Source organism: Sciurus carolinensis, chromosome 1 (assembly GCF_902686445.1).
Source record: "Sciurus carolinensis chromosome 1, mSciCar1.2, whole genome shotgun sequence".
NCBI lineage: Eukaryota > Metazoa > Chordata > Mammalia > Rodentia > Sciuridae > Sciurus > Sciurus carolinensis.
Window position 1 is genome coordinate 30,741,475 of NC_062213.1, and position 144,179 is coordinate 30,885,653.

At 36.5% G+C, this 144,179-nt stretch overlaps 1 protein-coding gene across 1 annotated transcript; it reads right to left on the bottom strand.

The window, feature by feature from the left end:
- Positions 1–6,577: 6,577 nt before the first annotated feature.
- Positions 6,578–41,298, bottom strand: Trhr (thyrotropin releasing hormone receptor). The gene is made up of 3 exons (XM_047526513.1): positions 41,252–41,298; positions 39,882–40,753; positions 6,578–6,985 (listed from the first exon to the last, which is right to left on the bottom strand). Exons 2-3 carry the CDS (start codon positions 40,668–40,670, stop codon positions 6,578–6,580), a joined length of 1,197 nt encoding a protein of 398 aa, XP_047382469.1. The 5' UTR covers positions 40,671–40,753; positions 41,252–41,298.
- Positions 41,299–144,179: the final 102,881 nt, after the last annotated feature.

Below are 144,179 nucleotides of genomic sequence, written 5' to 3' on the forward strand. Positions count from 1 at the left end.
CACAACTTTCTGAAACTGGTAGAAGGAAGTCAAGATATTCAGAGGCATATCATAAGCAACATGCAGGTCAATGTTGTCATAGTAATCTGAAGCTAACACTATATATATTTTTCAGTTTCATGTTTATTGTTGAAGTTTGGATTCACAAAGGACCTAGGTCCCTGAGCTAGCTCTGATCTCTATATTTGGCATAATTGGATAATTTCAGAGTTGCCAAGGACCTCTGAACAATATACACATATGTAAATATTTTTCAATATATGATAACAATATACTATAGAAAAAGATATATATGCATTTTTACACTTGGAAAACTAGAACTATAAGAATATTTTAGAATTTAACACTTATAAGACAAATAGCATACTATCTTTTCTATAGATAATAAATGAAATTCACAAAGTTCAGGACATCAACATAGCTTACTTATATACATTTCTACTTTCTACTCTTGGGCATGGGTGACTATTTTCTCACCAAATACAAGTACGGTAGTTCCTTTCCTTCTTTTACTTTTCCTTTCAACTAATTGCCTGCCTTAGTCCATCCCTGCTGAATTGAACTTGCATTGAACATGATTTATTTGTGTCTCCCTGCCCTCATTAGTCTTATTTCTCTTACATGGATTGTCTTTTCTTTATCTAAATCAATTTATCTTTTAAGAAGACCCTAGTTTCTCTACAAGTTTCCTTAGCTACTCCAGCTGCCCCCAGAAGCCTCCTTCCCTCTGAAGAATTCTGTTGTTTGTAGTCTGAAATCACAGAGTTTGTCTTCCAATATTCGGATTCTTTGTATTCTATTTTATTGTATGACTCTGTGTCAGTATTGCTCTCCCTAAATACTGATCTTGAAGAGGCAAAGTTTTACTCTCCTTTATTTCTCATTATTAAATTAGGTTATGGAAATGAGAGTGCTGTTGATATTGTCTCACATGATATACATAAGGGATTATTCTGACCATCATCTGGCATGCAAGGCAGTGCATTTCACTGAGACAGTAGAACTATTTAAAGAAATAAAAACAAATCAAACAAGTTATTTTGACATGAGGATAAATCTATGGGCAAACTGGGCATTTCTTTGTAATTCGTTGATTATCTATTCATTTAACAGAATCTTAGGGACATAATCCAACTTTAGATGATTTGTAGAATTCAAGATGAAACAGACTTGCCCTCATGGAGTTTTCTTATAAATTTTGGGATGACTAAGAGCCTTGGAAGTTCCACATGGGGGCCCAGAAACCAGAGGTTTTTGGAGTGTGCTCAGAGTACGATAGGCCTCAAAATCACTGAGTAAGTGAAACTCTAGTGGCAGGGAGGAAAATAGGAACGTTTTAAGATGTCCTCCCAGCTAATTCTGTATATCAAAGCAGGAGTGGTTTATGATTTCTGGCTAGGGAGTAAATACTCCATTTTCTTACTAGGGCATCTTTGGGCTGTTTCAGGAGTATGGAGTATTTTTAGACTTCCACATATAGATGTTTAGTCAGGTGGAGTCTTACTTTACTGTCATATTGCATCTATTTTTTTTTTTTCTTCCTGAAAAGGGTACTTCTCTGTCAATATCAGCTCTTTTTCAGGGAGTTCATGCTCTTTTTTTGGCAGAGAGTAGCTACATGCACAAGAATTAAGGCCATTCTTCTTTGAAGAATGAAATAATCACTCATAGGATTGTAGGAGCTCTAGCTGATTCTATTGTTTATCTCATCCTTTTAACTTTTATAATTTTCAAAGTGCTTGCATTTTCATTATTCCAGTTGAGAGTCTGTAGTGTGGGTTTGACCCAGATGTTCCTCCGTGAGGACTTGTAGGCAGTCATTATGTAGATTTGCTGCTTATTGGCCATTAAAATGCTCCTGTTTTCTTTCTATATTCAGCTTTGAAGGTTCTGGACAATGTGCTATCTTTACTGTACTACTTCATCCAACCTTTTAAAATGTTTTTCAAGATATAATTTCCAAAATGTGAATTAATCAACTTCTTTGGATGTACCATAAATGTGCTTGGCGTGGAAGAATATCAACAGGTCTGACAATATTGTGTAAAAACATTCATGATCACTTTTGTCAAAAGAGATTATTTGATTATTAAAATCAGAATCATTTAGATTTAGTGTATATCAGCAAAGTCCTTTTGGTGCTGATAATGTCGGTAGTCTGAGTTATTTTGTCATCTCAGTGACAGAACTTTTCCCCAAAATACAACTCTTATAATGAGACCAGGTCCTGAGTAATTTGAGATCATAACTTATAGGCCAAACATACAAGGAAAATATATAGGCTCTTATTAGAGTGGTCAGTGAAGTTAAAAATTAAAATGGCTGATTTTCCTAATTCTGGCTTATAAAATAGAATCAGAATGTGTAAATAATCTTTATATAATGTCATCTTAAGACATTGCCAAATACACTACTAATAATTGCTTCTTTAAAATGTATCCCCAGGGGTGGGGAGATAGCTCAGTTGGTAGAGTGCTTGCCTTGCAAGCACAAGGCCCTGGGTTCAATCCCCAGCACTGCAAAAAAAAAAAAAAAAAAAAGTGTATTTCTGGTATTTCCAACTCATATTCTAACTAGAAGTAACAGTTACATCTTGAGGTGGTGTCACATGGGTCTTGTTTCTCTTGTTGGATTGTGAGCTCCGTAAGGAAGGGAAGAACCTTTTGTTTTCTTCAGTAGATTCCTTCCCCAGTTTCGCATCTATTGAGTGTTCTGTTGCTGGTTTCTGACTGAAACCTCTAAAATGCAAAATCTATACATAGTTTGTGATTAAAAAAAGTCATATTAAGCAGCTCAACTCTACCTATGAGTCCTACCATGTAAGTGAGGACATAGTTAAATAGAACTTTTAGAAGTATCAGTTTTTTCCATAATTTAAAAGTGATTTAGGAAAATTAACTTTCATAGAACAACATTTCCTCATGTATAAATATATCTGAAGAACACTTAGAGTTTTACTTAAGATATTTCATGTCCAGTTTTAGTCTTGAATGAAGTTGGATGAATCTTCCTGCTCTGAGGAAAGTGATGCTCATGGAGGGAGAAGAGTTTGATGGGGAGGGGAAGAAGAGAAAAAAAATAGCCATCGCTACAGAGCTCTGTAAGATTTCCTCTGGTGTATTAGCCTGACAACAAATTTGCTCAGTCATGTCGTGGTTTTGATGGTTATTTAGTGTAGATAACTAGAGAAATAGAAAATAAATTGCTGAAGATTTTCATGATGGTACCCTTTCTCACAAGGGAACAAATGATTCCAAACATTTTACAACAATTTTATTTGAACTTGGAACTGACTCCTTGATCCTGATTGCTCAGTTATTCATGTCTAGTTTACTTATTTCATACACAAATATTCCAATCCCTTTGTTAGCTGCAGTCGAGAGGCAAAAATAATGTTGAATATATTTATAAAATTTGTAGCATCATGGGTTACCTATTTAAAATCTTTTCCTCTAAAAAGTTAATGTTTTTCTCTTCTATCATGTTTACGGATTTAACAAACTTTAGAATGACATAACTCTTTCATTTTTTAAGAGCAGACCCAGCCTGTGTAAGCCCACATTTACCAAAACATGGTCCTTATTATTCCAACATAGTCTGAAAATCTTACAATTCCAGACTTAGACTTAAGACCGTTACACTATACTAGGCTTTTATAACTACTGTTTCTTGTGACTTCACTAGTTGTTTGGACTTTTTCTATTTATCCTTGACTTTGAGAACTATTTGGGTTGCATGTTAAACTTCAGAAATATACTCAAAATACTGATGAAGAAGTTCTAAGAGGGAATTTCACTTGCCCTTTTCATGACCTGTGTCCATATTCATGAACTTCAGGTGGAAGATCTAACGAAAGTTACTCAATGATTAATTAATAAAGTTGGAAGGAATTATATTAAGGGAGTCTCTTAATAACATTACTTCATTTCACCAACAGTTTTTAATTTACCACTTTCTTTTTCATGTGACAGTATATTAAGTTTTGATTATTTATGGAAACATTTTGTGATTTAGTTTAGTATGATACAGAATAACTTAGAAAGTTATATCTCTTCTGTGTAAATCCAATGCTATTAAATGCAGGAACATTTACTGTTATAATGGCATTTGCTTTAGAGATCAAACAACATGAACTTTGTTCTCTTAAACTTCCCTTGTAATATTAAACTAATAGATTGTGAATAACTTTTTAAAAATTAAAATGGAAAATATGAGCCCATATATTAAATTTCCAAAGATCAGAGGAGTATATTATGTTCGTTATATCATGTAAAACTAGTCATATCTTTTCCAACATCTGATATTATCTTTCTTCAAAGATATTCTCTCTCTCTCTCTCTTTCTATAATATATATGTATATGTGTATGTGTAATTAGGCCATCAGGTCATAAGAATTTAATTATTATGTCAGCTATAAAAAGAAAAAATATTTTCTCCATTGTCTTCCTTAGTAGCTATACAATTTAGGAAAAGCAACTTGGATGCCTGATTCCTGGTCTTATCATTGGAGAAATCACAGTTATAGTGATACTGTGATGAAGATAATATTGATTAAGTACCTACCAGCATGCTTAAGACATAGATGTTCAATGATGTTGGTTCTTTTCCCTAATGAAAAAATCTACTCTATTCCAATCCCCTTTGTTAAAAAATTTATGCACACACATGTATGTATTTATATGTAGTTGCATATGTACTTGTATGATTTGGGATTGGGTTAGTGTTCTATTTATATGATTTCAAGATTAATATTTAATCCAGGATGAAAATTCAGTTAAAGTAGATTGTTCAGTGTCATGCAGACAGATTTTAGGGCACTTTCTATAAATCTTTGTTTGCATTTGTTTACTGATACAGTGATAGGATAAGACTGTCTTCCTGAAGTAGATGAGGCCAAGTTTCAGAAGCATATTCTGGAATGAGGTTCTGGACGACAGACTCTCCATGAAGCAGTAGTTTAACACAGAAGGCGGAGACAGATAGTCATCATTAGCAATTAGGTTCCAGAAAACATTCCATGACATAGAGTATAGGCTAGAGAGTGAAGATGTTAATCTATGGGGTGCTTAAAAGTACTTTTGATCCATTTATTAAAAAATCAGTGATTACTGAACCATCACCACAGGTAGTTTATACAGTTGGAGATGCTGATTGACCAAATCTCAGTAAGCCAGTCATTTAAAAGGGATTAAAGCAAGGCTGACAAATGTCCTGGGAAGATTCACATACACTCCTAATAAACCCTGGAATGTCTAAGTCAAAATTATAAAGATACTGATAATAGGATGATATCAGTTTTAACACAATTAAAAATAAAGCCAACAGACTTTCACATTGCTTTGATTTAGAATCTATAAACAGAATGTCACTAGAATTTAAAAAAAATTAAAAGAACCTATGAATGACAAGCAAACAGGAAGGAAAGACAATTTCAGACAAGTTAAAATCCATAGACTACAATGCTCAGTGGGAGTCCTTGTCTTGAAGTGTAATAGCCAGATTTTGGCTGACTTGGAATAACAACTATGCCTTTGAGAATGTTTTAGACTTTTAAGCTTGATTCAGTTAGAAGAATTCACTTGACATGCCCCAGCAGTTTATACACAAGAATGTCCACGAAGGATTTTCTTCCTTAAAAGTTTCAGGGAAAAAGTTAAAACCTTATTTTATTTTTATAGTACTGGGTATTGAACCCAGGCCTTATGCTTGCAAGGCAAGCACTCTACCAACTGAGCTGTATCCCCAGCCTGGGAAACCTTACTTTAAATACTTGGTCTTGTGTTGGCTGTTATGTGTCAGTATTAATTATATGTTAGTTTGTATTTTCACAGCTATTTAATGTGGATATTGCTCCTGCCCCATACATCATTTAGGAGCATTAAAGAGTTGATAAGAACTGGATTCATCTCCAAATCAAATCCATAAATCTTCTCAATTTATAATTTTAGGTTCTTCGAGGCTTAATTTACATTCAAGTTAAACGATTATCTTATTCTGTAAGATATAAAAATTATTTCCAAATTTTATAATTGTGACAATATTTTTAATATAGTCAACATGTTGGTTCAAAATATCAGTTTTATTCAATAAATAAATGTTTTTCCCTGTTTTACCCTATTGTTTCAGATATTCATGAAATAGCACTGTCCTTTGTTAAAATGAAATGCCTAATGAAAATATTTAAAAATCTGTGTGTTGTCAAATTACCAAGTGTATAAATAATTTGGAGGGCTCACATTTGGTAACATAATTATGTATAATTTAAAGGGATGTCTGGATTTTATTGAAACTTTATAACTCCTCAAAATTGAATTTCCAAATTAAATGTAAGGGGCTATACTCTCAGTTTTCCCCATTTAGCTATTTCACACATCTGCCCCATTTTGGTGGGATACTAGTTTTGTAAGAAGAAAAATCTGAATCATTCTCAAGGGTTAAAGTGTCTAGGGACAGGACTTGAGAGAGCAGTGGAAAGGCTATCTGCTCTCTCTTCATATCTGAGCACAGGCTGTTTCCTCTCTTTTGTGTGCACAGATTTTCATTTACTTTGTGATCTATTTTCTTCTAATTCATCAATCAACTTTGGCTAAATGTTACCTCCGAAGCCAAGCAGGTGTCATCAAAAGACACTTTTGTAGCAGATAAGTAAGTGTCAGTGACAGTGATGTCATCAAGCTCTGTGCTGAAGTGATCTGACTCCTTGATGACACTGTAATTTAGGGCCACACTGTAGTTAGCAGGCTTTTCTATTGACTTCTGCTTGCAGTTGCAGAGCTTTCTGAAGGCTGCACGAAATTTCTGGGACATGAGGTTGTAAATCACTGGGTTGATGGCACTGTTGAGATAAATGCAAATTCTGCAAAAGAGCAAGAACCAATTTTCTTGGAAAGGACTGGAGAGAAATGAGTTGACAACCACGAGAGTCCTGTAGGGCATCCATAAAAGGGCAAACAGAATTACAACCACTGCCAGCATCTTGGTAACCTGTGGAGAAAAAGAGAAAATGCAGCACAAACACCAATGAAAGCAAAGCAGAATTGCTCTCTCTCCCTACCCAAGCCTTTGTTCCCCAAGATGAAGCCTGAGGTGAGGACTTAGGTATAGGTCATTTATTCAGGAGGTGAATCCAGAAAGCAGGGTTGAGGATGTAGGAAAAATGTGACAGAGAAGGAAAAGCAAAAATAGGGAATGCTATTGAGATGGCTTACTCTGGTGGAACCTGCAGCCCATGTAACTCAGTGCATTTCAGAGTGGATCCTGTGTCTGAAAGAAGAGAGTCTCGGGCATGTATCCACTGTCAGTCTGCTCCCATTTCTTGAAAGGTACCCACAAGGATTTGAAACTCTCCTTACTTCCGTGACTCTCCTGCTTGGGAACTCTTGGGGACTTGAGAGAGAAACTTGAGGCAGAAAAGAGGAGAGACATGGAATAGGGGATGCCTGAAGTGGGATGTTGTCTGCATACAGGACCATCCACTATAGCACTGGCTGGAATTAGAGTCAGGCTAAGAGGACATTAGCGCAGGGCACTGAAAGTGTCAGTGACAAGCCTTAGGAGACAGAGGTTCCAATGCTTCTTTTCTTGCCTTATGTGTGGTCCTAAGAAATTATCTTTCTTATAGCTCATCTGCAAAATGTAGTTAATATTTCCTTCCTAAGTCAAATGAGGTTACATAATAGTGTGAAAAAAATAAGGCAAAAATGCAATGGTCATTAAATGTCTACTATGTGCCAAACACTGTGCTAGACGTTTTATATTTGTTATCACATTTGGAAAGCTTAATTACCCTCCACAGTAATTGTGGCCACCATTTTTTATGATACAAAACAGTCTAATAACTTCCTTGGTGAAAGCTGTGGAGTCATAGAACTGGAGCTGGGATCCACATCAGCCTGAATCCCAAGCTTTTGCTCCCATTGTTGCTCAGATTTCTTTCAGGTTATAGAGAGGTGAAGGACAGAGGGAGACTCTGGAATTGTATCTATAGCTGACCCCCTGTCCCCTACACTACCACCACCAAGTACAAGCAAAGTATAAGAGGTGGGATGATAGTTAGAAGGAGGTTAATATCCAAGGTCACCAGGGACAAGATTATCAAAAGACAAAATTTAGCAGATTCTTCTCTTACCTCAGTTCTCAGTAAGATGTTGGGGATTAGCTTGTACTTAGAGTTAGATTATCTGGATTTGACTCTACAAGTGGTTTTAATACCCTAAGTCATTAATCTGTGTATTAATTTGTATATTGGCATATATGCCTAATCATATGGTTTCATTTACTTCAGAAGGCTTTTGAGGAATATAATGAAATAATGAATGTGATGGGACTTTGAAACTATAAAGCACAATGAAAATGTTACACTTTAATAAATGAAAATATAAAGAGATCATAATATTTCATCTACATGAGATGCATGAAAATTATGCTACTAATCATCTTTGGTTGCTTTTCCTTAAAAGCAACAATTTATACATCTAAAAATAATTTTTCAATTACTTTCAATCTCTCACAGAGTTTGAAAGATTTCACTTTCCTCAGGCCCAATTTCCTGGATGTTCTGAATTCGAAAACTATCAAAATAGAATGAATTGACTTTTCCTCCCTCTTTGCTTTTAACATCTCAGCTACTGCAACAAAGTCCCTACCTACTTGCTCTGGCATTGAGGGGGATTATTCTGCCCTTATGGATTTTAAAATTTCTTAGTGTAGAAATAAACATTTTGCATCTAGACATCTACTCTGCCATTAATATCTCCTCGCTTCCCACCCTCATATGTAAACCTGGTAATAGAACCACGGTTCCCTGTGCTAGGTGCTTGACTTGCTCCCCCAGCATTCTGAGTCATCTGTTCCTGGGCTCTGTCAGGCACATGACCATTCCTCTTGCACCCCAGCTAGGAAATCCTTTTGAGTTTTGCATTGTGGAACAATGCTACCCTCTGACTGCTCTTCTTCCTTGATCTATAGTAATAGCTTTTTTCCTTCCTCAGTTCTCCAAATGGAATTTGCTTTCAGACTTCTCATCTATGGACACACAGCCTTCATCTCTTTTTGCACCACTCTTTCTCCTACTACTACTTCCCTGCAATGATACTGGTGAGCTATCCATCTACTCTCAAGTTACAGTGTCTGCTCTGCTTACAAGGTCACTTTCTCATTGTCTTCAAACTCTTTCTGCTTTCCAAGAATGTATCCCAGGCCATCCCATTCCATCCCACTCACTGTCTACATTTTACAACAGGGATAAAAAAAGCCTTCACTGGGAAGATGTGATTTTTAAATCGATTCACTTAACACCAGGTTCAACATTCCAGAGATTGTGAGTTCTTTTTGAGTTTGGAAGTGTCCACTCAGGTTGAAGGCTAACTGGAACCTGACTTTTCCTAAGCAGACTTTTAAGATTGGTGTGAGTATTTTAGTTGGTCCTAGGAAATCCAAGACTCCATTCAGTGACAAACATTCTGAACTTTGGAGGTGATGGTAACCATCACCTCCTTGTCATCATCACCACAATCCTAGCATCACCCACAGTCCTGTCTTTATCACCTGTCTAGTACTCCAGGTTCTCCGTCATGGGGTCATTACTTTGCTCCCTGCCAGGAACCAGGGAGCCTACATTGGAATCCCTACTTTGATTTACAATTAGACTGCTATTGTCCCATTTGAATGCTTTATGGATGACCCAGGAATCTGATAAGGACTATATGAATAGCATTTATTCAATGTTTATAATAACTTTCTGGGTAAATTAATATTAGCTTAATTTTGCGTATGAAGAAGTTTAGACAGTTGAAGTTTAGAGAGTTTATGTGCACGTGTGCAGTAGTGACAGGACAGTTATTCAAACCCAAGTCTATCAAAGTGAAAGGTCATGCTCCTTTTCTTCATACTTCACCCTCCCCATAACAGTTTTTGCATTTCAACAATGCAATTTCTACCATGTTGTTCCTATTAGGGTTATCAAAACATTTAACTTCTAAGCATAAACCCAACACATTTATTGCTGCCAAATTTCGGAAGAAGGTTGAACTTCATCTGCTTTACATTTTTCCTTACAACTGTCTGGTGACACATCGAATCCATATGTAACACCTGCCTGCTTTTGTTCAGTTAATGTCAACACAGGGAGCAACTTTCATTGTGTTATAGAAGCACAGACTGTCTCAAGTAGTCTGTCTCCCATGTGCTTCTGTAGCCTCCCATGCATACTTTGACATCACTACAACACATTTCATCGCAATGATCTGTATTTGTTCAATTCTCCAACAAATGATGAGTTTCTTCAGGGCAGAGGTAAACATTAATTTCTCTGCTCTCAGGGATTTAAGTACAACGTGTGACATGAAACAGACCTCAAAAATGTTAAATAAATTCAGGCATGGAAGGCATTATTTCAAACCATGTAACCGTGATCATTTTCTAGGTTTTACTACCCCAATGTACTGTTAGAAGAATCTGGAAAATGTTTTATTTTTCAATATTAAAAATCCCTCTATAATGAAGGTTAGGTAATTAATAAAATAAAGCCTTAATAGTTTTCAGCTTTTAGTTTGAAAGAGAAGAATTTTAAGGAGGTTTAAAGTGAAGCAGATATAATGATGCATCTAAGACTAAGAGGAAACTTTGTCTCCAGTGAGATGATAGTGAATATATTCACACCCACCCCTAATCTTTCTTAGTTTATTTCAAATATCTTTGATTGGGTTTAATCACTTTCTAAAATGTTCACAAGTTTTAATAGATCTACTACTTAGATTTTAACAGCCCTTTCTCAGTATAAGAACAAATACCTAGAAAGGAAATATTCTGACGATGGTTTTTCATGCTTGATTAATTTCACTGTGGTTTATTTCTGCTGTTATTCTTATCCCAAATAAAGTGATAAAAATGTAGATTTGAAATTGGGCAATTATTTTTTCATCCTCTGCCCTAAGACTTATAAGTCTTTAGAAACATCATGACAAAATTGTGGAGCGGAGGGGAGGAAATGATCTTACAGATTTTATTTTATTCAAGTTTTTGGTACCAGGGATTGTACCAGGGGCACTTAACCACTGAGCTACAAACCCAGCCCTTTTAAAATATTTTATTTAGAGAAAGGGTCTCACTAAGTTGCTCAGTGCCTTCCCTAAGTTGCTGAGGTTAGCACTGGACTCAAGATCCTCCTGCCTCAGCCTCCTGAGCTGCCAGGATTTTAGGCATGTGCACAATTTCATTTTGCACTGTTTCATTTTAGTTTGATTTGTGTTTTTGAGATGCGGTCTCTCTATTGCTGCCTGGGTTGGTCTCAAACTCCTTCCATAGACTCCTGGATAGCTGACTACAGGCATGCCACCAAGCCTGGCAAAGCCTTTTCTGGGGGTGGGGTACTGGGGTTGGAACCCAGGGTGTTACACATGCTCAGCAAGTGCTCTGCCACTGAGCTACATGCCCAGACCTTTGATTGAGAAGGAATTTATCCATTTGTTTTAAGTTATTCACTTGCATCTCTACTGTGTGTACCAATGTGTTGGCTCTTGACTCGGCAGTGATCTAGAGGGACATTGCAAATGCCTTCATGCACCTTAAATTTAGTGGGCGGTTACAATACAGTGTGACAAATGCCAAGACAGCAGGAAGTTTTGGTGTTATGAGAGCTCCTGATCTGGATTTGGACTTGTACGGTTAGCAAGGGCTTTCTGGCCCTTGTCAAAATCTTAAGATACAGAGAGGCAGAAAGGGCCCTGGTGAGATTTGGTGTGTGTGACTATTAGTGGGGCATATCATGGGGCTGTGAAATAACTTAGCATGCAAGTTCCAAATGCAGAACATGTAAAGAAGTGGAGCTGTATCCCTAGGAAGCTCTGAAAACCACGACAAAAGACGTTATTTGTATACGATGAGGTGACGTGGAGTATCTGGTCCCCAGTATGAGGACAGAAGGAGAGACATTGCTGCCAAATGAACTGCAGCTGCAGGGTGGAGTGCTGAGTCCTGAAAACGCTAGCTCCGTGGAGCCATTGTAGTCAATGTGGAAGCAGGCAGCCATTTGTTCAGAGTACACTGTCAGCAAGCAAAGGAGACTGTAAAAAATCAACTGATGCAAAAGTGACATTTAAAGAGAGAGATTGCCAGCAGAGATGACTGAGAGGAGCAGAGTGGGCCCAGGTGGATCTTAGCAGGATGGCCTCTGTCCTTGACCACTGTGGCTAAGGGTCATCTTCTTTGTGAGGATCATCTGGCAATTTTGATGTCAAGCACTGCTATGTATCTTTTATTCTTTACTGTATTTAAACAATGAAATAAATGACAGGCAGTTCTCATAAGAGAATTTTGGTTAAGTCCTTCTTCAGCATCTAGATAAAGTTTCTAAGATTTCATTGTTTTAAAATGTGAATTTAATAGATTTCTATCTTATTGTTAAAGTTAAGATTATAGTTCAAGTGGTCACAAGTACCACTCTTTATGTGTGTGCTCCGTGGAAAAAACAATTTGTGTCCTTTATTCTAGCCAGAGGAGGAATCTTGTATTACTACTATCACCATTCATAGTACTATGATTCTTACTACAAGTTCTGAAACTATTAACCAACTTTGGTGTTTTGCCTTTTTTAGAATAGTGTTAGGTTTATTCAAATGTTGTAAAGATAATGTGAAGAGTTTTTATATGCCCCACACTGAAGCCCTTCTATTATTAATCTCTTCCTTAGATTGGCATGTTTGTACCAATTAATGAACCTGTTGATAGTTTTATATGAAGTTAACTCAATACCTTATTGAGCTTTCATTAATTTTTTCCCCTAATTTTTTTTTCTATTCCAAGGTTCCTAAAGATGCCACATTGTATTTAATTATCATTTCTACTTAGGTTCCTCTGGCCTGGGACAGTATAGCTTTTCTTGTTTTGATTGCCTTGATAATTTTGAGGTGTGTTTTAGTTATTTTATAGAAAGTACCTCAACTTGAATAACTGATGTTTTCCTGCTGGTTAGATTGGGGGGCTGTGGAAATTTGGAGGATGTCCACAGGAGTGAGGTGCCATTCTCAACCCAGCGTAACAAGGATACACGCTTCGGGCTTGCCTTACGACTGGTTATATTATCGTATATTGCTTTACTGAGATGTAATTAATAAATAATTAGATTCACCTACTTATAAAGCATAATTCAAGAAGTTTTAGTATATTCAGAGTTAAGAAATCATCATCACAATCAAATTTTAGAGCATTTTCATTACTTGAAAAAGAAACTCAGTACCTATTAGTACTTCCCCACCTCCCCCAGGTCTAGGCAACTATAAATCTATGTCACATCCATAAATTTGCCTATTCTGAACATTTTCTATGAATGTAATCATGCAGTCTTTTACATCTACCTGACTTCTTTCACTTTGCATAATATTTATAAGGTGAAGCACATTGCAGCACACATTGGTACTTATTTATTTTTATAGCTGAATAATATACCATAGTGTTTATATTCACATTTATTTATGCATTTATTTCTACTTTTTGCTCATAATGAACAATACTGCTATGAATATCTGTGTGCAAGTTTTCTGTGAATGTATGTATTTATATTGTTTTTATTTCTCCTTGTTTTACTTCATAGGAGTATAGTTTGTATATTCCTTTTTTTTTTTTTTTTTTTTTTTTTTGGGTGCTGGGAATCGAACCCAGGGCCTTGTGCTTACAAGGCAAGCACTCTATCGACTGAGCTACCTCCCCAGCCCCTGTATATTCCCTTTTAAGAAAGAAAGTATCAAAGCATATTAAATACTCCTTTAATCTTGGAAGAAATTTTGAGAGAAAATTATTACTAAAATACCTAGTAAAAAGTACTAACTGATTTTACAGTGATATGAGGGCTCAGGAAAGGTACAGTATAAAACAAAACAAAACAAAACAAAACAAAAAAACAGTTGGAATACATTCTTACACTTTTCTTTAAAACTGGAAATTATAAGACAGAAAACATGAATAAGAGGAAATGGGAATTTTGGGATGAAATTATTATTTCTTTATAAGAATAAAAACTTTATTTGTCAAGCAAACCTTTTTGGAATGTGTTAAGGAAAGAATGAGAGAAGTGAAGATGGTCATTATAAACATCTTTTGAAAATTTTGTTGGTAAGGGGAGCAAAGAAATGGAGGACTTGCCAGAGGGGAACAAAGTGTATTGGTTAAATTTATGTTTTCAAAGATGGAAAATAGTACAACTTCTTTGTTTGCATAGGGAACACTTATAGAGGCAGACATTTATGATCCTGGAGAAAGAGAAAGAAGACAATTGAAAGAACTGTTTTCTGGAATAGGGAAGAGTATCCAGGGCACAAATAGTGGGATCTGCATCTCCTTAGGTGTAGACAGGGAATTCATTTTTCAGTATATTCCCTTTCTTTCTTTGCCACATTTATGAGATCAAGACAATGCAAGACAAAATGCCACCTTTCTCATAATCCCTCCAGTCCCTAATGGGGTTTGGACAGCAGGTAATTGTTGAGTTCTTTTGGAATTAACAGAGAAAGTACTTCACGTCATTGAACTGTTTTGTGCTCATGTCCCACTGAGATCTGTCGGACAAATCTTATCATTTCTATTCCATTGGTAAGGAAATGGATGCTGAACTCAGAGAAGCATAGAAATAGACCTTACAGATCATAATGAGCAGCAAAACTAGTTATGGAATAAGGACTTTTGACTCTAGGTCTTGTTTGTTTACCGATAATTATAGATACCAACATATTTATAAGTTGAAGACTTCCACTTGCTGTGAATATCATTTATAAACTATTTGGAAGGGACAATATTGTTGCCAAGAATTATTGGTAAACTTGGAATCCCTTGTGTGTTTCCTGCTTCAAATTGGAGTACTACATTTAGAGAGTACTGATTAGGGGGAAGAAAAGTTGTCATAACAGGGCAGTTAGGAGTCCTTCACACCTTATTTCCTGGGGAAATAAACAAACAAGAAAATTGAAATTGCAAAAAGAATCCAATGAAATAATGGAAAGTTCTATTTCTTGGACTATAGTCCAATTAATAGCAAGTCATTTTATTAGGTTCTGGTTACAAGGAAACTGGGGACATTTTAATTAATTCCCAGAGGTCAGCTTATTAGTCTGTCCAGGAAATCATAAGGTTTTGATTCATGCCTTAGTTCCCTAGGTGATTTAGTTGGAATTCTTGTGCTGATTGAGAAGAACCTCTGAATTTTGATTCTGTATATGATTCAGAAAATTCTGTGTGTGATACGTGCTCTTGCTGTTTCTCTTCATGTGGAGATAAGACTGTGGTAGAGTACTTCTACCACGATGAGTGAAAAAGCTTAGTAGGCACAGAAGAGAGAGTTGGAATTTGCATCCAGCACCTCGGTTTCATAGTCCATTTCTTTCTCTGAGGACACTGGGCAGGATACACGGCTTATATCTGAACCTTATCTAAATTTCCAGGCAATCTCAAATAGTGGGAAAGCTACATGTGTGCTCAGAAAGTAAATTCATGTAACAGGAGGTGACGACCACATCATTAAACTTGTATTTAAAGATTATTTGCCCCTTGTGTACAAAGTGCTTCTCAAGGGCATCAAAGCAGGTTATTTTAATTTTTGAATAGACTCAACATCAATTTTGGATCCCACACTGTATAATGCCAAAGCTGTTTTTGGCTTCATGAACTAAATAAATCAATACCAAACTTCTGTGGCATCTCTGATGTACAAACACTTGGGAGGAGTCTTTAGTACATAAGCCTACCACAAAGTAAGTGCTCAATGCACAGTTGCATTATATTAAGTAAATACTTATTTTTGTCAAATATTAAGATGTAATTGTAGAACTATGTGTGGTTGAGGATTCTTTAAATCAGCAAAGTGCTGCAGTTCTTGCATTTCCTCTGCCTGGAATATTCTCATCTTCAGACTGCACTTCCTTTTGGAAACATTTTTGGGTTAATGAATATGAAACAGACCTTAATAGTCTAATGTCATCCTTTAAAGGGTAACAATACATTCTGTGTTTGGATTCTGTCTGTGTTCTCTGGCTTTCCCCATATTAACAAAAGCATTCTGTGACTAGGGATATTTTGCTCTTAAATAGCCCTCAGCAAAGTGATCAATGGCCTTTTGCACTCTGTTGTATTAATTTGAGCCTGTTGAAAGATAAACTTGACTTGATAATTAAATAAATCTGAATTTAGCCAAGCTTTCCTACTGATTGGGGGCTCTGGGAATTTCTTCTTGCAGATTGCTCTGCTTTGTTTTGACTTATGTCTGGACATTCAGTTTTTAAAAGTCAGCTGTATTCAATGTGGGGCACTTCCTATCTTGCAGTGGGGTTTAAATTTTGAATGATGGGGCCAGAAAGGGGCTTGGAATCAACTCAAAGTCAGTTAAAGTACAATAAAAGTGAATAAAAGCCCGGTGGTGATTCATGGTGGAGAGGTCATGGACGGACAGACTCTTTCCTGTGCATTACTTATGGATTTCTTGACAAGAAGCCATCTAGGGATACTAATGCATGAGTTCTGGTCTCCACCTGTCATTACTAAATCAGAATGTCCCATTCAGAATAGATGTTCTGGCAAGAAATTCAAAGTGTTTTCTGGGCTCTACTCTGATTAAAAATTACATGAAAATATTAGCAGAGATTCACAGTAGAGAAACATTGGTTGCATTGGGTAATGCTTGAAGAAGTAGGCTTAAGGGGAACAGTGGCGATACAGGATTCTTAAAGTATGAAATTATAAGTGTGGGTGCACATAGGGAAATGGAAAAAGCTACTTGCTCCCCCCTCCCCAATTCTAGAGAGTGCTGAGGAAAGCAGGCAGGGCTTTTTCTCAAGAGGAACATTTGAGGGGACTCTGTATCCCAGGGGACCTACATGCAAGGTCACAAGTTGGTGACATTGCTACACAGTACATGATGTGACCCTCTGTGACACCCTCAGTTCTTCAACAAAACAACTAAGCACATCTATACAAGTGTGAAGTTACTTCTTTGGGCAAAGGCAGACCTCTGCACTCAAGTCTGATATAGGATGAAACTTGTAAGTCTGTACTCTCTTTCAAAAATGAAGTTGGAGATAAAAAACATACAAAGAATGGGGAAAAGTGATGGAATTTTGAACTGACCCCCCACGAGTGGAATTGGGGTTCAGTGCTGACATACCAAGATTTCTCAGTGTAAAAGACACCTCAAGTGATTATAAGCCTTGCTTTCTGAGAAACTTTGAAAATGTATGTTGATGGGAATAATACAATATTTTTTTAACATGTTGCAATCTAGAAAGGAAAAAACCAGGATGGAAATTGAAGGTATTTTAATTCAGTAACTTGAATTAGCAGATGGAAGGGAGGAAGAGAATTATGACATATGAAATATTGACCACATACCAGGCAAAGTGTTTGGCATTTTCTTCATAAAAGTCCTACTTTTCCTGCATTTTCCAGAGGATAAGACTGATGTCAGAAAGTTCATATGCTAACGATTGAAAACCATCTTATAAAGACATGTGTATTTGACTTGAATATTTTCTTTTGCTCTTTGCCAAATACCTTGACTTTGGGGAGGAAATACTTTTCCTGATGCTTGCAAAACCTAAAGCAAAACTGGGGCTTAAAGTTTGGAATTGGCAGAGGCTGTCTGTGGGAGGGGAACAGGGACAATGGAAACTATTGCGAATGTCCATACAGGGTTTATGCTGATAGCTCCTTACAAAGATATTCCTATACACACTATGAAATTAAGTCCTGCTGGAACATATTTTTAAAACGTTTTTGATTTCAGGGTTTTTCTGCTAATAGTGGGCAATAGCTTAGAGCTAAGTAACATTTGCAGTCAGCCTCCAGGATTGGAGGTAAAACTTGCTGCAATATTGGCAACTATTATAGTGTGGAGGCTACAGTATCGATTATAGAGTCTGATAATTCAGCATGATGAAAGGCTGGCTTCTCTCCTGTTGCTTAGATGTTTTCTTGTTCACAGGAGGTGGATATTTGGAAACATGCTGAGAAAGGAAAAACTCAGCTGGCAGAACTAGGATTCAAATTACAATAACATGTGAATTTCAAAAAATAAAATGTCATTCTGAATTTGTTATGAGTCATGCCGAAAGAATGGCACAGTTTGTCTGCTGTGGGTTGGGTTCTCCATTTAGCCTTTTCTAAGTCTTCTGTCTTCCAGGTGAATTACTGGTAAGTAGCCAAGCATGAGGAAAAGCCTCCTGTAATACATCTGGCTTTAGTTTCTTACTTTTGCTCTCTAGGGCATGGTTACTACTGCTCCTGGTCATTTTTCTGTTTGGAACCAGACCTTAGAAATTCCAAACTTGGTAGGCTCTGAGCTGGGACTCTGGCTACTAACTGTAACAATTCTCTGAAGATACTGATCCTTTTTGAGGGTGATATTTCCTAACCCCTTCTCTCCCCTGTGCTTCTCTAGCTATGAGTTCTGGTAAGGGTGACACTGCAGACTGAGATACAGCTCCCAGCTGCTAGCACCGTGGGATCTGAGAAATCAGAGAGGGTATTTTAAAATGTAAAATATGAATGATGGAGAGGAAGATGGTGATGGTGATTCCTAACTAGAAGTAAAACTCTCAGTGTGTCAAGTGTTCTGTGGGCATTTAGTTGTCTTGCTTCTAACACTTTTGGACAAAGGCCCTTATGGAGGAACTGAGACTAACTGGGAAGCTTCCAACTCCTTCAGCACCTGTGTCTCTCCCAGGAGAGACAGCTTGTACCATGGCTTGGGCCTGTCTGGAGTTACAGACCTAATTTCTTAGCTGTCCTGAAAGAACTCCTAGAGACAGCCAAGTGGAGGGAGGTATGCTTCTTTCCTTCAACAAACCAAAAATTCAATCTTTTTCACTGACTGTAGCTTTTTGATGAGCTACAAATGTTATTCAAAATCAAAACTCTTGGTTTTATGTTTCACCTTTATTACCCATTATTCTCCAGAGGGTTCTGCATTTAATATGTGAGAAAATGTGCATGAGGATTAACTGCAAGCGGAACAAGAAAACACATTTTAACATGTGGTACACCTTTCTAAGATGAGGGGCTAGTCTGTTCTTCATCCTGTCTTGAAATCTGCCTCCTCAGTAAGGAGTGACAGCTTTATCGCTGTGTGGATCTAACAGGTAGAATGAAACTTCTTTGCCTTATCTGCTTCTAGAAAACCCCTGGCCTCTACAAAGTGTATGAGGCAAATCAGCACTTGCTGGCACTGGCTGTGATGTCAACCCTTCAACACAAATTATTAGTATGAATGATATGATCTCGCCTACTTTGCGGTACTGGTCAGTGATTGAAGCTCTGAAGGCAGACACGCGTGCCTTCTAATGCTAGTTCTGCTGCTTCCTGTCTGTATGAAATCAGGCAAGACATTTCATTCTTCTAAACCTCATCTGTGAAGCATGAGTAGGTGTGAAAAATAAGTGAGGAAATTTCTGCAAAGTACCGGTATAGAGTGTGGTCCTTAATAAATGATAATTAGTTTTGTGTAATTTCGGGTGGGGAGATTTCTCACCGTTGGGGAAATGTGGAGGATGTAATCAAATAATGCAACACTTTCTGATAATAATAATACTTTTTAGAACCCTTAATATATCTTAACCATAGCACCAGGGACCTTATTAAGGTATTTAATCTTTTTAGTATTTGGGGGCTAGAATTTTCTTCATGTTTATAGATTAAAAGAGAGGAGGGGTGTCCAAATAAGTTAATATTTCTTGAGCGAGGTGGGGTACTGATCCTTCCCTGGGCTATTCTCCCTCCTGTCTCCCTCTTTATTCCACCTGTACTCAGAATCACAATCTGGAGAGTTCCTGCTCCTTGACTTCTCTACCTGTGCGTTGTCCCTTTCTCCACTAGCGTGATGACTCCTTGGCGGTCTCTATACTACTCCGCCTAGAAGGAGCAAAGTGAGGGTCTGGCATATGATAGGAGCAATAGATATTCAGGAAGTTAATGAATGAATGAATGAATGAGGAAATCATCCACCAGTGCCCTTCTAAGAACTGCTGACACCTCGGAGTCCCAGCGGTCTACTAATGCTTCCAGCCCGAATTACAAATGTCATTAATGTCTTCTTTCTTTTCTGTTATGTAAGATCTTGATGGCAGGAGTAACGTTTAGTACATGTTTTTATCTATAGCCCTTAAAATAGGGTTTAGCCTTAAAAAAGATAAAAGCTTGCAGTTAAAAATTAAAATCGATGTGTGAAGATTCATTCTCAAAAAGACACATGCTAGATCAGGTAAATTTTGGCAAAGACCATGTTTTCTGAGGGACAGTCTGTTATTCTGTAAAAATTAAAAAAAAAAAGTTGGCTATATTGTTATACAGAACTTAGGGAAATTAAATAGCCAAGGAGATTCTAACTCAATATGATTTATACTGAGTTCATTTCCCGTTACTAGATGTTGATTGATACTATATTAATAAATACCAAAGTGAAACGGGATTTGTTCCCAAAAGGTACAAATCTCATTCTGACAGGTATTTTTGTTCTGTCTTATCTGCCTGCTGTCACATTCAATCATTTGTGGCTTTTCTTTGTAGCAAGTTATTTCTCTCGATGTCATTCTGCATCTTTAGTTTATAAATTTGTCTTTTAGAGCCTGTTGAAGTCAAGGATTCTCAAACATAATGGGCAAAGCATTTTCTTTAGGGGATATAGAATTAAGATGAAGGAAGGGCTGTATTAGTTACTAATTTAGGCTGCTTGTAATAAGCTTGGCATTTGCCTTTTGGGTTATTTATTTATTTAATATGTTTTTGTCATTTACTTATTGAGTACTTGTCATGCACCTGTACCTGTACTAGGCTTATATTTTCACAAATAAACTCTTAAACAGGAATAGTTCAGGAGTCAACACACTTTTGCTGTAAAGGGCCTGGTAGTAAATATTTAAGCCTCTGTGACATTCAGTCACATCATACTAAACAAGTCTGCCATTGTGGTGAGTAAGCAGCCACAGTCAACATGTAAATATATGGACATGGCTGTTTAAGTTCTGTCAACACTTTATTTAGAAAAACAAGCAGTGGAGCTGCATTCGGTTGGCAGTCATCATTTGTCAACCAATGGAACAATTAATAAATCAGAACAGTGACATATGACCTATTTCAAACTACTACTGTGATTTATGGTTATTTTTTTGAGTCCTCTATCTAACTGTCAATGAATCTGTGAGAAATATGAACCAAATATTTGTGGTTCTCAACTCTTGGACCAAAATTTTGATTTAAAATTTGATTTCTCTCGTGACAAAATCGTTGTTAGCATTACCGTTTCACTGATACCTGAAAAATATCATGGTAGCACTGTGCTTTTAAAAATCTTGGAGTCTACTCTTCTAGAAGATGAGGACCTTTAAGAATGATGAAATCAGAAGTCGTGAAGAAGCCAGCACCGGAGGCACTAGGAGAGGGCCCATCTACTGTTAGAGCAGGTGGCCTCCTGGTCCTGCGGAAATTGCTCCCTCAGCTTCTCTTTCACACTCTTCACATCCAGTGGAAAAGCCTTTCCTTTTCCCTAGCAGCCACTTGGGTCTGTTGTCCAGGCTGCAGCACTTAGTGGTTGTTAGACCTGGGGCCGTTACCATTTCCAAGTCACAGTGCTTCCTTCTGCAAAATGGGGACATAAATTTTACCTATTTCATAGGGTTGTGTGTGGATAAATGCAGTGACATAAGGGCTCATGCCAGCACTCAGAACACAGTGAATTCCAGAGAATTGAAAGTTATTTTTGAAACTAAAAATAGAAACTGTCATTATTCATTTTGACTGTTGTGTTGTGAGAAAGGTACTGTCATCTCCATTTTATAAATGAAGGAACTCATATACCACTCACGAATGGTAAATTGGTATTTGAATCAATTGGAAGAGTGTCTCATCCTCTCTCTTCCTAAAAAGTTCTCAGGTGAGGACTGAATAGAGATTGTCATACTCTTTTCTTTTAAAAATAAAGATAGCTAACATAATATTTAGGTAAGGGAACATATCACAAACTTTTCTTGCTTGCTGACCTACCTAATGGAACTTATCCCACCCCTGAGAATATGTCAGTTCTGAATTAGAACACAGAATGCATTTTCTTTTAAAATGAGTGTTAGAAAAAGTTTATGAAATATAAGTGAATAATATCATTAAGGATATACTTCCTGTGCATAAAAGTCAAATGACCTTTGTAGGTCAACCTAGTATTTTAGCATTGCCTCAATGAGAAAAATGGTGGCATTTCAAGCATTAATTTATAAATGACATTTGCCAATGCTTGATTTGATATAGTTTTGATATAGAATCAAAATACCATCACACTTTGAAAACAGGCCATTTAATATCTCTAACTGCCCTATTTAAAAAGATACCTCTCCCACTTCAACATCTCCTTATCCCCCTCCTTGCCCTGTTTTTTCTCCATGATCTTATGTGCTACAATTCAATGCAATATGTGCATTCATTTCTTGATTCCCTTTCCCCTTCCTTCCTTCCTCTTAGAGTATTAGCTCCAGGGCACAGAGATCTTTGTCTTATTTGTTCATTGCTGTTTCCCGAGCCCTAAAGCACTGCCTGCAACATTCAAGCAGGTTTCAACACATTTTTGTGGAAAAAAAGAATGAATTTAATTGTCATCTATAGAAGAAAAAGTTTCCTTTTTCGTGGGCAGATATAGCCCATTCTCTACACTATCTCTGAGATATTAGTACTGAGGGCAAGTGCGTGAGGATGTAGAATATAATGTTGCTGTCAGAGACTTCAAATTAGAGACTGGGATTAGATTCTTTTGCTTTTCAGTTTTTTTTTTTTTTGAATGAGTGACTTTGAGCTCAATGTTGTCAAATCTCAGACCCCTCAGCTTTCAAACTGAGAGGAGAATTATGCCTGTGTCTTAGATGTAAATGAGATGATGTGTGAAAATTCTTTAGCACCCTGCCTGGCACATAGTAAGGGCTGAATAATATTACCTATCATGAAAGTTAATCCAGACTGGAGTCTATGCAAATGGGACAGACTTTTTTCCAGGTCGCATCACTAGAAGATCATCTGAATGATCTGGTGCATAATATTAACTGAAGAATCTAAGCTAGAATGTTTACACTATGATTCTTGAGCTCGAGTGAGAAGGTTTTGAGAAGGGTTGTAAGAAATATTTGGGGGCATTTTCAAGAGTCACCATGCTCTAGAGAGTCTGCACTGTTGGCTGCATCTTTAGAATTTGTGACTCTGCTACTGAGGTTGGAAAAGGTCCTGTGTCTCACTGGTTTTGGGTTGAAATAAATATTGATAACAAATGCATAATACATTATAAAGATATAAAGTGATCATCTCTTCATGATACATGGCAAACATGTGACATATTGGCTAGTTATGACACAAGGAGATGGCTACTTGTTCCAAAGGCTTTTTGCATACAGCATTTTCCCCAACGCTCTGAAGGAATAGTTTTCCAGAAAGTTTTATTTCTGAATGAAGATACTTCTATTTCTATTTCTCTTTAGGGAAAAGTTTCCCGAATTTTATGCTTGCTAATCATCATTCTTCAAGTTGTCCTTGTGACAAATTATTGGTGTTTTTAAAATTTGTTATAATTAGTTATACATGATAATAGAATGCATTTTGACACATCATACATAAGTGGAGTATAACTTCTTATTCTTAGAGAATACTTTACATTTCTCACTGTTAGAAAATAACTTGACTCTCTAGCCTTAAATTTGGAGATCATGTTGGGTCACTTTAGCTGAGGCAGAAAGGTGACCTTGCCAAATGAATAGGATTCTAATGATAAAAGCTTTTTCCAATAACTCATTAAAAGACAGCAGAATTATCTAACAGTGGGCTTGCATTCAGGTATCAGTTGCAAAAATTAGTGGACCTTCCTTTATATTAACACGACTTTCTTAATGACCACTCAAAGTTATTTGAAATAATTTATTATGTCACAGCCCAGAAGTTTATGTTTTTTAAAAAATAATATAAAAAGGGGATCAAGATTGCTTTCTCTCTTTGTGGCATGCATATATGTGGATATTTGTCTCTTTTAAACAATGGGAACAATGTGATTTAATAACGTCTTTTGTTTAATGATTCTGAGGACATGGGTGGAATTGAGGAGGATCTAGCAACAGAGACTGTTGTTCATTAGCTTAAAAGCCACAGTCAATAACGGCAGTTTTCCACCTGCTGAATTTCGGGTCTGCATTGACTTTTGAGTGACTGACAGAGACTCTTTGAGATTGGAGAGCTCCCCTCAGGAATAAACAAACATCCCTGTGATGCAGAAGTGAGAACAGTGCATGGAGAGAGAACATCTTTCTGCCTTTTGCCTTTAGTGCTCTCAAAGGTCTTGGTGAAGCACAAAGAAACCAACAAACTTGCTTACGTAGGAGGTGTCAAGCACTCTTGAGCGTGTTGATCCCTGTTTATTAAAAGAATCTGTACCCCATGATGACACGTCCCTTTGAGGTAAAGTCAATAGCAAAGTGAAGTCAAGAACGGTGGGCAAATGGAGTGTGCTGCTTTTTCCCCAAGACTAATTGCTTCTAAGTGTACTTCCAGAATTCTCCAAAGATAAAGTGGAAAGAACCAAGGTATTGGAGTGGAAGGAAAAACAGATTGTGCACATCCGACATGTCATCTGGGAATGCTGATAAAGGAGGGACCTGGCTCAAAATTGCAAATAAGAATTATTGTCCATGAGATGGTCCTGCTCACAATGTTTTTGAGTAAGTTTTATTGAGGCACAGAGCTTCTATTGATTTGAAGTGAGGTCTTCAGACTGAACTTTTCAGCAAATTAAAAAAAAAAAAAATCACCTTGTTGTAATACATCCAATCTCTTCCAGTCTGGACCTCTCTCCGAAGATCCTTGCCTCAGTGAAGGGGAAGGAAGCGCTGCATGTGAAATTCTGCTTGATGTGGATGTGTCACTCGCTGCAGCAGAAAGGAAATGACCTTGGGGACAATGCCAGCTAGTTTTTGGTCAATTAAATTGTTCACCTGAATATGGTTTACTAGGAATGAGTCCCAGAACAGACCCACCGAGAAGTGTTTAGATATCACTAAGAAGTTCAGATCACCTATCATTTGCTACCTCATCATTTCATTTTTTTCTAAACAGGAATGAGACTTAATTAAGCCTGTTATCTTTGTATCCATCACCTCCTTCTCCCACTTCCCACGATGAACACTTGGGCCTCTCCCAGGTCCCCTCTTTCTGCCATCATCCTCAATGTTCTCCATCTATGACTTTCCATTTTACCATTTGGTAAGAACTCACCACTTTCTGATCCATAATCTAGCATTGATCTGCAACCAGGATCATCCTTATCTCTTTCCCTCTTGTATTCATGCTTTTTTAAAATTTTTTTTTATCCTTTTACTTAATGACACACATTTATTACACATATACTTCCATGTGCAAGACACCGTGTGGCTCTGCAGATGACTCAGTCAATCAGGCACAGTTCCTGCAGAGGAGGAACTGTATTCCTTTTTCCTCCTCAGGAACTGCACACCGTCAATACTGAGTCTCATTCACATATCCACAGATAATTCTTCCCACTCCACTAGCTCTTTCTCATCGAGATTTAAAAGGTTCAGGTTTTTTTTTTCTACCTTAAGTAAATCAAAAAACAATCAAGAATGCCTTGCCTTATTTCTCCATGGTTTGTCTCCTACTCTTTCCAGTTTCCCCCCATCCATTATTCACCAGCTGTATGCAATTTTATTTATTTCCCCCAAGACTTTAAGGAAACTCTGCCCACAGAGATCACCAGTACCCCTTTTGGATGTTTTTTAGTCCTTATCATTACTATTTTCTACTGACCACTGCTGAGATAGTCTCCTCCTTGGGTTTCTGTGACTCTGCTCTCTTCTGTCCTGGATTTCCTGCTCCTTCTGTGGCTATATTTTCTCTCTTTATTTAATAGGATCTTCACTCCATTTTAGCTACTCCAAGGTTTCTATTCCACAAAACCTTCTCCAGTGATTGCATCTGATCTGGTGTTATCTACGAACCATCTGTATACTAATTGTTTGGAGATTTATATCTCCAAGTTTTTTCTTCTGTGCATTAAATCTATATTTCTAACTGTACTCTTGTAGACTACAGACATTTCAAATATAACACAGGCAAAACTAAACATGTCCATTCCACTGAAATCTGTTCTTCTTATTGTCCCTGTTTAGGTAAGTTATATTATTCAATGAAGAATAACCGTAGCTAACATTTAGTATTGCCATGTTCCAGGTACTGTGAGATATACTTTATATATGTTTTTGCATGAAGTCCTAACTCTCTATGGAGAAAGGTACTATTTTACAGATATGCAAACTGAGGCTCAAGGTTATAAATTCACTTGTCCACATTACATAGTCAGGGGCCAACCCTGGTCTGACCCCAGGGAGCTAGATTTTAGAATTCAGGTTCTCAACTATCATACCACTTTCTCTTGATGGCTCTCCAGCGTCAACTTTGACTCTTTTCTCTCCACATCAGCTCACACGGAGTCTATTGATTCTGTTCCAAAATCCTATACTACAGAAAGACCTTATTTCCTGCTTCTCCTTATTTCATTATTCTCCTCTTTAGCTGCCCATCCCTAAGGGGCTGCCGGCAGTTCTCAGAACTGATTGTATTCTTTCTGGACTTCTGGTCTTCAACCGTAGAGTTCCACTGCAGAAACCATCTTCCTTCCCCTCCTCACCTACAACATAATTATTAATTCACAAGGCTTAACTTAGGAGTCCTAGTTTCTAGAATGCTTTTCAGTTGCCTACCTCTCACCAAATCATCTAGGTCCAGAGCCATTAATGTATGCTTTTTACTATAAGAACACTTATTCTTCTATGGGCTTTAATTATCACTTCATTATTCCATGTCTTTGTTCTATCAAACTGCAAACTTCTCATGAGCAGAAACTGTCTTATTCATTTTTTATACTAGTGCCTAACACAATGCCTGGCATATAATAGATTTTTTTAAAAATCAGAGGCAAGGAAGTGCAAATCTGTCCTTTCCTGTTTCACCATCTCCTATAATAATGTGCTGGAAGAGAAAGTAATGAGTTAACCAGACCAATCTTGATCCAGGATAGCACCTCCACTGTGCACTGTGGTGGGTTTATACAGAAGAATTGATTTGATTGCTCTTAACTTATTGAGAGAGATGTCTAATTGATTCCTGAAGAAATCCCTGGAGGTCCATCGTAGCACTTTGTAGTCTTTAGTTAAATATTTCTCTTATGAATTGACCCTCAATCTAGCCTCATTCTATCTTTTTTTGAAAAAATCACAAACGTGCATTCCTTTTTCTCACCCTCTCTCACCCAAATTTTATGTCTCCATAATTTTTCAAATGTTTGCCAAGCAGAATCAGTCACCACATGGAACTCCTATCAGAGGAAGCATGGCAGGACGTCGGTCCTGCACACTGGCAGCGGCTAGAGTCACTTGACTTTACAAATGATCTTTTAAAATTCACGGAGTGCTGTCGCCTCTCCTCTCACAGTGGTGCCAACTCTCTCACTGAATCACTTCCTTGTTTTCTAAGCTAAGAGCTGCTGCCTGCAGAACAAACACCACATTCTCCCAATCTCGTAAATCCCCATAAAACTCAAGCAGCAACGACTCCGAGTGCAGAGGCCCAGCATGCTTCATTTACTCACAGGTACTCCGCAGTTATGTTCAGGATGAGCCATTCAAGGGGCACAGAGAAAGTCACCAGGGCTATTTATGAAGGGTTACAGTATTTTTGTCTCCAAAATATTATTTATATTTAATTAACATGATGTCAAGTGTTTTACATTGTTCATTCTATTTCTTGTATTTATGTCTTTGGTCTTGTCTAATTTTTAGAGCTAATTTAGATTTAATTTTATTCAAGTTCTTTTCTCGTGCCACCACACCACTCAGAAGTGTAGTGTTTGACCCCAGTGGCCAGGCCACGAGTTCTAGTTCATATACATCCTCTTACTCTTTTAACTGCATCTTCCCTTACTCCTTGGCTCATTCTTTTTTCTTTACTTTCCATCCCATCTGCAAACACCCACTAGAACTCTGTCCTTTCCCCACTGGCCATATTTTGAGGGGAACAGTCTTCATTTTTATTAAAGTCTTCAATCCTCTTTTAGACTCTTAAGTCTTATATTCTTCTAGACTGCAGTTTTGTTACTCTGTCCTTCCCTCTTTTTAAATTCAACCCTAGTCATGCCCTCTTTCAGTTATTTTAATGGTTCCCAAATCCACATATCCAATGCTGACCACTCACTCACAATCTAATATTTCCAACTCCCACATGTAATGCCTTATCTTAAATGGAATATTTCTGACAGTATTTTAAACTCTCTTCTTCAACATTATTTTCAATAATTCCACTATTGTCAGTTTCCTGAAAAAAAAATCTTTAGAATCCTATTTGATCCTTCCATTTTCTTTATCTTTTATCTCTAGCCTTTACTAATTTAGTCACTTGACATTATGGTCATAAGCAGCATGAGCACTATGGACACAAAAATGAATGGGTTAATGTTTCTGCCTCCAGAAGGTACAGTCTGGAGGGGGAGGTAGACATTTGAACAAATTTTTAACAGCAATGTGGCAGACCATTCAGTTGAAAGCACAAAGTGCTACAAATGGAAGAGAAAATCCAAACACTGCCAGTGGAGGTCAGGAAAACCTGTTTGGAGAAGTGACCTTCTGGACGGTAGATTGGAAGGTACAGAATGTTAAGACTGGGAGTAAGCACACTGGCTTGGAGGCATGATAGAGTGTATCAGTCAAGGAAATTGCCTGCAGAAAAAAAGGGGAAGGGGTTTGGGCAATCAATCAGGGAGCAGATCATGAATGTTCGAGTACACTCTGATAATGACTTGAATTCAGTGTATAAGAATTTAGAATCTTGGAGACCTTCAGACACAATAGTGATGGTATGGCTTGCATCTTAGATAATTCTGGCAGCACTCTGGGAGATGAGTTGGAATATAGGATTAAAATACAGGGATTAGGAAGCCTCCACAAGCTTGGTAAGGCAAATTTGTACTGTAGCCTTTCTGCTTACAGTATAGAGGAAAAATGATGAGTCCGGAATCAAGGCACTAGCAATAGAAAGGAGAGGTTGGCTATGAGAGGGTTTCAGAAGGAAGGATTCCAGGTATAATAACTTGAAGAAAGTAGGCATATTTGAAATCATCATTTAAGAAATGAAAATAGGGAACTGATTATGGTCCTTCAATAGATGGCAGAGATCAGTGAAGGCCCATTTAGAAGGGAAACTTCCAGGGAGACATGCCACAGTCTACTGAATGTGAATTTCTCTGACGGTGCTCAATAGCATCATGAAGGAACCAAGAAGGTGGGTGTTGATCTTATTGATTTAATCTCAGCGTGTGTGTATGTCCTCTGAGTTTATTTCTTATCTTTCCCTAAGATGAATATTTGACCTATATGCACCACTATTCCTAAGACAGAACATACTTATTTTAATTCTGTGATTTTTTTCCTGTTGAAACTACCATCATATCCTTCCCTTTTACTCTTTATTTGAAAGGGCCTCTCTTCTCTCACTTTCTGTAACTATTTCCATCTCCACACTTCTTTTGTGTTACCATCTCCAAGAAATTTACTTTAACCTCCACCAATCTCATTTTTATTTAATTTATTTTTTTGCTCTCCTAGTTGACATTATGTAAGCTTTATAGAGCAGGAGTGTTGGGTTCTAATCTTTTTTGTTTTAAACCATCTCTTTATTTTGATTTATGTGGTGTTAGGGATTGAACCCAGGACCTGGTGCATGCTAGGCAAGCACTCTGCCACTGAGCTATACCCTCAGCCCTGGTTCAAATCTTTGTTAAACTACAACTAGCCATATGAGCTAGGGCAGGTTTGTTAGCATCCTTGAGCCTCCAACTACTCTTCTATAATTAGTTCCTACTTCCTAGGACTGTTGTGAGGATTATCCTGAGTTCGTTCATGTAAAGCACCTGAATAGCAATAGAATGGTGGATAAAAAGTCAATAATGTCTAGCTGCTGTTATGAGTGTGACTTTCTTTTGTATATTCCAAGGTAGAGTTTCAGCACATAATAGGAACTCAAAATCTTCCTCTAGTATAACTATTATGGTTGGGATGTAAGGTGTCTCCCAAAAACTCATGTGTGAGACAATGCAAGAAGGTTTGGAGGAGAAATGATTGGGTTATAGCCTTAATATGATCAGTGGATTAATCTCTGATGGGATTAACTGAGGTAACTGAGGTGGGGTGTGACTGGAGGAAGTGGTTCATTGGGAGTGGCTATGGGGTATATATTTTGTATCTGGAGAGTGGTGTCTCTCTCTTCCTGCTTTCTGATCATCATGTCAGCTTCTTCCCTCTGCCATGCTCTTCTGCCATGATGTCCTGCCTCACCTTGAGCCCTGAGGAAGGGAGCCAGCCTCCTATAGACTGAGACCTTTGAAATCATGAGCCCCTAAATAAACATCTCCTCCTTTACAGTTCTGGTCAGGTCCTTTAGACACAGCAGCAAAATAACTGACTAAAACAATAACCTCTAAACTACTATATATTTTTGATATTTCATGAATAAGGAGTGAGTAAATAGTATTTAAAATATAGTATGTAATTTAGATGTAGTATGAATTTTTGAGTATTTAGGCATTTCCTTATAGCAACCTTTTAAGTATTATTAGTATCCAATTTTACCCATGAACAAACTAAAGTATCAAGAAATAAAATAACTTACCCAAAGTTATAGAGATAGTGTTATGGTTTGTGTAGTTTGTGTATGAAATGTTCCTCTAAGGTTCATGTGTTGAAGGCTTGATTGCCAATATGACAATGTCCAGAGGTATGGCTTTGGGAAGTGATTGAATCATGAAGGTTCTGATAGCATCAATAGATCAATCTACTGATGGGTTCATAATTGAATGAACTGTTGGGAGGTGGTAGAAATGCTGGGAGGTGGGCCTAGTTGGAGGGAGTAGATCCCTAAGGGTGTGCCTCTACAGGGTATGTACTGTCCCTGGCTCTTTCCTCTGGCTCCCTCTCTTGTGCTTCTCTGTGCTTCCTGGTCACCAAGAGATGAAAAGTTTTGCTTGGCCATACTCCTCCATTATGATGTTCTGCCTCACCAGAAGTTCTGGAGCTCAGTCTCTGCCTCTAGAGTTTGTGCTCAAGCGACTCCAGTGTATGTCCAATGCATGAAACCTCTTGATCTAACCGCAGACTGGGCTTGGAACCTGAACTGAGCATTGTAGAAAAGTATGGAAGCATCGTGGGGAGGGCTTTATGAGTAGAGAAAAATTACATGAGCAAAGTCACAAGATACAAATGAGCTTGGGAGGGATATTCTTGGTGATATGTTTGATTTAGGGGAAGGGGATAAATTAGAAAAGACCATTCCTCTACTTGTATTCTGTGCCATACTTAATAATACCAATGACTGACCCAGGTAACAATCCAGAATTACCTTTAGGAATATCTTTTTTCTTTATCTATCAAATTAATCATTAAATCTTACTGGATTTGCCTCCAAAATATTTCTCATCTACCTTCCTTCCTAACCATCTCTACCGACCCCCTAACTCAAGCCTTCCTTGCTTCTTGCCTGGATTACAATAGCCTCATCCCTGTTTCTCTCAGTCTGGGCTGACTCCATCAAACAAATTTAAGAGCAAAGTTCCCAAAAGTCAAGTTGCATTTGCCACTGTAAGTCTGAAAGATTTTCCATGGTTCCCCAGTGCCTTGAAACCAAATTTAGATGTCGTCAGATGACATGTACGGCATTTCATAGCCCTACCCTGTACTCGGCTTGGTTTTGTGAATGACTCCTTCTGCTGGCGTGAAGGTCTTTGTTTTGTATGCTGACTTGGAAAACACCTACTTATTCTCCAAGCGTGGGAGTGAGTCTTTCTTCATAGGAATTTTTCTGTTCAACAGTCATCAACCCTTTTGTTACCTCTTCTGCACACTGTACAGTCTAACCTCAGGTTTCCCACTAATTTTTAAATGTCAATCTTTTGTATTTCACTATAAGTACCAGAGGTAGTGACAGTGACTATCATTGGTTCTCCAGAATAGTGCTTCTCATGAAATTGGTACTTGATAAATGTTTATTAAAGAGATAATGGATAAGCAAAGCCAGAAAAATGATAAAACGTAATATTTTATAGATCTTTGAAAGTCAGAAGAGATTGGAGATTTTTTTTTGAAAGATGATCATTTTAAGAAAATTAGTCACATGGGACACTAAAATGAATTTATTATCATCTTTATACTTCTGTTCATATTATTTTCCTTCCCTGAGTCGCCTCTGCTCTGACTCACTATCCCTCTGTCCAAGGTAGCTCACAAGAAAGCCAAAAGGATTTTGTATTACAAAGTGAATTATTATCTGAATCTGCAGTGTTTCTAAGTCAGTCTGACCTGTGTGGTGGGAGAAATCTTCCTAAAGTTCTTATCTACTCACTTAATTACCATTACACAGGTTAGTTGCACTTGGGTTAGTTTGTAAATCAAAAGGGATTTACTAAAAGACAAGGATGTTTTAATTTAAACTGGATGTGGATATTACGCAAATAAACAGTGCTTTTTTCAGGAAGCAAACAGTCTTGACTTGACTGAGCCTCTAAGTGTGCAAGCATTTATCTTGTACACTTTCATTTATTACATATAAAAGTTTACATGTTTGAGATGTAGCCACACAAACAGAAGTGTGCTGGTAAATACTTAACAATCTTCTCTCCACCAAAAAGGAGGGCTGGCTGGATCATCACATTTACTGATTTCTCTACTGTAAATAATCCAGTCATAGACAACTTAAGTAAGCATTGTGACGGCACTGTCTGCAGAGTTGGGGAGGAAGACTAATAACCTACTCCTGCAAAGTCTATACTCCTTGTCTGTGTATATACATGTTGGGGAGCCAAGTGTATGCCAAATTCAGTGCAGTAGGTACTGAGAACACAAGGCCTTACTCTTAAGTATGCTAGTGGCTATAGAAAGACAAGACAGGCTAACAATTATGATACACAAGATTTACTAAGTTAGAAACATGCAACATACTGTGAATGCATAGGAAGAACACCTAATCTATACAGTTTTAATTAGGGATTCAGCTATAGAAACCTGCCTGAGAAATTTGGAGAAGTCTTGATGGGGTGCAATGGGGCATAATTTGAATTGAGACTTGAAAGATAATTTGGAGTTTGCCAGATGAAGGGTGTTCCAGCTGAGAGAGCATAGCATGTTCAGAGAATGACGAATAATTCAATGTTACTGGAGCATAAAGTGTAAGTTGAGAGATCATGAAAGATGAAGTCGAAAATGTAGGGAATGGCCACGATCTTTGTTACGGGAAGTTTAAACTCTGGGTCTCAGGAAACTCTAAAATTATTTTGATAATATGTATCTGTGTTGGAGAGATCCCTCAGTCAGCATTGTGCAGAATGACTTGTGAGGAGAGAGGAACGAGAGTTGAAGAGGCTGGAAAGGTGTGTGCTGAATGGGGCGCTGAGAGGTGGTGAACTAGGGTAGTGGCAGTGTGGGTGGAGAAGTAGGTCAGCTACCAGCGCAATCAGCCAGAATCACCAGAACACGACTATTGCTTCGATTTGGCTGAGGAGTAATAGGAGAAAACGGCATTTAGAAGGACTCCTAGGTTTCTGGTAATAGGAAAGAAAGAGGTAGAGGTGTATGAAGGAAAACGATGAGTTTCATTTTGTACCTATTGGATTTGATGTAATTACATGACATCCAAAAAGCAATTGCATATATAGATCAAGAGATGTGTTTTCTAGAAGTACATACTGGGGACTCATAGGTGGTAGATATCAACATGGGTATAGAAGAAGAGTGTAAAATGACAGGGCAAGGCTAGGAGGAGGAGGGAGTGGGCGTAGTTCAGATTTCTTTCCCCAGCTAATTCCCTTCCATAGTCTACTCCAACCATATAGACACTATTCTGAACATACCCAGTCCTCTCCCATCTACTCCTCCTTTCTGTTGAACAGTCTTCCTTCCTTTTCTCCCTATCTCCTCATTGCTCTATTCAGACATTAAGCCCATCTCTTCAGGTGCAGCTCAAATTAGGCACTCCCTCCTTTCACTTTTCCCCTCACTGTGCATATCCTCTTTCATGGAAAGACCACTGTTTACGTTGGTCTTCACAGGATTACTAGTGTACACGGTCAGCATGGAGCTCCTTGCAGGTGAAGAATTTCTCTTTATATCCCCTTGCAGCCTCCACACCTAGGGCAGTGCAGGTGACCTTGGGGTTGTTAGTGAATGTTTAATAATATTGCAGAAGACATTGAATGACCTACTGTGAAATTTTACATGACACCAACCCAGCTCCAGGTTTATACCTTTCCCCTTTCCCCCAGCTTATTTTTAAAAAGAGCAAAGGAGACTAAAATTCTAGTTATAGCCCAGCCTTCCACCTGTTGGGAATTTGAGATATCTGCATTTTGAAGAATTCATGAGATGCTTTATACAGTAGTTTCTCATTTTCAAGGTTAACTGATTTTCAGATATATTTTTATGTGGCCAAATTGAGAATTCTGTAAGAGTGCAGGTTTTCCTTTTCTGTAGCCATGTAAGAAAATTTATTTTTCTCTAGTGGTGGAATTATGGCTCAAAGCTGAAAATCTAAAATTGGGAATAAACAAGATCTGTTCATCTAAGACAAAGGACCCAAAGCACATTACTGCAGGGGATTATCATTTACTCAATTTATGGCTTATGTGAAAAGTCTTTCCTTATACAAGATGTGAATTGGAAAGCTGGAAAGCTACTCTTTACAAATGAAAATAAAATGGCACATTTTGCTACCTGTGTGCTAAGTGAAAACATTGTGCTCTTTTTTCAACTCAGAGGTCTTTATGTTATTAAGGATGTAGTTGAACCCAGACCATCAGAACAAATAAAACAATTAAAAATCAAAAAATGAAAGATGGGCCCACAAACCAGGGAAGCCTCTGATTTAGGTCTGATATTGCAAACTTTAGGATAGTTACTCTACCTTTTAAAGTTAATCCCTCGTTAAACTTCCTGGGGAGCAAAGGTGGGTGGAGCAGGATTCTCTAGGATGTACGTGGCTGTGGAAGTCATACAACCTAAATGATTTCATACCCCAAATACCAGCCCTGCTGCCACCTTTTCCTGTGTTGTAAGGAACTTTCCTTGTTTAAGATTTCTTCTTTAAGGGATAAGTAGCACTGGAGGCAGAAATTAGAGGGAGGTGGAGAGGAAGAAGGAGGACAAATTCAAGCTATTTCATTATCTCAGTGTCTTCCTGTTCTTCAAGCACAGCCTGTGGATGGAATGGCTTAAGAGAGGGTCAGGAAGGCACCTGAGAGGATGTGGGGGTGGTCACTGAGGATCACAGGCAGGAGAGAAGAGTAGCTGATTAAACAGGGAGAGAGCAAGTGTGAATTTCTTCTGATAGGCCTCATTTGATCTCAGCAGTAATTCTGTGAGGTAACTGTTTTACCCATTTTATTGATGAGAAAACTGAGGCTCAGAGTAATGGAGTCAATCCTAATCAGTTTCTTTTACTCTGCGTGTTCTCTTTGAGCATAATAATTTCAACATGTTGTGTAACAAAGCAGGAAGCAAACATATCTACATTTTGACTATCACAATCTAAAAAAAATGATCCAACAAAAACACAGGAAGAGAAACGCAACAACATGATAATGATCCTGGTCTTTGAGAGGAGGGGTAAGGAATGCCTTTTTTCTTATTCCTAGTTTTCTGTTTTCTATAATACACATGATTGGTTTAACATTATCATCAAAAGGCATGGAAATGCATCAAAAATGGGAAGTTTCTGTTTCTTGGGTATCAACCTTCTTTCTAGTAGGATAGAAGACTTTAAAGCATTTTATGGGAATAAAAATTGTTATTTTTAAGGCTTGATTAGTCAAACAAGGCTACTAATGAAAAGTTAGCCATAAGCTCTTGGACCTTCTTTTAGGACTGCTATAGTTTCCCTACCAGTTATACCATAAAAAAAGAAAAAGATCAAGAGTGACTCCACTGAAAACAAAATCGGAAGGCTGACCTCTCTGTCAGTCTGTGTACGTGCCCCTGCATCTGGTGGAAAATAAGCATTTGAATTGAAGCATGTATTGATGCATAGCCTTTGACCAAGAGGTTCAGGTGTTTTTGCTCCCACAATACCAAAAGAACCAATTACATAGACTTACACAGTCAATGACAGGGATGTTTTATCTACATAATGCTGATGGAGCAGAGGGAATATTTTGGCATTGTGTAGATGGAGCTTAACTGTAACAAATGTGGTAATTTAAACTGTGCCCCTTCAAAATCAAAACAACCAATTATAAGGCAAATTATTTAGTCAGTCGAATAATCCTTTTGTCTACACATTTTCAAATCATAAATTTGAGTAATTTAATTCTTTGAATTTACCTGATGTTAAGGTGGTTTCCTAAAATACAATTGAATCTCTGAATAATAGGAAAAAAGAGATTCTGGCCTGGAGTTTCTATGTGAGGGATGTGAGTTAAAAATGAATAAGCAAACAAAAACTCATATTTGTGTTTTACAGATAAATGCTCTTTTATTTTATTTTTAAAATGTAGCTCCTTTAGGCTATGCACATTTGACTTCAATAACTCGGTTTAAAAGACCTGACCCAGAAGAGTGTTTATTAAAATGTAAATTAAACTTGCCTAAAAGAAAATATGTAGAAAAATATTAAAATAAGAGTCCTTGGGTTATAGAAGGAAGAGGTTTGAATCTTGTGAAAATTTAAGGAAAAAATTGTTTTAGAAAAGGAAAAATCCAATCATGGGTGACTCATTTTGGGCAAAACTAACTTTCCTTCATAACTCACATTCCCATTCATGAAGGGTGACACCATTCTTCCAAATGTGGAACCCTGGTGCCATATTGAATTGCCTTCTTTTCATCCTTCCTGTCTAACGTGATCACAGGACATTCATTTTTTCTTTGAAATGTCTCTCAAGTTATACCTTAGTTTAAATTTTCCTGATAGGGGATCTTACTATGGTAAGGCTGCATCACTACCAATAGTTTCCACAGAAGTCTTTCTGCCACCCACCTCTTGGCCTTCAGAACTGCCTTAGCCTGTAGCTGTCAGATATCACATCCTCAGACACCACTTTCATCTTTGCTGCTCCCTGCTCAGGACTCACATTTTTTGTTGCTTCTGCATTAGGTTCAGATTCCTCTCTTTCTGTGTCATGGTTGGGTCCTCCAGGTCTCCCTTTCTCTCTCACAGATATTTTGATCAATTCAATCTTATTTTTACTGCCCCCTCAAAGACACTATTCATTTAAGTCAACCAAGCTGACCCTACCCTTGGTGTCCCTTCTTGCCCTCTCTCCAAACCCCTACCATTTTGTTCCCAGCTACCATGTCTTGTCTCTTTTGCATGGAGTGCTCTCACTCTTTCTTTTACTTCTCAAATTATCCTTATCCTTCCAGAAGCTTTTCAAATGCCACCTCTTCCACATAGACTAATAAGATCCTGAAGCCCTATCCAAACTCCCATCCCATCTATAATCAAGATTAAATTACATGACATACCACTTAAACACACTCCTATTGATTTATATGTCATTCCATGTTTCTCAATGAGGGTGTTATTAGTATTTATAATGGTGCAGTTCGTCATGGTGCAGGGCTGTCTTACACATTGCGTGACATTTGGCATCCCTCACTCCTAGTTGCTAACTGACAGTGATATTATTGTGACAACCCAAATGTTCTGAATACATTTCCAAATGCTCCAAAAAGTTCCTTAGGGAAGTTACTATACCATCTATCTGTTGGTTCAACAAATAATCTTTGTTTTTAACAGTGAATACATATTTTTAAGAACAAATCTGTAGTTCCCGTAGAGTTGCACAATATATTTTAAAAATTTGAAAGGAACATAATTAGCACTGGGGTGTTAATCATTATTCTACTTCAGGTGTGTTTCATAGGATGATTCACTTGACCCTCACACTGATCCTGGGTGTTGCTATTGTATTATTTTATATATGAAGAAACAAGCTCACAGAGTTCCATTTTTCTAAGGTCATACAGGTTGACTGGAATCCGGGCATTTAAGCCTGGGGTTGTTTGGAGTCAAATCTTTATCTTTGTCTTCTATCACACAGCCTCTATAAAGACAGCTGTGAAATAACACTGTGAACATGTAACATAATTAGCAATTTAAAGTACATTATTAATGCTGATAAGTACTAATGACTGCAATTGAAAGAAAGGACATTAGACCAGACAATTTTTTTTTTGAATTTGTAGCAAGAATATAAATTGGAGTCTAACGAATGAATTTACTCACTGACCTTCTTTGCTGCAAATGTTAACCCATGTTTGGTCTCTAATTGATATGTACATATTCTTTACTCTCTTATTGCATTCTTAATGTTTATCTTGGCAGATAGTCAACAGATCTCTCTACATTTTCACTAATCAAATTTTGGGTAATATATGGCTAAATACACCTATTAGGTAGCACTGCTAGATCCAAAGCAACAGGAATCTAAGAACTAGAAATAATAGCCCAGATCTTCTCTTCTATTATCTGAGTGTCTTTAATAATAAATATTATCTGAATCAAGAATTACAGTATCATTTATAATGCTGCATAATTTTCTTTTTTGTTATACTTCATTATTTTGTGTATATCTAAAGCATCTACATTTTAGTAGTTCATTTCACTGTGTATATATATGTATACGTAGATATTCAAATACAATTCTTCATATATAAGCTAATCTAGAATACAAGAAGTAGTAATGTGAATGATCCATATGCATACTTTAAAAAGTACACTTAGGTTCTATCTGTGCACACTGTATTTCTTGTAGGAGAGAGAGAGAGAGAGAGGTAGTGGGGAGAGAGAGAGGAAATTCAAGCCACTTGAAAGAACTAGTGTTTTTGATTTCATGTTGTCTCTTTTAGCTACAATACATGTTTACCATCTGTTTATTATGTTCAACAAAGAAGGAAAGTATCTAAAAGTTAAGTTTGTAACTAGCTGAGAACCATTGTGTAAATATATATAAATGTGTGCATAATGTAAAAACATTTTATTCTTATATGGTATTATAAATAGTATCCACTATAATGAAGTTACACCTCATTTGCTAACAAAGCCACTGTTTAATCATAAGAAGATGGGCATGCCAGTTATCTGAAAGCATAAAGGAATTTTTAGTTATGCTTAGTCAGAAAAACAAACATTTAAAAATTTTTACTTAATAATGAATTCAGCTTAATGTTGTCCCTTTTGTTAGAACATTTCCTGAAGAAAGTGCTTTTTTAACTTCTGCAATCTGGGACACCTTGGAGGGATCTAGAGGAAAGGGTAAGAGAATATACCAACACAAGGTGAACAAAATTATGTCCAGACAACTCTCTCAATTATATATCTCAGTTGTAGGTAACTATAGAATGGACAAGAAAAGTTTCATTATTTTGACTTATTTATTCTCAAACTGTCTTGTTAACTCATAATGCAATATAATTCTTAAAGATAATCCTTTATCATGCAATAGAATTTTCCCTACGGGATCCAGAAATGACCCAAATATTCTGATAACATTTCCAGAAAGGCATTTTAAAAGTGGATATCTAGAGTTTCTGTTTACAGTTCCTTATATCTTAATAGTACCTGAACTGATACCTACTGGTGTGCTATTGAATTTTCCCCATCTATTTTTAGATCTCCAGTTGCTTTAGAGATGGATTTAATATGTAAAGCAGAGGCTTGCACTGTGAAACGTTTGCATGATTGCATTTTGGTTTCCCATCAGCTAAGTGGGGCAAAGTTGATCCCATCTCACAAGGAAGTTTATTCCACATTTCCTCTATTGACTTGGAGGTTCAGCTTTGCTTACCTGCTTCCTTGAAGATACTGTGCTGTTGAAACATCTGTTAGAGGTATTTAAATTCAAATTCTTATTCTGATGGGTTGAGTCATTTTTCCATGTCTTAGAATTTTCTTTAGGATCAGAAGGAATGGGATTTAAGAATAGGATTCTAGCTATGAACCCGTAGAGGACAGTGGCCAGGATCATTGGCATAACATAAAAGACACCAAAGTCCATTAGGTAAATAGGTGAGTAGTAATTCCTGGAGATCTTGTAGCCACAGGACACCACAATGGTATCTTTGTAGGTGCTAATGTTGAGATCCAGCAAGAAAAACCAGAGCATACAGTAGATGGAGGTGAAAGCCCAGACAAAGATGATGATCTTTTTGGCTCTGGAAAATGTGCAGAGAAACTGGGCTTTGATGGGGTGACAAATTGCTATGTACCTCTCAATGGTAAAGGCTGTGATTGAGCAGGAGGATGCATTAATTCCCAAGTACTGGAGGTAAGTAATGCAGAGGCATCCAACGTAGCCATAGACCCAGGAGCCGTAGATACTGTCTGTTATGTTGGGGAGGCCCGCAGCCACCAGGACCATGAGATCAGCCACTGCCAGACTCACGAGGTAGCAGTTTGTGGGGGTCCTCATGTGCTTGGTTCTCATGACCACCAGGACCACCATGATATTTCCCACAATGCCCAGACCACAGATAATGAGCACAAGTAAGATGGTGACCACTTGGTATTCTAGGGCCACCATGGTGTGTGGTTGAAGCTGGGTTTGGTTCAGTTCACTTACAGTCTCATTCTCCATCTTTCGTGGCTCGAAGTTCCTCTGAAGCACTTCTTAAAACATCTTCTTTCCAGTGCCCACCTTTGTCGCAGTGGTTCTAGCCCCTGTAAAAGGTTATGTACATGTTCATTCATAGTGTCAGTACTTCTGATCCAGTCACTTATAGGTAACTCTCTCTTCCTCTCCTTTCACCTTGTTTTCCCATAGTCATAGAGTTCCTATGCACTTTGGAAAACTTCTTTTATTGCAATGAGTACAGGACCGGTTCCCTCTTAATCAAGGAAAATGCTTAAGGAAAAGGAAACAGAGAAATCTCCCTGTTTTGAAACAGTGCCCAAGTGAAAAACTAAACAATATACGCTAGCTGAAAAATAAATACAAAGAAACCTCATAGAGGTTTGAGAAAAGTATAATAAAAAAGAAAAGGTACCGGGTGCAGGGAGGCAAGAGGCTCCAGGGTCAAGCTCAGTAGCAATTTAGCTGTGGCCTCCTTTGCTCTCAGAGCATGAGATCTCTTTGGTATAAAATACTAAGGCTTCGGAACTACAATTTCCTATGTCCCCTGTCCCCCATACTCAACAGAGAATAATTTCTTCTCTTACCTTTTCCTTTCTCGCACTGTCTGCTTTTCCGGGTAGATGAAGTGGTAATAGTTCCAAGTTTCTAATCCTGCAGAAAATCTTGTCTACTCTGACAGGGAGACCACTTAGCAGCGTTCAGTCTTTAGAGCTGCAGTTCCTCTCAACACTCGCAGCCCTTTTCAACTCATGACAGACCATGCAGACGCAGCAGTAGCAGAAGCAGCAGCAGGAGCAGCCGCCAGGCTGTCAAATCATAGATCGTCCCCTAATGAGAGCTCATACTCGCTCTGGCTCACACACACATACGCGTGCGCACATACACACACACACTCTCACATGTGCCAGTCAGTCTTGGATAATTCATAATCTTCTCCTCTTGAAGGATTAAAAAGTTGATAACACAGTCCTCAATGGGGAAGGCTGAAATCACAGGCAAAGGGTCCAAAAGCAGCTGGTCTTGTAGTTGCTGATAGTCTAAGTTCTGCAGAAACTCCAGTACCTGAGCTGCCCTGAAATATATTTCCATTCCTTGCTTGACAGGATTTTGGGGGTAGCAAAACCTGCTCAGTCTAGACACAGCCCTTGAAGCTTGAAATATCTGTCTGCACTGAAATCAGCTTCTTTCTCTACTATAGAATCTCTGAGAATGTTTCTCCATGGGATCAGTAAAATCAGCTCCCTCTTCTAATAGTATATGAATGGAAAATGAGTTAAATTGATTTTTAAACCATTTCCACTGCAATCTTCTGAGGCTTATAATATTATAATTCAAAAAAACGATTCAAGCTAAGAACATCGATTGAAACCTGCACATGAAGTGTAAGTTGGCTTTCAGCTCTGGCTGTAACTGCTCTGGGTGCCTTCCTTCTTTCCCCCATCCTCTGGACTATCAAGCACATGTATTACCCAGCAATGGTTTGTCTTGATTTATTTCTAGGAGGAAAATCATCTAGTAGAATTCCAACCCAGTGTCACTCTAGTACTGCATGTCTGAAATGGAATTTTATAGACCCGTCTTTATAAGAAAAGTGTATTTTGGCTGTATTTTTATTTCTCTGACATAGCCCATGGGCAAATCTATACCTTTTATGAAGCTCAGAAAACATGGCTTTCATCTCCAGACACCAACTGAATGCACCAAATGTTAATGTTAATTTACTTTTATCTTAACTGAAAATAAAAATATCCCTTAGCAAAATTCCCTATGTGGTGAACTGATTCTCTATTTTAAAAAAGTTCAGATGCTTTTCCCTTTAGAAGATGTCAGTGAAGAGTCTGTTTTGAGTAGACAGGACCATAACAGTATCAAAAACATATCTAGGTCAGATACAAAGAGATGAACGTGAAGTTCTGAATCATATTGAATGACTTCTATCCTCTGAACTATGGAGTAATCCTTGGGTACCCAGTTCTTCTTCCACATCATCTGTAGATATAAATCAATGATCCATAAGTCGCATTCAGACTTCAGACAGGTAATGTTTGGCCTGCACAAGATAGGCTCATTATGATTAAAATTAGATCATTTTTTACCTTGAGAAATTGAGGAAATTAAACGCTAAATTAGAATTTTTCTCATAGAACTTTGAAAGGTCTAGCCATCATGGGTCCTCATTCCTGTTTAGAAATAGTCACCTGATGCTGAGTAGTGGCTGGGAGTCTGAGGTTGTAGGAGTCCTTGGGAGAGAATGTGTCCTCTCCTTTATTTTCTTCACACCATGCCACCTCCCTCTTATCTGCCACACGTGCGGGTTTCACGCTGTCATCCTGTGTACCTGGCTTCTGTTGCCCTTGGAGCATTGGCCCCTGTATCATGCCCAAGTTCCTGAGAGAATCAAGGGAGGCTACCAGCCAAAAGCAAGTTCTTTTATTTGAGTAGAATTTTTCCTGATTTTTGTGGCAGGACAATGTCTACCCCTTTACCACTCTCTGTGGCCTAGAGGACAGAGATAACTCTGAATAGTTGCTTCTTGCCTACTTTTCTGCTCTTCAGAATGAAAATATTTCCCACAATCAATCCCTACTTCCCCTCAACCCTACCACCTCCAAGTCACAATATCCCTCGAAGTCTACTTGATAGAGCACATCTTTCTTTCTCATTCTCCCAGTGATTTTAATCAACCTTCAACCTCCTAAGTAGTATGGTCTAATTGCTATACTATCTAACTTTTTAAAAAGATGAGAAGAGTGAACATCTACGGTGTGTTTACTTTTCAATTCCACTGCTACTTCAAATCTTCTTCATTGACATTTTTATCACTTTTATTCTGGTTTAATAGTATGGGTCTCTATTCTTTTAAAGGCTGATAGTTAAGCTCCCACTATGTACCAGGTACTAGGACATAAAATTTCATTTTTATCTTCAAGTAAATCATGAATGTTGAGAGAAACAGAACTAAAATCATGCTCAGAGAGTTTGGCTGTGAAGGTAAGGCACATGTGGGTGGTGAAGACACTGAATTGAGGAAGCAGGCTAGGTAACACCTGAGGACAGTCTTGAGGGAAAGCACAGCTCTTCTGATAGGTTGGGTGAAGACATTCTGGCTAGAGGTGACATGTCATTCAAGGCTTAGTGGTGGCAATGGCAAGGTTTAGGAGGTGGGGGAGCTATTATATGATTCTACTTTGTGCAGAGCTGTAATGCTGTGATGAGAGTCACCTGATGACAGCCAGGCCAGGTGTAGTCTCTCCTGTGCCAAGGTGACTGGTACTCACCTTACCTCTTCCTTCCCCTTAACTTGTGCTTTCCACTCTGGAGAGGTCACATTTCTGATTTTACCCTCCCAGGTTTGCCAGTTCATCATGGTCCAACTTCATGAACTCTGCAAAAGTATATTTTCAAAGTAATTAGGATTCCTTATGGTAACTTTTTTTGTTTACAAAACTCAATCAGAAATTATCTAATACGTGTTCTCTGTACTCAAAGAACTACACCAAAATAGGGTAAACTTGAATAAACTTTACATTTGGTTTGAAATTTTTTTCTCCCTCACAATAATATTTTAAATTCTAGCCAACTGTGGTCCCTGTCTTTTAATACTTCTGATTAGAGAGAAATGCCTCTTTGGAAAAATGGTTATGGGGTATCTGTTTGGAAAAAAGCAGGTAAGTCACACATAGAACTCTATGTAGATGGCAAACCACAATGTGGAACACACTTTTCAAGTCCTCTCTCTAGCCCTTTCACCTCTGACCTTAAGTCTTTGCATAGGCCTTCTTGCCTACATGCCCCTGGGCTAGCATTGAAAAGGAACATCAGATTTCACAGTCTCCCTTGTAAGAATATCTTTTGACTCCCATCCAGGACATTTCCTCCTACTCCCATCCCCACTGTTCCCCACTGGTCTGGCCTTGGACTTTCCCCTGGAGCTTGAGGAAAGTTTTAACACTTTTACCTGCCTTTTCATTATAGTTAGATGACTTTTGCACAGTGTCCGGTTTTCCCTTTCCTGGTTACCCCAAGAAGACATCCATTTCGCCAAATCTCTGTTCTTGGGACACACTGGTTGACATGATACCACATCTACTGGGCTTCCCTGCCTCTGCACAAGAGCAATTCAGAAGAACATTACCCGTATCTCTGGATGTGGTCTTAGCTATCTAGGGTCATCTCTGGTCATCACAAATCCATTAACAGATACATGATTATTTGCATTTATGTTAGTCATCTTTTTGCTGCTGTTACAAAATACCTGAGAAAAACAGCTTATAGGAGGAAGGATTTATTTTGGCTCGCAGTTTCAGAGGTTTCAGTCCATTGTTAGCTGACTCTTATTTCTGTGCCTATGATGAGACAGATCTTCAAGATGAAAGGGCATGACAGAGCAAAGTTGCTCAGCTCATTGCAGTTGGGAAGTAGAGAAAGGGGCCAGAAACAAAATATATCTTCCCAGGGCACACCCCTGATGACCTATTTCCTCTGACTAGGCCTCACCTACTCCAGTTTCCATCACCTCTCTGTAGTCTGTTGACTTATGAACCATCAATGGGTTAATCCATTGATGAGGTCAGATGCCTCATAAGTCTATCACTTTCTAAAAGCCCTACCTCTGAACATTGCTGCATTGAGGACCAAATCTTCAACACAAGAACCCTTGGGGGACATTCCAGATTCAAACTATAACAACACTATCGGCATTTCTCACACTTTGGCATGCTTCTGTGTGAATCACCTGGAAATCTTATTAAAGCCCAGATTCCTGCCACTACTCCCAATTTTATGTCTCTGTAGATCAAAGATGGAACTAGAGTGTAAGCATGTTTTATAAGCTCCCAGGTGATGTTGATGCTGCTGGACCACGCTTTGAGTAGCAGTGTACTTTATGATCTAGCTCAGTGGTTCCCATAGGGGTGATAGGGAGCAATGATGAATCAGAATCACTTAGAGAAGTTTTAAAAATACATGTACCAGCTAGCCTGCCTGCATATTTTGGATATACGTATGTTTTCTAGGATCAGAGCCTAAGAAAGAGACGGGAACTTTGGACAAAAGCAATTGACTCGATCTATCACCATGTCACTCTCTTGTCTTGTACTATCATGACTGGTTGGCTTGACGGAGCGGGGGGCGGATTTTCAGAAAAGAAAATATTAATGCTCACTACATTCAAGCAGCCCGAGGACCAGGGAGAGCTGCTGATATTAGAACATCTGGCTCCCTCACTGGTTTGCAGGACCCAGGCCAGTATAAGGAGAGGACAAAATTTAAGACAGTATCAAAAACCTGAGTAATCAAGATTATTAATATTTTGTTGAAAAAATTTAAAGTATCAGATTTAGTGTGAAAGTGTCTATGATGAATAAATCATCAAAATTTTAAGTAAAGATAGACTCCAGTATTGTAAATTTTCCATTTTGCCACAGGCTCCAAGCACTGGTCCTTTGCATAATATTTTTATATTTTGTTTACTATGAACTATTCTATATTAATTTTGGTTTTTAAAAATATTGCATTAAAACATTACATTTACCACTGAGTTTTTTCACAGTCTCTTATATTTTGTATCACTTACCTTACTCTATCTTCTGCTTCCTCATCCCTGTCTGAATTTCAGAATCAGTTGGAGAGATTTTACCACAGATGCTTCGTTTGATCCCACAGATATTCTCCTTTGATTTGTTAGGATGTGAAGCTCAGGCTTGGTATGTACAACAAAAGATGAGAACTAATAAGTTATACCAGTGAAATTTGCTTTGGAGATGAGAAATTGGTGGTATGTGGTGTGTGGGAGGGACAGGGTGACATAAACTGGGTGCAAGTAATTTGCTGAGATTTCAAGAGATGACAGTATCAAAAATTATGACAACAGAGAGCACTGCCACAAGGCTATGGCTCCTGGGAGACGTTGTATGAACGATGCTGGTCTCTAGGTTTTAGAAAAGATGAATGTGGTGTAGTCTATGGAATTATGATTCAGACACTGAAACCATGGTGAAGATCTCAATTCCAGGAACTTGAGTTCTGCAGGTCCAAAACAATGTCAACACAGGATTTGACGCTGAGTCACCTAGACAATAGATGAAGGATCCATAACTTCCTCTGTTCAGGTGTAGGCTTCATCACAGACCCTGGAGAAGATGAAGGCATTTGGCAAACTCCATAGAAAAAAAGTCAAAATTCATTTTTACTGAAGTTTAGTTACTAGCCAGAGAAAATTGGCTGACTTTTGACCAACAGATGAAAATGTGGTATGTAATGGGATTATGAAGTCGTGTTTTTACTTATTGGAAAATGCATGAAGTCTTATTTACTCTGAAAGGTAAAATATGCTATATGGCAATACCTGATTTGGACACAAGCTACTTTTCCCATATATACTTTTATATAGCCTTGTGATCATTTTTGAGGGGAAAAAAGGATCTTATATGAAAAACAAAACATACCAGAACTCAACTTAAAATTGGAAATGAACCAACACATGTACATAACTGCTTTCCTTTGGCAGTATGTGCCATTCGTTACCCAGTAGATGAACAGCATGTTCAGGAAGGGTTAACACCATTTACAAAAATTTCCCTAAAGGGTCATATGGGAATCTGACCTACACAAAAGTTTAAAAAAATAGAATTTTAGTCAAACTGTCATTTCTGCTCTTAATTTGATTTAGTGCATGTTTTATGAAATACTCTTTGAACTTAATTTTAAAATTCAAGTAATTTGGACGATGTACTATTTATTGTAAATTTCATTTTTTTAGCTGATCTTGTTTTATTCATTACCCTGGCTTCTAAGAATTTGAAATTCAAAATTTTATCCCTATATGAATAGTTCTGTAAATCTTAACCAGTAAAGATTTCCCCCTCAACTACATTCATTAACATAGTATTTGACCTATGGTTGCTCTTGTGTTCTTATTTTTTTATTAGGTTATAGATAAATCTGTGTGCCGACACACCCTACAATACACTGCTCTCAGAGCTCTAGGAAAATGCCAAGAATCAATATATGTGTATCTTTAATTTTTTAAAAAGCAACTTTAGTGAAGCGCAAGTACAAAGAGCAAAATAATTCATTTTGAGTGTATAGTTTTAAATTTTAACACATATTCCACATTTCTAGTTTCATTACAATTAAAATGCAGAAAATTTTCCTCATCTTAAAGCTTTCTTATGTTCCTTCTCAGTCAGTTCTTTGCCCCTGAACAATTCCATGTTTAAGTAACCATTCTTAGCCTTCTATCTCTAGATTATATTGTCTTTGAAGAGTTTCACATGAATGGAATCACAGAGTGCATACCCTTATGTGTTTGATTTTTTTTCAACTAGCATAATTTTAAGTATATTCATCCAATATTTGTTGAAAGAAATCGTCATTTATTTCTTTTATTGCTGCATAATATTCCATTGCATGAATTTATGGACATATCACATTTTGTTTATTCATTCACTTGTACATTTGCATTGTCTTCAGGTTTATTTTCTATGAATCCTTCATTAATTAAACTTAATATGTACATATGTAAAATGTTTGTGGAAATATTTTCTCATTTTTACAATACTGATTCTTCTGATCCATTACAACAATATCCTTTTCCATTTATTTAGAAGTCCTCCGATTTTTCTCAGAATGAAAGTTTTAAGTGCACAGGTCTTAAAGATATTTTGTTACATTAATACATAATATTTCATGTTTTAATATTAAAGTATATATTATGTGTATATGTACATGTCTTTATATAATTTTAGTTTTCCATTGTTCATTGCTGATCTATGAAAATACAGTACTATTTTTATATATTGACTTCATATCTAGTGCTCTTTGGAGAATATTTAGGATAATCTATGTGCATGGTAATGGTGTCTGTGAATAAGAAGAGTTAAACTTCTTTCCCAATCTCTTCCTTTGATTTATGTAATCTTATCTTATTATACTGACCAGGAACTCTTCTACAGTGTTCAATACTAATGGCAAGAATGTGTATTCTTCTCTTGAATACAGTATTAGAGGAAACAATTTGGTCTCTTACCAAAAGCATATGCTAAGTTTTATTCAGAAGTCTCTTTTTAATCTAAGAAAATTCTTCACTCTTTTTCTTCTTGAGTGCTTTTTTGGTCATGAATAGGTATTGAATTTTGTCAGTTCATGTTTCTATATCTGTGGGTATAGTGATATTCCCTTCTTTTAAAAATTCTATTAATGTTGTTAATTGCATTGGCCAATTTTCAAATGCATTCTTGGGCCTAATGCTAGATATGCTGCTTTTTGTTTGTTTGTTTGTTTTTCAGTGCTGAGGGTGGAACCCAGAGCTTCAATGCGTGCTAGGCAAGTGCAATGCTGTACCACTGAGCTACCTCCCCAGCCCTCACCGATATTTTGCTAGAGATATTTGTATATAGTTTATGAATCAGATTAATCATACTTTTTTTATAATATCTTTGTGTGTTTTTTAAGAAGATAATACAGGCCTGATAAAATAATTGATAATCTCCCTGCTGCTTCTAGAGTTTGAAATATTTTTATTGGACTGATGATTTTTTCCATAAGTATTTTATAAAATTAAACAATGAAATCATTGAACACATAGTGTTCTTTGTAAGAAGGTTTTTAATTACAAATCTTTATTCTAAATTCTTTATTAGATATAAAAAAGACTCACCTCTTTTTTTCTTTTAAGAAGTTTTGCTTATTTTTATCTTGTAATAAATTTATCTAGTTCACCTAAGGTTATTTATTTTACTTTCATTAAGTTTTTATAATATTCATCTATCTTGTGTGTGTGTGTGTGTGTGTGTGTGTGTGTGTGTGTGTGTTGAAATTGAACCCAGGACTTCATGCGTGCTAGGCAAGAGCTCTACCTCTGAGCTATGCACCCTGATCTTTTACTTTTATTTTGAGAGAGGGTCTTGCTAAATTGCCAAATTCAGGCTATTCTAGCTTAAACTTGCAATTTCTCCTGCCTTAGCCTCTCAAGTAGCTAGCATTATGGGCATGCGTCACCTCACCTGGCTTTCCTTTGATCTTTATAATATCTGTAGGATCTATAATGATGCTCATTCTTGTCTTTGCTATGAGCAGATTTGTTTTCTAGATAAGTGTGGCTAGTAGATTATCTATTTTATTAAAGTTTGCAAAAAACAAATTTTAGTTTTATTGTTTTCTGTTTGTTTGGTTTATTTTCTATTTCAAATGAAATTGATCTTTATCATTCCTTTGGCTTCAATTCATTTCTTTTGGTGGAAGCTTAGATCACTGATTTTAAAACGTTCTGTTTTTAGTATAAGCTTTTAGAATTACAAATTTTTCCTCTCAAACATTGGTCTAGTTGAATACTATTCATTTTGGTGTTATACTTTTCATTCAGTTCATTATATTTTCTAGTTTTTTAATGCACTTTAAGACTTTAGAAGTGTGCTATTTAATTTCTGTATATTTGTAGATTTTCCAGAAAGATTTTTGTTTTTGATTTGTAGTTTAATTCCATTGTGGACAGAAAACACACTCTGTATAATTTAGAACCTTTTTTAATTTATTGACTTATTTATATCCTGTCTAATGGTTTATCTTGGAGAAGGTTCCATGTGTTCTGCCTTGGTTGGGTGGCATGTTCTATAAATATTGATTAGTTCAAGATAATTGATAGTGCCAAGTATTTCATATCCCTATTGCTTTTTCTGCTCACTTATCCTATCAATTATTGAGATACAATGTAGAAGTACACAAAGATAACTGAATTTTTGTATTTCTTTTTTAGTTCTCTTATTTGTGAATCATGCACTTTGAAACCTAGTTATTTTATGTCTCCTTGGTGATATGGCACTGAGGTTTCTATAGAGATGTGTCTTAACCAAACCACCAAAAGCTCATTTGGTACAGCAAGAGATATATTATAACTTAGATATCACTTTAAACGCCTTTAAAGTGATATCTAAAGGTGGTGGCATTCTAAATAAATAAATTTAATAATTCCACTCTAAGTTATCACAATTCATATTAAGCTTTTATTATGTACCAGTACTGGACTGAGTTTATATCACATACCTATCAGTAATCAAAGCTGTACTATGAATTACATGTTAAGTCAATTGTTTGAGGACTCAGTCAAATATTCATACAACAAATGATATTGTAATAAAACCACCTTCTTCTTGTACCATGTTGACTTAGGTAGTATCTTAAGACAAAAAAAAAAGAGCACAGAAAATTAATGTGTATATTAATAATATATATATATATATTATTAACTGGATTACTGGTATTACTGATGAGATCATCCTAGCCCCTGATGTGCAGAATGGATTCATCCCCTTGCAGAAATGTTTTCTGACAGTCCCACAGGTGGCCCACACATTTGGAGAAGGTGGATGGGAGGAGGATTTTTGGGAGTAACCATGATGGGAAATGGTAGTTTATTTGAAGAGGTAAGCAATATCTGCCAAAATGAGAAGTAGTGCACTTCAGCAATTGATAATATTTTAAAAATACAAAAACAAAAACAAATGTTAGGAAAGATTTTCTGTTCATGAAATCTTGTTAGCAATTTCCTTGAAGAAAAGCTTTTCTGGAATATTTTATTATATTATAATACTTTCCAGTCTTCTAGGGAAGCTTCTGTGAAACAGAATGCAGGGGCTGGGGTTGAAACTCAGTGGTGGAACATTTACCTGGCACGTGTGAGGCAATGGGTTTGATCCTCAGTACCATATAAAAATTTTTAAAAAATCAATATAATAAAGGTATTGTGTCCATGTACGACTAAAAATATTTTTTGAAAAAGAATGACCAGAGAAAAGTGGGAAATGAATTAAGAGGCCACATTGCAGAATGATTTCTCACCTTCAGTGTAAAGGTTCACCTGTTCATCCATTCACACTTGTGAACTGCTTCTTTATCAAGTGCCAATTATTTGACAGGCTCTGTGCCAGACTCCACAAATAGAAATGTAACTATGAAAAGCACTTGAGGAGTCTGCAGCCTGCCATGGGTGGCGAACATATGCTACTGAGTATAAAGCAGCGTGTCAGCTGCTATCATTGAGGTAGGTACACATTTTTAAGGGAGTACAGGGCTAGATGTGACTAATTCTGTGTGAATGGTATGAGTATTTCACAAGGTCAGGGAGATGGGCAACAGGACTCAGACCTAGGATAAAACAATAAGCAACAGAGAGTTCTGCAAATAGCCCTGAGCAACCAGCTGGGGTACAAGGAAGATGTAGGTGCCTGGTGTTCTCTGAGGACATGCCCTGGGGACCACAGTTCCACAACATAAGCAGTGCAGTGCTGATTCCTCCTGGGGCCTTGGGCATATGCTACTTGCTAATCTCATGGCTCTTGATTCAGACTGACTGTTTTTTTATTTGTTTGTTTGTTTTTGGTATTGGGGATTGAACCCAGGGCACTTTACTACTGAGCTATATCCCTAGTCCTTTTACTTTTTATTTTGATACAGCATATCACTAAGTTGCTGAGGGACTTGCAAGGTTGCTGAGGCTGACTTTGAACTTGCAATCCTCCTGCCTTAACCTCTGAGTTGCTGGTATTACAAGTGTGAACCATTGCACCTTGCCTGACTGGTCTTTAGTCCCAGATCACTTATTGTCTGTGTGGCTTTTGTAAGTCACTTAATTCTTTTGTGCCTCAATTTTTGTATATGTAAAATAGGAATAATAGTAGGAGTTATCTCTTACGGTTGTGTGGTCATTTTCTAACATTCAATGAAATAATATGACTTAAAATTATTGGAACTATGCCCACACAAAGAGTGTACTGAATAAATGTTAATAGTTAACGAGCAAGAGAGTAGAGGAAAAAGATTTTCTAACTCTGCTGGGTTTGGGTATAGACCTCTGAAGTTTCAAGAAGTGGCAGAGCCATCTATAGGGAGCTAGATGCTCATTTGTGCTGCAGAAAACTGTCAGAGAGAAACTAGATTCAAGTCTTAATGATAAAGGAAATGGATAATGTAGATACGTTTTGCTTAACAAATCCTTGAAGTTAGTCAGACAGGCTAGAGTGCCTGTTCTTATTGACTTCTGATTGGAATTGTATAATCCTTCTGCCCATTCTAAAGCAAAACAACGGGTTTTTACTGAACTCTATCAAGATGAATATATGAAAAGAAAATGAAATTTATAAGCATTGCTATTTTCAAACTGGAGACTAACACCCAATGTTGCTTTTGTGAAATCGATTTAAACTTTCATGAGAAATTCTCCATTTTAGGATTGTAGGTTATGAAGTTTAGTTCATAAATTTGTTTTACTTATTCCAATAGGTAATAACATAATGGTTACTGTTGATAATTATATTCAGCACTATTCTAAGAACTTGATGTGGGATAACTCAGTTAATTCTCACAATGATCCTAAGAGACAGCTCTTATTACCAACTCGAATTTGTAAATAAGGTGACTAAGGGATTTAAAAACGTCCTTGAGGAGAAGAGTTGGTAAATTCCAGATCAAGGTGCAAACTTGGAAGCCTGGCTCTAGGAGATATTAAGTACATGGTTATAATGTAGATTACATATCTCCATGTGGGAGTTTGAAAATCCACTGTGTTAGAGAGAAGAGGTGCAACTCCAACCACCTCACTGTCCCTAGGCAGACCTTTGCAGACCTTCAGTCATCTTGGGCAAGCACAGCTAATGCCAATGTTCAGGTTACTTCTGAGTTTTAGCCAAATGATTTAATCATTTAAGAATGGAAGAGGAATGTCAGTGTTTGCAAAAGAATAAAATATCAACATCTTCAAGGGCATGCTTTTAGGGAGAGAAAATGGTGAACTGCTGGGATGTACTGACCATAAAACGTTCAGTTAGTTTCATTTGCAATACATATTTTTAGACAATAAACATTACTGTGCATCTACATATTCCAAGTATTGTGGGAAGCAAAGATAAAAAAATATTTGCAAATAATTTATCGTGTAATGAGAGAGATAAGCAAATATAAAATAGGGGTTATAATAAATCTCTGTAAGTCCAATAATAGAAACATAAGAAATGCAGTAAACTCTTCAGTTGTACATAACTCAGCCTGGAGAATCAGAAAATCTGGTGAAGGAACTAAACCTTGATCTGAATCTTGAGAGAAGGATGTATTCCAAGCTGAGGGGAGAGTGTGTGCCATGCAGTGATAGGAGGGCAGGGCGTGTTTCTGGAACTACAGTTTTTCCAATCTTTTCACTTACTACCATGTTTCCTAATGAGAATGTCTTTCAGAATGAATTTTTATATTTTTCTACAATATCTTAATAACTGAGGAAATGTTGAAGCTTGCCAGTACATGTGCTTTCTCCTAAACTCTATTGAGTATGTGTAATTGAATACTATTGCAGCTGGAAAGAGGAAATGCCTGCAGTTCTCTGCCTATTCTTAATAAATTCTGGCTGAATCGGCTTACCTAAGGGGTTAGTGTACTTCAAAGGTTGAAACACTTTCTATTGATTGATTTACTGCATTTCAAAATGGAGACGCTTTAGGCAGCGACTTTTAGCTTTGCTCTCTTGTCTAGATTAGATTATGTCAAGTGTTCAGCAACTCCCTTGGGCAGATCAAGCCACCAGAATATCTTCTCCTCCTTCTAGACACATGCATTTAACATGTTTCAACAAGCAAAGTTAGCTTTTGGCAAGCAGAGTATGAATAATGTGCAGTGATTCAGCATCATCCTTAAACCCAATTGGTTCCATGCTTGGAAGGCTGGGTGGATCGTGGGTGGTGGTCTTGTAATGGAAATAAAAGCTGTGAGCATCCAGTAAGAAATTTGAATATACTATAAATCAACTGGATGACCCTGGGCAATTTACTTTGACCCTCTGAGCCACCATTTCCTCTTAGGAAAGTGAGGGTGTTAGAATAATTGACAAGTTCTGGGTTTTAAATGTTTGATTTTTAGATTATTTAAGGTGCTTCCTGAGAACCAAAGGGAAAAGGTATTTGTCAGAAGTCATATGTAAATTACAGGTTGTATGTGCCAACATAAGGCTGAAAGCTGCTTTCCTGGGAACTCCTGGGTGAAATTCCCCCATTCTCGAGAGAGCCCACATCACGCTGGTGCCCTGCCTTAGTTCACAGTCCTAGGATCAAACCCAGCTGCCAGAGATGGGCGAAACCAGCCAAGCACCAAACAACCTGTTTACCTCAAGACCCCTGCCACACTGAAACCTTTAATGTACTTCCCCTTAAGTAAAGGATTGGGCCTTTTTCAGTTGTTCAGTTCCACTTCCTAGCAGGGCTGAAAGACCCATCAGGACCCCCCACCCCCCATTAAATCTAATTTCTGGCTTTGTCTTTTATTCCTTACTGATTATTTCAGATTTTTAATTTTCCCAGGTGGCTCACACCTCCAGGTAGGAATCTGCTCTACCTCAGTGCTGGTAACCTTGGCAGATATTTATGGTTCAGCAGGCTCAGATCATGCCGTAGCATCTCTCCTACTTAATTATCAGGGGGAAACCAAAGTGGAAGTTGGATTCTTCTCTTGATGGACAAAGCTATAGACTGAATGTAGGCTGTGGAGTTGGACCCCCCTGGCTTAACCACCCTGGGCTTTCTGCAGAGGGTTTTAGGCAGGCTGTAGAACTGTAGTGTCTGTGAACACTGGCACCCCACAGAGCTACTCTGTTTGACTCCTATTGTGTGTTTTACTTCCATTGTGGGAAAGAGCCGAGCTTGTGTGTAAATGAAGGCTTAATGCCACTAGCTAGTAGAGTGTCTGTGAAGGCTCAGAGCTCCATAAAGCAACAGAAAAGAAAAATCCACAAGATCTAAAAGAACCAAGCTCTTGGGTACCTTTAGATCTCTGTACATATGCAGATGAGTCCCCCTGAGAGTAAAGGGTAATATCTCCTATTTGGAGATAATCATATTTACTCTCTTGCTTCCTGTTCTTAGGGAATGCATATTAATTCAAGAGAAAACCAGAACCTTACTGGTTCAATGATGTATATTTTATGGTCCTTTCATTGTAAGCTCACATCTTTTATTGGTTACTCACTTAACTGTGGTTAAGGAAATGCTGAATCCTGCTCCTGTGCTGTTGCTATAGCGATTCCTGAGAGATAAAAGCCAGGCATGAAGTATTCAGGTGAAATTTTTATCAAACTAATGTTAAATTAAACGTGAATTTTAATTTATTTATTAGAATATTTGAAATCTGGTCATCTGGGAAGCTAAAGTACTGCTTTCCTAATTACCTGTGCCTTTTCCTCTTTGCTGTTTTATGCACACAGGTGTCTTTAACAAGAACTCGCTTGCATTTTCTCATCCTCAGGTGAGAGTTGTTGAGCCACAGCAAAGGCACTGACTGATCAACTGACAGGTCTGCCTTTTCTGTATACTATTTAAACTTTGGCTTTGATGGGAATGATCTGATTAAAAAGACACTTCAAATGCTCATTCCCTGCTCCAGTCCTTGAACACCTGCCCAAATATTTTTAAGCTATGATGACTTTGGAAGTTTGGCTCTGTTTCTAATTCAATTTTACATGAATGTCCTCATCCATCTTTGTTGATGTATCAGTTATCTCTCTCTCCATACAGTTCTAGACAAAATAAGCTAACCTATTGCTGATGGGTCAGAATTTTGGTGTTGTGCCACCTTCTCACCTAAGAGCAAAGATATAAGCAAGAAGTAGATGGAGGTAGATGGAATGGAAGGTTTGCTGTACAGTGCGGAAGGTCAGATCATCATGTGTGGACAGTATTTTGAAGTATCCTCCTCAGTGCCTTGCTCAATATTAATAAACCAGGCACTGGAAAGCATTTTTTTTGTAATAATCCAGAGAAGAAATATTTTTGGATATGCAGGACATATCACCAGTTATAACCATTCAGCTCTGCCATTGCAGTTCATAGTCAGTCATGAACAACACATACATGAATAGGACTGACTGTGTTCTAATAAAACTTTATTTGTGAACAATAAAATTTAAATCTCATATGATTTGTATGTGTTACAAAATAAAATTCTTATTTTGATTTGTTTCCCTCATAGAAAAAGGTAAAAACTATTTTTAGCTAATGGACCACTAAAATAACCAGCAGTTGACTGACATGACCAGCAGGCTGCTGTTTGCAGATCACTGCCATAGAGGTTAAGAGGGTGGAAATAAAAGGTACACTCATACATTGCTGGTGGGGTTGCAAATTAGTGCAGCCACTCTGGAAAGCAGTGTGGAGATTCCTCAGAAAGCTTGGAATGGAAACACCATTTGACCCAGCTATCCCACTCCTTGGCCTATACCCAAAGGACTTAAAATCAGCATACTACAGAGATGCAGCCACATCAATGTTCATTGCTGCTCATTCACAATAGCCAGATTGTGGAACCAAACTGGATGCCCTTCAGTTGATGAATGGATAAATAAACTGTGATATATATCACACACACACACACACACACACAATGGAATATTACTCAGTCATAAAGAATAAAAAAATTATGGCATTTGCAGGCAAATGGATGAAATTGGAGAATATCATGCTAAGTGAGATAAGCCAATCTCAAAAAAAAAAAGGACAAATGATCTCACTGATAAGTGGATGATGACACATAATGGGGGGTGGGAGGGAGGCAAGAATGGAGGAAGGAGGGACTGTATAGAGGGAAAAGAGGGCTGGCAGGGGTCGGGGGAAGGAAAAAATAACAGAATGAATCAAATACCATTACCCTATGCAAATGTATAATTATACAAATGGTATGCCTCTACTTCATGTACAAACAGAGAAACAAGATGTAACCCATTTGTTTATAATAAAAAAAAATTAAAAATTTAAAAAAAGAGGGTGAAACTGGGTCAGATTCTCTTTCTTTGAATCCTGGACTTCTCCTTTCTACCTGTTTTATCTTGGGCAATTAATTTCTCTGTGTCTTGGTTTTCGGATGTGTAAAATAGATTTGGTGATAACATGTACTCCAGGGAGTGTTTTGAGGGTTAAATAAGAGACGCATCCATATACCCACAGCTGAACAGTTCTTGATGTAGCGCATAGTGTGCTCGCTAACAGGAGTAATTATTATCCACAGAGGGCATTAGAGCACTATGGGAGAGACTTGGTCATTGTGGGAAAAACTGAAGTAGCAAGATTTGATATTCATGGAAAGAGCCAATATGACCTAGAGTGAGAACGTGACCACCTGAGCTTTCTTCTGTAGATACCTAAGCAGTGCAGGCTTCCTTTTGCCCACTACCCCTGACCACCTGCTCCTGGCCACCTTTGATGGCCCACTTATGATGAATGATTCCCAGTGACAAAGAGCTGCTTGTGCTCTGTGTGCCCACAACTTCTGCCACACAAAATTGAATCATTTTTATTCGCCTTCTGCTGCAGTTTCTAAGTGTTGACATGGTTGTTTCAGGGCTGGTCTTGTCATTTTTGGACATTATGATGGCCATTTTTTATACCTCATAAATCCAGAGAGGCAATTTTTTGTTGAAGCTTAGGTAGCTGCTGGGCAGCAGAGGACTGCCCTCTTGGATTTGTTGGTAAAAATACAAAGATTTTGTGACTTGTCTTTTTTTCTCCTTGTTTAACTCTTCCCTGTTGTTTTTGATTCCTTTTCCTTTAGGAGAATTTGGAGCAGAGGAATTATAATTTTTTTGAGCAGGTTGTGAAAGATAAAGGATAGCAATATTCTATTTTGATATTTGGAAGGAATTATGCAAATACTTAAAAGTTGTCTCCTTTTGATATGTTACCTTCTTTTGTATATATAATTGATTTAAAATATTTCAAATCACTTTTCCCAAGAATGGTCAAATCGAAATTTTACTTTAAATATTTAAGAGATGAAAGTCACAAGAAGGAATGCTACACCATAATATTATCCTTAACTTAAGGAATTTGGACATCAACTTGGAGGATTTAAAAATGGATATCACTGACAATTTTTATATTGTTTCTTAAAAATGGTGTCAGGCATTTTCTGAGATTGGCCAGGACTAATTATAATTAGAATTGATTCCAATGAAAAAAAATTTAAGGTGTGTGCCTTTGTTTTGGGAATTGTATGGTAGTTAGTTCAGTTTTAAAAATTTGAAATTATTTCACAAAGTTATTCATTTATTCAAAGCACAAAGACATGAATCCTGGAGTCAATTCTAATCCTGGCCCCAACATTTACTAATATTGTGAATTTGGGTAAGTTATTTAAGGCCTCTGCTCAATTTTCTCCTCGGAGAGACACAGGGGCATAATAATTTCACCTACCTCATCGAATTTTTATGAGGAATGAAAATGATAGTAGAACACTCTTAGAATGGTGCCTAGTACAAAGAATTCAGAACAGGTGTGGTGGTGTACACCCGTGTTCCTAGTAACTCAGTCTGAGGCAGGAGATTTGCAAGTTCAAAGCCAGCCTCAGCAATTCAGTGAGGCCCTCAGTAATTTAGCAAAACTCTGCCTGAAAATAAAAAATAAAAAAGGGCTGGAGATGCGACTCAGTGGGTAAGTGCCCTTGGGTTCAATCCCTGGTGCCCCCCCACCTCAAAATTCAGTACATTCACTCAGCAATGAGTCCATATATCTCTGTAATGCTCAGACTTTGACCTTTTTCATTTATCATCTGTGTGACCTTGGGCAAGTAACTTACCTTCTCAAAGACTCCAATTTTCCATCTGTAACATAGGACTAATAATAGTGCCTAATGGCGTTCTGAGGGGGAAACATGATAAACATTTAAAGCATTTAAATCAGGGCCTAACATATGGGTCTGTTCAATTAGTGTTAACTATCATCATATTTGTAATTTCCAGGTCCCATGGTAAGTTCTGGGTGTTTGGGGACAAATGACACAGTCATTGTCCATTAGTAAGTTGGTGAGACTATGAGTAAGCCAATAGTTTTAAGAGTACTAACACAAGTGTGTACAAATGGTACCTGGTTAGAGTAGCAACCCAAACTCATTTTTCTTTCTTTAAAGCCAGTATGACTAGCATACTTTTATTTTGAACATAGTCCCATGATATTCTGACTAAGCTTCAAAGTAGAGAGAGGCTATGAGGTCCAGAGGAAGTAGGTGGAGTCAACACACCTAAGATCAGTCCTTCCCTCTGCTATTTACCAGTTAAGATCCTCAGCATCTTTTAAAATGAGTCCAGTGTTATCTAGCTGTATGATTATTAGGAGAAAATATTTATTTTTATATCAGGCATGTGGGAATAATGTGGAAGCCACTGTGATTATAAGCTAGGAGTGGAAGAAGCAAATAACTCTGCCTTATTAGTAATCATTTTTAAAAATGTAATTTTTGACTTAAAAAGGGCCTCATTTCTTGGTCTCTGCAGAAAAAACTTCCACACTATTAAATGAACTACAAAACTTCCACATTATTAACTGAACTTCAACATTACTAATTCTAAATTTACAAAGGGTCAAAAAGCACAAATAATTATTGGTGAAAAAAAAAATTTAGCTCACAGCAAAAAATATCATTTAAAATTGACAAAAGAATTATTTTAAAAAATAAAATTAACGCAACAAATGGTGCTGGATTGCGACATGCTAACCTGTGCTCCATTTACATTCTTGTTTGAATCAGTGTCTCATTCCTGTGACTGCTTCTCCCTGCTAATGGACATTTAGGGTCCCACTAAGCTCTCATAAACACTCTGCACAACTTTTACAGTAATTATCATTTCATGCATTTGACTACAAAAATTTGGGTTTCTATATTCCCTCCACTGCTTCAGCTTAAGAATTTGAGGACTTTATTTGTAACACATCATGAGTGCAGAACTTTAAAAATATTTGTTGACAGCACTAAGTGAAGACACCTGTCAGAAAATTAGTTTGTGTAGAGGGCACCATTGTATTTGATTATCACCTAATGTGAACTATGAACTATGTTGGAAATCTCTGTACTTTCCTCTTAAATTAAATTTTTTTTTTTTTTTTTTTGTACTAGAGATTGAACCCAGAGGCACTTAAGCACTGAACCACATGCCCAGTCTTTTTTACTTCATACTTTGACACAGGATCTTGCTAAGTTACTTAGGGACCCCTCGCTTAGTTGTTGAGGCTGGCTTTGAACTTGTGATCCTCCTGCCTCAGGCTCCTTAGCCACTGGGATTACAGGTGTGTCGTATTACCATCCCCGGCTTTCATTTTAATTTTTCTGTGAACATAAAATTGTTATTAAAAAGTCTATTTAAAAGTATAGAAAAATGAAAACAATATATAATGAATGCATTTGCTAATCCTTGATACAGATGCTAGCTGGTGATTATTCAGAGGATTTTTCCCAAAGAGTTTTACTGAAAACATAAGACCTGCTAATCTCATGTGATAAGGATTTTGTGGTCCAGACACTTGGAGAAGTTCTGGGTTAAACAAATTTTTTTACTATAAAACATTTCATATCCTTTAAAAATAGTGAAGTGCATTGGGTGTTTCTATGGAAGGATAGAGTATGCAGGGTGTTCCCAATTCATTAGGGGTGTGTGTGTGTGTGTGTGTGTGTGTGTGTGTATTTTGCGCCCTATTCCAGTAGAAGTCATTTTGGAAACTGATACTTAGCTTTTTATACACCCACATAATGCGGTTGTGCTGCCTCTTCCATCCCTGTGGTATTCTGCAGATCAAAATATAATATCATACCAGATGTAAACATGTTCTTCCCATCTCCTGGAACTTAAAGGAGTCCTAGAGATTTTCCTTTGAACTTCCTACCATGAGTTCATAATGAGCATCTTAAATTTTTTTAAAGAAAACTTTCTCAAAGCATCATATTAATACTTTGAAATAGAAAAAAAAATGGGAAAAAAGGAAAAGTGATAGTTGAAATCCATTGCAGATATGTACTCCTCAAACAGTCTTTCATCTCAGATTTGAGAGAATTCTGTTTTGTGCATTAATAAAGGTTTTCTATCCATCTGATTCAAGCTCATGGTAGAAATTGTTTCGGGTACTGCTTGTTTAATGCTCACAACCAGAAAGAGGGGCTATCCATGCAGCACAGGCAAGGATATGCTGACTGAAAGTAAATGTACTTCTTGAAGAATGAAGGACATACAGATTGTCAGTGCCAGTTTCCAGAACATTCTACTTATGGTCACTTCTTGTAAAGTGCCTGAACAGACAATTAAGAGCCTATATGGATTTTAAAAATCTGGATCTACCTGGAAATAAGGAAACACACTTTTGGTCAAAACTGTTGTTTCTATAACTATCCACAAGAGTGAATTCATATATTTTTGCAAGACTCTGGATGCAAATTAACATTTCTACAGTATATGAACAATTTCATGGTGAGACCCACTCAATGCTGTCAGGCAGGTGTGGTTGGGCTGCCATCCTGGGTTCTGAGTAAGTCATGGAGTTGGAACCGAGTGATCCTTTTATACTGGGGCTTTGTAGCTAAAGCAGATGGCAGTCTTATTTCACAAAGCAGTTTGGGCATAACCACTAAGTTCTTAATGGGGAATAAAGATGGATTTAATAAATTCAGCAAAGCCTATAATTACATGACTTAAAGATCTTTAAGCCTATCCAATAACGGATTGGTTTTTTCTACTTTTCCCCCTGAAGTTGAATTTGTCTTGTCAGGCCGACACAGCTCCATGTGCTTTCTTTGGATTACTGAAAGGCAGCAGTATCAGTATTCTGGAACATAGAGCTTAGATCGCACAATTCTGAAGGGAAGCTAAAAGAGGAACTAGAGACTGCACTTTAATTTATTAGTTACTGTTTGTTTGTCTCCAAAACCACAGTGTTAATGTAGAAATACCTTGTTCTCCTCTTTCTATACATTATTCTTGTGGATTGCAACATGCTAGCCTGTGCTCCATTTACATTCTTGTTTGAATCAGTGTCTCATTCCTGTGACTACTTCTCCCTGCTAATGGGCATTTAGGGTCCCACTAAGCTCTCATAAACACTCTGCACAACTTTTACAGTAATTATCATTTCATGCATTTGACTACAAAAATTTGGGTTTCTATATTCCCTCCACTGCTTCAGCTTAAGAATTAGAGGACTTTCTTTGTAACACATTATGAGTGCAGAACTTTAAAAATATTTGTTGACAGCATTAAGTGAAGACACCTGTCAGAAAATTAGTTCGTGTAGAGGGCACCATTGTATTTGATAATATTTTCATCTCTATGGAAGAAAGCAGTGTTTAATCTTGGTACATATGATTTTAGTAGGGGGTATTTCTTCTAAGATTTTTGGCAGATATTACTACTTACCTTCCAATATTCATTTTCCCCCTGAGCAATTTGCACACCTCTGGGCTATAATTTTCAGATTTTTTTCAAGTTGTAAGATACAAGGAGAAGTTGTTCCTCGGGATTCTGGGAGATGAACTCTTTGGATTTCTTTTCTTCTTGGGAAGTAGGTGAGATAACTGGAGATTCAATGGCTATCATGGAGTATAAAATAATTTTGAAGATGTTAAGATTTATTAGTCAGGGTTCTCTAGAGGAACAGAACAGGCAGTGTGATTATAAAAAGGGGATTTATTAGATAGTCCACAATGGCTGTCTGTAAGCTGGAGAGCTGGAAGAACCAGTAGCTGTGCAGTCCAAGATGCTGAAATCTCAGAACAAGAGGGACCAATGATGCTATCCCAGTCTGAGACCAAAGGCTTCTGGAAGCTTCCTGGAGAATCAGTGGCAGAGTCCCCTTTGGAAGAGTGGAGGAGCTAGAGTCTTATGTCCTCAGGTGATCACAGCAACAATCAAGAACCCACTCAAGAAGAGTGGAGTTTGCATCTGCTGCTGCTTCCTTATTCTTCCAGCTTTTATTCCATCCAGGCCTCCAACCTATTGAATGGTGCAGCCCACACTCATAGTTCCACTTCAGTTCTCTATCCTACATGCCAATCATTCCTAGACACACCCCTCACTGACACACCCAGAAGCCTCTTAATCTTCAGCATCTTTTCATCCAATCAAGTTGACAAGTCAAATTAATCATTACATTTATCTTATTGAGAGCAAAGTCCTAGGTCTCTGATGTTCATAGACAGGTATTTATATTCTTCAGATGATTAAAATATTTGTTTCCTTACAGCTGGACTTAATTCTAGCCAACCCAGAATTTCAGTGAATATTCAAAACAATGTTAAATGTATGACATAGTCAAGATGTTAATAAGAAGTCATTGATACCACCTGTGTAGTAGTGCATACCTGTAATCCCAGCAATCAGGAGGCTGAGGCAGAAGGCTTGCAAGTTTGAGGCCAACTCTAGCAACTTAGTGAGTCCCTGTCTCAAAATCAGAAGTATGAAGGACTGGGAATATAGCTCAGTGATAAAGCACTCCTAGGTTCAAAACATTGATCTTTAAGTTTTTATTATATGTAAGCAGGTTGTATTCTAACCCGAGTATGTTCTTGTAGCAAAGCAACTGAAATTTAGCCAGTCACAGTAGCTGATTCCTCAACTGATTCTAGGATGAAGGTTGCCAAATTATGTCCAAATAAATTAAATGCCAAATTGCAGTAATCAGGTATCTTTGTGTCATATCCTGCCTTTTGGTTTATCAAAATAGCAAACCTCATTGAAACTCCCAGCTTCAATCTGGAAATCTGTTCAGTTCTAGAAACTTCTTGTTCAAGTAAACTTTGTTAAATTGAACTGGTCTCCTTTTTCTTTAAATAGTTAAAATGCTTAAACAAATAGAAGTAGAAAAGTTGTCAGTTATGTCATTCTTGATCCTCCCACATGGCTAATTAATTCAGCAAATATTTAGATACAAGACACTATGCTATATACTAAAATTAAAATGATTGGCAATAGATTTGATCTTCGCCAATCAGATTTTATTTTCTAAGTACAGTAATATACATAATAATATATTAAAAATTCTCTTGTCCTCGTAAATTTATATTTTATGTTGCAGGAGGCTGAGGCAATCAGTAAATATGTCATTATATATATATGTGAACATGTCTAAATATTCCAGATCATAATTAAGTAAAATAGAGAAAACTCAAGTAGAAATAATAACCCCTACATTGCATGAAAAGTGGCAAGAATTTAAAGACAATATATATAAAGTGACCCATTACTATAAACTTAATTTTGGTTGTTACTTTTACTAGGATTATGGCATGGGGAATAAAATAATGTGAAAGATGTGATACAAATCTGTTGGGGGCTATGCGGTGTGGAAGGCGCTGGGATGGCGCTTGGCAGCCTGCCGTAGGTTGCTTTGATCACATCGGCGGTGAGGAGGTTGATTGGCATAAGCACACCCAGGTGATTTGTCATTGGCCGTATCCAATTAAGTCCACACACACAACGTGTGCATAGGTGCTCCTGCTCATGCCTGCTCGTTTTGACCTTTGCCATGATTGGGCAGCTGGCTCTCACCTAATCTTTGCATGATTGGCATCAGCCCTACCCTTCGCCTCCTGGAGGGGATATAAGCTGGCTCTCCTTGAGCGCCAAGAGAGAAGAAGAAGAAGAGAGAATGTTTTTTTCTAGAGATTCCGGTTCCTGGGTTTCCCGATTCATCAATAAATCGTTCCGAATTCAAGAGCCTTGCTACTCTTTTGTCCCCTGCGCCAAATTGACTCTGCTGGACGGCGTCACAAATCTATGAAAGAAGAATTATTAGAATTTACTGATTATTCTTGTTATTGAAGGGAGGACAGATAAATGGGGTTTGAATTCTGGCCTCCAGTATATGACGAACTTAAACAAGCTGAAGTAGTTCTCTATGTGGAAATATGTAAAAGAATAATTTGAATAATTTCATTAGTTAGGAGAACAAAGAAAGACAAGGCAGTCTGAAATATGTCAGGAAAAAGTGTAAATGACCATTGGAGGAACAGAAGAGAATCCATAAGATGAAACCCTGTGCGCACTGCTGAATTTGCATCTCTGCAGAGCTCTAATGAGAAATTTAAACAAGGTCAGAACTTAGTCACTTTTTTTTAGAGGGACCCACCTCCAAATCCATAATTCCATGATTTCTGATTCTCCAAAGATGCTTCTTTTGGTTCATGGAATAGATCTTGGATGAAATCCAGAAGGCAGCTTAGGGTGTGGGGACACCCATCTGAATCATGGCCCACTCAGCAAGTGGGCCATCTGTGTGGGACAGGAGATGGATACCAAACTTTGCATCTGCTACGCAAACTTCCCTGAAGTCCCTGCATACTCTAACACAGCTACTCCCATCTGCCTTTGATTAATCACACAATATAAGATAGGAAAAAGTGAAAATCTCTGATTACCATCTTGAAGATCCTTATTTTTCTAATGAGAAAAATCTGAGTCATATGTGCCGTGGTTAACAGGGTTAAGATAAAGTTCAGTCGAGTAAAGTAGGGTGAGGCTTCGTTTAGCAGAAAAGATTGTAAATAATAATCACACCTTTGATTATTGCACAAAGCAGCTAGTCAACGAGCATCTCCCCTCGTTTGGTGAGAGGTGACCCACCCTGCAGTACTGGTGAGGCACTGAGGAGGGGGTGGGAAGGCAGTTACAGCAGAAACTGGGTGGAGGTGGGGATGCTGTATCAGGCCAGATGGTCCCCATGACCTTAGATGGCTACAGAGGAGGTTTGCATACTCTCTGTCGCTGGCTGAGGAAATTACACTCAACTATATCCACATTTTATTATGTTATATGAAACCAAATCCTCTAGTTTTTTAATGGGTGAAATATTGATATTCTGGCAACATTTTCTTGAAGAAAACAAACTGTGAAAACATTAAGATAAAAAAAGAATCTTTTGGTTTGGGGCAGTGAGAAAGACACTATTAACACAAGTATTCAGAATAAAAGGCACTGAGATCCTTTCTTCTTCCTCTCCTTCCTCCTCCTCCTACTCCTCTTCACCTTCCTCCTTCTCCTCCTCCATCACCACCACTGCCTTCTCCTTTTCCAGGTTTATACCAAAATGTCAAAAGTCCTGATGTCCTATTTTGAAAAAGAAACTATTTAAGACTCAATATGTTTGAAACCTAGAAATGGTTTGGGATTAAGGTTTTCAACAGAAAATTCCTATGAAGTTTATGGGGAAACTCATGCCTAGAAAGGTTAGGGCCTTTTCCTTAAATAGAGTGACAAGGCTCAGTGTGCTTTAGGAGAGCCCTGCCTGACTCCATGACTCAGGATCACCTTTACCCAGGCGTGTTTAATACCCACATACTGTCCCTTGAAGGCAGTGACCAACCTGATACAGCATCTTGTTCTTGGAACCTAGGTCAGTGGTTGGCCCAGCGTAAGATTGATGGAAGAGCTTTCACTGTGCCTGGTGCTACTCCAGACGCTTCACCTGCATCGCTCCTTTTAGCTCCTACAACACTCTTATTTGGTAGGTGCTGCTTTTATTTCCATTTTATAGATGCAGAGACATGGTCCCAGTGAAACTGCACAACTGGCTCAAGCTCACATGGCTCGTAAAGAGACAGCCAGAGGTCCATTTTCAGAAGCTGGATGTATACCAGCATTATCAATTTAGGAAGAAATGTTTGTCCTAGAAAAACATTATCTTCATTATGATACCAGAAGATGCCCACTTGTGAGAGAGCAAGCAGTTGACCTGAGCTCTTCTTACCGTGTTCAAACTGGGAAGACAGTGATACTACAAATGCCTAGGGGAGGGCTTGGGGATTTTATTATGGCAGAGAATATTGGAATACCATGAGATGTGGATTTTTATAGTTGAGTAAATGTAAACTAAGAGTGCTTATGGGTATAGCTGGACATATTAGGTATCTGGGCATAAAGAACAAAACTTTCATGTATAATGCTTTATTTTAACTTCTAAGTTCTGGTAACTACCGCTAGTTGGTAAGAGCACCATTGAGCAATTTTGTACTAAATTTTAACATCAGAAGAGATAACATGAAACTTTTACATCATTGATGATTTGTTTATATGACCAGTATTACTTCTGATAACCACAACAGCCTCAGTTGTGATTCAAATGGTTCCAATTTCAATTTATAATAAGATCCATGAATATTTGACAGACCTGTCAAAATCATATGTGTGAAAGGCAAAACCAGTCCATTGGTTCCAAATGGAACCAGAGATTCTGAGTTGAAAGTCCAATACCATTTTTTACTAGGCATCATTCTCTAGTGGCTTAGGATATTTCAGAGACAAAATAGGAAAAATTGTCTAATATGAATGAAGTAGAAGGATAAACTATTCTAATTTCTATTGATCCCATTAGGCCAGTTGGTCTGTTGATCTATTGGTCCCTGTTTGGATGTGGGATTTTCAGTTGCTAAACTTAGAAATCCCCAGAAAACTGGAATGGGTAGATCACCTCCTATAAACCTGATTGTTTATATGATTGAAAACAAAACATTTGTTGGCATTAATGGTCATGTCTATTTTAAAAAAAAAAATACATGAAAAGGTTAGCATGCTATCAGATGAGTTGTGACTGAGAGTGAATTAATAAATAAATGAGAATATTTATGATTCCCATTAAAAACTGGAAGAAATAAAGACAGCAAAGTGTGAATGCTCCTATTTCAACTCATTAAAAACACATAATCATAAAGCCTAGGACCATGAATAAGGCTTGAGTGGAGGGAAGTTAGTGACCAGCGAGGTTTGAAATCTTGTTCAGACTCAGGTGAGATATTTCCCCCTGAGTTTTTAATGAGAGACTGATGAAGCTTATAACAAAACACTTTTTTTCTCAATTAAATGGAAAATATAAATGGAATTTCTATCATTATATCAGTATGAAGTTGGAGACAAAAGCTTACAACTTCTTGGAAGTTGTCATTAGTTGTAAACCTACTCTGTTCCAGATATTGGGGTAGATGTTTCACATTTACTCATCACCACAACTATGTGAAGGAGATTATGTCCATTTAATAGCTGGGGAAACTGAGGCATCTTTGACATGGCAAAACTGAAATGCAAACTCAAACCAAATGGTCCTAGAGTTGACGTGTTTTATTTCTATGCTGCATCCAGTGAAAGGTGTGGTAGGAAGTGGGTACTTCTATTTATATACAATTCTCATTTTGAAATAATTTCCAATTGTGTGAAAAGCAAAGCAGTGAGAAGGGAGAAAGAGCTACTTTGGGGCTAGGGATAGAGTTTGGGAGGAAATATTGACTGGTGCATTATTAATGGGATTCTCAGATGCATTGCTCTCCCTTTCTTCTGTGGTCTCATCAAGCAGTCTTCCCTTCAATAGCAGTGTTCAAACTACCTGAGCACCTGCATTGTTAACACACCTGAATGAGATATCAAAAAAAGGAAATGTCAAGGCTATACAGCAATCCCTTTTCACCCATGAATGCACATATACAGTTCTCCTAAAGAAACCTGTGCTTCATTTTGTACCTTATTTTTTAATAGAATTATATCAGGGTGATTTTTCATAACTGGAATACAAGGGCCCATATATTATGGCAATATTTATGCAGAAAAGTTCATTATAATTTTTGATACTCTGCTTTTGTGATTATACTAAGATCTACAGGTATAAATTTTTTTCTGTAGGGTGATTTTTTAATTGTCAGCTTAGTAAATAGGGTATGCTTTGATTGTGGAATCATTTTTAAACTTCAAAAGAAATATACTCATTCTAGGTCTTTTCTGTTCAGAATATTTTACCTGGTCTTTTCTATAATGATGCATTATTTCAGACTTTTCCAATGAAAATATTTTCTTTATTCTGAGGGAAAAAATATGGATAGATGGGTACTAGGAATGAAGTTGCTAAATATTTCAAACTATTAGTTTCATGTTTTAAAATGCTTATGTAGGTGTAGAGCAAAACAGAAACTTTGGCGTTACATAGATTTGGATTCTTCTTTTCTGTAACATTAGTCAAGTCTCTGGTCCCCTTTTTTCTTATCATTAAAATGGATAAGAAATCAGCCTATGTATACTGTAGAAGTGTAAGAATTAAATTTATAGAACTAACAAATCTAAAATATAGTTGACAAATAATAGGCATATGTTTAATACATGAACTGCCTGTGTTTCCTAGATTTCTTGTGGGCAAAAATAGAGCAAAAATGGATTATTAATAGGGACAAGTTTGCCAAAAGTTTTCCTTTCTCTGATTTTAAATCTATCTACTTACACAGACCACCAATTTGAATGCTCTCTTCCATCCTTAACAGATGCTAATGTGTTAAAAGAAAATGCTGTGCTTATAGATTTCATTCAGATAGATTGATTCCAATGCTCCTTGTGTGATTTCAAGTTCAGCCAGAATCTCAGAATTTCAATTATCTTAAGAGCTGGTGAGGAAGTATTCCCACATGTGTGCCACATGAACCCAGAACTGGCAGAGTTAATGTTCCAGTGATTAAGAGTTAAGGCTGAGAAATTAAAAATTCTTAACAGTTAAGACATGAGGTCATAAGTTAAAATGAGTAAGTGTTGGCACTTGACAATTCCTCTAGCAACTCTTTCAAATGCACCCGAACAAGGAAATACGGATTTAAGAGAAATAGTAAAGGATTAACACTTCTTTTTTGTAGTGTTTTAAAATTAGTATTATTACCTTTAAGTACTCAGAAGGCTAAGATGTACGACCTCGTATAAAACCTCACAAAGTTCAATTGTTACTAGTAAATGATATATAATTCAGATTGCATTCTTTTGAGGAGATAGTGAATTTGGAGAGCAATTATAAGAAACTGAATAATTGTTGCCCTTTAGAACTTTTCTCTGTTCCCATTCCTTCTGCTTTTATTCTTGTCCTTTTACATTTTCATTAGAGGAATTTATTATAATTGGACATTGCTAATTAAAACAAAGCCCTCAGAAACAATTGCTGCAGGCACAAGAAAGAAAATGTTAATTTTCAGATCGATTAACAGTATTTTTAAATTATAGAATGATTTTGTGAATTTCCCAACCATGACAACCAGGAAAGTTACTAAGATTGGGGGAAACTCAAAATATGTTATGTGTTTTAAATCATTATGTTTGTTTGTACTCAAAATGATGTGTTTATTGTGATACCCCCATAAATTCATAATGATGTCTAGAAGGGGTTTAATGCTTTATCATGTGGATATTATAATATGCTTTTGGATGCCAACTCCGTCTATGGAAAGGGAAATAATTTATTCAAGAAATTCATGATGCCCAAGGACTGAGTGGCCAGATCTGACTCAGAATAACATCTCTGATTAACCCCTTTGCTCTCAGCTCTTACCAGACTGCTGTGTTTGCTTTCCCTAGAGGATGCTTCTCCTTTTCCTTCTTTTTGCATTGCTGTTCTCTCTGCTTATAACATCCCTTTCCATTCACTGAAAACTCCTCTGTTCACATCACCCCATAGTACATAGACCATTCACTTCCTTCTATCTGATGTAATGAAAATGAAATGGAATTTGAACTCAGATAGACTTGGGTTCAAACTCAGATCCTGACACTTAATGGATGGATGATGTCAGGAGCATTAATTTTCCACTGAGTCTCAGTTTCCTCATTTGTGAAAGGAGAATAAAAATATCTAGCTCTCATATCTGCAATGCACATTTCCTGCCACCTGTGGGCAATCAGATGTGCTACATCCCTCTTGTTTATTCCCTTTCAGGTTTCCAGGAGTTCTAGAATTTTCTTTATTAACATTGGTTTTCAGAATTTGTATTATGGAAACAAGATTACGACCACCCACCGCCCACAGGCGGTGGGCAATCACAACGCGTACGCTTTTCTTGATCACAGGAACCAAAAAGAGCTTTATTCCACAAGTCTCCGACTTATATTGAGAACATCAGCCTATCAGAGAGTAGACTACCAGGAAAGTCAGCCTATCAAGGAACAGTCTCCAGGCAGATACCAGGATCACCTCATGTACAACAGCCAACCAGAGTTACTTCCTAAAACTTGTTTATGAGTGCAGCTATGTCTGGCAAGCTGCCAGGCGCCATCTTAGAGATCAGGCCACGGTGCGGCTCTGGGGCCCTCAGAGCCCGCCCCTGACATGTCCCCCTTATTCTTTAAATAAAGAAAAGATTACTTGGGATCATGCCTGTCTTAGGTTGTCCATGGCAAATTACATCCTTACCCGTCATTGGAATTCTGACCTCCAGGCGTCAGAACCCTGTCTTAGGTTGGTATGCATTTCCACGGATCTTACCCGTCTTTGACTACTGGTCCAGCATGCTTAGCCATACTTGGGGGGATGTGCCTGTCTCAATGGCTGTCAAAGTCTGTATTATAGCCCGTTGATGACATCGGGCATCTTGGCGAGCTCTGATTTGGCTGCGTATAACATAGGCTATCCCTAAGCAGATAATAATCAGAACAGCTACTGTTCCAGCCCACTGTTTTGTCAATCCCAGGGCTTTAGATAACAAAGAGAACATCTCGGATACCGATGCCACTTGAACCCTGGTGGCATTGACTGAGTATTTCAGCTCATAACTGACTGGTTAAATTATCAAATGTAGATGACCAATTACCAGTAAGGTAGACAGAGAGATTTTTAGATAACATAACCACAGAGCTAAGGTTATTATAAGCAATAGGGGTGACACACACTGCTCTTAAAGGATAAACACATCCCAGTCCCAAAAGTTCTTGCAAGATATCCACTTGTTCTTGTAGTAAGTCCACTCTTTGATTTACAAGGAGTAAGCCTGCTGTTAGATGTTGGTTTAGGGTCTCTTTAGTCTGTAAGGCTGCAGCTGTATTTTCGGCCAAGTGATTGACTGCTGTTGCTGTAGGTATGGCAGTTGCTAGTGCTGCTGTTGCAGAAACCACTATTGCAGTGACCATAGCCGCTGTGATGCCAAATTCTCTCCTGTTTCTTGACAGTAACACTGGCAATTCCGCATCTGTAACAGAGACTGGGACTGGTAGGAAGGTAGGAACACACATTAAGACTGCCAGCGGGAACCTATAAGCATTCCAACATTGAGAGATACATAGTTGAACTGTTCCTCCTAAGAGACTAAAAAGAGGTTGTAAGTTAGTTCAAGGGGGGAAAGGCTACAAGCATCATGGTCATCAGGAGTCTGAGTTACTTGTTGGTAGCATTGGCACTGGTTGAGTTAGTCGCTCAGGAACCCAAATAGGCGATGTTTTATCCTGTGGAAACACACAAACCGAGCCGCGGCTCCAGTAAAGCACTGGGTCCAGGCCGTTCCACTGTCCTGTAAGAACATCCTTCCATTTTACCGTCACTCTATCATGTTGTTTATGATTGCCATGTCTCTCAGCGGCAGAGAGACCCTCATTATCCAGAGTTAAAAAATTTAAAATAAAGAGGCAAAGAGAAAGTTTATCTTTAGGGGACCTGAAGGTCTCCCCTATTCCCCCTTTTTGTTTATAAAGAGTATTTTTGAGGGTGAGATGTGCACGTTCAACAATACCTTGTCCTTGTGGGTTATAAGGTATACCAGTGGTTAGAGTTATTTCAAATTTAGTGAGAAATTGGTTCTTACCAAATTTAGTTTTTAAAGAAAAATTTAGACTCTATAACGTAGTACAATGCTCTAACAGTTGCTTAACCATAATTGTATAAACCCCTATTTTTAAGACTAATTGTTCTAAAGAATAAAACTTAATAGACACAAAGTTAAGAGTAAATTAGTGTTTCTAAGAAATCCTTGTTATTTTACCATGTTATTTTACCATATAGATTAAACTTTGGTTTATATTAAACATTAGCATTTCACCTTAGGAAAAACCTTAAATAGCTTTAAATGTTTCACATACATACAACCAACTTAGTTATATGCAAACTTGTTGAAACTTGCCCTTTACTTACATAGACTTTCTTAGCACTTACTTAGACCCTCATTTATTTCATCACACAAGCACTTTCTTACCCAGAAATATTTCCTTTTCCCTTTTACTAAATATATTTCCATACCCAGAACCTTTATTTTCTCTTTCCTATTGACCCCTTTTTGTTCACATTCTGAAACAACTCTTATGAACTTTCTAAATTTAAAAAAATTACTCTATTTTAATAAGATTAAATATTTTGTTATTTATAGTACTCTACATTAACATTTTATTAGTTTGACCACCTAGAGACTCTCGAGTTATTTTTAAGACATTTTACTTCTATTAGCTTAACCAATTTAAATTGAACCTCTTTAAATCACGTGAATTAAAAATATTTGGATCCATTTTTAAATTTTAATTTTAGGAGTGCTCAATTTTGATACAGAACAAAACATGACATTAGACAGCACGACATACACATAACACAAAATCAAAGGCCTTGAAACTTTATAGGTGAATCTCCATTGCAATGTAACCGATGTTCAAAAACTCTAGTTGAATAAAAAAAAAAAAAAAAAAAAAAAAAAATAGAACTGATCAAAAAGTCATTAGCTCAAAAAAAAAAAATGTAGAATTCAGAAAAAACAAGAGTCCTGGGAAAATGTTACAGCTGTTAATTACTTTAATAAAGCACCATAAAATTTACTTTTGCTGGATGGAGCTCAGGTAAGACTTTTACTCTCTTTTTTTTTTTTTTGGGTTTGAGACCTGTCTCCTACTGAGCCTTCAGGCTTTCTCTATTTACATTTCAATGTAAGCCTTGACTGAGATTTGGATCTGAAAGGAGCTAAAATTTTCCAGCAGAAACTTGATGCCTAGGGCATTTTAACCCTTAATCCTGGTTAGTAATCAATTCAGGTTTGGACGCAGAAAATTATGAAACAATTATCTCCCAATACTTGTGGGGCCTGGGGCTACTATATCATACTCCTTACTAGGACATGCCACTGATGGTTGGGCTGGTTACTCCCTACCCACCGGTGTACGTGGGACCTCATGGCAGGAGGACTAGGTGGGCTGGACCAGGGAATGGAAGTAGAAACAGCTAGTCAAGGTTGGAGGAGGAGGAGGGATTGAAGATAAGGAATCCCTTTCCATCTGCCCACTCGCTCACAGATGCTGTGTGCCAATATCTTTGGTAGCCACAATCCACCTTCCCATGGAACCATCTTTCATCCCTGCACAGGCCAATTTGTTATTGGTAGTCATTCCTTCCCAAACTAACATTTTAACATTTACCGGGAAGGCCCTACAGGGAGGGGGGAGGTTAGAGTTTGTGAGTTTCTGTAAGGAGATGCAACGTGGAGGAGCCGGCGTTTCTTTAGGCGACAGCTCTTTGGGGAGAAACTTGGAGTCCCCTTTGGGAGGTCCTGGAGAGAAGCAGGCCTTAAGGGCGGATAACGTAGGGCAGACTCCTAATGGGGGACCCTCCCCTAAACTGATTTCCCTCTTCCTAACAAGTTGTTCCTCACACCCAGTTTCATTTTCCTTGTCTGTCTCTGATCTTATTGACGCCCTTTCTGATGCTTTAGACCTTTCCTCTTTTATTTCCTCCAAAACCTCTTCCCCTTGTTTTATGGCCTCTCTGCATTTGGTTCGGGCTGTTTTAGTTTCAAGAGGAATTCCATTGGCCCAGAGCAAATCCTTTAAGGGACCTTCCATGCGCATTCGTGACATTTCAGTGCCCATATTTCTCTATTAAACTAACAATGCAAAACACTTTAACTAGCAAAACAAGAGCGAAAGCACTTACAAACACTCAATCTCCATCTCTTATCCCTCGAACCGAACTTTAACTCGTCACTTCCCGTCGTCGCTTACCTGTGAACTTTAACTTGTCGCTTTTCCTTGCGAACTTTAACTTGTCGGTTTTCCCATGAACTTTAACTCCTCGCTTTTCCCGTGAACTTTACCCGTGAACTTTAACTTGTCGCTTTTCCTGCGAACTTTAACTCGTCACTTTTCCCACGAACTTTAACTAGTCGCTTCCCGTGAACTTTAACTCCGTTGCTTCCTGCCAACTTTAACTTCGTTGCTTCCTGCGAACTTTAACTCCGTCGCTCCCCGCGAACTTTAACTCTGTTGCTTATCCAGCGAACTTGAACTTGTCACTTATCCAGCAAACTTTAACTAGTGGCTTATCGAGCAATCTTTAACTCATCGCTTACCCTGAGAACTTTAACTCGTCGCTTACCCAGCGAACTTTAACTTGTCGCTTACCCTGCGAACTTTAACTCGTCGCTTATCCAGCGAACTTTAACCTGGCCAGACTGTACTTTACTTTCCCTGTATTTACCTGATCAGTTTCTTCTTTATAATTCGAGGTCCCGGGTTTCGGCACCACTTATCAACGCGTACGCTTTTCTTGATCACAGGAACCAAAAAGAGCTTTATTCCACAAATCTCCGACTTATATTGAGAACATCAGCCTATCAGAGAGTAGACTACCAGGAAAGTCAGCCTATCAAGGAACAGTCTCCAGGCAGATACCAGGATCACCTCATGTACAACAGCCAACCAGAGTTACTTCCTAAAACTTGTTTATGAGTGCAGCTATGTCTGGCAAGCTGCCAGGCGCCATCTTAGAGATCAGGCCACGGTGCGGCTCTGGGGCCCTCAGAGCCCGCCCCTGACACAAGATGAAGAAGACAAAAGTAATTCAGACATGTATAAAAGAATTACCATCAAGTGAAATAGATACTAAGGTACAAAATAGTATAGAAATGATATGGGCTGTGATAGAGCTGGGTTGAGCAGGCTTCATAAAGGAATTGGCATTGAAGCAGACTTTTGAAAGGCATTATAAGAAAAGGTAACAGTGTTTTCCAAAGCATGCAATCATAAAACATTGTGACATGTTCTGAGAACTGCAAGAAATATATATATATGGATAGAGCATAGGAAAAATTAAATAGTAGAAACACCATTATTTAGGAAGGCAGAAAACCAGTCATGAAGGACCTTCTATAAATGACAGAACAAGAGGGTTTGTACTCAATTCTAAAGAAAATGAAGTCACTGGAGAATTTTTAGCTGATGAGTGAGTTGTTTTATAACAAATACCCTAACAACGATGGGGAAGATGGATTGGGTGTGCACATGTATGTGTGTGTAAGTGAACATGTACCCACACACATTTTACAAACCAACTTTATTGAGGTAAAATTTGCATGCAATAAAATCAATCTATTTTAAATGTGCAACTCAGTGTTCCAGCTACACGTAGAGACTTGTAATTCCCAATAAAATAGTAATACAGAACATTTCTACCCCTCCAATTTCTTCGAGCCTCTTTGCAATAGATTCCCTCCCACCTCTTCTCAACCTCTGGGGACCCCTGATTTGATTTCTATGACTGGCAGGTTTGCCCTTTTGACTTTTCATGCAAATGGAATCATAAAATATGCACATTTTATATTTGGTTTCTTTCATTTAGCATAATGCTTCTGAGACTCATCCACATCATTGTTTATGTCAGTAGTGTGTTTCTTTTTATTACTGAGCAATATTCCATTGTATTAATATACCACAATTTGTTAGTACTATTTATCATTTGCGGGACAGGGAGGCTGTTATGGGGCTTTATGAACAAAGCCCCTGTGAATGTGCAAAATAGGAGTCTTTGTGTGGGCATACGTTTTCTATTTCTCTTGGGCAAATACCTACAAGTGGAATTGCTAGATCAAAGGGTAGGTAAGGTTAACTTTATAAGAACACAGCTAAACTTTTCTAAGGGATAATATCATTTTTTACTTCTGTCCAAAGTGTATGGGAATTTTCACAGCTACACATGCTGAACCACTTGGTATTATCCATCTTTTAATTGTAGATATTCCTGTGGGTAGTGGTATTTTATACATCCCTCATTCAGCTTTTGCATGTGCTGATGTGTCATTCCTAGATCTTCTAATGTGAAGTGTCTATTCAAATCTTTGGGGTCATTTGAAAAAAATTAGATTGTTTGTCATTACTTTCCAATTGAAAGAGAAAACAATATATTTTGGATATAAGAAGTTCTTTCTCAGGTAAATATTTTGCAAATATTGGCTACTAATGTACTTTTCCTTTCTTGATGATGCCTTTTGCAGCACATATTTTTTAAATGATTTGATAAAATTCAGTTTTTCTTTTTTGCTTGGATGATACTTTTATATGTCAACAAAACAAAACATAAAACAAACAAGCAAAATTTCCTAATTCAATACCATGAGGGTCTTCTAATATGTTCTCTTTTAGAGATTTTACAGTTTCGGTTTTTAAATTTAAGGTATGACACATGTTGAGGTAATTTTTGTATAGAGTGTGAAGTAAGGGATAAGGTATGGGTTTAGCCTTCTTTTCTTTCTCACAATCAATCTGGCTAGAAGTTTATCTACTTGCTTGTTGTATACAATCAGCTTTTGACTTAATTGATATAGTTTTCTTTACTTGCTTAAGAGAAAACTATATCAATCTCCTCAAACTATTAGAAACTTAAGGTTATTGACTATAGATTCATATTTGGTAAAATAAGCATTCAATGTTTTAAATTTTCTCCTAAGCATTGCTTTATTAGAATTCTCACAACTTTTATGTGGTAATTTCATATTCATCCTGTTATGGTTTGGGTACGAGGTGCTCCCCCCAAACTCCTGTGTTAATACAGTATTCAGAGGTAAAATGATTGGCTTGTGAGCGCTGTGACCTAACCAGTCCATGCTAGTTTACATGGACTAATGGGGTGGTAACTGTGGGCAGATGGGCTGTGGCTAGATGAGGTGAGTTACTGGGGATGTGCCGTGTAATGGCTTGTTTTCCCCGGCGCCCCCTCCCTCCTTGCCTCTCTCTCTGCTTCCTGGATATCATGTACTGCTTTCCTATGCTGTGCTCTTCTGCCATAATATCCCTCTGTGAGAACTTGGGCCCAGAGCAGTGGAGTTGGCCTACCATGGACTAAATTTGGAACCATGACCCAAAATAAACTTTCCCTCCTCTAAGTTGTACTGGTTAGATCTTTTGATAACAGCAACACAAATATAACACACATCCAATTCAAAAAATATTATAATTTAGCCTCTTATTTCCTCTTTAACATGCATGTTATGTGGAGTTATGTTGTCTAATTGCCAAGTAATTAAGAATTTTCCAGATATCTCTTATTGATATTTGATTAAATTATGGTGTGTTCAACTAATATGCTTTGAAGGATTTCAACTTTATTTGAACAGTTATTGAGGTTTGTTTTGTGAACCACAGTATGTTCTATTTTGGAGAATGCTTTTTGTCCACTTGAGGAGTGCTCAATCTACAGTTGTTTGATGGAAGGCTTTGTCAATGCCAAGCAGGACAGGTTGGTGGATAATTCTTAAGTCTGCTATAACCTTAGTAATTTTCTTTCTATTTGTTCTATCAGTTACTGAGAGAGGATTGTTGGAGTTTCCAACTCTAATTGATAGATGTATCAATCTTTCTTTCACTTTTTTTTTTTTTTTTTTTTTTTGGCAGCGCGGGGGATTGAACCCAGGGTCTTGTGCTTGCAAGGCAAGCACTCTACCAACTGAGCTATATCCCCAGCCCTTTCTTTCACTTTGATCAGTTTTTTTTTTCCTCTGTTTTGGAGCTCAATTAATGTTAGTACATATTTTTTTAATTGATTTTTAAAATTTTTGACACAATAATTACAGATATTTATGGGTTAATGTGTAATAATTCAATACTAATCAAATCAGGATAACAATTCCTTCTTATTTCTTTGTTCTTAGAGCCATCGAACTCCTCTTTTCTACTTCTTTGTTATGGTTTTGATATGAAGAGCTCCCTCTAAAACCTCATGTGTTAGGTAACATAAGAATGTTCAGAGGTAAAATTATTAGATTATGAGAGCTGTAACCTCCCAGTGGATTAATTCATTTGATAGATTGATTGAATAGACAACTGAAGCAGATGGGACATGGTTGCTGGGAGAATGCCCTGGGGACTATATCTTGTCCCTGGCTCCTCAATCCCTCTCTCTCTCCCTCTCTTTCTTTCATAGTATCATGACCTGAGCAGCATTCTTCTGCCATACCTTTCTGCCATGATATTCTACTTCACCTCAGACTTTGAGCAATTATGTTGGCCTACCATGGACCGAATCTCTGAAATTGCGAGCCCAAAATAAACTTTTCTTCCTCTAAGTTGTTCTTGTCAGGTACTTGCTCACAGCTATGAAAAACTGACTAATATAGTCTTCATAAAATATATAATAGGTTGCAAACTGGTTTCACCTTACTGTGCTGTAAAACACTAGAACTTATTCCTTTTCTAATTGTATTTTGTTACCATTATACAGCCTTCCTCCATTCCCCTCTCTTCTATTCTTTCCAACCTCTAGAAACCACTAATTTACTCTGTTGAGATCAACTTAAGGTTGCACAAGTGAGATTTTGTCATTATGAAATGTGCCTATATTTATCTGATTGTATTCCTTATTCTTAAATATGCTTTGTCTTAAAATAATATATCCATTCCTGCTTCTTTTTTGTGTTTTTAGTATTTGCATGGTGTAACTTTTCCTGTCATTTGATTTTTATCCTGAGTATTTCTCCATACTTATAGTCAGTTTCCTATAGGCAGTAATTGGTTGCATCTCATATTTAAATCTCATCTGACAACCTGCAGTTTGGGGAACGTTTGTAAAATGGTTGGGTTTTAGAGAACAATCTTGGTATTTATTTTCAACTTGATCAACCTCCTACTATCTTGTATTTGTTCCCTTTTCCCCACTCTGCTTAGACCTTTAGATTAACTGAAGTTTTTATTTTCCTTAAATTTTATCTTTATGTTGGTCTAAGAACTTAAAATTTTCAGCGACTTCTCCAGGGTTTATAATGCATGTCTTTTGCTTGTCACACTTTACCTTTAAGTAGCATCATACTACTTGAGGTAGAATGTAGGATCTAAATGGTAAATTTGTCTTTCTTCTCCCCTATTTTTTATTTAATTGCTGTTCTACATTTTAATTCTACCTATATTATGGACTCTAAAATTTATTAGTATTATTTTTTAAACATTCAATTAGATTTTAAAAGGATTAAAGAAATTGGAAAACATATCTTTCATATTTACCTATCTACTTATTATTTCCATTGTTCTTAATTCTTTTGAGAAAACTAGTATAATTTCTTTGTTCTTATGCCTGTACAACTTCCTGTAAAATTCCTTCCTTCCTTCCTTCCTTCCTTCCTTCCTTCCTTCCTTCCTTCCTTCCTTCCTTCCTTCCTGTCGCCGCCCACTGCAACAATCCCGTGGATATTTATTACCACCTGCAGCAACAATTACACAGGTATTTATTGGAGGTGGACTGGAAACTGAGCTACTTCTATTATCTTTCTCTTTAGTGCGCTGCTTTCTTGCTTGCTTGCTTATTCTCTAGCTTATAGAGGAAAAGAGGCTTCTTTGAGAGGAAGAGACTTTGAGAGAAAGATAGGCTTTGCTTAAAGAGAAAGTTTTAGAGAAAGAGAGGCTTCTACGCTTATCAGAGATCTATTTCTTCTTAGAGTTCTGCTGCTTCTTCTTAGAGGTGCGTCCTGCATCCTGTGAACTAAAAGGTGCAACCTTGAGGTGTGTTCTCAGTTCTCCGCTCTACGATCTGCCTTCTGCTGCTGCCTACTGCTTCTTACTGCTAGCTGCTTCTTCTCTCTGCTAGCTGCTTCTGCTTCTCTGCTAGCTGCTTCTTCTAGCTGCTTCTTCTTGCCTTCTGCCTATTGCCCGCTTATATTCCCTCCAGGAGGCAGAGGGTGGGGCCACGCCAGTTGAAACTAGCAGGCGGAGCAGGAGCACTCGGGAACACCTGTGCACGCATCACCCGGGTGTGCTTATATTAATCAACCTCCTCACTGCCGATGTGATTAAAACAACCTCCGGCTGGCTGCCAGGCGCCATCCCGGCGCAGCCCAGATGGCACAACCCCCAACACCTTCCTTCCTTCCTTTTCTTTTCTTTTCATACTGGGGATTGAACCCAGGGGTGCTTAACCATGAGCCACATCCCCAACCCTTTTTCGTACTTTATTTAGACACATGGTCTCGCTGAGTTGCTTAGGGCCTCGCTAAGTTGCTGAGGCTGGCTTTGAACTCATGGTCCTCCTGCTTCAGCTTCTTGAGACTTTGGGATTACAGGCATGTATCACTGTGCCCAGTCTGTAAAATTTCTTTTATAGCAGACCTGATAGCAGTGAATTCTTGCTGTTTTAGCTTATTTGAAAATTATTTAACTTAATTTATATATTGTATTTTTAATTTCTGAAATAAAGTTTGGCTGCATAAGGAATTCTAAGTTGAAAGTTTATTCTTTCAATGCTTTAAGGGGGTGACTAAATTTCCTTGTCTTGCGGGGTAGTTCCTGATGAGAAGTCTATGGTAATTCTTATCTTCATTCCTTTGTATTTAACTATAAAATACTAATTCATTTATTCATTAGCATTTTTTGTTGGCATTTGTTGAGTTATTCATTGAGGTTTACAAATTTTACTAAATCTATGAAGTCTCTTTGTTATTATTTCTGCAAAAACATTATTCTGTTCTCTTCTTTCTTCTTTTTTTTTAGTATTTTTAAATTTGTTCTCTTTAGTTACACATGACAGTAGAATGCATTTTGACACATCACACATAAATGTAGTATAACTTCTCATTCTTCTGATTGCACATGATGTAGAATTCCACTGGTACTGTAGTTGTATATAAACATAGGGTAATAATGTCTGATTCAGGGGCTGGGAAGAATAGAAGTTCTTTCTTCTTTTTATGGCACTTTATATGATAGACCATTTGATGTCACCCTTGGTCACTACATCTCTATTTGTTTTTCAGTGTTTTTAGCACTCTTTCATTTTGGATAGCTTGTGTTTTTCTTTCAGGTTAATTGATCTTTCCTTTTGTATTGTCTAATCTGCTCTTCATCCTACCCTAGGTATTTTCTTTCACTTTAAAGTTATATCAAGATCTGTTTTATATCTTCCTTCTTTTTTGTGTTTTCTTCATCATATTCATGTTCTCCTCTACTTGAACATATAGGGCATATTTATAATAGCTGCCTCAATACATTTGTCTACTGATTTATCATTTTGTTATTTCTGCATCTATTACTTCTTTTTCTGGTTTATGTGTCATTTATTTTCCTGCTTGACAATTTTGATTAGACACCAGGAATTTTTGAATTTCATATTTTTCAGAATTTGTTTTATTATTCCAAAGGTGTTGGACTTTGTTCAAGCACATACACTTCATTTTGTTTTTTGCCTTCAGGAATTGCTTTCAAGATTTGTTAAGAAAAATCCAGAGCAACCTTTAAGGCACATACCCTAAGGAGTTCTGTGCACACTACAATAGGGCTTGCTTAGTATCCCTTTTTGCTTTGTGTTTTATTCATTTTGATTTTTCCAAATCTCAGTATAATGCCTACATTTGTGGAAACTTCCACAAATATCCATTGGCTGAGTAAACAGATAAATTAATTTGTTTAGTTAAAGGAAAAGAAGATGCCTTTGAACTAAATAAAAACATTTCTAAGTTTACTTGTCAACCTGTAAATAAAATTACTAGTAGATTACTGATTGAGTTAAAAACTTTTCTAACAAATTTACTGGATTTAATTTTGGCTAGATTTGAAAATAATCAATTAAAAGTTGTTCACAAACAGTTGTTTTAAAGTGGATACCTAGCTGGATATGATGGCACATGCCCATCGTCACAGCTACTGGGGAGGCTGATGCAGGAGAATCTTAAGTTTAAGGGCATCCTCAGCAACTTAGGGAGACCCTGTCCCAAAATAAAATCAAAAGGACTGAAAATGTAGTTTAGTGGGAAAATACTTCTGGTTCAACCCCCTGTACCTCAAAAAAAAAATAAAGAAATAAAAAAATGTGAGTATTTAGATACTAAAGAAGCTGCAGGAGAGTAGAAGGACTATTTGTCTTCAAAGCAGAAAATCTGAATTTAAATCTAGATTCCCTTACTTACTGGTTCAGCGGTCTTGACCAAGTTACTTTTAGAGGTAAGCAAACTTTGGTCCAAGGGTCTGCCATCTGTTTTGTGAATATGGTTTTATTGGAAGACAACCACGTTCATTCATTTAAATATTGCCTCTAGTTGCTTTCACATTACAGCAGCAGAATCGAGCAGTGGCGACAGAGTCTGAATGTCCCATATGGTCTAAAATATTTACCTTCTTATCCTTTATAGAAAAAGCCTGCTGGCCTTAGCAGCAGAGCAGGTACAGCAGCTCCCATTCCACAGGGCTGTTGCAAGGGGACTTACTATGGTCCACATGTGCAGTGCTTAGCATATGGCCCCCGAGTAAAGACTTGTTAAATTTGAATCTAAACGTTCCCAATGGTTCATTTAAAAACTAAGCTATTTTCTTTCTAACCTTACTTTTACAAGGTGAAACAGTAATATGTCAAAAAGTAGAATTTCACATTATTTCTTTTAAGAGCAATTGTTATTTGCTTAGTCATCATGACTTTTTCAAACAATATAACATTTTTGTATCTTTGTCATAAATAATTAAATAATAATAGTAGTTTTTCTAATGCTGTGGCTAATGCAGTGGGAACTTCATGGACTTTATACAAACAGAAGGAGGCAGTGAAACATTTCTGAGTCTATAAATGGTAGAAATTATCATTTTCTTTGTGCAATAGCAGACATAAAAAGTTGTAATACACATCAAATTTCATGGTGTTTCTTTCTTGAATGACATTGTTAAAAATATGGGATTATTTGTTATTTCTGCACTTCAGACTTAGAAATACGTTGCATGAGAAATGAAAAGGTAATTCAGAAACAAAAATAAGTAGGAATATTCTATATAAAGTGCTGTTCCAGTGGTTGTGTATTGTAATTCTCAGGTACTTATATGGATTGTGGCAAGAAGGTAAATACCAAGAGGCATGTCAGTAGGAGGTATTTACTGCTTGTAGAATTGTTTTTATTGAATTCTGCTCTGCAGGTATTCAGTTTATACTGAGGTAAAATACAAGAATATTAATGAACATACCCTATCTGGTCTTCGTGCAATAATCATCGTACTTTTTCTGACAAATTGTTGGCTGTATGTTAGGGACACGGTGCTTTGAGTAACTGATTAGGTTTCATGTTCTAGTCAACCTGATAGAATACTTAGAGCCAGATTGTGACTCAGATATAGCAATCACATAGGTCTTACAAAGTATATTTTAGCATCATTTGCACTTGGATTTTATGTTCTTTGTTTTTTCTTTTGCTCTGTTTTTATTTATGCTATCTAAATGTGTTTTATATAACTTTGCAAGCCACATTCAATCCTTTCTGAAACAAGATTGCATATAAATAGATAGGCAATAGGGAAGTAAGTGCCAAGGTAATTTTCAGTGAAGTGCTGATCTGTCTATTTGGTTCTCTCTTTCAAATAACTGATAAATAACATAAAAACATAACTCCTAGCTTACCACTTCATAAATCTCACAATTTAAAGCAAAGTTTTTAGGTATATCAGTTGCTTAGAACTCTATATCACACACACACAGAAAAAAATGGGAATAATTTTTACTGCAACTGATTCACTAATTTTGAACTAAGCCAATGATTTAAAGACAAATTCTCTCCTGAATATCAAAAGAAGGGATACTTATGGTCTATATTTGGGTCATTATCACACTAATTTTATTTGCTTGGTAAAAATGTTTGGAAGTAGTTACATTTAAAAAGGCTATGCAAGTAGAAGTATAAAAAGACATTTTTCATATATGCAAAATCCCATATTATTCATTTAACTACATAGGCATTTGTTAAGCACTGACCATGTGTTAAGTACTATTCTCAGCAGTGTGGATATAGCAATGAATATGACAGAATGCCTTCCTTTTGATGACTTTGAGAAGACCTGTATCATAGTAGATGGTTGAGTTGAAAAACAAATGTAATAAATTTATAACATTGACAGGAGACAGATAAATGTAAGTGGTGGGAACATTAAAGGAGTAATTCTATAAAATGGACCCACTGTGCTGACTCCCACATGCTTTCTTTTCCAAGAAGCAATTTACCTCCCACCCTGGATGACTTAAGTGGACAGGATATTTACATTCCTCAGCAAATACCTGTTATCTGCAGGAGAAATGCAGCCTCCAAATAATTCCAATAAAAGGAACACAAGTTACCCTGAAGTGGGGAATTTTGTGACCCTCTCACAGACCAGATCCCGGAACTCAGGGGCATAAAGATAATTTCCCCTAAACATGAAGTCTATAATAACAGATTCCAATTAGAACCCATCATCATGGGCCAAAATGACCTAGATTGGTCATGCACAGTGGGGACTTGAAAGTCTGATGTCACCCTCTGTCAGTCAGAAATCAAAAGGTGGACCTGGGTGGGACTCTCTGGAAACTTCCCTGGGATACTCCTGGAGGGCAGGAGAAGACTGTTGTCTCTCTCCTGTCTGAGAAGACCCACTCTCTCCTTTGAGAGTGTCCCCCTTTCTCCTTTCTCATCCCTTCTAATAAATTTATGACTATTCCTCTGAGTGACATGTCTGAAATCTTTCTGACTTGAGGGCAAGAATTGAGGATGGAAAGACAAACAATATGCTCTTTGCCCTACTCAGTGAAGGTCAACGTCTGATTTTAAAAATAAGATTAAAAGGATGTATCAATTAGGTTGTACTGCAAAGTATGACTTCCTGACCCTTTATAAGAGAAATTTCAATTTGTAAGGACATCTCCCTCTGCTGGAAAAAAAAAATAAAAAAATGGAAAGATACTGCTACAGTTTGAATCTGGAATATCCCTCCCCACACTTCATTGTGTTAGGCAGTGCAGCCATGTTTAGAGGTGAAACGATTGGATTATGAGAGCTGTGACCTCCTCAGTGGATTAATCATTTGATGGATTAATGATCTGAATTAACTATGGGTGGTAAAAAAGCAGATTTGGGTGTGGCTGGAGGAAGTAGTCACTGGGGGGTTTGCCTTTGGGGACTATACCTTGTCCCTGGCTCTTAGAGTGCTCTGCTTCTCTCTTTGCTTCCTGGTTGCCACATTGAGAAGCTTTCCTCCACCATAACCTTCTGCCATGAAGTTAAGCCTCAGGCCCAGAACAATGGAACAGTCTGACCATAGACCGAACCTTTGAAAGTGTGAGCCCCAAATAAACTTCCTCCTTTAAGTTGTTCTTGTCAGGTTTTTTGGTCACAGCAATGAAAAGCTGACTAGCATAGATATTAACTTAAATCTGCACAAGAAGTTTCACCTTTAAACCATTTTTGCTTTCCTTAGGCCTTTCTCATACCCTTCTCAAAGATGATTAAGTTAAAATATATGTTTTTGAACTATAAATCTTCTACTTTGTTTCAACCAAGTCATACTTTTGGAAATGCAAATTTAGGATTAAGTGTTTTTTAGGACTCTGAAGGAAGGGAAAAATATAGGGCAAGGGAGACTTTTTAAAATCAACCCTCTGCCTAAAAACTTGCTCCAAGACTTGCAAAGAAAAATCTGTAATTTAGACTTGACCATCTGTTTATAAATGGAGCAACTCTATTTTACTATAATACTGTTTCACAACTGGAATTTTGAGATGAAAGTTATGTATGATCTTAGTTGTGTATCTATGCCTCTATGTTCCATCTTTGGATACATGTTACATGATTTGTTTGCATGATTAACCCCCATGAAGTTCTTTTTAAATTGTGAGTGCTCATAAATTTTGAACATTACACCAAATGCCTTTGCTCACATGATTTAAATAAATCTTTGATGACTGTGCTAATTTAAGTTTGCTGTTAAGATAAAAGTAAAGATATCTTTAAATTGCTAAACTAGCACATTTTTGCCTAGAGTACTGGCCTAGTAACCAAATGGGATAATATTTGTCTCTATTAGATGTATAAAGCATAGTGTTCATAACTTCTTATGTAAAGCAACTTTTAAGGTTTTAGCAAAGAAATAAAATGTTAAGTGTGCTTGATTTTTATGGATAATCTGAAATAGCTGTTAAATAAATAAATTAGCTAAATGTAAACAAATGTTTATAAACATTTAAATTAGAAAAAAGTCTGAGTCATTTGTAACTTAAATATTGACACATCAATGTCGAACTATATATTTAATGATTCTTGGCTTCTTAAGGTCTGCAAAAGACAAAATATTTGGGTTTATTTTGAATATTTTCATAAATTATTGGTATATGTAAGAAAAGATTTACTAAGTTCAAAATTAATATACTGATATAAAGCCAGAATCTAATTCCCTATATTTAGAACAGGTTTTTTTAAGATACTGATGTTTTTTCTTGGTAACATTCTCAAAGAGATCACTTAAAGAACAAAATTTTGTGGATTTATCAAGATAATTCCTTATGTTTTCTGCTGTCAGATTAAACAATCTTAAAGGAATTCAGGTTTGTCTAAATGGGTTGTCTAAATATCTGTTTTAAAGTATTTTAATTAATCACTTTATTACTCTGGTTAAAGAAACAACTATTATTTTAGGTTTAATATGGTATAATTGACTATATATAAGACTAGAGATACATATGCATATGAGGGCTAACTATGCCATATGTCTGAGCTTTGTCTAAGTTTTATGCAAAAGTCTGTAAAATTAAAGCTATGTAGGCTTGATATATTCAAGGTAAATGATAAGTGCTCTCTTTTCTACAATATGCATTATATTTAGATGTTAAGCATATTAAATGACCAATAAAACTTCAGGTATTTCTGCCTTTGTTTGCTTTGACTAAATAAGTGTTTTGTTGCTGTATGTATGAGATGCACTTATGTATCAAGTAATATGTCTGTTGGTTATCAGCACTGTTTACTAAGCTTATAATAGGTCTAAAGCTATTCTTTGATTGTTTTGGTGCTGTTAACCTATGTAAATCTGTTAAAGGCACATAGTTATTGTTATCCTACTGAGCTATAAATTTTAAATTTCACTTTGAAAGTAACAGTTAAGTATATTTATTGTCACTGACTTCTTTGTACATTAAAAGTTATTTATATTCCCCAAGTGTACAAGTCCTCTAAAATGCAAAGTTCAGGCAAACAGTTTACCAAGCTGGTGTCCTTCAAACAAATAGTTTGTAGGGGCAGGCTTTTATTTTCACATTGTTTGTGCACTGCTGATTGTATTATGACTGTCATCTTTAAGTAAAGATAACTAAAAGTGCCCCCAAACACTTGATATTCCAAACCACGCCACTCTGGTAATGAAACGATTGGGCATTAATCACTTACATCTGTAAACAAGTACATTCTAGTTTATTTAAAACATTTCATTTATTTTTAAGACAAAAAGATATAAAACTAGCAAATTTAAATGGGGATTTATTTGTGTCATTTAATGCTTTGTAATTGGATAAAAGTAACCTATTATTGATAAGATATGTGCATATGTAAAATTATGTTATTCTTTACACTAAAATAAAAAATGTAAATGTAATTCTGGAGAGATAATAAGGAGAGCCTGATGGTTGTGGTATAATGGGATCAGTCATAATCCTTATCCCAAAAAGCTGTACACAGTGGAAATAACTGCATTGTTTTGTCCACAGCAGGGGGTGCATTGTTTATTTGCAGAGACTGATGATTTCTAAGGTATAAGTTCTCCCATCATGACTGATTGTAAGCCACCAGTGTGACATCATTGTACTGGGTGGAGCTGGGAAGAGATGTGCCCCGCAAGGCTCAGCCTAGCACCAGCAAGAATCCTGCAGTCACATTAAGTGCAACGAGTCTTGTTTTAGAAACTGGAGTCAGAAGGCTGAAAAAGTGGTCAAACCATGAAAGTTGATTTGATACTGAATTTTCTCTCTCTACACTCTTTGTCCTCTTCCTCAGATCTTTCAACATAAGAGAGGAATGTGAGAGTGGAGTAACAGATCCAGGACAAGAAGCAGAGTGGAATTAGAGGAAAAAAGTCACATCATACCCACAATGTGTTCATCTACAAAAAAAAATCTTCAGGGTAAAAGATGTTTAAGTGCTGAGTCTTTTGCACAGGGAATTTATTGTGTATTTTGGGACCTTCCTTACAGAGGGCTATATCAACAGTGATGTAGCAGTGGCTCACCTTTGGCTGGCCACTCCTACTTCAGCAGTTCTTTTATTCATTCACTAATGAAGGAACATCTAGACCCAGGGCAGGTATCTGTTCTAGGCACTGGGAAAACAGCATGATTAAATTAGATACAAATTTCTACATTTTTCAGATCAATTATCTTTTTGTCTTGTTTCATAGAAGGAAAAAACAAATCACACATTCTTTACCCAACCTTAAGAGAACAGTGAGGTTCTTTTCAGCAAGTTGTAGAAACTTGTCTTAGTCCCACCATCAAAACAGCTTCTCAGACTTTCTAAATTGCCTTCCAGGTTTTCAGAGACAGACGTCAGAACGCCATCCTCTGAGTCCCTAAAATCAAAAACGTCTGAGTGATTGCGCTGAACACTTGTCCCCAACACTCCTCCGGCACTTGACTTGTTTTGAGGGAACAAAGATCCATTCACCTTGAGGGAAGAGAGATCTGAACTCAAAACATAAATTTGCTAAAGAAATCTGTCTCATCAAACTCTTCCTCACTTGCTCTCTTGGCATTTTCTTTCATCATCTTATTGTGGAGAAGTTTCTGATTATAATATTGCAAAGCCTCTTTTGAACTGGATGATTCCCATGCTTTTGTTCGTGTGGCAATCCCTTGAGCCACCTCGGTATCTTCTGTAGTATCTTTGGCTTGCACTATAAACCCTAGAATGCTTGGGTGAAGTGGAATCAGATTCTTGACAATAGCGGTCATGAATAGACACTGGACAAGTTACTTGGCTTGTCTGTGGCTGTTTCCTCTTCTATAGAATGGAGTTTGCAGAAGCTTCTGCCTTGTATCTTTATCATGATAATTAAAAATGAAAAGCTTTTAGAACAGGACATGACTCAATGTAAGTCATTGATATTTTATAACATTTTTCTGTTCCTTGGTTGAAATTTCCAAATTAGCATCCTGTTGCTTTATCCCCTTTCCTCTTAATTCCTTTACTCCTGTTATTAGATTGTTTGAATTCAAGTCCATCCCAGGCACCATTCCACACCTAGGGCTCGGCTGCTATGGATTCTTCTGCCTAAAAGCTTTTCCTCTTTTCTGCTCACTATGCACAGTTCACATAATTATGAAAAATGAACCACTTCATCAAATATTTCCTAAGCTTGTCTTTGCAAAAGCAAGTTCTAAATCGTTACTATGCCAGGAGGAGAGTAGGGTAATAACTTTTCTTTTTTAGTGGCAGTTAGAAATTAAAGCTTTCTGGGGAAGAATTTAGTAGTGACTTTCAATGCCTGTTTCTTTATTTTGTCTTTTAAACAGATAGTTCTTCAGTGATAGTGAGTGACTCTTTTGAAGTTCAGGCAGTAATTTCTTTGATGTTCATGATGGTTGTGAATCAATTTATGACATATTCAAGGAAATAATGTCAGTATTTAATTGCTTTTTTCTGATTTCTCAAAGGTCAAAATAGTTGAACTCTGAGTTCACAATAATGTCATTAGAATCACAATGCAAATAATGTGAAATTATGCAACTGATTTCTTGATGTGAGTCTTCCGGAGTTTCAGAGTAACGAAATTTAACATTTTACCTACTGAATAGATTTCAGTTGCCAGAAAAATACTTTGCATTTTTCCTCACTGAAGGTCATGGGATTTTTGAATATTCTCCAGTGGAGATCAAGCCAGGTTGTAATTCACAGAACTTTCAGTTGGTTTTGTTAGCAGAAAAATTCCCAGCTGTAAAAAAGGAGAAAAACAACTTCTCTAAGGAGTTAGAATCTCATATATTTCAGCAAAAAAAGATTAAAGCTGTTTTTGTGGAATGGTTATAGAACTTTATGTAGTAAAATACTTAGCTCAATTTTTTTTTTTTTCTGGACTGACTTTATCCACCAAATAACTAGTTTGAATTCATCAAATCTTTTATTTGGTTTTTCAGAATGAGACCAGCAACCCTTGAATACATTCCACAGGATGTGTGCTGGCCCTCTGGGATGTTTATTCATTCACTCATTTATTCAGTGCTTATTTATTGAACACATACTGTGTCAGGGGTAGACACGGACACAAAGAGGCACAGAAACAAAACAAAAAGGATCACTGTTTATAGTGTGTACATTTTAATAAGAGAGATGAGCAATGTTAATAAATAACTAATTCTATAAAATATCATGTACTGAATACGACTGTGAAGGAAACCAAGATAGCGTAAGAGGCCAGAGAGCAGAAAAGGAGCTTATTTTAGGTAGAATTGTTTATTTAGGAAAGCAAAAACTTTCTGTCAAAGTGACAGCTGAGCAGAGATGAGAATAGGGTAAGTGAGAAACACAGAAATATCTAGGGAAGAGTGCGCCAGACAAAAGAATAGCTGTGGAAAGAGTCTTGGAACCTTCCAGAAGCAGCAAGGTGGTAGAGCAGTCCTGAAGACACATAGGAGGCAGACATTGATAGAGGTGAGACCAGACAATGAAAGACTTTGTAGACCTTGCTCAGGATGATGATTTTCATGCTGAGCTGATGTGAACTGTTGGAACAAGTTTTGTGCTGGGGCGGGCCTTTGTTTCACACTTTAATAAAAGACACCTGTGATCATTAAATGGAAAATATATAGTAGAGTAGGTGGAGCTGAGAAGTAGAATATTAATAATATTTTTTTTCTTGAGGCTTCTGGAGTCAAACAAGTTTTAGAAACATAACATTAAACAAAGGCAATGGTAAGGGTTTTTCAGAGTTGATATGTTGATGTATCTTTTCAAAAATTTTTTATTTTTCTAATTAGTTATATATGACAGTAGAATGTATTTATGCACTTTGATATATCACACATAAATGAGGCATAATTTCTCATTTTTCTGATTGCACATATTGTAGGATCACATAGGTCATGCAGTCATATATGTACATGAGGTAATAATGTCTGTCAATGTATCTTGTATATTTAAAATAGTACAGTAGATTATGCAATGTTACCAACTTTAAGCACAGCATTTTTTCTGGGAATCTCTTAAGAGATTAGTGTTCCATGGACCTTAGGGTGATACAGATGTAGACATCACTTGAATATATCATCTCCCTTCAGAGAAACATAGACACTTCTGAACAGAGTTGAGAATGAAGTTTCTTGTCAGAATTTTTCACATTTCTTCTGAGACCTTCATTCCTGACCCTGGTGAGGTTGTTTACTGCTTTCAGCATGGTGTTGTGAGACTAGATTTTGTCAGGGTTCTGTTTTGAGAATCAGGGCACTGAATAGAATTCTAAATCCTTATATAGCTTTTGATTAAATACTCACAATTATTTGTTCACCAGAGGCAACTGGCACATGGCAGAATCTTGCATACCACCATGAAGATAAGTTGGCTTCTTATGGAGTGGCTAGGATTTAATGGGCAGAAGAACCCTGGATTTTTCAAGAGAAATGTTATGCCCTTTTGGGTAGAATGTCACCCTAAAGTCAAAGTTATTCACAGCAGAGAGCATAATCATTATTTTAAAAGTAGTTCCTTAGCTAATAGACACAGAATTCTCGTGAAAACCTTTGCTTTTTCTCAACATGTGTTTCTTAATTACCTATGGAAGCAAACTCCACATGTAACTGTGTCTTATTCACCACATTTGAATGTCTCTGAGCAGACACCAACTAATTTTCTACCAATTTCCTCCTATCATTTTGCCAAATTAAAATGTTTAAAAGGTTAATTGTCAAATCTTTGGGAGGGAAAAAAAAAGCTTTCAAAGGCTAAGTTTCCAAACTAAGTAATATGTCTTTATCCCAGTCAAAAACATTTGCTTAAGGTGGTTTGGATTGGCCTTGTTGGAGGTTGGGTCACTTGGAAATTAAAAGGGAGAATAACTGTAAAAGAGCAGAGGGAAATGAGCTTCATCCTTGGATCCAATGAGACTTCTTGCCGTTCTTTGGGAAAGAAGGTAGAGAATGGAGCAAACAGAGTAGGCATAAGATACTGGGCAAGGGCTTTGCAACCAGGAGATTTCAGAAGAAATACCAACTTCATCACTTCCTAGATGTGTGACAACAGCTTGTTACTTACATTCTGAGCACCACCTTCTCTAAAAAGGCAATGTTGATAGCTCCTTAATGAGACTGTTGTGAAGGTAATACAAATGCAATTTATTTGTCTCTATCCCTGGGTGAAGATTTGATTTTTGCCAGCATGTTAACTTTGAAGCAGAACTTGAATATTTACATTTACTAGAAAGAAACCACTCCAAAATATTAGTGAACAGTGTGCATTTTACTAAATATTTTGGAGAAAAACAAAAGGTGGGCATTCATGTGGCAAATGGTATAACGATGTATTCCAAATTCCCAGTTAGTTCTCTTCTGTTGAGTGGTCAGAGACTAGCAATTGTAGTAGCACACCCATAGATTCTTTCTTTCTTTTGGCAGCAGGAGCCCCACGTTTTAGCTGAGAACACAGTTGCCCAGCACATATGACATAGTTTTTATTTTCCTCTCATCCAGGTGTAGTGTAACCAGGTCAGGATCATGAGTCATAAACAAAAATGATGTGTGTAATTGGCCTTCTTTTCAAAGTTAACGTTTCTTGTTTTGGACTCTTTTCATTTCTCATGGCTTGAAGAATACTGGCAATTTTAACAACTTATTAGAAACTATAAGTTCCCAACTATTAACATTTTAAAATCAGCATTTAAAAGTCCCTGAACGAGTCCTTGAACTTTTAAATGCTAGCATAATAAACTTTCTCATTTAAGCCACTACATTTTAGGTTCTTCTTGTTAAAAGAGCTTAGTCCAGACTCTACACCAGTTCTTGGTCTCAGGTCTCCCTTCTCTCCTTATCCTCCAGGGCCTGGCTTTCTAGGCTGCAATTGCTCGGTTCCTGGATTTAATATTGCATCTTGCTCCTTTTCTCAGGTAGTCCCATTCAACTTTTTTCTATTCTCTCCAATTATTTATCCTCCATTCATCATTCTTCTCTCATAAATGACACTGCAGTCACTGGGATAGATCTTCTTTAGAAGATAAAAGAGGATTACAAATTAAAATTTTATCCCCCCATGTCACACGTTGAAAAAACTCCACCTGGAGACAGGTATGTGAAAGGTGCTCAGTGATGAGGTCTTCTTCTATTTCTTCTTTATCCCAGTCTCATCTCCAAGAGCTGATATTAGTCCTGAGACAAACTGGAAAGACTAAATATCTATTTCTGCTGTGGTTACTGTGGGCAATATGCTGTGGATCAGTATTGAAGCCTGGGTAAAATCCAGATCAATGAAAATCTGAGCCAGGCTTAGATGCTTTAAGAGAGTTTGGGAGAAAATTTCCAAGTTAATCCCAAACTTAACTGATAATTTAAGGGTTAAAAAATGTGGATGGGGGGGTGATCCAAGATGGCGGCCTAGAGGGAGACTGCACCCCCTGTCGCTCCAGAACCCAGGAGTTAAGAAGGGGAGGCATTGAGAGACTCGGACTGAAATAGAGCCACGGGTGAGTCTGCCCACTGGGTAAAGCTCGGCCCGGGCGGCAGGCCCAGATAGAGGTGGCTTATCGGAGCCGGGCAGGGCAGCTAGAGTCATCCACAGGCAGCCCTGCGCACTCCGGCGGTGGGCCCCGCCCACACAGCCAGCTTCTCCAGGTTCTCGGAACGGAACTGGCCCGCTGGTGAGAGCCTTTCTGACCAGAACAAGCTCCGAGTCCCGGAGCCAGTGCAGCTCAGCGTACTCTGGCACGCAAGCAGATTCAGGGTCCAGACAGGGCAGCCAGAGACTTCCCCAAGTAGTTTGGACCCCTGCGGTGGGAGGTGCCGTTCAAGGCTAGCCTCTCGGAGCTGACCGCCCAGTGAGAGACTTTCTACATAGAACCAGCCACAAGCCCCCGAACCAACGGAGAGCCTCGATCCGCAAACAGCCTCTGGGATCAGGGCAGGGCGGCCAGAGACCTCTTCAGGCGACTCTGCCCACTCCGGCTGCAGGCTCTCTTCTCGGGGCGATCCAAGATGGCGGCCTAGAGGGAGACTGCACCCCCCGTCGCTCCAGAACCCAGGAGTTAAGAAGGGGAGGCATTGAGAGACTCAGACTGAAATAGAGCCACGGGTGAGTCTGCCCACTGGGTAAAGCTCGGCCCGGGGGGCAGGCCCAGATAGAGGTGGCTTATTGGAGCCAGGCAGGGCAGCTAGAGTCTTCCCAAGGTAGCCTTCCACACTCCGGCAGTGAGCTCCTCCCACACGGCCAGCTGCACGGTGCAGGCCCACAGTGAGAGCATTTCAGCACAGAGCCAGTTCCAAATCGTGGAACCAGTAGGGGGCTAGGGGCAGTTTTCTTCGGATACGCTGCTTTATCAGATTCCTCCAAGACATCAGGCTACTGAAGGCTGGGAGGTGATACACTGGAAATCTACCGGGACACTATAAGCCAATAGCGGAAAACTGCAATATCTCAGGGTCCCACTGACAACTGACCAATATGAGAAAACAAGGGAAGAAAATGTCCCAAACAAACCTAGATACTACATCAATAAAACCCAATGACAGCACAGCAGAAGAAATGTCAGAAAGGGAGTTCAGAATGTACGTAATTAAAACGATTAGGGAAGCTAATGAGGAGATGAAAGAGCAAATGCAGGCATTGAAGGAGAAGATGAAAGAGCAAATGCAGGCATTAAATGATCGCACCAATCAACAGTTAAAAGACCAAATACGGGAAGCAAGAGATCATTTCAATAAAGAGTTACAGATACTGAAAAAAAACAAACTGAAATACTTGAAATGAAGGAAACAATAAACCAAGTTAAAAACTCCATAGAAAGCATAACCAATAGAATGGAGCACCTGGAAGACAGAACCTCAGACATTGAAGACAAATTATTTAACCTTGAAAGCAAAGTTGGCCAAACAGAAAAGATGGTAAGAAATCATGAACAGAATCTACAAGAATTATGGGATATCATGAAAAGGCCAAATTTAAGAATTATTGGGATTGAGGAAGGCTTAGAGAAACAAACCAAAGGAATGAACAATCTATTCAATGAAATAATAACAGAAAATTTCCCAAATCTGAAGAATGAAATGGAAAACCAAGTACAAGAGGCTTATAGAACTCCAAACATACAAAATTACAACAGACCCACACCAAGGCACATTATTATGAAAATACCTAACATACAAAATAAAGACAGAATTTTAAAGGCCGCGAGAGAAAAGAATCAAATTACATTCAGAGGGAAACAAATAAGAATATCAGCAGATTTTTCAATCCAGACCCTAAAAGCCAGAAGGGCCTGGAACAACATTTACCAAGCCCTGAAAGAAAACGGATGCCAACCAAGAATCTTATACCCAGCAAAACTTACCTTCAAATTTGACGATGAAATAAGATCCTTCCATGATAAACAAAAGCTAAAGGAATTTACAAAAAGAAAGCCAGCATTACAGAACATTCTCAGCAAAATATTCCATGAGGAAGAGATGAAAAACAACGATGCAAATCAGCAACAGGAGGCGCTAGCCTAAAGGAATAGCCAAATAAAGGAGAAACCAAATCATGTCAAAAACAAATATGAGTCAATTGACTGGGAATACAAATCATATCACAATAATAACCCTGAATGTTAATGGCCTGAATTCATCAATCAAAAGACACAGACTGGCAGATTGGATTAAAAAGAAAAATCCAACAATATGCTGCCTGCAAGAGACTCATCTCATAGAAAGAGACACCCATAGACTAAAGGTGAAAGGATGGGGAAAAACATACCATGCACACGGACACAGCAAAAAAGCTGGAGTATCCATCCTCATCTCAGATAATGTGGACTTCAAACCAAAACTAGTCAGAAGGGATAAAGAAGGACATTTCATGCTGCTTAAGGGAAGCATAAATCAGCAAGACTTAACAATCATAAATATCTATGCCCCAAACATTGGCTCATCCACGTACGTCAAACAAATCCTTCTCAATTCCAGAAATCAAATAGACCACAACACAATCATACTAGGCGATTTTAACACACCTCTCTCACCACTGGATAGATCGTCAAACAAAAATTGAATAAAGAAACTATAGATCTCAACAACACAATCAGCAATTTAGACTTAACAGACATATATAGAATATACCATCCAACAAAGAACGAATACACTTTCTTCTCAGCAGCACATGGATCCTTCTCTAAAATAGACCATATTTTATGCCACAAAGCTACTGTTAGCAAATACAAGAAGATAGAGATACTACCTTGTACTCTATCAGATCATAATGGATTGAAATTAGAAATAAATGACAGAATAAAAAACAGAAACTTCTCCAATACTTGGAGACTAAATAATACACTATTATATGATGAATGGATAACAGAAGACATCAGGAGGGAAATAAAAAAATTCTTAGAAGTAAACGAGAACAAAGACACATCATATCAAAATCTCTGGGACACTATGAAAGCAGTACTTAGAGGAAGATTTATTTCATGGGGTGCATTCAAAAAAAGAAGTAGAAATCAACAAATAAACGACTTAACACTACAGCTCAAAGCACTAGAAAAAGAAGAGCAGACCAATACCAAAAGTAGTAGAAGACAGGAAATAGTTAAAATCAGGGCCAAAATCAACGAAATTGAAACAAAAGAAACAATTGGATAAATTAACAAAATAAATAGTTGGTTCTTTGAAAAAATAAATAAAATTGATAAACCCTTAGCCACACTAACAAAGAGAAAGAGGGAGAAAACTCAAATTACTAAAATTCGGAATGAACAAGGAAACATCACAACAGACACGAGTGAAATACAAAACATAATTAGAAGCTATTTTGAAAATCTATACTCCAACAAAACAGAAAACCTCGAAGACATCAACAAATTTCTAGAGACATATGAATTACCTAAACTGAACGAGGAGGACATACACAACCTAAATAAACCAATTTCAAGCAATAAAATAGAAGAGGTCATCAAAAGCCTTCCAACAAAGAAAAGTCCAGGACCAGATGGGTTCTCAGCCGAGTTCTACAAAACCTTTAAAGAAGAGCTCATTCCAATACTCCTCAAGCTATTCCATGAAATAGAAGAGGAGGGAACCCTCCCAAACTCATTCTATGAAGCCAATATCACCCTGATACCTAAACCAGACAGAGACACATCGAGGAAAGAAAATTTCAGACCAATATCCTTAATGAACATCGATGCAAAAATTCTCAACAAAATTTTAGCAAATCGCATACAAATATATATTAAAAAGATAGTGCACCACGATCAAGTGGGTTTTATCCCAGGGATGCAAGGTTGGTTCAACATTCGGAAATCAATAAATGTCATTCACCATATCAACAGACTTAAAGTTAAGAATCACATGATTATTTCAATAGATGCAGAAAAAGCATTCGATAAAATACAGCATCCCTTCATGCTCAAAACACTAGAAAAAATTGGGGTAGTGGGAACATTCCTAAACATTATAAAGGCAATCTACGCTAAGCCCATGGCTAATATCATTCTAAATGGTGAAAAACTGAAAGCGTTCCCCCTAAAAACTGGAACAAGGCAGGGATGCCCTCTTTCACCACTTCTATTCAACATCGTCCTTGAGACTCTAGCCAGAGCAATCAGACAAACCAAAGAAATTAAAGGGATACGAATAGGAAAAGAAGAACTCAAACTATCCCTGTTCGCTGATGACATGATTATATATTTAGAGGAACCTGGAAATTCCACCAGAAAACTTTTAGAACTCATAAGTGAATTCAGTAAAGTAGCAGGTTACAAGATCAATGCTCATAAATCCAATGCATTTTTATACATAAGTGATGAATCTTCAGAAAGAGAAATTAGGAAAACTACCCCATTCACAATAGCATCGAAAAAAATAAAATACTTGGGAATCAATCTCACAAAAGAGGTGAAAGACCTCTACAATGAGAACTACAGAACACTAAAGAAAGAAATTCAAGAAAACCTTAGAAGATGGAAAGATCTCCCATGTTCCTGAATAGGCAGAATTAATATCGTCAAAATGGCGATACTACCTAAAGTGCTATACAGATTCAATGCAATTCCAATTAAAATCCCAATGATGTACCTTGCAGAAATAGAGCAAGCAATTATGAAATTCATCTGGAAGAATAAAAAACCTAGAATAGCTAAAGCAATCCTCAGTAGCAAGAGCAAAGCAGGAGGTATTGCAATACCAGATCTTCAACTCTACTACAAAGCAATAGTAACAAAAACGGCATGGTATTGGTACCAATAGACAGGTAGATCAATGGTACAGAATAGAGGACATGGACACAAATCCAAATAAATACAATTTTCTCATACTAGACAAAGGTTCCAAAAATATGCAATGGAGAAAAGATAGCCTCTTCAACAAATGGTGCTGGGAAAACTGGAAAACCATATGCAATAGAATGAAATTAAACCCCTATCTCTCACCCTACACAAAACTCAACTCAAAATGGATCAAGGACCTCGGAATCAGACCAGAGACCCTGCATCTTATAGAAGAAAAAGTAGGTCCAAATCTTCAACTTGTTGGCTTAGGATCAGACTTCCTTAACAGGACTCCCATAGCACAAGAAATAAAAGCAAGAATCAACAACTGGGATAGATTCAAACTCAAAAGCTTTCTCTCAGCAAAGGAAACTATCAGAAATGTGAAGAGAGAGCCTACAGAGTGGGAGAATATCTTTGCCAACCATACCTCAGATAGAGCGCTAATTTCCAGAATCTATAAAGAACTCAAAAAACTCTACACGAAGAATACAAATAATCCAATCAACAAATGGGCTAAGGAAATGAACAGACACTTCACAGAAGAAGATGTACAAGTAATCAACAGATATATGAAAAAATGTTCAACATCCCTAGTAATAAGGGAAATGCAAATCAAAACTACCCTAAGATTTCATCTCACCCCAATTAGAATGGCGATTATCAAGAATACAAGCAACAATAGGTGTTGGTGAGGATGTGGTGAAAAAGGAACACTCATACATTGCTGGTGGGGTTGCAAATTAGTGCAGCCACTCTGGAAAGCAGTGTGGAGATTCCTCAGAAAGCTTGGAATGGAAACACCATTTGACCCAGCTATCCCACTCCTTGGCCTATACCCAAAGGACTTAAAATCAGCATACTACAGAGATACAGCCACATCAATGTTCATTGCTGCTCAATTCACCATAGCCAGATTGTGGAACCAACCTAGATGCCCTTCAATTGATGAATGGATAAAGAAACTGTGGCATATATATACAATGGAATATTACTCCGCAATGAAGAATGACAAAATTATGGCATTTGTAGGCAAATGGTCGAAATTGGAGAATATCATGCTAAGTGAGATAAGCCAATCTCAAAAAACTAAAGGACGAATGATCTCGCTGATAAGCGGATGAAGACATATAATGGGGGTGGGAGGGGTTATTTAGGTTTAGGGTTAGGTTTAGAGTTAGGCTAAGGAGAGCGGTAAGAATGAAGGAAAGAAGGACTGTATAAAGGGAAAAGGGTGGGAGGGGTGGGGGGAAGGGAAAAAAAATAAACATCATTACCCTATGTAAACGTAAAAAAAAAAAAAAATGTGGATGGTATGGTTCCATATGTTTGCTGCAGGATTGGGGAATCAGAATTATTAGCCCTCATCCAGGTAATTTTGATGGAACTTTTTAGTCATTGTTGGACAAAAAGCTTGAATATCTTGACTCTAAAATTTGGCATTATTTAAGGTAGTTAATGGAAGTGTTATGTGTCATGTTATACATATTTCCACTGTATTATTATTTTTTCCAACTCTCAGCTTCCATGTTAACAGTAGAAAAAAAAATAAAATTTATAATTAAGCTGTAAGAAAAGGAAACTTGAGTTTTTCTAATCACTTCTTACCATGGGTTAAATTTAACTCCCGAGTTTAGCCCTAGATGACAATGGACTACCATGGGCTTTAAAGCACACTCAAGTAAGCATTACAATTTGACTTTGTACACATAGAAATTTCCAATGAAAGAAAAATGGAACATAACAGGAAATGAAAACACATCTGTTTGGAGGCCCCACCTTCTGATATGTTAGCTTTGGCAACCTTTGTACATTTTGTCCTGCCAATAAACTGCTGTCAGGGAAATTGAAACACTGATCTCATATGACTGGGATCAGCACCAGCAATGCCACTGTACATATGAGGCCTTCCAAATAGTTCCAGTGGTTGATCTGAGGCTCAACTTGGCAGCCCTGAGCTACATAGCTCATTACCTATCATGGGAACTATGCATGTTAATTGTTGAGATGATTTGTTTTGAAAATGTTCATGACTTAGAGCTTTAGATCTCACATACAGAAAGTAAATTCAACAATTAAAAATAGCAGCAGCTTTCAGAGTTCAAAAATTAAGTTGTAAAAGGTCAGAATTAAAGGGGAAAATGTAGAGGAACAGAGAATCAGGAGCAAGGAATAGGTCTTTGGAGACTGTCTCTCCCATCCCTCCATAAGGAGATGGATACTCCTGCTACTGCTGATCATCTCCCTCATAAAGATAACACAACAAATTAGAACAAATGAAAAAATTAAAAAAGTAAAGATAATGACAGGAGGAGGAGTTAGATCCAGTGTTAATCTTCACAATAAGACCTGATACAAGGAGTTTTATTGTCTTTTCACATTTTAGTTTTAAGGAACATCAAGAGATACCATTTACAATGTAAACACTCTGGGATTTAATTAAATTTGACTTAATGAAGGTTCTACAACCTTCTGGCACTCCTGGTGGAGTTAGTGCTGAGTGCATTGAACTGGCAGGAGAACAAGGGCTATTATTCCAAAGGCTCATCCTGTAGGTCAGCACATTAGATTATACAATTTTCAAAGATGTCAGTGTGAATTAGAAAATGTTTTATTGTTGTGACAGAAATGTACTCAAACATGTTGGATTATCTTCTGGGCCTTAGGTATTAATGGATAGAGAAAACTGTGCTGATTCAAATTATCCCGTCATCTTCTTTGCTATAGTATGGTGGAGGTCTTAGGTTGGGAGCAGGGGAAGGGGGAGGAGTTGTGCTTGCATTTTGCATACCAGTTTTTATGGATGATTTTGTAATACAGAGATTCTCATTTTCATTCTGTTCCTTCCTTTTCTTTTCCTGTTTTCCCTCAATCAGAATCATTACTGCATCAACTAGGAAGTTTCTAATATTAGTGTTTATTGAATCCCTACTTTGTATCTGAATTTGTGCTTGGTGACTCACACACAAGTTATCAAAATCTGCTAAACAACTGTAAATGAGAGCATTCCCACTTTCCAGATGAAGAAATTATTACTCAGTAAGATACATAACCTGATGAATATAATGAAGCTAGCCAATGTCATAGCTGAAATTTAATTCTGTCTTCTAATTTCAAATCAGTGATATTCCCTAGTGGGCAATGGTCTACAATAAATGGCATCCTCTTATCTTTACAAAGCAGCACCTATGCTAGTACAGTCTTGAAAATCCATGGTATAATGAAACCTCTCAGTCAAAATAGCATTATTACCCATCACAAATTTGTTTTAATGCAAAAAGAAGTAAATCTGTAGTCATAAAACCTGCTATTGATTTCTCACTCTTCCTTTTAAAAGTAATGTATCTTTAGCAATTCTCAATCTCATTCAGCTGCTCTTTAGCCATCTAGAAAGTGGGAACTACAACATACCAGGGCAACTCTCCTACCCATGTTCAATGCTGAGATGTAAATTCTTTGGGGCTAGGCACTGTGTGTGTGTATGGTACAATACAGGGATTCACTCTTCACTGAATTTATCCTATTAAAATTTTAATGAATATGAAAACATGCTAATGATTTTGTCCTGGGAATTCTAAAGGAAATTGAAAGTAATTATTATTTTTAAATAAACTTTTAATTTGAAAACAGTTTCAGATTTATAAACAAAACATCAGTGATGATAATATAGAGTTCCTATATACATCTACCCAGTTTCCCAGAGTATTAATATCTTTCATTAATGTGGTCCATTTTCTACAGTTAACAGGTCAATATCAAGTATTTTTATAATTTATTTGGAATTCTTCATGAGAGATCTGTCCATTCTCCCATGCTTGCTTTCTTATTCAATTTTTATCAGTATACACTATGAATTTTTATTTTGCACCTTAGGTTTTGATCCAAGATTATTTAATTTTGTTGCTCAGATGTAGTTACTGATTTTTACTATGAATATTATTATTGGATCATATTTCATGGTGGTTGAGTATTCTGCTGAATTCCATTCAGTTGTCAGAAAGGCAATTAAGATTCAGAATCTGTATCTATTTTTCCCACCTATGTATACTCAAAGCCTAGTGTTTTGGCTTCTGTTATATACCCAAAATACTTTTTGAATCAATATCTGAAATATGTTATTGAGTTATAACTTTATTGATTATAAATATCATAGATTAAAAAATTAGTTGTTGCAGCATTTATATACAGGATCATATGTCTTTAGTAGCAATAAAAACAACTTGCAAATTTATCTTTGAACTTCTAAATTTACTCTTCCACCCACACCACACTCTCTTATCTGGAATAATCACAGCTAGAGCAGAAAATGCCATTCTTCAGTGAACTCCCACTGTAGGGATCAAAGAGAAACATTATGTGTAGTTTTGAGAAGACTCATGTATTCTATAACATTCTCTGTTAACATAAAGTCACCAGCAGAGTTCTCTCCAGCTGGTTTCTGAAGTAGAGGGCAATCACATGACTGCTAGAGCAAGCTACCTGTGAGAAGAAAGCAAGATCCTGCTTCTATCAGCCTCCGAACCTTCCTTCATCTATCAGTTCCAAGCCCTCAGAGCTTGGAAAGAAGCCTTTGACTAGGTACTCTGACATCCTCAGTTAGAGAAAGACTCTTGAAGTTCCAACTGGTGCCAGTTAGAGCAAAACAAGCATTAAGTTACTGGAGTCCGGCCCTCTGGTGCTGCTCCACAATAGATATTTGTTTACAACCAGGGACAAGCCCAAGTGTTGGTTTCAATTTATCGTGTCTGGCAATTTCTACTGCTGGGATTTTAGCCAAAGCCAAGCTCTCTCCTTCTGTCTGTCTTTATCCATCTCATTTCTCAGTTAATATTTTGAAGTATTCTTCCTCTGAATTCCTAAATATGCCATTTGGAGTTTGACTTATAACAACTATGTTCTTCCCAACATCTGTTAGATATTACTTTTGTAATCAGGCTTTGGCCAAATTATATTTCTTTCTGAGTTAGAAAAATCCAGAATTGAATTCTAATTCTGTCATTCTTGGAGCAGTCATTAAACCTCTCTCAGTTAATTTCTTTATCTGTATAAAAATAAAATATCTCCTTCAACAGAATGTAATTGTGAGGATTATAAATTACTGTATTTATAAATTACTGTATTCCCCTTGCAGGGGAAATTCAAATAATAGGCATTTATGTATAGGAAGATGTGTGAGGTCTCCTTTCCATGCTGTAAATGTAATAACATACAAATAAGAAAATCAAGTAGGAAAATGTATTAGAAAATAATTCATTAAAGATTAATCACATCCATCAATGGTAAGGTGAGTAGATCATTGTTCTGGTTTGGCCAGTTCATATTTACGCTCAAATGCCTTTTTTTTCTGATCATGGTTGGGAATGACTAAATTAATGAATTCATGGGGACAGAACAAAAAGAAAGGAACAGAGACTTGCTTTACCTCATATTGGTATTTATCCAATTTGGTGTGGGTCAATAATGGGAAGAGATTAGTTTTAGATTTCATCTTAAACCTGAGATGAGTGGAATCACATAGTAGAGGCAGCAGGGGATTTTTGCAAAGACATAAAAGGAGACAGAAAATTAAATCAGGACATCTTGGAAACATAAAGAAACATTAAAGGGAAGGGAAGAATCAAGACAGAGTCAAGAACCAAGTATAGTGGCAGGTAACCAAGAAAAGAACTGTGGTCCTTTTATTTTTCTGTTTTTTAAAATTTATTCTTTCTTGATATATCGACAATAGGGTATATTTTGACATATTATACATACATGGAGTACAACTTACACTAATTAGATCCCATTCTTGTGGTTGTACATGAGATGGAGTTTCACTGTTGTGTTTTCATATATGAATGTAGAAGAACTATGGTCTTGGTATAAGAAGGTTTGACTGAAGACTTGTCCCAACTCCAGTCAATTTCTAGCATAAGTTATAATTTGTAAGAGTGAAATGTTATCCTAGTATCTTTTTCCACACCACTCTTTCTGCAAACCACTCTGTTGCTTGTTTTCTCCTGTAACTGCATGAAAGTTTAGGTGGATTCCATAATACCTGTGTTCACTCTAAAGTATTCTCAGGATCGACCTTGAGTCTTAAGGTAATCAGCTATCCAGTCTAGCTTAATGTAAGAACATCAAACCCTCTTCCAGTCTAGAATTACACTCTTCCCTGCCCTTACTCCAAACCACTTGCTAGGCATGACTCACGTTGGGAAGAGTGGAAGAGATGGCATGGTTAGCTGCTTTTCCATACTTCTCCCTAAATGTCTGGATGCTTCACTTCTCCCAACTAGAGTTCTGCACCAAAGGCTGGGGGAGGCGTAGAGGAAGGGCAACTGAGTGGAGGAGAAAATGAGGTGGGGAGAATTTGGTGTGTACAGGGTTCATCTATCACTTATTCCTTTTAGGATGTCAGATATTCAATCATTCTTTTTCTGGCTGGTACTTTTGTGGGTGTCTGGAAGTATCCTCCTCTGGGGGTTCTCTCAGAAGTTCTCTTGATGGAAGTGTTTCCTTCACAGGCTAGCTGCCCTGCATCTTAGCTGGGACCACTGCATCTCTCAGCTAGTTCCCAGGGCAGTCAATTCTAGCTCCTTTCTTAGGGTACAATAGTTTCATGGTTGGGAGAGTTAAGATGGTTTCCAAGCAAACTCCTTTTGTTGCATTTAGGGTATCTTTCACTAGCCTCCTACCTTTAGGCTTTGATTTTCTGGCCTTCAGAACATGGCTAATATTCCAAGACTGCAGTAAAAGTCACATCTAACATCTGGTTTCCCAGTAAGATGCTCTCTAAAGTATCTTCCTGTCGTGCTACAGTTTTAGCTGCTGTTCTTGTATTTCCCTGTGGAGATCTTCAAGATGTTCGACAGCTTCTCACGTTCAGTCTAAATTTCTTCTTCTAAGAAGTTATGAGAATTTTGTGGTTAAAAGTACATGATCTATCTTTCACTATGTTCAGCTAATAAGTTCTAGCCTTTATTTCAAGAGTGATCTGAAATAGTTTAAATAAACTACTTAAATCTCTCCATACTGTGCTTTCAATGTTAGTGAAATTAACATCAAACCTAACTCATTGCATCATTGATTAACTAGATTAAATTAAGCCCAGCATGTCAAGTACTGGCCACGATGCCTGGTCCACAGAAAGCATTAAGTAAAAGATGATTTAAGAAGTTGTTTTGGTAGTCTAGATCAGGCTGTGTGAAGGAAAAGAAAAATTGTGAGACTCTGGGGAAAAGTAATGTAGGGTTCATTCTATGTACTGGAGGTCCTTGCTCAAGGGTATCCTTCTGCAGTGGAATAGAAGAAAAGTGATATTGATACATGTATGGCTCAGATAGTATGTTTGGTGAAAAAAAGAAAATAAAATGAAGATTTTTTGACAGATTGCCTTGCTTGAAGAGGGAAACACACACACATTTGAATGATGAAGTCTATCTCTTTGCATATGATGAAATGTTTGAGGCAATGATTACTAAGTGGGTAAGCGTGGTTGTAGTGAAGTGCATCTGAGGAAAGAGATGGGAAAGGTCTCAGGAGTCAAACTTGGAGCATGGTTTGAAATTAACCATGAACTCATCCTTCAGATTTAGTCTCTATTTTACCTTTAAGAATATCGTGAGATTTTCCTAAATTCTGCAAAATTTTACATATTTCAACATTTCCAAAGAACCTCCATCTACACCCCCATCATCCTAACTTTAAGTCATTAATACCCTCCTTTGAACCTTTTGATCTTCTACCAGCAGGCATATTTAAAATAATCTACTATGTACTTTTGAGTTCTTTTTAAAGAGATCCTATTCTGGGACTTCTACATTTTTATTCTCTGTTTTTTTATTGGAAATCTGTTGTGTTTAAGAATGGTTTAATAGAAAATTCATTTAGAACCAGAGGAGCATTTCTACACTCACCGCTTGTGACCCAGTTGAAGAGAAAGCATACTGGCTGAAGGCTTGAAGAGAGCTGATGGATCCAAGTCAATTCTTTGAATGTGAAAATATAGACTACTGAGTTCAATTTGAGGTAAATTATTATAACCAAGAAGAAAGCATTAGCATAGTAAAATGGTTCCAAATGCTTTTGAATAGACATATTTTGAGTCCACTTTCCTCTTGATGAAAAGAATTTTCTTAATGGTCAACACCAGTGTTCTAAAAGGAAATCCTAATGATAGGAACAACAGTGGAACTGAATTCACATGTACGTGTGTGTGTGTGATTCAGGTTTTCAAGTAAGTATTGTAGCACAGTTTTTTCCTATAATTTGTTTAAATGGTAATCCTTGTGAGTCACACAAAGTCAAGTAGTTGAAACATCTGTGTGTGTGTGTATGTGTGTGTGTGTGTGTGTTAACACCAGACTCTCTTATGAGGTACCCAGAGACAGTCCTAGAAGGGACAGAACCTGGAGTGCACCATCTTTGTGATCTCTTTCACAACTTTCCTCATATTTCTTACATAAACTTGTCTAAGATTGGGGCAAGTACTTAAAAACATGTTTAGAATCTGAAAAAAGGAAAGATGTAAGGAAACATGAAGCCAGAGAAAAGTGGACGTTGGGAAAGAGTCTCTCATCTACCTTGTTATGTGATGGATGCACAGGAAGGTGAATTGGATGACTGGTGAAAGAATGGATAGATCTGTCCTTTCCCACACTTTCAGGTCTATCCCAACAGGCAAAGTAATACTTAGGATGCATCCTCTTGTCAAAGAGTTTGAACATAGCTGTCATAATTAATAATAGAAACAAGAGAAGCACATTTGCCCCTGGGGAAAAAAAAACCCAAACATTTGTATTTTGCTATTTAGTGATTGCATAAACTGAGAAAAATCCCTCAATATCTCTGAACTTCGATTTTATCCAATATAAAATGGGTACATTAATACATACTCAACAGTTTGTGTTAAATTCAATGCAATAATATATAGCACAACTTTACAGGTAGGGTAAACGTTTGGATAGATTACATGTCATCACTTCACAGGGGGTCTCTTTAATATATTGGATAACATGAAAGTTTCAAAGGCAGGGATCGCTAAGTTCAATATTCATCAAACATGTCAAAAGCAACTTGGTTCTCAGAAAACTCAGCTTCTGATATATACTATGCAAGTTTGACAGAACCAGAAGAAATTAATTCAAACCCAAATGCAATTCAGTAGTCCAATAATCCATTTATTTGAAACAAACATATTAGGTCTTTGTCTGTGCTAAATACAATGCCTAGTTTTGTGCATATAATTTTTGCTTGGGTAAAGGCAACCTGACATATAGAATTTATTTTGTCACAAATGTTTAATAATATCAGTTAAGATAAAGAATTAGACAATTAGATATATGATTGTACTTCCAATTTCATTCTTTCACTTCAAATAAAGAAAAGAATGGTTACAAGGAGCTATTAAACATGGGTTGTGGCCAAGTGTAAAACAATAGGGAGAGATGAGGACTGTGATACATTAGAGGGTTCAGGTCTAACCTAAGACAAATTCAAGTCAACTGGAAATAAATTGTACTTCCCAAATAAAGATGGCAATAGGCAGAATTTGACCTGGTGGTTCCAAGTTTATGGTTTTCTATTACTTGGTCAGTTACAGAATCTATTTATGAAAGAAAAAATTGTAATTTCTAGCATTTTCCAATATCCAAGAGCTTTCTGTTTTTAAAAAATCGTTCTTACCCAAACCAATACATGGCAGGTATAGCTGAAGATGAGTCACCTCTTTTCAAGTTCCAATTCAAATGGGACAATTGAGAGGAAGAAACAAAGTCTGTTCCTAATTGAGGCTGGTAGATAGAAGAATCATATTCTTTTGATAAAACTCATCCAAAACACAGTAGGGCCCCTGCTCTCAGTCACAACATTGGAGCCTCTTGGAAGTGGTATTAAAAATAAACCCTAAGTGATAAAGCCTTTTCTGACCTGAATAACAACAACATAGAACAGCCACCAGCCACTATTAAGAACCCACATATGTGTGGGCTGTGCTGGAGACTGTGAAAAGCATACCAAGCACCTGGGTGAAACTTCCATTTGAAATCATTTCCCTAGCAGAAAAAATAAGCAGTTTAATTTCCTGTGGGAGATTAGATTTTGAGTTAGATGACAATGGCATAGACAGAGCTGGGAGAGACACACATACCTAAGCATCAATGCAATTCAGGGGTTAAATGCATTTAATGAGCTGAGCAGAGCTAACATTTTTGGTTCAGGAAGATTTCCTATAAGAGACAGGTAGCAAAGTTTTCTTTGTTATGTTAGTCAAATTCCAAAACAATTCAACTCTTGATGCTGTTGTGTTTTTACGAATGAAAATATAGGATGCTTATAATTTTTATTGCACATTTAAATCAATGCACATCACAGCCCACAATCTATTTCTGGAAAATCTCATTTCCTCCTTCCAAATTCTCCAATGCTAGCTTCTTGCTTGTGTGACAGGGTTCAATTTCCCATTACCTTCCAGGAATTTCCACCTGGATGTCCTGGAGATATTGCAACTTTTATATTTTAAAATTGAATTCACCATATTGGCCAGAGTCTTCTTATCTCTTAAACTTCCTATTTGGATTCATGTGATTTCTATTCATCTGGTCTCCTAGGCTAAAAATCTAGTTTCAGTTCCAGTTTTTCCTTTGTCACATGTATCTAATTGGTCATAAGAATTTATTTTGTTCTTGCATATATTATTTCTTAGAAATGTATTTTGGACTGGGAACATAGCTCAGCCATAGAAAACTTGCCTGACACATGTGAAGCTCTGGACTCAATCCCCAGTACCCGCCCCCACCACCTCCTCCCCAAAAGAAAGAAATGTGTTTTTAATACCTACTCTGTTGTTTACCCTCTTTGCTGCTTTCTTTGCCTAGATTTCTATCATTCCACTTCTGAATTTTCTGGAGTACTTTTAAAATAAGTGGATATTTACAAATAAATTTTAAATGTATGAACAGTTGAGGAATAATGCTATATATCAACCCTCTGCCCCTCCCCCAGCGCACCCCATCCCAAAGGGGAAAAAAAAAATCTAGCGACAAAGAGTAGCACACCCCCTAGCGCCAGGAGGAGGCTTAGTCAGGTCTTCCCTTGGCAGGCCGTGGACCTGGCACCACAACCACAAAACCCTTTTTGCAGAGCACCTTGATGGAGTAAGACAAAAGTTAGACCTCCCCGTGATCATGACTGAGCACGGACCAAACAGAACAGTAAACAAATGCAGAAAAAAGTTGAGAAACCCCTTTCTTGGCTAATATCAGACTGCCTGATTATTAATTATAAGCCAGCCCCACTATGCTCCCCCATATCCTAGATAAGAGTCATTTATATATCCAGTCACGGAATTATCTCTAGCTCCTGAGAGAAAACAACCCAGATTAAGTTGGTACTTTTTATAACCCCTGCCAAAATTACTTGACATAGCCTTTCACCTCCCATACATCCCTATTAACACCCTCTTACGGAATTGTCCCTGAGGTTCCCTTGTTGCAATGACAATAAACTTGACTTTATTTGATCATCTGTGTGTTTTCTGGAAGTCTTCAATTGATGTCCATCAACACTACTATTAACAAATAACTATTGGTTTACCTGAAAGTTTCTATATCAGTTGATAATGCCTCAATAGTAAATAATATAAAATCTGACTTAACAGTGGTTTGAGTAAGTAGGATCAATGTTTGTCTTGTTACAAAAAGTGAGACAAATATGAGAGAGATGGTTGATCCCATCTCTTCTTTAAAGTAATGTCTTGGTGATCCAGGGGCTTCAAGTTTCTGCTCTGATTCACATTTTTTTTTTTTTCTGAAAATAAGTTTGATGTTTATTATCTCATGATCATATGGTTAGTAACTGAACTTTCAGACAAATTTTCAGAAGTCCAGGCCAAAAAGAGAGAAAAGGAGCAAAACATTTCCTTCTTATGAGTCTTTTCTTTTTAAAAGATGGCCTCTCTGACAGACTTTCCATTGTCACCTTAGATAGAATGAGGTGGCATCCTCAGATCAATCCATGAAAAGGAGAATGAGAATTAGATCAACATAATTAGACCAATCATGACTTACCTCAGGGGCATGTAAACTGTCTATCCTAAAACCAGGGAATCATTCACTTCAGGTTTCCCCAACACATCAAAATCTGTTTAAAAGACCACTAAGATTTATTTGATATCTGGTAAAGCAAAATGGCTTTGAGTGACCTGACCAATGCCTAATGGCTTCTTAACTTTTCATCCTCATTTTATTGAGTTAAAATACCTACATAAATGTTCTTTAATATTTATACTTTTAAAAAACAAGTCTATAAGAGGAAAAATAATTAAATATCTTCAGGATTTTGGGTGATGATCTTTAGTATATCATATTAGTATATCATAGAAATAGCCATGACCATTGGGCAAGTTAGATAAGAAAATTCTCAGAAGGAAGAATGTTGGTTGAAAATTAATTTAATCTATTAAATCATGTTTCCTCCCCTCCTCCCTGACCCACTTAGCACCAGGTGAGGAGGTTGCTCCTGTGTTAACATCAGATAAAATGATTTTGTAGGTGTTTCTAAAAAAATTCTATCTGAAGCATTCACCTATCTGAAACTTCTTTTCTAAGATAAAAATGGCATTTATTTCCTGGAATACCCAGATCTTATTATTTCTCTACTTAAGAGCTTTAGCATGTCTTTTTATCCTATATATCCCTTTTCTGACAAGTCAAAATGCATTCCTGCACTTTACCTGTTATTCTGTTTCTGAAATGTCTAATAAAGATGACTTATTTGAGGACATCCCTTTCTTAACAGAATTGTTGTTCTACTGTAGTGTGACAATCTTAGGTTCTATTTTTTTAAAATGTAATTGCCTTTTAGTAAAATGAGATATTGATAATGCAGAAGTCAACATTTGAAATCAATACATTATGATCACACTTTACTGCCAAGACCTCAGTTTCTTATCATGGATAAAAGACAATTATGAAGCAGTATGCATTGTCAGAGTTGTACTTAAATATAACAGGGCTTTGTTAAAATTGCATGAAATCCCCCACCACTACTTTATCAACTAAGTTTCTGTAATATTCTAAATCCTTTGTTGTCATTTCAACAATGTTCACATCATCTTCACCAGGAGGAGATTCCATCTTAAAACACTTCTTTGCTTATTAATAAGAAGCAGTCCCTCATCTGTTAACATTTTACAATGAGATTTCAGGAAGTCAGTCACATTTTTGGGCTCTAGGCCTGATTCTAGTTCTTGCTATTTCTATCACATTTATAGTTATTTCCTTTACTTAAGTCTTGAACCCCATGAAATCATCCATGAGATCTGGAATCAATTTCTTTAAAACTCCTGTTAATTTTGATATTTTGGCCTCCTCCCATGAATCATGACTATCCTAATAGCATCTGGTGAATCCTTCACAGAAGGTTTTCCATTTACCTGGCTCAGATCCATCAGAAGAATCACTACCAGTGGCAGCGGGAGCATTATAAAGTATATTTCTTAAAAAATTAGATTTAAAAGGATGAAATTATTCTTTGATCTGGGCGTTGTATTACCTGGTTTTTGTGTGCTTCTTCTTTTACATATAGATTCTTCAGCATTCCGAGTTAGCCAGACACTAACCTGGGTAGGTGGGTAGGAGATACATAGAAGAAAACTGATAATTCAGGTGAGTTAGTCATTCTAAAACACTGTAGTCAGCCAGTTCCCAGTCAATCCAACAGCCAGCACTAGAGACACGAGAGTCCCATTCTAGATGGACTGAGCCTGACACAAAGCAGAACCATTGAGCCCAACCTGAATCACCAACCCACAGAACTGTGGGAAAAAATAGTTTAAATCCCCCCCCAATTTTTTTGCATTAAACTTCCAGTCTGAGCATGGGTGGATTTTCAGAAATAAGAATGGGGATGTCAATAGAGAAAAATAAATAATTTTCCACTTTTTGATGTAGTTGTTGCCTATGATATACATACACATGGCTACTTCCAAACAAAATTTAAGATTTTCCTCAAAATGTTTTTGGGGATGCAGGGTTGATTCAATATATGGAAATCAATAAACATAATTCATGATATCAATAGACTTAAAAACAAGAATCATATGATCATTTCAATAGATGCAATAAAAGCATTTGATAAAACACAGCAACTCTTCATGTTCAAAACACTAGAAAAACTAGGGACAGTAGAAACATACCTCAACATTGCAAAAGCCATATATGCTAAACCCAAGGCCAACATAGTTCTAAATGGAGAAAAATTGAAAGCATTCCCTCTAAAAATTAGAACAAGACAAAAATGCCCTCTTTCACCACTTTTATTCAACATTGTCCTTGAAACTCTACCCAGATCAATTAGAAGAAAGAAATTAAAGTTCTACCAACAGGTAAAGAACTCAAACTGTCACTATGGGCTGATGACATGATTCTATATTTAGAAGTCCCCAAAAAAATTCCATCAAAAACTTCTAGAACTAATAAATGAATTCAGCAAAGTAGCAGGATATAAAATCAATATCCATAAATCAAATGCATACCTATACATCAGTAATGAATCCACTGAAAGAGAAATTAAGAAAACTATCCAATCACAATAGCCTCAAAAACAAAAAACAAAAAAAAAAAACTTGGGAATCAATCTAACAAAAGAGGTGAAAGACCTCTGCAATGAAAACTACAGAACACTAAAGAAAGGAATTGAAGACCTTAGAAGATGGAAAGACTTCCCATGATCCTGGATAGGCAGTATTAATATTGTCAAAATGGTCATACAATAAAAGTGTTATACAATTTTAATGCAATTCCTATTAAAATTTCCAATGGCATTCTTCATAGAACTAGAAAAAAAAAAAACCCATGAAATTTATTTGGAAAATTAAGAGAACAAAAACAGCCAAAGCAATCCTTAGCAAATAAAGTGAGGCAGGAGGTATCATAATGCCAGACCTCAAACTATACTACAGAGCTATAGTAATGAAAATAGCATGGTATTGGCACATGTGGTAAATCTTTACCACATACACCTCAGATAAAGCATTAATCTCTAGGATAAATAAAGAACTCAAAAAACTTAACACCAAAAATAAAAAAAAAAAACCACAACAATCAATAAACGGGCTAAGGAACTGAACTGACACTTCACAGAAGAAGATATACAATCAATCAACAAATATATGAGAAAAATGTTCATCATCTCTAGTAATTAGAGGAGTGCAAATCAAAACTACTCTAAGATTCTCACTCCAATCAGGATGGCAGTTATCAAGAATACAAGCAACAATAAACTGGTGAAGATGTGGGGAAAAAGGTACACTCATACATTGCTGGTGGGAATGCAAATTGGTGCTACCATTATGGAAAGCAGTATGAAGATTCCTCAAAAAACTTGAAATGGAACCACCATTTAACTTGGAATGAAACCACCATTTTATACCACAGGACTTAAAATCAACATACTACAGTGACACAGCTACATCAATGTTTATGGCAGCTCAATTCACAATAGCTAAAGTATGTAATCAACCATGTTCTTCAATAGATGATGCATAAAGAAAATGCAGTATACATATACAATGGAATATTATTCAGCTTTAAAGAAGAATGAAATTATGGCATTTGCTGGTAAATGGATGGAGTTGGAGAATATCATTCTAAGTGAAATAAACCAACCCAAAAAACCAAAGGCTGAATGTTTTCTCTGATATGCAGATGTTAGTTCACAATAAGGGGGCAACGCTAGAGAAGAATAGAGTTACTTTAGGTAGAGGTAAGTGAAGGGAGAGGAAGGGGTATGGGACTAGATAAGGTAATAGAGTGAAGCAGACATTATTATCTCGTGTACATATATGACTGCATGACTGATGTGATCCTACAACATGTACAATCAGAAAAATGAGAAATTATACTCCCATTTATGTATGATCTATCAAAATGCATAAACGCATTCTATTGTCATGTATAGCTAAATAGAACAAATAAAAAATATAAAAATAAAAAAGGTGTTTTGGATATGGTTCTGAAGGCAGGAAAACACTTTTTTCCCCCTCATTTTACTTTCTTTCCCTTCTTCATCCTTTTCTACTTTTTTTCCTTTTGTTTAAAAAAATTACCCTTGAATTTTTAAAGGTCTGAGAATCAAACTGTGAACTTTTAGAATTCTCTCCTGCTTCTCTCAAAAGGAAGAGAAGGGGTGCTGTTAACATAAGTGTATCATCATTTTATGGTGGTTTACTGGTAAGAACTCTGCCATTTGAAAAGATTTTCCACAATCCTTCCTACTCAAACTTTAGACACTTCAAGAATCAAAATAACAGAATCCAGAATATACAAAATGTGAAAAAAAAGTAAAATGACAAGATAGAAGATATCTGAATTACCAAGAATGTAAAAAATTTTTTAATTTTTTTGAAGATATATGCACAAAGAAAGACCTAGTATTTGTAAAAAAAAAAAAAAATACAAATAAACACATCCTTTGAAAGTTAAATATTTGAAAGAAATCTTAGTATTTTTCTTTTGAAGAATTACCCCTTACTAAAAACTTCATTCAAAAAGACTAGAGCAAGACTCACTGCTCATCCCTGTGAACTGTATGTTTAGCACTGTTTCTCTCTAGGATTCTGAAAGCAATTCGGCACCAGTTTTCCTGTTCTTGTGAGAGTTGAAAACCAAGAGTGGTACTGGCCATTTTGAAAAATGAATGGCATCCTTCCCATCTTTTGAAATGTTTATTTTTTTTTCTTTTTCTTTTTTTTTTATTGTAAACAAATGGGATACATGTTGTTTCTCTGTCTGTACATGGCGTAAAGGCATACCATTTGTGTAATCATAAATTTACATAGGGTAATGTTGTTTGATTCATTCTGCCATTTTTTCCCTTCCCCCCCACCCCTCCCACCCCTCCCCTCCATCTATACAGTCCTTCCTTCCTCCATTCCTGCCCCCCTCCCTAAACCCAACTCCAACCCCAACACTAACCCTTCCCACCCCCCATTATGTTTTGAAATGTTTAGAGCTAACATTGTTTAGTCCAAACAGCTGAGCATTTCAGTTTAAGTAAACAGTAATATTAAGTGTTATGCTTCTCATTTTCTGAAGCATAACAGACATTTTTTATCCTTTGAAGATTAGAGAAGAAGGAGGACCACTAACATTTCTATAATTCCAAGTTTAATATTAAAAAAAACTTTCAAAACAATACTGGTAACAACCATAAAACCATAGAGTTCTATGGTCATTAATACTTCTCAAAATTTTCCTCTTCCTTTCTTGATCCACAGGAGGAGCTCAATACATCTGGGAAAGGATTAGTGAACATTGCATTTGTAAGGTCTGCATTTTATTGTGCTAAAGATATATCTTGCTAGGCATATTGTGTGTGTGTGTGGTGGCTGATTCAAAGGTGATAGTTACGTTAATTTAAATAATTTTACTATAGGTTATTATATTGATTCATAATAAAATTGTGTATTAGCAATTTGAATTTCTCCAAAGAAAGAAATGCAGATGGGTAAAGAGAAACTTTGCTCAGCAGTGGTTGAGTGGAGAGAATTGAAATATTCGTACAAAGAATGCACAATGATATTTGTTTTCATGACACAACAAATTTTGAGCAAACAATAGAAAAACTGAAGATGTTAGGTTGTAGTAGAAATGAGTGATGGGATTAAGCTTTGCATCTTCCTTTATGTGAGTTGGAAGTAGTAATCCCAAGCAGATGAGAAACAGTTTTCCTACTGGGGTTTGTTTCAGAATAAAGTTCCAACTCTGCACTCAATATCCTATAAATCTGGTCCCAAACTTTTCATTCTGTTCTCCAATCCTTCCTATCCATGTTACTCTGACCAAATGGAACTTCTCATTTTTTCCCTTTATGCATTTTTTACTTGCTAGATATTGGATTTATTTGTTTTCATTTATTCATTTAACTGACAATTTTTTTATGTACTATGGTGGTGTCTCTGGAAATCATCCTCAAGAAGCAAACTCTAATATAAATGGTAAACTTCATAATAATAATGGATAATTATTGATTCACCAAATGTAACAAATGTGCCATATGAATGCAAGTTGTGAACAATAGAGAAAATTGAGGGGGAGATAAGAGAGAGTATTTGAGAACTCTGTATTTGTGCTTAATTTTTCTATAAATCTAAAATTGCTCTAAAATAAATTTTGCTACTAATAAAAAAGGACAAGTAGTTGAAAAAATTAGTTAAGAAACTATTAAAATACAGAGAAAATAGTGTAATAAGACAGAATGTTTAAATAAGACTGTAGGTAGACACATGTCAGTGGTCATGGAAGAATGAAGAGAATTTTCTACAAGAAGTAATACATTTGTTAGCTACAAATGGGAGTGAATAATTAATGTGTGAAAGGGTGTGCGAAATCGCTTGACAATGAAATTCAAATTAGTTCAGCCTGGCTGGAGTGAAAAGCCATGAGGCAAATACAGATCACAGTGGAGAAACCTGAGGTGTCCAGGTCATGAAGGCCGTACATATGAAGTCTCAGGAGCTTAGGCATTATCTCATCATCTCAGTGACAATGTGTACTTTTTGATAATGTTGTATCTTCAGCATCCTGCATAGTGCCAAGCATGTAGTATTCCATTCATTGATAATTTTCAGATTTCATTATTTCTTCTATATTTAGTGACATTCTACTTACTGGAGGGGTTTGCCACTTTTTTCATTATGTTTACTTTTTGGCTTGTTTATTTTTATCAGTATGGACTTAGGGATTCTTGTTTCATTCAATGGATTATAATGTTATTATAATGAATTATTTTAATTCTCAAATTCACCAAACTGATCCCTCTGTCCTCTGACATGTCTCCACCATTCTTTGTGACTTCCTTACTTTATAGCAGAACAAAATGTTTTGGATTAAATAAAACTAAAGAATTGTGGTAATTGAATGCAAAGTAGATCTTGGCCTAGTTTCTGGATCAGAAAAAAATAATTTTCTTTTAGAGATGTTATTGGAACAATTGACCAAATTTGGTTAAGATCCATAGATAGAAAATAGTATTTTATCAATGTTAATTTCCTGATTATTGTTAATTCAGAGCATATTCTTGTTTTAGGGAAATGCACATTGGTATGCATAGAGGTAAGTGAATATCATACCTGCAAATTACTCCCAAATGACATTTAAGAAAGAGTAACAATGGATATATATATGTATATATATATGTATATATACATATATATATATGCACACACACACAAGGATATATATGATATAAAATCTATGAGTGCATTATGTTCATATGCAAATGATGTATATAATATAATTTTATGTATCTCTATATATATGAATGATGAAGCCACTGTGGTAAAAATGTTATTTGGAAAATCTGAAGGAAGTTTATATGGAAATTTTTCATATTGTTTTTTATACTTGTATAATGCCTAATTTTTAAAAAATAAAATGTTTAAGAAAATCTTAAAAATTATCTAGGCTGTTCTATAAATAATAAATTGTAAGAAATAAAAGGAAAAAAAGAATCCAAGAAATGGGGCTTTTGCTGTAGTCTGAGGAGGCATGAGTAGTTGATGGGAGCAGTGGATATGTTTAGAGGTGAACAGACTTGAGACACAGTTGGAGATAACAGACAGGATTTGGCTAAGGATTGTACATTGGGATGAGAACAGGGAGATATAAAGGAGGATGTCAGGTTTGGTGCTTCAGCAACTTGACGGATTGTCATGCAGGAATCTTGGCGAAGGAAATTTTGCAGAGAAGAGGACAGCATATGTTTTTATTTGGACATATAAATTTTGAGATGGGCATTCATCATCAAGAATTTGGCTTTCATGATTAACTCAGAGGAGAAGTTCATGTTAGAGAAAACTTAAGAGGGTTGCTAGAACAAAGTATTTAAAACAATAGACTCAGAGGGAATGATCTGGAAAGTGCCTGTGAAGGGTGAAGAAAAGACTGAATCTTTAAAGCACTATAATATTTTAGGATAGACAGAACTGTCACAGAATTTGAGAAGACCACTGTAGAATAAAAACCCAGGACCCTTTGTCCAAAAATTAATAAGAACTTCAAGATGGAAATAACAAAGCATTAATCTGAGTGTGAGGTCCTTCCAAGAGGTGGGCCCTGTGTGACTGACAAGACTCACACTCATGACACCAACACAGTGGATAGAAACAGAAGGTCCAGTATGGAGATTGAAAAGAAAATTCAAAGATTAAGTCTCCAATAGTGCTGATCTCACAAAAGTCAGATGAAGAAAGGACACTGACTCTTTTGAATGTGTTTGGGTAGGTTTTGGCAAAGTTGGAGAAATATCTGTGATTATGACAATATGCTTATTTGACAAGAAAGATGAGAAAGATATTGTATAAAGAGGCCAAGAGAATAAGGTAGGGCTAAGGAAGTAGAGGAAGCAAGTTAGGAAGTTTTACTCTGAAAAGCAGCAGAGAATTTGATTTAGATGGAGGAGAATTTGGGTTTTTATATTTAAAATGAGAAATGAAGGTGTTTGTAGGCTTATGATCACGACCTAGTAAAAAGAAAGTCACAATGTGAGAAAGTGAAATCTCTTAGCCCAGTTGGATGACATAACTGCACGGACACAGGCAGAGACGAGTGTTGGGGGAAAATTCTCCACCGGACTGTCATATTTTTGCACAGATTATGAATAGAGGCACTGACTATAATTTGCTCTAGAGTTATCATTTTAGAGTTGCTTGTTAAATAGAAATCATGACTCCCTCCAGAGTAAAGGACTGACATATTTACTAGCTTAATAAAGATAAGGTTTTTATTGTAATGGGCCTGCTTAATGACTGTTAGACAAGATTCAGGTCCATTAGGATTAGGGCTTGTCCATGCCACACACTGATTATGCAGGTATCATCTGATCCTTTGTATGTCACTCTGTGGGAACTGGGACTAGGGGACCAGGAGAAAGTCAGATGCTACGGCTATCACTCTTTCTGAATAACAGAAAAATTCTTTATCACTTTTGCAGGAGGCATGATTCATAAAGTTGTGGCATGCTGATTTGTCGGCTTGCAAGTAGAATAAAAGTAGGCACTCTACTCCACAGTTCTTGACAACAAGTTGCATAGAAGGAAGCAAGAAACCAGACAATGGAAGTATTTTAAAAGAAGTATTAAAATACTGGGATCATAGAATCTATCCTAGGAACGGGAAAGTTAGGACAGGAAAGAGTGTGTGTGTGTGTGTGTGTGTGTGTGTGTGTGTGTGTGTGTGTGTGTTTTAGAGACCTTTATTAGGTGGAAGAATCATCTGGGTGTTCCTCCAGGTGGAGACCTTAGACTGTGAAAGCAAGTCAGTGTGGAATGCTTGAAATCAGTCTTTCAGAGGCAGGGTTGCAGGAGGTGAGAAGTTCACTGTGCAGTGAGTAACTGAGATAGGATGAAAAGAGTTTGGGTTTCATTTCTGATTGAGAAAATTTTAGAGGGAAGGGGGTTTTCAGTTTATGATCCTACATACTTATATCTCCTGGCTTGGGACCTAGACAGTTGCTGCTTGCCATAGCTCTTGAAACAGGGCACATGATTTTGAGAGAAATCCTCTCTTCACTGATTCTCAGCCTTTATCTGCCCTGCCCTTTGTGCTGATAGACCTCTTCCTGACTCTTACCTGGTTTCCTTGCCTTCAGCCTTCTTCCTGGAGTTAGCCAAGGAAAATCACTAGCTGAAGCCTAAAAGGCAGCAATGGGGGAATATTTCAGCATGCTGGTTTTCCTCCCCTCATAGCTTGCCAGGGTTCAGGGAGTGCCATGGCTTTTCACAGTTAAAGTTTCTGACAGGCAGCCTCTCCTCCATGGCCCTAGCTCTTTCTTGAGATATCTTTTGTCCCTTCAGGGAGCCATGATAGTTTCCAAATATTGCTGGCTCCTGTGTGTCTCAAAATCATGCATTGGTTGCCTTCACCCTGCCCCAATTCACCGAATGCTCCTTTCTTCAGAGAGTCTGCAAAGTTTCCAGCTGAGTGAGCCATCTGCTTTTCAGTTGGACCCCCACTAATCCTGTTCTATTGGACAGGTAATTAATGGCATGAGGTGGTGCACAGAAGGCCACCTAACCAAAAGGAAAGAGAAAGCTATCTCTCATTCAACTGTGATGGGCTGCTCTCTCCACCAGGTTTTGGTGTCAAGGTTATGGTTAATTTAATAAGACATGTTGGAAAGTGTTCTAGGCTTTTCTGGGGACCAAGTATCCTGTGAGTATTCTCATGATAATTATGTGCTCTTTGGAACTTTGAAAGAAATAGTTGATTCAAACATCTAGACTAAAATTTGGTGGAAGTGATTTAGAAAATGCTTTGAAAATTCACATTATTGTTATTTTCTCCTATTTTTCAAGTGTTTCTAGAAAGTAGTTTTTGAATTAAGGAATTTTATCATTCATCTGCTTTAGTTATTTATTTAGTCATATATTATCTTTATTCTTGTTTTCCTCATTATTTCACTGTTATTCACTGATTTTTAATCTTACTTCTCTCTTTTAGTAAAACATCTTATTCTATTTACACCTATTTTTGACACCTACGCTATAACTACTCTTATGCCTTTAACAGCTTTATACCACAGTATATTTCTTTGTTTTCTATTGTAGTAGGCTATTGGTATAGTGTATTTTTGGTGTAATACCACATACCCTAATTATCATAATTTTGAAATACATTTTAATATTATGTAATGTAGATTTTATGATTATATTTTCATAAAATTCTTTACTTTTAAAATTCATTGAACCTTGAAGATGGATTATTTTTAAGCAGACAAAGATACTATATTTATTCTGGTTGTAATAATATTAAAAGCTTAATTACACAAAAAAGATATGTACGCATTTTGGGAGAAAGGGTATGAAGTAATTGATACATTTTCTTATTCAATGTTTTATCTTTCTTAATTCTATTTTTTATAATCCTAAGAACTCTTCAAAATTTTCTAATATATGATCTGTACATTCTGATTAGTTTGTCTTTAGATGTTTCATGTATTGTTTATTATGAAATATTTTTCTGTTGTATATTTTCCATTATAAATCATATTTTTCTACATTTTATAAGAAAGATATTTATTTAGTGTATCTTAAGAAATACAAACACATCTTATTTCAAATATTTTGAGAATAATTGCTTTTTTTTCAACAAAAAAAACAATTTTTCAAAAAAGTGGGACAAATGGATGCTTATACATAAAAGAATATTTTCATTCCTAGTCATTCCTTACAACAAGGGTCATGTGAATTTTTATAAGTAGTAGAAGAAAACCTGGGACAAAATTTAAAGTAATTACAGTTCATTGAGGAAAATATCTCCAACTATGCCAAAACATCAAGATTATAAAAGTGATTGCTTTCACTCTGTACCAATGTCTGTATCTATAGATATCTATAATTTTCAAAGACAAATCATAAACTAAGAGAAATGTTTGCAACACATAAGAAACCAGTTTATGCAACACACAAAGAGTATCTGAAATTCAATAAGAAAAGTAATATCTTAGTCAACAAAGAAAATTACATCCATTTATAGAAATAGAAATTGACACAAAATTAAAAAGTGATCAATTTCTAGACTTTTAAAAGAAATGCACATTGGTTTCCTTACTGAGATACTATTTTTTCTTCTATCAAATAGGAAAGGATAAAATAGTAGATGATATGGTCAATACTAAAGGTAAACAGGCACTTTCATAGATTGTTATTAAAAGTATAAATTAGTGGACCTCATAGGAAAATGAGCTTGGCATTATCTAATGGAAATTTTACTGCTTAAGTACTTCATCTGAGCTAAATTTTAGAAATTATCTAAATGTCTATCAGTGGGGAATTGATTAAATGAAATATTATGGGTATGTTTAAGTACAAAACAACTTGATACATATTGACATATTTTCAAGATAAATGAGAAAAACGAGTTACAGAAGAAAGTGCATTAATATGCTACTAAATATTGAAGGTAACTATTTATCTATCTATCATCTATTTCTCATGTCTATATATATATAAAACAAAAGTGTATCTAAGAAACCAACAGGAACCTAATGACCATGGTTGCCTCTATGTAGAAGATAGGAAATTGTGGGGCAAAAGTGGGAAGGAGATTTAGTTTTCAGTATGTATGCTTTGTATTGTTTAAAGATTTTTTGTCATTATGTATAAGCTTTACCTACTCAAATTTAATAAAATATGTTAATTTTAAATAAGATACCAGTTATCATATGAAATTATCTTATTATCATAATTACTTCTTTTGGATTTTATATGCCAACATTAACATCATATATAAATGATACTTTTGTTTCCTTACAACCAAAGGTTTCATCACAGTTCTTTAAAAACTATTTTAAAAATATAATAAAAAAATTAACATATTTATAATATTGAGGAAAATGCACAGAGAATTATTGTAGGGAATGATAGCTTTTTAAAAAACTAAATTATCCGTATTACTTACCTATAGTAGAAACCAGAGACAGAAATAGAACAGTATCAGCATCCCAGAAGCTAGCCACACTTATGTCTTTTTCTAGTCTCTATGCTCACCCCAAGGGTACTACTGTTCTGACTAAAACACCAGAGGTGAGTTGTGTCTAACATGTATGTACATATATATGTTTGTGTGTGTGCATGTACATATACATGTATATACTAAATAGAATTGCACTCAACATTTTTGTCTTTTTATAAACATGTGAATTCATTTCTAAAATATATATCTAGAAGCTGAATTGCTGGGTTTTCAATACCACTACTTTTCTAAAGCGGTTATACCAATTTTCACTTACTATGGTGTTTGAGATTTTCAACTCTTAGTTTTAATTTTAGCCATTATGATGAGTATGTACATGATTATATATTTAGAGGAACCTGGAAATTCCACCAGAAAACTTTTAGAACTCATAAGTGAATTTAGTAAAGTAGCAGGTTACAAGATCAATGCTCATAAATCCAATGCATTTTTATACATGTGATGAATCTTCAGAAAGAGAAATTAGGAAAACTACCCCATTCACAATAGCATCGAAAAAAATAAAATACTTGGGAATCAATCTCACAAAAGAGGTGAAAGACCTCTACAATGAGAACTACAGAACACTAAAGAAAGAAATTAAAGAAAACCTTAGAAGATGGAAAGATCTCCCATGTTCCTGGATAGGCAGAATTAATATTGTCAAAATGGCTATACTACCTAAAGTGCTATACAGATTCAATGCAATTCCAATTAAAATCCCAATGATGTACCTTGCAGAAATAGAGCAAGCAATTATGAAATTCATCTGGAAGAATAAAAAACCTAGAATAGCTAAAGCAATCCTCAGTAGCAAGAGCAAAGCAGGAGGTATTGCAATACCAGATCTTCAACTCTACTACAAAGCAATAGTAACAAAAACGGATGGTATTGGTACCAAAATAGACAGGTAGATCAATGGTACAGAATAGAGGACATGGACACAAACCCAAATAAATACAATTTTCTCATACTAGACAAAGGTTCCAAAAATATGCAATGGAGAAAAGATAGCCTCTTCAACAAATGGTGCTGGGAAAACTGGAAAACCATATGCAATAGAATGAAATTAAACCCCTATCTCTCACCCTACACAAAACTCAACTCAAAATGGATCAAGGACCTCGGAATCAGACCAGAGACCCTGCATCTTATAGAAGAAAAAGTAGGTCCAAATCTTCAACTTGTTGGCTTAGGATCAGACTTCCTTAACAGGACTCCCACAGCACAAGAAATAAAAGCAAGAATCAACAACTGGGATAGATTCAAACTCAAAAGCTTTCTCTCAGCAAAGGAAACTATCAGAAATGTGAAGAGAGAGCCTACAGAGTGGGAGAATATCTTTGCCAACCATACCTCAGATAGAGCGCTAATTTCCAGAATCTATAAAGAACTCAAAAAACTCTACACGAAGAATACAAATAATCCAATCAACAAATGGGCTAAGGAAATGAACAGACACTTCACAGAAGAAGATGTACAAGTAATCAACAGATATATGAAAAAATGTTCAACATCCCTAGTAATAAGGGAAATGCAAATCAAAACTACCCTAAGATTTCATCTCACCCCAATTAGAATGGCGATTATCAAGAATACAAGCAACAATAGGTGTTGGCGAGGATGTGGTGAAAAAGGAACACTCATACATTGCTGGTGGGGTTGCAAATTAGTGCAGCCACTCTGGAAAGCAGTATGGAGATTCCTCAGAAAGCTTGGAATGGAACCACCATTTGACCCAGCTATCCCACTCCTTGGCCTATACCCAAAGGACTTAAAATCAGCATACTACAGAGATACAGCCACATCAATGTTCATTGCTGCTCAATTCACCATAGCCAGATTGTGGAACCAACCTAGATGCCCTTCAATTGATGAATGGATAAAGAAACTGTGGCATATATATACAATGGAATATTACTCCGCAATGAAGAATGATAAAATTATGGCATTTGTAGGCAAATGGATGAAATTGGAGAATATCATGCTAAGTGAGATAAGCCAATCTCAAAAAACTAAAGGACGAATGATCTCGCTGATAAGCGGATGAGGACATATAATGGGGGGTGGGAGGGGTGAGCATTAGGTTTAGGGTTAGGTTTAGGGTTAGGGATAAGGAGAGCGGTAAGAATGAAGGAAAGAAGGACTGTATAGAGGGAAAAGAGGGGTGGGAGGGGTGGGGGGGAAGGGAAAAAAATAAACATCATTGCCCTATGTAAACGTATGATTACACAAATGGTATGCCTTGACTCTATGTACAAATAGAGAAACAACATGTATCCCATTTGTATACAATAAAAAAAAGATGAGTATGTAACACTATGCATTGAGAAGTTTAATTCCCTATCAAATAATAAAGTTAAGCAACTTTCTAGATGTTCATTGAATATATATACATATATATTTTGTTAAAGTACCTGTTCAAATATTTGCTTGTTTAGGCTATCTGTCCTTTTGCTTAATTATTAATAGGAGTTCTTTATATATTATTAGTAAGAATCCTTTGTCAGATTCTTTCCTATATTGCAGATTGCCTTTTTACTCATTTAATCATATATTTTTAAACAAAACTTTATTGTTAAAGTTTTTAATCTTTAAACAAAAGGTTTTTAGAAAATATTTTATTAAGTTTTTAATCTTAAAGTATTCCAATTTATTTTATTTTATGATTATTTGTTTCATGTCTGTTTTTAAAACCTTTGTGTACTGTGATAGTAAATTTTATGAGTCAACTTGTCTGGGCCATGGGTTAACCAATATTTGGTTATATGTTGTCCTGGTATGCCTTTGAGAGTGTTCTGGATGAGATTAACATTTGGTTGGTAGGCTGAGTAAAGTGAATTGCTCTACTTTATGTGGGTATACCTCCTTAAATCAATTGAAGACCTTACTAGAACAAAAAAAGAAAGGGAATTTTGCCTTCCTGAACATAGAACTGGCCATTGGTCTTCTTTTGACCTTAAACTGGAACTTATATTATCAATTTGCTTAGTTTTCAGGATTTTGAACTCAGTAGAACTACACATCAGTTCTTCAATTTGTTAACTTCAGAGCTTGGGACTTGACAGTTACATATTTGGTATCTTAACCTCCTCTGGTGGTGACAAATGTAAATGTGTGTGTGTGTGTGTGTGTGTGTGTGTGTGTGTGTGTCTTAACCCATGGAGGTAAACATATTTAATGCTTTTCATGCATTGCATTATGTTCCTTATTGATGCTCAAATTACCCCAGAGCTAGTGAGAGCTTCATCAAGTTGACCTCCTATGCCCTTTGGCATGGTACTGCATTGATATCTAGCATAACAAAATATTGCAGATTTGTCTTATATGTTTTTGCATGAGATTTCCAGTTATCCGAAGGATTTAATATCAGTATACTACAGTGACACAGCCACATTAATGTTTATAGCAGAGCAATTCACAATAGCTCAGTTAAGGAGAAAACCTAGGTACCCTTCAACAGATGAATGGATAAAGAAATTGTAGAATATATACACAATGGAATGTTACTCAGCCATGAAGAAGAATGACTTTATGACATTTGCCAGTAAATGGATGGATCTAGAGAATATCATGCTAAGTGAAATAAGCCAATTTTAAAAAAATCAAAGGTCGAATGTTTTCCCTGATAATGTGGACACTAAACCACAATAAACAGGAGAGGGGAAGAATCAGTAGAATAGACAGGGGGAATGAAGGGAAGGGAGGGGGATAGGAAAAGGAAAGACAGTGGAATGAATCTAACATAATTTTCCTAAGTATATAAGAAAATACCTAAGTGTATACCATCATGTGCACCCACAACAATGGGGTCCTAATTAGATTAAGATATATTCCATGTTTGTATAATTATATCATAATAGATCCTACTGTCATGTATAACTGCAAAGAACCAATAAAAAATCTTTTAAAAAATTGGTTATTCTCCAATTTATACTGACTTTGTTTTTTTTTTAAAACCCAAAAACTTTCATAGTGATCTTCAGTGTATAGTTGAGAGTAGACATTTTAAAAATAATTTTTATTTTCCAAATCCATGACTTTGACTCAGGAGAGTCTTCTATTAATTTTTTTCTCTAATAACCAATTTTTTAAAACTGAGAAATGATCATTTAAGATAGCAACCTGTTGCTGTCATTGCTAGTAGACTGATCATGTCTTCTAGGCCATTTCAGTAAACAGAACTAGGAAATGAGTTTGTATCATTAGAAGGAATTTATATTGCAAAGTCCTATATTTTTAAGTGTAAGCACTGCTGTACTCTCCAGAATTTATTCATCTCACTTGACTGAAACTTTGTACTGATAGAGTAGATCTCATGCTAAGTTTACCCTGAAAAACAAAAAACAATTGAACAAAAACAGAGGGACACAAAGAAACTTTAGAAGGTTGAGTATTTTTGACTCTTGATTGTTATCATGCTATCATGGATATTTGCATATGTACAACCTCATGAAATTATATACATTAAATATGTACAGTTTTTTGTATATTGATCATATTCCAATAAAGATGTTAAAATGTAAGCATTATAATTAAGGAATAAAAAAGAAAAGAAAAAATACATCCTTGTGTTTATTACTGACACCTCCTATTCAAATTCAGTACCAGAAGGTTTCCCCCTAATCTCATCAATCTTACTAACAAGCTCATTTATCTCTTTTCCACTATGTCTGGTATTTAAGTCTCAATATAATTATTCACTTGTAATTATTCACTTGATTCATTCTGAAATATATACATGGACAACTCATAATGACAATAATAACTCCACCCCAATACCGTGACCCCCAACAGCCTTTTTTCCAACTGTTTTTGACTTTCCCTGAATCCTGTTAAGTTGAATGTGTGAATTTTAAAGTAAACTGGAATTGCTTATCTGTGGAGTTATTACACCAAATGGTCTCCACAGTAAGGTTCATTTGTTTAATTTTTCTCTTTATTTTCAAGTATTTTAAATTTTTATTTTATTTTTAATAATTATATATAGTTTTGAACAGTGTCAAGGTGAAATCAACAGAACAAGCTATTTTTTAAGGAATTCTAACTTCTCTTCCTCTTAACGTTATTCTCTTTACCTCATAATAGGTAACCATAATAAAAGGGTTATTATTCTCTCATTTTAAGAAATAAAATCATATGTGTATGTATAAGATACGTGTATGTAAAGGAGAAGATGTAAATAATACATATGTGTTTGTATGTCTTTGTGTGTGTTTTGGTGTCTCCCCACTGCCTATCTTAGAAAAATGGCACTTTATCACATACAATTTATACTGACTTTGTTTTTTTCAAAAAAAAAACTTTCATAGTGATCTTCAGTGTATAGTTGAGAGTAGACTTTTTAAAAATAATTTTTATTCTCCAAATCCAAGACTTTGACTTAGGAGAGTTTTCTTCTATTAATATTTTTTCATATGGGCTCATCAAATTTTTTTCAATTCAAGAGTAAACTATGAAATGTAGAAGAGATTTTCATTCTCCTCTATCATGACTCTTCTCATCTTCAATTCATGATTGAAAGAACTCTTTCTTCTGCTTTCCAAGAAATATCTCTCTAAAGGATAGCTTTGCTTTTCTTCAGAGATATTTATGTACTTTACTCTTTATCATAAATTTTGACATTGCATTTTATCTCCTTATTCAATCTTTTATATCCTCCAGCTCTATTTCTGTGTGATACTCAGCATTTCTCATTCGTATGCTGCTTACCATTTAATTAAGTCAATAATTTCTAAAAATGACTTTTTATTTTCTTAAGCAAAGCTTTTTCTAAAGTTTATTTTTCCTGAATCTTGAGATCAATGTACTTACATGTTTAAGTTCCCAAGACTTACCAAATTTCTTGTGCAAGGTTTTTCCATTTTTAAAAATTCTTTGAGAAAAGTCTATCCCAGCTTTGAATTTTTATATATAAGGTCAAGTAGATTTTTACGCTTCTTCTCTGTATTTGTTTATAAGCATTTTTTTTCTGAAATCTTAAGGTGGATAGCTGGCTAATGAAACTCATCTTTAGCCAAGACTTTAGAATTCTATTCTTTATTTCACATGGATCCATTAACTGAGTTGATTCTCCTTGGACTCGTTGTGGGACTCAACTTTATTCTTGTGTAATCTGAAGCAGTAGGCAGGGAATCCTCTCATTATATAGATTAATTATAAAACTATGGCTCCTTTTGTATACTATTTTCATGGTTCTTCTAAGTCCATTTCCATCACTGATGATACATCCCTTGATGTTAATTGGTACTTTTTCTTCTCTGGCCCCAATTAAATTGCCTAACTGGGAATGGGAGCTCTGGAATAGATATAGAAAGAATATCAGTGGAATGGCATGGAGCAAAATTTTCCTGGTTCCTAGAAATCCTGGGTAGACTTCTTCCATTTTGAGTAAAAAAAAAAAAAAAAAAAAAATCCCCAAGCTTTGTAGTAGGGCTACATATTGAGTGAAGTGTTCTGTTTTGACTTTCCCTGTATGATCTCTTTTATTACTTTTGGTTTCAGCTGTGCATTGGTTAGTGGCAATTCCTGTCTCAGAAGCTCTTGACAAATGTTTCCAGTTTTTAATGAATGAAAAATACCATTTTTATTTTTTATGGATATTAATTTTCATATAAAAGTAGAAGAGAAAATTTGTTTTGTTAGTTTTCATTCAATAGTTTTCCTCTTTTAAAAGAAGTTTAACCATAAAACTTTTTCTCTGAGTACAATTTTGATGAAAGCTAATTTTTAATACAAAATGCCCTGATTTTAGTGTGAACATAATTTGTAGGCATTCGCAATAGCCATAGTTTTCTCTGCTAAATCAAGACTGTATTTCCAGAGCTAACTTTAACAGAAAACTCAAATGACAATGATTTGAGCTACTTTCAGTGATTTGAGTTCTATTTACTAAGATAAGCTTCTTATTCATGAAATGATTGATTAGATCATCTTTGGATTTTGATATTCTTTTTAACATGTTTTAAAGATTGGATTTTAAAAACTTGTTTTTAAGAGCATTGACCGATTTGAATTCTATATTTTTATCTTTTTCTTATAAAGTACAAATTTAATGCTTCATTTCCAAACCAGTTTACCATGATGTTTAGTGATCAAATTACCAGTTGAAACATAATAAATAATATGTCCCAAAGCTTAGAAGCTCAGAGAAACAGCAATCATTTATTTTACTCATGAGTCTCATTTGGGTTAGTGTTGATGAGGAAGGCTTATCCTGTTCCTGCAGGCTCAACCCGGATGCCTAAAATGAGACTGGAGGATTCAGTACTGAGAACTCAATCACTTGGAAAACTGGAGTTGCTTCTTAATTGGAAGCTGAACACTGTGGGCCTGATTTTTGTTTGTTTTTGTTCTTTTTTTGTTTTTGTCTCCAAGTGAGCACCTCCATGGACTAACTTGGGCTATGTCTGCACATACGGTTGGATTTCAGAGCAACCATCTGAAGAAAACCAAACAGAAACTGTATTGTGTTTGTTTGTTTTTTCTTTTTGTACCTGGAATTGAACCCAGGGTGCACAACCACTGAGACACATCCCTAACGCCCCCTCCTTTTTTTTTTAACCACAGGGTCCCAGGACCTTGCTAAGTTGCTGAGGCTAGCTTTGGACTCACAATCTTCCTGCCTCAGCCTCCCGAACCACCGAGATTGTAGGTGTACACCACTGTGCCTGACTCTTATTGTGTTTTACAACATACCCAGAGAAGACATGCTAGTAGCCATAAGACCATCCACTGCCAAGGGGAAGGGACACTAGCGTCAACCCCTTCATAGAATGAGTGTCAAAACCATATTATAGGAAGAGTCTGTAGATTGAAAATATTATTATAAATTTTTAAAACACAACCTGATACACTCTGAGAAAAATGGCAAAATAAACAGTGTAGCTTTGGGTTAGCATTGAAATAAAATAAGTTTAGCTACATCACAGGCGTCCAGATCTCTTTTCTTTAAATTTACCTCCAACACTGTTCAATGATCAATAGACTAAATGGTACTTATTCTTTGGAGTTGATGAACATTAAATTATCAACCATGATCAACTCATCACCCTACATTTGCTTCTTTATGAATTCTTTGAGAGTTTGTGATATTGACAAAATTATATTGTAGAATCATGTGCATGTACAGATATATAACAACAAATTCAACTATTACATATAATTATAGTGAACCATAAAGATATGGAAAATAAAGCCTGTCTAGCCAAAAAAAATTTCTTTGATGACTGGGACTACAACTCAGTAGTAGAACACTTGCCTGGCATGTGTGAGGCCCTGGGTTCAATCCCCGTACTGGGGAAAAAAAAGAATTCTTTGATTTACTTGTTATGCTCAATTAAAATAATTGACTATGTAGATATTATCTTCATCTATGCATTTCTTGTCTAAATTAATCTAACAGTCGCATCAACCATTATATAGTGTGTTATTTATATTTTCCAAATATCTAAGTTTTAAAGCTCAACTCCAACGTCCCTTTGTCATTGAACCAACATCTCTTTCAGGAAAGTATTTAACCATTTATGGCTCACTGTATGCTCACTACTGTTTCCTTGCTCTTTCTCAGGATGAAATACTGCTTTCCCTGCACAGGGATCCTTCGCTCCCTGCCTGTCAGGTCCTAGTTCAGAACTCATCTCTTACCTTAGGTCCTTTAAATGCTAAATCCATACTGCTTTTCCACTATTCACTCACTTTGGCATTATTCATATGTTGCCTTTTGTGGGCTCTCTGTTTCCTCAAATATCTTTCAAATCACTCTAATTTCTTTTGTTGGACAAAAACTAACCAGTCAAAGAAACAAGAAGTAAAAACATACTTAAAAGTATAAAGAAAACATACTTAACTTCTAAATACTCATGTTTGTTAAAAACAATGAAAACGGAATAGTTGGTTGATTTCTTGAGCTCAAATTTAACTAAGGAAAAGAAAGAAAGAAACAGAAGAGTCTTGGCCACCCAGTTTTGTTATTGTTGGGGCGGTGACAGGGCCAAGGAGGAGGGTTTATGGGACATCAAAAGCAAACTCTTACCTCATCACAGCACTGCCTTGGGCTGCCTTGTGACTTAGCAACTCCCTGTGTTTTTGTCTCACAGGTCAGGGCCTGGAAGAGCACTACTAAGAGCATATTAGGTGCTCAAAAATAGTTTTTCACTGATCAAGGTAAATTTAAAGTCTAAAAGAGAAAGGGATCATTTTATATTCTATTTTTATTCCTAACACTTAGTAGAATAGTGATAAAATGTGAGCCAGTTTTACTCAATTAGTTCTCTGCTGGGAAAAAGCAATACATTGTCCTATAGGACATGTGTTGAAAGAATGTCTGAAAGATTTTCAAACAAGAGCTTGTTTTTTAAGAAGGTGAAAATCAGGGCAACTCTAATCACCTCTAAGATCCCTCATTATCTTATTCAAGAAGGCTGAGTGACAGAAGTCTCTTTTCTTAGTTCTGGTGACCATATAAGTTACATTAGATATCATCCATACTGTAAAGACAAAGGGAAGATAGAAGGATGCCCCTTTCAAAGAGAAGATAGGACTATCACACCTGTATAAGGATGATACTATCCAGAAAGGATAGGTTTGTTGAATTAAAGCAGATGACTCACTAGAGTGGACTTACTGACTACAGTGAGTTAATATGGGGCAGTTTGTATTTTAAACTTATGGAAGCTTATATCATAAATCAAACTCACTAGCGTGTATCAAACTCATTGCACATTTACTTTTCCTTAGGTTCAGATAAAGAAGATCAATATATTTATAGCCCTCATTTTTTCTTTTTTCTTTTTTTGGTGGGGACATGGGAGATGTTATGAGCTGAATCATGCCCTCCCCAAATTCCTACGTTGAAGTCCTAACTCCCAATACTTCATAATGTGACTACATTTAAAAATAGGATCTCTTGCCCAGCATGGTGGGGGCATACCTATAATCCCAGTGGTTTGGGAGGCTGAGGCAGGAGGATTGAAAGTTCAAAGCCAGCCTCAGGAAAAGCAAGGCACTAAGAAACTCAGTGAGACCCTGTCTCTAAATAAAATACAAAAAACAACAGTGCAGGGCATGTGGCTCAGTGGTCGAGTACTCTTGAGTTCAATTCCCAGTATCCATCCACCAAAAAAATAAATAAATAAAATAAGATATGATCTCTTAAAAGGTAAGTATATTAAAAAGAAAAATGAAGTCAATAGGGCAGGCCCTGATCCAATATGACCTGTGTTCTTATGAGAGGAGGAAACATGGATACAGGTGGTTACAGAGAAAAGAAAATGTGAAGATGCAGCAGCTGGTCATCTACACGGTATGGAGAGGGAACTCAGAAGGAATCAGCCCTACCAATAGCTTAAACTTAGATTTCTAGTCTTTAGAACTGAGAAAATAAATTGTTATTTTCTAAGCCACCTACATTATTGTACTTCATTATGGCAGCCTCGTTGAATAATATATAGGGAAACAAGCAGAAGTTATGGACAATGTGGTCAGAGTGCCAATGAAAGAGAGAGACTTGGAGAACCTGAAATAGCCTCTTTCACAGCCTTGCCTTCTGCTCTAATCATAAACTAACACCAGGTTCTTATAAACTACGACTACTGGCAGTTCCATGTGTAATCTCAGCAGTATTTTGGCAGAAGTATAATTCTTTCTTGAGGAGATATCACTCAGAATTTTATTTGTCCTTTTCCTGAGTGGAACATTGGATTGCATAAATGCTGTGGAAGAAAATTAAATGTGACATCAAAATCTTAAACATTTTATGGAAGAGATAAATTTATCTTTTGGATTAAGTCAAAATGCTATGTAGATTCAAATATCTTGATCTGGTTGCTATATTCTGTTTAAATAAGTATTATGAATTTCTATTTTTATTAAATGGTAACTTTCATTCATTAAGAGTCCTCTGTTTTAAACATTTTCTTTCAAGTCCTCATAGATATCTTTAATGTACATTATTTCTCCTGGGACAGGAAGGTGAGCCTCTAATAAAAGTATGGGGTTTATGGAGCAGTTAAGTGGTAAAAGGTCTATGTTGTGATAAAGACTACGTTTTTTTTCTCTAAAGGTAGTAGAATTTCTTGTTATCAAGAAACTACTATATCAGGCCATTAGCTAAAAATTTTGCAGTTATTGGCTTTTAATACTCATTCATACCCTGAAAGATGATGTCACTATTCTTTTTTTAATTCATTCTGTTATTTTTTCCTTCCCCCCACCCCTCCCACCCCTCTTTTCCCTCTATACAATCCCTCTTTCCTACATACTTGCCTCCTCCCATCCCCTATTATGTATCATCATCCACTTATCAGTGAGACCATTCATCCTTTGGTTTTTTGAGATTGGCTTATCTCACTTAGCATGATATTCTCTAATTTCATCCATTTGCCTGCAAATGCCATAATTTTATTATTCTTTATGGCTGAGTAATATTCCATTGTATATATATCTATGTATCTATATCTATATATATATCACAGTTTCTTTATCCATTCATCAATTGAAGGGCATCTAGTTTGGTTCCACAATCTGGCTATTACGCACTATTCTTATTTAAGAAATAAGTGTATGGAAATTAATGAGGTCACCAAACTGAATGAATGTAGAGCTGAGTTCAAACACTAGAAAACTGTAAAATGTTTGTCGTCTTTTATAGAACTCAAGGATTTCTTCTAAGGGATTGGATGAGTTAGGAATGTGTTCAGACGCAAGTCACATAAACTTCTACAGAGTATTTAATCAAGTAAGAAGCATATTCTCAAGGGGAAAGAATCCTGGAAGACAGTGTACTGGGAATGCTGCAGTGGTCAGGGGTATTCAGCAGTCAACCCGGCATATCTGGTCTTCCTGCTCTTATCACTACCACGGAGCTTTCCTTCGGGTCAGATGGCAGTTTTACTTCCTGACATGACATTTTTACCCAGTTCCAAAGAATGAGAAATACAGTGTGCAAAGCAAAAAAGGTAGGATGTCTTCCTACATCTTACGAGAACTTAGTAGATGCTGCTACCTGGAAGTCTGGGACAGGATGGACCATGAACTTGGAACACATTGTTGGTCTCTGCCAATTCTGTGTTGGTTAGTAAAGAAGGTGAATGAAATTGGATAGGAATCCAGGGGATCTTGATAAATTGTTCTTTCCTTTTTGGCCTTATTGGTAACCTATTGGTGACTTCTTTCGGTGACTTTAGAGGGGACAAAAATGATTTAGAAGATACAGAATGCAAGAAATCAATAAAAGTTAACATGAGCAATTACTGAATGATGGGACACACAGGATTCCTGATTCATATCTTATAACTGTGAGGAAAATGTCCAGAATGTGCAGAAATAAGAATGAGTACTGCCATAAAGGAAGGATAATATATGTAAGGGACATCATGAGTGTCCAACCTAGTTTGGGTGGCTAGGAGATCAATTTTTAAAGGATAAAAAAGTTTAAGACTTGCAAAAAGTAAGAGCATGTCAGGCAGAGGGAATAGCATCTGTGAAAAATTTGTGGAAGAGGAGGAATGCACTGAATGTATGGAGAAAATCCAATCTAGTCAGATTATTGAGAATTTAGTCACAAGAAAAGAAGTAAGAGTCAGAGGAAGTGGCCAGATTGTGGTAGGTTTCTTGGGATGTCTAGTTCTTAAACTAATGTCAGTGAAAAGTCAAGGAAGGAGTTTAAACAATTGATACATGATTGAATTTTTCTTTTAATAGATCACTCTAACTACCTATAGAGAATGGGATGGTGGGAGGCTCTAGACCATTTTGTTATTTAGAATTGAGAAATTTAGATTAGTATGCAACTGTGGCACCAAAGAAATGTGAATGGACCAGGTGATATTTAGGTAGTAGGAGTTATCTATTTTGGTGCTAAACTAGGTGTGAGAGCTAAAGATGGGTTTCTGTATTAAGCAACCCATCTTTTAGATGGATTATGGTAATAATCATTGATTGATATGACAGATGGAAAGGGATCATTTAGTTCAACATTAATAACTTTTAGATGGGAACTATAAGTAAGATGTGAAGTAACCTCTCCAATACCATTTTTTTGATGATTGAGCTTAGATGGACTACTTTATCAATAGTTATCAACCACCTATGATTTTTCAGCCCCTGTGTTTGGCAACCAGAGATGCAGAAAGGGACAGATTTGGTTTCTATTGAAACTCTCAGAGCTTTAAACCTGGATTGACAATCTTAGGCTCGAGGTATCTTCTATGTGATTGCATGCAATTATTTTCCCCTTTCTGAGCATTTATAGGATCATACTATATGATATTTCATCCACCTTAAATTAAAAGCTTTTGAAAGCAATTTTTACCAATTTTGGATCTGCATAACTATATAGTTGCGCTTAAATCATTCCAACATTTCTCCATTTGACTACACAAATTGTCTTTTAAAAATAGATAACATGTCTCTAATCTTTGGCTCTTCTAGTTGTATAGCTTTATCTGCTCTATTAAGGTTTAAAATAGTTAAAAGCACAATTATGTCAAATTTTATTTGTATTCTCTCAGTGCTTAAAACTGCAAATAGTTGTGGTTGCATATTTAAATTTTAGGTCTTAAAGTCTCATTAGATTTACAAGTTTACTTTAGAGAAGCATGTTATAAGAGTTGTAATTCCAACTTCCAACTTCTGATTTTTGCAAAATTTAAATGAAAGAGTTTAAAATTAAGAAATTAAGTTCCATAGATTTTCCATGAATTCTTTTTTAAATCCACATTTTTTATTTTATTTCATACTTTAATGCTTATTCTGTTTATCTATCATAGAATGCCTTTCATTAGAGAATCAGGAAAAGGTTTCCTTGACAACCATAAAAATAAAGAGCCTTTAATCTTTAGGTATTTGTTGCAATAGCAATTTGTTTGTGTTATGATTGATTTCATGCTATGAGAAATTTATGTGTTTTCAGTATTGGAGTTTTCTTAGAAATTAAGTTCACAGAATCTCTGATTATATTATCTTACATTAAATACTCTACTGATATGTAGGGTTAGTTTTCAAATAATTAAAAAAGTAAATAATGAACAATAAGCCCAAACAAATGAGCTATGGTTCAGGAAAGAATGTTCAATTTCCTTTATTTTAAATAGAATGATATTTTTTCCTGCAGCTTTCAGAATCCCTTTTAAGAGTTTGGTTTTAAGTTTTATAAACTTTTAAGTAAATGTCTCCAACAGTAAGACTATAGAATGGAAAAATAACTTGCTTCTGGATGTATTGGGTTTCCCATTATCAGAGAATATTAAGAATAAGATGGAATTAGGAAATGTGATAGTATCAAATCCTGGTACATTGCTCATGCTCATTAAAAGTAATGGTAGAAATAATAGTGGTGATACATACTAGGAGTTGTTATTTTATTGCAGTTTTCACCATTATATTTATATGAGGTGTGTTATTACAGAGGAAGCTCAGACTTTATGTAAACTAGGAATACTACAAATTAGATTTAGTGATTCTTTTATATGTTTAAGCTGTGTAAATGAATATTAAGAACTGCTTAATGAATTGTCTCTTTTCCTTAGGTTAAGTGATTAGAAAAAGTCAAAGTTGATGAAACACTTGGAAAAAAATCTTTATATAAAATAAGAACTTATCTTTTAATTATACAAGCATTCTGGGAAGAGTTAGTGCTGCAGTCATTTTTTGAGTATAAGATTGCCTCACATTTTAAGACCTTGACCTATCTTGAGTGGTGTTGTGATAAATGAGTTTCCTGTTGCTCTTTTCTGTTCCAGTACTAGGACTGAATTTACTTTGTCATTATTCAATTTAGGTATATAGTTGCAGATGGTATGTGTGGATGAGATAGTATATACAAATGGACATATTTTTTAGAGTAGGAAAAAATGCTATAATAAAGTGGCTCAATTCAATGCTCAAATATGAGTTTATCTCTCCTTTCTATGCTATGAAAGGATCAGGAGAATTCTTGAGATGAACAAGTGACCAAATACCACCCATTTGGGGAAATTTTTTCTTCCATATATTTTATTTACTTTCCTCTATGGTACTTGTTTTAATCAGTTTTTTAGTCGCTGTGACTAAAAGATCTAATCAGAACAATTTTAGAGGAGGAAACATTTACTTGGGGGCTCACAGTTTCAGAGGTCTTAGTCCATAGACAGCAGGCTCCATTCCTCAGTACTCAAGGTGAGGCAGAACATCATGGAGAGTGTGGCAGAGGGAAGCAGCTCATATGGTGATCAGGAAGCCGAGAGACTCCACTCTTCAGATACAAAATTTATACCCCAAAGCCGTGACTCCAATGTCCCACCTCCTCCAGCCACACTCTACCCACCTTCATTTACCACTCTGTTAATCCCTATCAGGAGATTAATTCACTGATTGGGTTACGACTCTCACAACCCAATCATTTCTCCTCTGAACCTTGTATTGTCTTACATGTGAGTTTTTGTGGGACACCTCACAACCAAACTACAACAGTATTCATTGCCTACATAGTCAAAACAGAGTCACTGATACATCTGAGGAACAGACAAAGGAAAGAACAAAAGGAAAATGTAGGAGGTACACCCACTGTTTAGGGCAACACCCAGGAAATTGCACATGAAGTGTAGCTCATACTGAGAGCTTACATTACCACAAATGAAGCTGGGAAAAATCCCTAGCTGGGCAGCCATGACTATTACAAAGGAAAAAAGGGAAATTAAACTTTGGTTGGGTGATAACTAGAAATCTTTTCTTAAGGTCCAGGTTTCTCTCCCAGCTACACAACAGAGCACACCTTAAAACAAACCACAATTCAGTCCTAATCATTGATAATCAAGTAGTTCCTTGAGGAATGGAGAAATACCTGTCATGTACACTTGCAAACAATGGGCTTTGAAGATGATGAAGGTGGAGATATTATTCAGGATCTCTGACTCCATTTTCTTTGAAATTTGTTTTGCTGAAGCTGACTTTGGCTTTAGAATCAGGAAGGACCTGCTGTTCTAAAGGTCTTCTTTAAGGACATAGATTATTTGTTTACATTTTCCTAAATTTAGTGAGAGACACTAGTACAAGTGGTTGTGGCACTTCAAAAAATGACCTTCTCACATCTAGCAATGTCAGGCTTTGAACTGACATGATAAGTTACTAAGGGAAGCTATTTAAAACATACTGCATCTGCTGCTGTTTCTAGGAACCCTCTTATTGTTTATAAGTCCTACTGGTTCCTGAGTAACTAAGTCGGGAATTTTATTTCACCTAAAGCAGTGTATGTGGCCTACTGCCATTTATCATCTATGTGTGTATATATGTAAGTATGTGTCTACCTATCATCTATTCATCATCATCATCCATCCAATATATAATATAATATAATATGATATAATATAATATAATATAATATATATTATATATAATTTTTTCATAAACCCTAAGCATTTAATTTTCCACAAGTATTATGCCAGGAAGGGGCATGTGGGCTTTACTCATAATAATCCATGAAGCAAACCAAAATAAACAAACAAACAAACAAACAAAATTGAGAAATGTTAAATGAAACAATTTAAGGATCAAGAACCACATGCAAAGTAGATTAAAACTGAGGCCTTCTTTCTTGTTCTCTCAATCATTTAGTAGGATTTGGACAGGACCTTCAGAAACTCTCTGTTGCAATTTTATTTTGAATTTCTTACCCCTGAAATCTTGTAGTAATGTACTTTTTCTGGAGCTTTGGGATTCAGCCTCTAAAAGAAACAAATTGGTTGCTTCGAACTGATAGAGATCTGTTGTATGCAGTTCTGTAGATAAGGTGATATGGAGAAATAATAACTTAATTTCACTCCTTTGGACTGTCAAGATTTTAAAACCAAAAAATAACATGAGAGGCAATCAGTGGTTCGGAATGGTATGGAAGAAAGTGGCTGTCGCCTCCATTCTGTGTGAGCACAGCCTGTAAAACACAGGCTGCTGCAGCTTCAGGGGTGGTACACACTCCTCCTCCTCTTAGGTCAGTGGTGAGTTTTTCCTAAAATCAGGGCAAAATCCTCATTGATCTCAAGAAATAAAGTTTTCCTTGCTTGTTGTAAAATCCTGACTATTTGGCTTACTGCGGCAAATGGGCGGTGTAAATGACAGCTTTGCTGGTCATTGTCTATCATGCTGATGAGATTAAGGAGAAATAGAATCTAGTCCTGTTTGCAGTCCAGGATGAAGCACACCTATTAGATGGGACATTGATTTGTAGATTGCCTTTAGAATACCAATAGAAAAATCCATGAACTAATGGGGGGGTTGAGAATGTTATACTCTATTAACTCTTTGCTAAGCAAGAAGATTTGTGCTATAAATAAGTGTACTGTACACATTTTCTTTTAGTGTTTCAGCACTGATTTTAAAAAAAACTTATTAAATATCTTGAGTTTTACAATTAATAATGTGATATGAGATTATCATCCACAACTTGGATTGTGGATCATTAATAGTTGTCTTTAGGTATCTGTTAACCAATATTGAACACAACTGTGGTCTTTAAAAACATTAAAACTCAACCCAAACTAGAAAAGTTCTGTTAGACATTACCTCGAATCCCATTATGATATTTATATCTTAGGTGACCAAGTTGTTTTAAAAATTTATATTTCTTTGCACCAGTGGTCTACAGAGTTTGGAGATGTCTTACAGTAGTGATAAATCCATTTTGACCTTGTGGAAAGTTAGTGCTGAAGCATAAAATAGAGTCCATATTTCAAAGTCTACACTTTGCTCAACAACAAAATATATTGCAAAAGATAAGCTATGTGAAATGAAGGTGTCAATAGTTATCTGGGCATTTTTGTTTCCCTCTAAATGGTGGAAAATACAAAACTCTATTATTGCAGAGAATTCTGTTATTTTAGAAGACCTTCATGGAAGCAGGAACATGGTGTGACTTAAACAGTCTATGCATATCAATGTTTCAACTCATTTAAAAGAAACTTTGTCTATGTGTCCTTAATCAGAAAATAGCAAATTAAAAATTAACGAATCTGCTTCATATTTCTCTTTTTGAGAGATTGCATTTAAAATATACCACCACTCTTTGCTTATTGAGTCTCACATTCTCCCTCAACAGAGAAACTCACTATATCAGCAATTGTTTTATTTAGATATACTGACTTATTAAGTTTGTTTCATTTACGGATTAAAATTTCACCACAGATATTCACTAGGCATTATTTGTTTTTAGGAATATATTTTGCAGTGTTCATTATATAAATTCATTTTGCAGAGTTAATAAAGAAAACCAAAAACTTTGAGGGAAACCAAGCATCAACAATTGATGCTTTATATTCCTCTTTATTTTACAACTGTGCTTTAAAATTGAGACTATTAAAATGCAACTCTTTCTTCTGCTCACAACAGGATGGGCACATTTAACAAGTTCTGATGTACAAAGAGTCATGAGATTATTTTTGTTGAGAGAATATGTGAGTTAAAATAGCAACAGGAAAGAATTTTTCACAAGCTCTTTATAATGTGCTTGTATACCTTTCAAGTTTTAAATTTTTAATAGCTAATGCAGAAGTTATGCTAGGACAAATAAAAATAGTGAACTGCATTTAAAGAAAAGAATGTGCATTTGTTTGTGTTTTTCTTAATAGCCCTCTGACCTCATTTGTGCTACCCATAGGACATAATTTGTCTTGGTAGTCATTCCCTCTGCTCTGGGTCTGGAATGAGAATATGTTGTACAAGATTATGCATCACTATTATCATAAACCAATAAATAAGGTTCATATGCTATTTCCAATTTGTTTCTATAGCACACATGAATAAAAGACTAAGGAAAGACAAGGATATTGTGAAATGCTTACCATGTAAAACTGCAAATTAAATGTCAGATTTTAATGCTTAAGATTGATAAACTTTACTTTTACATATTAAGAAGTTGGGACTTATTTATATTTTGATAATAAAGTTTAATTTAGGACTTTTTGTGATTCTGCTTTTCAATAACATGGGGAAATATCTTTCAAAAGAAGAAAACATTGTTTTAATGTTTTTTTTTTGCAATTTTATTTGTAAATGGCAAACAGGAGACATGATGGTTATTATTTCCCATCAGAAGAACACATCTTTCAGGTAAATGGGAGCTAAACATACTTTTTTTGGAAAATGAAAAAATGTAAAGTGCCTGAGTTTCAAAGTGGAAGGAGAATTCCAGAATACAACGTCTCTGTTCCTGAGGGCACCCACCTCACAAAGCAGCACATCTCCATGTCTTTTCATTTGCACACTCTTCCCAACAGCTAAGCAGTAGGGATCCCAAGCTCTGGATTGAGAGAAAGTGGAGAGCTGTTCCCTTGTGTCAATGGAAGGTGTTTCTAAGACAGTGACCCTTTCATTTCTTCCCTGGTCTGCCTCTCTTTTCTTGACACACCATTTGCCTTTGGCAAGACAGAGAAAACATATTTGGAAGGGGATTTAACATAAGCAACAGGACTTGTAAATAATGATAGAGTTTTAGAATTACACATTTGCTAATGATTTCTTAGAATGGGTTTCCAAGTAAGTAGAAAATTTAGTTGAGCTAGAATATTCTATCTATGTAATTTCATAAATTATGCCTTCTCTGAATTATTATTATTATCTGTGTTCCAACTACTTCTATAGCTTTCCTTCCCCCAGCCCCTTTCTCTCTATATAGATCTGGTAAGGGTCAATAATCTAAGTAGAAGCTCTATTTTTTTTTTCCTTCTGGAGACCAGATAATGGCCAAGTGAAAAAGTAAAGTCATTGACAGTCTGGTCTAGCAATAGGTCTGGTATTTCTGCCTCAGAGATCACATAGCTGTGCATCTTCATTTGGTACTTTTAAGGAAAAGAATTCATTTACGAATAGAGGAAGAAAATCAAAATGAATGAAATGTTCATGAATTTAGGCTGTGGTTAAATTTAAAATATGCTTTGAATTGCCCAAACCCTTAACAATAAATTGGTATTTCAAATGGCAGTTTATGCCTGGGTCATTTCCCCCTTGGTAGTTACATTGTTCAGTGACTTAGAGAGCCAAGTTCTTCCTCCTGCCCTCTTAAATCCTTTGGGG

Coding starts and splice junctions, on each gene's coding strand:
- Trhr (XM_047526513.1), bottom strand. CDS start 40,670: ATGGAGAATGAGACTGTAAGTGAACTGAACCAAACCCAGCTTCAACCA. Junction 6,986..39,881: donor CAGTATCTTCAAGGAAGCAG/GTAAGCAAAGCT, acceptor TTTTCTCCACAG/GTTACCAAGATGCTGGCAGT.